Here is a 144,179-nt window from a genome sequence, read left to right as displayed (position 1 = left end):
TTAGGTGAAAAGAATAATGTAAATTATCAGAAAGTATTTTGGATTTGAATTTTATCATTTTAGTTTTGTAGACTTTTGGCCAATTATTTCTGCTTATTTACCTTTTATTTTCTCTAAGTTAATCTGAAAACTTTTAGAAAACCTGCAAATAGTAAAGACAAGTATGACAAACATGAATTGGTTCTGATAAGCATCATCTCCAGGGGTATGTAGGTTTTTAGTTCTCTTGAGTACATTCTGGCATGCTTCATGGAGGCAGTGGAGCATGTTGACTAATTTGGTGAGGTGGTTGAATGCAAATAGGTTTCTTACATCATGACATTTTATATAAGAAATCTGAACTGAGAAGCACAGTTATTCTGACATTTATTGTCTTCCACTTAAAATGTATTCAGTCACCCCCTATTTAGCATGCTAGCCTCACAAAGATTTTGATCACATTTGTATTCAGATCATACTTTATGCCAACTTAAGTTAGTATGTGTGTTTTTAGAAAACACTGCTTTATTAAAAATTTTTTTATTTATTTATTTGAGAGCGACAGACACAGAGAGAAAGACAGATAGAGGGAGAGAGAGAATGGGTGTGCCAGGGCTTCCAGCCTCTGCAAACGAACTCCAGATGCGTGCGCCCCCTTGTGCATCTGGCTAACGTGGGACCTGGGGAACCGAGCCTCGAACTGGGGTCCTTAGGCTTCACAGGCAAGCGCTTAACCGCTAAGCCATCTCTCCAGCCCAACACTGCTTTTTTTTGAAGATTAAGTTTCAAGGGGGGAGGAGGCAATTAGTGATGCCAGGAGCAGTAAAAGGTGACTGGAGGTCAGTCCTGATCTGAAGTTACTAGCGGGCATGAAGCTAAAAGGCAATTAACTGTGCTTTTCAATCTTGCCCCCTTCTATATAACATAGTTTTAGCTCTCCTTGTTAAAAAAATAAATAAATAAATATGAAAACACAGCTGGGAATAATGAAGCACTCTTCATGTTCCACCTGTTTAAGATGACATATTATTGAAATGTCAGCTTTATTGCTTAAGTGCTTGTGTGGCACTAGTTAAGTAATTTAAACTTTATATGTAACTTGGCTTCCTTATCTGAAAAGAAATGCTAGGCTCTACTTCTTAGTGGGCATTCATTTAATACAGAACATGTACAAAGCACATGGAAAATATTGACAAACCCCAGTCACTCTACAAACAGAAGTTAATAATAATAGTAAAATGATGTGCATTGAATTTCTCAAATAAATAAATAAATATTTAAAAATGTTTAAAGTCATTAATACACATATGGTAACATTTAAATATATGATAGTCTAGAACAGTTATCTGAGTGGTATTTATTCTATGCTTCTTATCTGCCAGACTGTTTTTAAATGCTAGGGATGGAACCCAGGGCCTCCAGCTTTTTAAGTGTGTGCTCTATGAATGAGTACTTCCTCCAGCCTACACAGCTACACATTCAAATAGCTAAGGAGATTGTATCTTCCATCTAAAGTGAACACAGAATTTTTTATTACATGAAAATAAACAGACCACCATCAGCTCTGATTAGAAGAAGACAACCATGAAGACTAATAGGAGGAAGATTACCAAACACTGAAAATTATCACAGTGGCATTGGAAAACAAAGAAAAATTAAAGATGCCTTTTTATAACTATTTTTTAAGTTTTCTATTCAGCAAATACAGGCAGTTTGGTACCATTATTAGGCTCATCCGTGACGTAGCCCCTCCACATTGGCCCCTCCTTGTTCAGGTATATGGGTCAGGCATTGTGGAGTTAGCCCACAGTTATTGGTATGATAAATGTCTTTGCACATCCTGACCCAACATGTGGTTCTGACATTCTTTCCACCCCCTCTTCTGCAAAATTTCCCTGAGCCATGATGGGTTCTTTTTTGGTCTGCTTCAGTGATGAGGTGTTGGGGGCCTCTGAGGCTCTGGCTCTCTGATTTGGTAGGAGTTGATTTTTCTCTATGTTGATCTCCTTCCTCCTTGTGCTGGTATCTGGTTCACTTGGAAAACAGCACCATTGCTTTTTTCACCAGTTTTTCTTAGTTTAAGCAGGGACACTTTTGAGGCAAGATGGGGTGGCTCTCTCCTTAGGATCTATATCTATCTGAAAAAGAAAAGCAGATTCTCCAACAGAGAGTAAGTTAGCACCAGGAAAAATGAAATAACCCTTACTTTTTTTATAGAGAATTTAATAGGTATAGGCTCTCTTGTAGCCCATGATTGATGGTAGCTTGATATTAGAGAGAGGGCTTATGATTGGGTATGGTTCTGACTTGTTTCCCAGCTCCAGCTATGGGTCCCATAACACAGAGGGGATCAGTTAGCCAAATCAAGAGCAGTTGGTTCCCCACCATGGCTTTGTGCCACTATTGCACTTGTGTGGGCATCACAACCGGCTATTTGTGGCTAAGTAGGTTAGACCATGAGTTGCTTGGACAGATATTGGTCATTTCCCCCAGTCGCCCATGTAGCACCTTCTGGCACTAGATACGCTGACTGTCTGGGGACTGACTCTCTCCTGGCTTCCAGCCATGCCATTCCATTTTATGTGTCAGCGGCATATGGTGTCTTCAGCTATAAGGTCTTACCACTAACCTTTGTTGGGTTATCAAGTAATCTGACAGAAACCTGTCATTCTTTTAGGAAAACTTGCATGTTTCTCTGATCAAAAGTTCATTGTGGGGCTGGAGAGATGGCTTAGCGGTTAAGCGCTTGCCTGTGAAGCCTAAGGACCCCGGTTCAAGGCTCGGTTCCCCAGGTCCCACGTTAGCCAGATGCACAAGGGGGCGCACGCCTCTGGAGTTCGTTTGCAGAGGCTGGAAGCCCTGGCGCGCCCATTCTCTCTCTCCCTCTATCTGTCTTTCTCTCTGTATCTGTCGCTCTCAAATAAATAATTAAAAATTAAAAAAAAAAAAAAGTTCATTGTGGATGATAGCCCCATGCTGGTACTGGGAGTTACACGCCAGGGCACACTATGAAAATGAGGAAAATTATAACTAATACACAAAAGTTAGAGAGGAGAGAGAGAGAGAGAGGGAAAGGAAGAGGAAGGGAGGGCAGATGTAGAAGGTTTACGTTAGACATGATCCTACACCCTCCAGTGTCTTGAGGTTCAGGTATTTCCTATAAGGGCCTGGTGAAGGTTCAACCATTTGCTTTGCCTTTTAGGAAGTAGAATTTATGGTACCATTGCCGTTTGGGTCTAGATTAGTGTTTCCCACCCCTTCAATGCCCTTCTCTCCCTCCCCATTCATCCTAGTGTCTAGTCCAGGAGATGCTTGCTGGGTATGTAAGGTATCTTGGGTAGATTCAGGTTAGGTGCTGTAGATGAGTGAGAATATGGGGTGATTTTTTTTTTTTTTTCGGTGATTGGGTAAATTCACTGAGAATGATCTGTTCCAGGTTCACACATTTTTCATCAAATTTCATGGTGTCATTTTTTTCTTACTGCTGTATAGAATTCCATTGTGTAGATATACCACATCTTAGTTATCGATTATTCTATTGATGGACATCTGGATTGATTCAAGCTCTTAGCTATTATGAATTGAGCCGCTACAAACATGGTTGAGCAAATCTCTCTGGTCTGTGCTTTGAAGGTTTTAGGGTAGATGCCCAGTAAGGGAGTAAATGCATATGTTGGTATCTGTATAGTCAGCTTTTTCAGGAGGCTCCAGATTGTTTTCCAAAGAGGTTGTACTATCCTACATTCCCACCAACAGCAGATGAGTGTTCCTACTTCTCCACATCCTCACCAGCATTTATTTTTGTTTGATTTTTTGATGTTTGCTATCCTTATTGGGATAAGGTGGAATCTCATAGTTGTTTTAATTTGCATTTCTCTGATGATTAGGAATGATGACCATTTTCTTAAGTGTGTGTTTGCCATTTGTGTTTATTCTCCTGTCAACTGCCTGTTCAACTCTTTGCCCCATTTTGTGGGTGGGGTTTCTGACTTCTTACTCTTTAGATTTTTGAGTTCTTTGTAGATTCTAGAGATTAAGCCTCTATCAGTTGAAAAACCTGCAAATATTTTCTCCCATTCTTTGGGTTATTTATTGGCTTTGCTTCTTGTATGCTTGTCTGTAAGGAAACTCTTCAGCTTCATGTGATCCCATGGGTTGAGTGACTGTTTAACATCTTGAGCTACTGAGGTTTTGTTCAGGAAGTCTTTTTCCAGTCCTATATCATGGAAAGTACTTCCTAAATTTTCTTCCTGTACTTTTCAAATTTCTGGTCTTATATTGAGGTCTTCGATCCATTTGGATTGGAGTGTAGTGCATGGTGAAATGTGTAGACCAAGTTTCAGTTTCCTGCATGTGGTTTTCCAGTTTGTCCAGCATCATTTGTTGAAGATGCTGTCTTTTTTCCAGCCCATATTGTTTGGGCCTTTGTCGAATATCAAGTAGCTATAGGTGCTTGACCCAAAGCCTGGGTCCTCAAGTCTATTCCATTGGTCTATACTTCTGTTTTTATGACAGTACCATGCTGTTTTTATTATTATGGCTTTGTAATATAGCTTTAGATCAGTTATGGTGATGCCACCAGAGGTATTTCTTTGGCTGAGGATATGTTTGATATGCGAGGCCTTCTACCTTTCCATATGAAATTTGAGATCAAGTTTTCCATCTCTGTGAAGAACGCTGTAAGGATTTTAATTAGAATTGCATCAAATCTATATATTGCCTTTGGTAGGATTATTATCTCCAAAATGTTAATTTTGCCTATCCAGGAGCATGGGAAGTCTTTCCATTTTCTCAAGTCCTCCTCAATTTCTTTTTTTTTTTTCTTTTTTTGTTTGATTTTGGTTTTTTGAGGTAGGGTCTCACTCTGGTCCAGGCTGACCTGGAATTAACTCTGTAGTCTCAGGGTGGCCTTGAACTCATGGCAATCCTCCTACGTCTGCCTCCCGAGTGCTGGGATTAAAGGCATGTGCCACCACACCTGGCTCTAGAGTATTTTTTGATGGGGATAATGTTTACATTTAGCCAGAGAACAGTGTGAGCTTCCCTCTAGGATCTATGACCTTCCAAGCCATATGCTTTTGAGTCGGTTCTCAGAACCAGGCATGACTTCCCTCCCGTGGAGTGGGTCTCATACCAATCAGAGAGCCCGGCTCTCAATTTCTTTTTTGAGTGCTTTCATGTTTTTATTGTATAGATCTTTCACTTCCTTAGTTAACATTATTCCAAGATATTTTATTTTTTTGGATTGCTATTGAAAATGGGACAATGTCCCTTATTTCTTTTACTGTATCTTTGTCATTTGCATATAGAAATGCTACTGATTTTTATGAGTTGATTTTGTATCCTACTACTTTGATATAGAAGTTAATCACTTTCAGGAGTTTTGGGATGGAGTCTCTAAGGTCTCTTACATATACAATCATGTCATCAGCAAATAGAGCTACCTTAACTTCTTCCTTTCCAAATTGTATCCCTTTTATTTCCTTCTCCTATCTTATTGCTTGAGCTAGGACTTCCAGAACTATATTGAAAAGCAGAGGTGACAGAGGACAACCCTTTCTTGTTCCTGATCATAATGGGAATTCCTCCAGTCTTTCTCCATTAAGTATTATTTGGGCCTTCGGAGCTTTGTATATTGCCTTTTTTATGTTAAGATATGAACCAACCATGCCAATTCTCTCCAATGTTTTGATCATGAAGTGATGTTGTATCTTGTCAAAAGCCTTTTCTGCATCTATCGAAATAAAAATGTGATTTTTATGATTAATCTTGTTTATGTGGTATATTACATTGACAGCTTTACCTATGTTGAACCACCCTTGTGTTCCTGGGATAAATCCCACTTGGTCAAGTTGGATAATGCTTTTGATGTGTTGTTGGATTCGGTTTGCAAGTATTTTGTTCAGGATTTTGCATCTATGTTTATTAGGGATATAGGCTGGTAGTTTTCTTTTCTTGTGGCATCTCTGCCTGGTTTTGGAATTAGGGTGATACTAGCTTTATAAAAGGAGTTGGGTAGCTTTCCCTGTTCCTCAATTGTGTGACAGAGTTTTAGGAAGATTGGTTTGAGTTCTTCCATGAAGGTTTGACAGAATTCAACTGAGAAGCCATCTAGTCCTGGACTCTTCTTTTTGGGGAGGTTTTTTATTACTTTTTCTATCTCCATGAGTGTGATGGGTTCATTGAGGTAATTAATCTGCTCTGAGGTTAGCTTTGATAGATGGTATACATCCAGGAATTTATCCATCTCCTCCACATTTTCCAGTTTTGAGGAGTAGAGTTTTTTGAAATAAGTCCTGATGATTCTCCCAATTTCACTTATGTCTGTTGTGATCTCTCCTTTTCCATTTTGAATTTTGTTTATTTGGAGCCTCTCCTTTTTTTTTTGTTTGATCAAATTGGACAGAGGTTTGTCAATCTTGTTTATTTTTTTTCAAAGAACCAGCTCTTTGTTTTGTCAATTGTCTTAATTGTTTCCTTGGTTTCCAATTCATTAATTTCTGCTGTCATTTTAATTATTTCTTTCCTTCTGGAGCTCTTTGGGTTGGATTTTTCTTGCTTTTTTTCAGGTGCCTTTAGGTGGATGGTTAGGTTATTGATTTGGGATCTTTCTGTCTTTTTTATGAAGGCATTGAGTGCTATGAATTTTCCCCTGAGGACTGCCTTCATTGTGTCCCATAAGTTTTGGTATGATGTGTTCTCATTTTCGTTCAATTCCAGGAATTTTGCAATTTCCTTTTTTATTTCATCCACTACCATTTATTTTTTAAAATTGTGCTGTTCAGTTTCCAGGTGACGTTGGGATTTTTGGTGGGTCTTTGTTGTTGATTTCTAGCAATATAGCATTGTGATCTGATATCATGCAGGGAATTATGTCAATTTTCCTAAATATGTGGAGGCAGTCTTTGTCATCCAGTATATGGTCTATTTTAGAGAATGCTCCATGGGCTGCTGAGAAGAATGTGTAGTCTGTGGATTTCGGATGGAAAGTTCTGTAGATGTCCATTAGGTCTAAGTGATCTATGGTTTTGTTGAACTCTCTTACTTCTCTTTTGAGTTTCTGTTTGGATGATCTCTCTATTACTGGTAATTGTGTATTGAGGTCCCCAGCTATGATGGTGTTGGTGGTTATTTCCCTTTTACTGTCAAGTAGGTTTTGTTTTATGAACTGTGGTGCCCCTGTGTTTGGTACATACAAACTTATGATTGTAATATCCTCTTGATGGATCATTCCCTTGATGAATAGGAAGTGGCCTTCTTTGTTTTTTTGTTTTTTTTTTTTGAATATTTTTGGTTTGAAGTCTATTTTATCTGATATTAATATAGCTACACCTGCTTATTTCTTATTCCCATTTGCTTGGAATATTGTCTTCCACCCCTTTACCCTAGAAGAGATGTCTGTCTTTAGTGGTGATGTAGGTTTCTTGAAGGCAACAGATTGAGGGGTCTAATATTTTTATCCATCCTGTTAGCTTTGTCTCTTGATGGGTGAATTAAGGCCATTGATATTTAGGTTAATGACTGTGAGATTTGATTTGATCCCTCCATATTGTGGTGATAGATGTGTGTGTTGTTTTCATTGGTTGTGAATTTTTTTTGTGCCACTCTGCGTTTGGTTGTTGTGATATGCTTCTTGTAGGCATTTGAATTTGGTTATTTGTTTCTTCTTTGTGGAGAATTTCCTGAAATACTCTCTGTAGGTTTTGTTTTGTTTTCATATAATTGTAAAGCTGAGTTTTGTCATGTAAAGTTTTTCTTTCACCAACTATTATGAGGCATACTTTGGCCGGGTAGAGTAGTTTAGGTTGGAATCCATAGGTTCTTAGACTTTGGAGAGTTTCACTCCAGGCCCTTCTAGCTTTCAGAGTTTCCATTGAGAAGTATGAAGTAATTCTGATGGGGTTACCTTTGAAAGTGGTGTGCTGTTTTCCCTAGCTGCTTTTAGGATTTTCTCTTTGGTGTCAATGTTTAGGGTCTTAATGAAAATATGTCTTGGGGAGTTTCTCCTTTGGTCCAGTCTGTTTGGAGTTCTGTTGGCTTCTTGTATCTTGATGGGCCTTTCTTTTAAGAGACTGGGGAAGTTTTCTTCAATTATTTTGTTAAATAATTTGTCCATGTCTTTGGTCTGAAATTCTTCTCATTCTGGTGTTCCAATGATATTAGGACTTTTAAGTGTATCCCACATTTCTCTCATTTTCTGTTCGCAGGAACTTTTGAACTTACTGAAGTTTTTGCATTCTCGAACTGTTTCTTCCATCTTGTCTTACAGATCAGAGTTTCTATCCTACACTTCACTGACTCTATTCTTGAGAGCCTCTAGTGTGTTTTGGACTTGTTCAATTAAGTTTGCCTTTTCTACTACTTTTCTGTGTATCATTTCCATTGCTCTGTCAAGCTCCCTTTTCACATCATTTTCTGATTTTGTTGATGATTCTTGGAATTCATCCTTGCATTTCTTTATGTCTTCTTTTAATATGGCCAGCTGATTTTTAAGGTCCTCTTTTTTTTCTCTCTCTCCCTCAAACTCTTAACTTTCTTTGAACTCCTTCAAATCTCTTATCAAATTATTCTAGTTTAGTGATGGTAGCATCCACATAATTATCGGTCCTTTGTTGCTTTCCTGCATGTTCTACCAGTAGGTTGGTCAGGGTTGCATTACTCATAGCTTCAATTTGATGTTCTGATCCTAATAACTCTTCTATGTTTTGGTTAGGTGCATTCATTGTAGGACTGGGTGGTCTAACTGGGTTTTCTTGCATTTGATTTTTCATGTTATTTCTTTTGCAATGTGGCCTGCCCATGACAGTGAATGTGCAGTTAGGTGGGTGGACCAGCATAGGCTCTAGCACAATGGGAATCTGAGGCAGCCTGGGGCAGTTGCCAACCAGGCTGGGCTTTGGCTCCCACTTGCCAAAGCTGCCTATCTACTGCCTGACAGGGGCGCCAAAGTTGCCTGAATTCTCCACAGTAATGCGCCAAAGCTGCCTGCATTCGAGCTTGGAGGGGAACTGATGTACCAATCCCTGAAGCAGCCCAAACTCTGGCTGGGAACACTGGGCCCCAAAACAGTCTGCGCTCCCCTGGCACAGGAGAATGTAGGATGGCGGGCATGGCAGACAGGTCGGGGAGCACACCTGAGTGGCGTAAGGGGGCAAGAGACACAGTCTGGGCTTGTGTGGCAGTTGCTGTGGGACTGGGCTCGCTGAACAGTAATGTGCGCAAGTGTGCAGAGCAGTTTAAGCTTCCTCATGAAGGGATTGATCTGCGCGTGGAGGCAGGCGTGGTGGCGGGGGAGTGTGAGGCTGTGGCAGCAGGGCGTGACAGCTATTTGGTGTTAGGGGTGGGCTACCCACCCATGGGGGGATTCACAATTCCCTGTTTTCCCTCCCTCTGTGTCCTCCCACTGATAAGAAGACCCAGAAAACACTTAATGTCTTGCCTTTCTTTTCCCGGGATTCGCAGCTCAGCTAGGCAGTCGCCATCTTGGCCGGAAGTCTAAAGGTGCATTTTGACTCCTGCACTTTCAAAATGATGAAATAATTTCCAACTTGTCATTCTTTCATATGATATATGTTGTTTGCTTAACAGGCCTTACTTTTTGTTTGTTTTGTGCGATAGCATCTCACTCTAAACCAAATTCACCTGGAATTCAATATGTAGTCTCAGAGTGGCCTTGAACTCATGGTGAGCCTCCTGAGTGCTGGGATTAAAAGTGTGTACCATCATGCTCAGCAGCCTTATATTTTTTGTACTGAATACTCTTCCACATTTTTCATTCATATTAAACCTTGCTTACTGTATTGTGAACTCTAAGTAAATCTTCAATCTTGATGCCTAACCTTCTGCTTTTTAAATTTCTGTTAACTAATTAATTTAAGAGAGGGATAGAGAAAGAAGTACATAGAAAGGGAAGAATGGTCACACCGGGGCCTCTAGCTACTGCAGATAAACTTGAGAAACAGTCGTTAGGCTTCACAGGCAAGTTCTTTACCCACTAAGAAATCTCTCCAGCCCCTAAGCTTCTTTTGACTCTTGGTGTTTAGATATTATTAGACACAACCAAGTCACTTTCCTTCATGTAGGATAACCTACCTCAAATTATTCTAATATTCTTAGCAATGGTAGGAAGGGAAGAATGCATTCAAAGACTAAATAGGGCAACTTTGGTAGGTACAATGAGAAACTCAGGTATGATGAGAAAACTACTTGAAATAATAAAGGGGAAAATGGAGTTTGTTGCAGTTAGCTTTGCATTGCTGCAAGAAAATGCCAAACCAAGAGCAGCTTGTGTAGGATGAAAGGGTTTATTTTGGCTTACAAACTTGATAAGAAGCTCCATGATGTCAGGGGAACAATATAGCATGAGCAAAGAATGTACATCACCTCATGGCCACCATCATGTTGACAACAGCAACAGGAGAGTGAGATAAACACTGGCAAGGGGAAGCTGGCTATAATACCCATAAGCCCCCCAACAATACATGTCTCCAGGAGGTTCCAATCCCAAATTGCCACCATCTTGGAACCTAGCATTCAGACAGAACACATGAATTTATGGGGGACACCTGAGTCAAACCATCAAATTCTTCCGCTGACCTCTATAAACTGATAACCATTCATGATGTAAAATGCAATGCATTCAGTCCAATTTTAAAAGTCCGTGTAGTTTTTATCAATCCCAACCATGTTAAAGCATTCCCATAGTCCAAGATCTTTTAACTGAGGCCAAAAAATAACCTGATATGAAAAAAATCCATGATGGCGCAGAATAAATATTCACATTGAAGAAGATGGCATAGGACATAGCAAAGAAATATTCAACCAATACAAGATTTAAAACAAACACGCCAAACATCAAACTCTGTAATTCCAAGTCTGACAACTCCAACCAGTGACAATTCTCCATGTCTGATAAATCTACCCAGTAATGAGCCTCTGGAGTTCCAATTCCATCTCCCCCACACCAGCTAGGATACTCACAGTCCTGGAAAACTTCATCCAGTGCTGGAAACTCTCCTTGGCAGCCATCTCATAGTCCTGGAATCTCCACTGGGTCTCCATTGCAACCCATAGCCCATCCTTATGGCTTCATCAGACCTCTATGCAGGTAATCCAATAAGCCTGCTTCACATTGCCCATGGCCATTTCCAAAAAACAAAACCATGTTGCAAATTCAATGACCCTCTCTATCTTGCATTTGTGATATCCCATAGTACCAATGGGCTGCCAATTTGTTTGTCTAGAGGAGAATAAAGCCAATTTTGAAGATCAGGATACTCCTTCAGAATTCACGCCCTCACTTTCAAAAGAGTCCACATCCTTCCTACTGTCCCAATGCAGATCAGTTGGTCCAATATCAATATTTGTAATCTCTCAAATAATTGCAGCTGAATGGGCAGCAGTTTCAGCCCAAAGATTTCCTTTTTGTTCTGTGCCATATCCTTCTGCTGACAACAGTCCATTTCTTTTTCTTTTTTTTTTAATTTATTTATTTGAGAACGACAGACACAGAGAGAAAGACAGGTAGAGGGAGAGAGAGAGAATGGGCATGCCAGGGCTTCTAGCCTCTGCAAACGAACTCCAGACGCGTGTGCCCCCTTGTGCATCTGGCTAACGTGGGACCTGGGGAACCGAGCCTTGAACCGGGGTCCTTAGGCTTCACAGGCAAGCGCTTAACCACTACGCCATCTCTCCAGCCCACAACAGTCCATTTCTATACAATGCAACCATGAACAAGTTCTCAGGAGACAGGAATAATTTAGCAAACCTTTCACATAAACTGCTTCTAACCCAGTACTGACCAAGGTTTTCTTCCCCTCATATCAAAATATGTGGTATTTTCGAAGAGATAATCAAGGAGTATCTGAAATCCCAGCATCATTTAGTTCACTTGATGTCCCTGGTGTCAAAACATAGAATGAAGCCGGGCATGGTGGTGCACGCCTTTAATCCCAGCACTCATGAGGCAGAGGAGATAGGAGGATCACCAGGAGTTGGAGGCCACCCTGAGATTATATAGTGTATTCCGGGTCATCCTGGGCTAGAGTGAGACCCTACCTCAATTTAAAAAAAAAAAAAACATAGAACAATGAACATAGAACAAATACCTACCATAGCCTTGCCTTCCTTCAGCTTTAATAATCAACTCTAATAATTAATAACTTCTATTCTTTCTCCTGACTTACTTAAGTGGTATTAAATTTTTCTAATTCTGTCTACAGTAAATTTTACTTTAAAATCTGTACCCACTTACCTGTATTCCTTATGTATCTATGAACTAACTTTCTCAAATAACATCTAAAAGTTGATTTTACTTCCATAGGCAGCTCCTATTCTCAACACTGTTCAGTGGCACAGTAATTACTCTTTGTCAGTTAAGAAGGACACAGAAAATATTCAAAATTTGACTAGACTAACTAAAGATAAGAAGTAAAATGAAGTCCCAGGAAAAAACATTGATGTGGCCAGTTTGAAACTACAATGCATGTTTATTCTCTCACATTGTTCCCAGGCCTGTGATGACCTCTGTTTGATTATCCTTATCAGTGAGGATTAGCTACTAATTCCATGATGCTCTTGGATAATTGAACTTCTTTCTGCCTTATACTTTGAAAACTGTAGCAGTTTATTTATATACTGTGGAACCTCATGAATTTGTATAAAATGGATACAATAAATCAGCTGTCACTCTACATATTCCTTAGACTCTAAAAGCTGGTTTTAAAAGTCCATTTAGAGAGGAATTCTTATTTGTTATCAGTAAATGAATGCATCATCAGAATCATGGCCTGCATGGAGCAAGCACTCGCAAAAGTGGAAGAATAGCAAAATAGGGGTTTAGGATAAGTGAGTCAGGAACCACCAGCTAAAATAGTTGACTCATAATTACAAATGAGACGAAAATCAAATAGAGTCCAATGAGAAGTAGATATGAAAGAAGAACCATTCTTCTGGTCAACATATTATGTGCTGAAGAGTGAGTATATTGTCTACCCTTTGTTTGTTTAACAGCTTTGACTGTGTATGTGTGTGTACTGGTGGTGTGCATGAATTCCTGAATAGCTGCTTTGATGTGGCTACTATTTTTTTTTTTCAGTAGAGGATGAGCACTTAAAGGGCTGAGATGATAAATATAAGTCCTTCCCAAATTTTAACTTGAGGATTTAATTAAAGTGCAAATTCTTATTTGTAGGTCTGAGGAGATATGAGGAATCGACACTCAAAGTTAACTTAATGGTGGCACCAGTATTGCTGGCACCTGCAGCTGGGTAGCAAGAAGTAAGATTACTAGGGATGGGAACAATGCAACTAATAAGCAGTTTGAGAGGAAATGAATGGTGCACAGTACTATCATATAAAGAGAGAGATGTGGGAAGTTTTATTCTTCATAGTATAGTACCATTTTCTCTTGTTTGCTCAAATGATCAGGTATGTAAGGGTGATCTGGCTGAGACCTCTGTCATCTGTTGATAGCCAGGATTGGTAGGACTTATCTTGCTGGCTAGGCAGGTGTCTCCTTCCTCTCCTACTGATCCATATTCATTCATCCTGAAGCTGTGCACTAAATCAAAGAACATGACCTTCCCAGATAATGGGAGACCATTTCTCAGTAAAGGTTATAGTGAGTAACTACATTCCTAGGCTCAAATTTCCAAACAAACTCACAGTCAGAAAAGTTTCATAAGTCTGAAATAATATCATGTCACTTGATGTTTTCTCTGGAAATAGTGAAAAGGCTGACATTTGCATCTAGATTTGTATAGGAAGAACTGAATATTTGAAAAGATTTAGAACTAAACACAAAGAAGAACAGAAGAAAAAGGGATTTGAAAAAGAAATTTTCATTGTGGTGGACCTCAACATTACGCATTTGAATAAAGCTTGCCTAAATCTCCTAAACTTGCCTAAATCTCCTAGGAAACAGGAACTCTAACAGACATCTGAATTTTAATAATGTAATAATTATGATCAGTGCATACTATATGCCAGGCATGACACCTTACATAAATTATTTCATTAATACTCACAGCAATCCAATGACATGACTTTATAAAGGAGGGGACTGAGGTTGATAACATGGCCAAAATTAGATAGTCATTAGGTTCCAGAGTGAGTATTTTAACTTTGATCTTGCTCAATCAGAAATATTTCTTTTATAGTCTCTAAATTACTAGAAAGCTTAAAAGGTCAGGAGGAAAAAGTGCAAAAGAGCTACATAACAGTGAACTTTATATTGTTCTGTCTGGTATTTTTCTGCCCATGTTTGTTTGGACCTGAATGAGATGATATTTGAATTTTAATAGACTGCAGGCGTGGTGTGCAGTACTACTTCCTCAGTTTATAGTTTAATTTGTAAAGGTAAAATCTAGATGTGAGAGCAACACTGCAATACAATTCCTGAGAGCTTCCCCCTACACTAGCCCAAATCCCCTAGCTCTACTGACATTTAAAACCAACTTTTGGGCACCCCAGAGAGTAATAGCTTGGCTTCATTCTTCTAGTTGGAAATGTGAGTATAAATTGCTTCAGATACCCTTATTGCTTACGCCTTTATACGGTCAGCCTTTCCTTCAATTATAATGAAACACCACCATACTTGAGTTGTAAACTGTGGGACCCACATTTCACCTTTGAACATGTGAGTCATTTAGGCTTATAAAAGTTACTTTCTCATTGCTGGGACAAAATACTGACCTAGAATCAGCTTGTAGAAGGAAGTTATTTATTTATGCTTAAAGTTTTTTTATATTTTATTTATTTACTTATTTTTAAAGAGAGGGAGAAAGGCATAGAGAGAGAAAGACTGGGCACACCAGGGGCTCCAGCCACTGCAAACAAACTCCAGATGCATGTGCCACCTTGTGCATCTGACTTACCTGAGTATTGGGGAATTGAACCTGGGTCCTTAGGCTTCACAGGGAATCACTGTAACTAATTGCCAAGCCATTTTTCCAGCCGCATTTACAGTTTTGAGGGGGATTTTCCATTATTGTGTTAGGGGAGGGGCAGGAGCAGACAGCTGAGAAGAAATAAAGAGTGCTAGGAATATGAGCAGGGTTAAACTGTATTTCCCCAAGGTCCATCTTAAGTTCCTTTAGCAAGGCTCTACCTCATAAATGTTCCATAACCTTTCAAACAGGGAACAGTGGCATCAACTATGGATTAATTATTCAAACACAAAGGCTATGGAAGACATTTTACATTCAAACTATCAAAAGCCACAAAGAAAGGAAAGGAACCCACTCTCACAGTCACTGTCAGAACACTACATTCATTCAGGGCATAGGTACAGCAATTTTTAGGTGTTCTGTATTATAAAAATAAATACATGAGAGAAAATACAAAAGTACCAATCAAACTGGATAAATTTACTCATAAGACTGGAAACTAATTTGAGTAAGGATATCAAAGCAGGTGTTTCTTAGACATTTCCCCATATGTACAAGTGCATTCATTAAGATGTCAAATGAAAAAGTCTGTATGAAAACTCACTAGAAGATGGTTTTAGACTTAATCCAGAGTCATAGGAGAGGTTTAACTAACCAGCTCTGAGGACAGCAGGAGAGAAAAGTAAGTAAGTAATTCCCCAGGATGTCTTCTGCTGCTCCCTTCTGCATTTACTCTAGCTTCCTTGGTCTGTGCTCAAGTCAGTACCTAGGTCATGATTCAACAGCAAGCTCCTGCTAACTCTATAAAGCATAAACAAGTTTTAACTATCATGGTAAACATTTCTGAGGCTTTTGGTCTTTTCTTTTCAATTTAATTCCCAAACAAAGCATACTCTGCACAGATACAAAAATGATGTCTTGTCACTTCGATGGTATGCAAAGAATGTATTAGTAGGGTATCCAAAATTACATTGATTTTAAGCAGTACAAACAAAGAAATAAAAAGAATAAAATTCAGTCGTGATGCATTTGACTAAATTTAAATGATTTTATTACCACTGAGAATATCCTAATTTCCCAATATTCCTACCTCCTAGGAATATGATTCAAGCTTTTTCATTATAATAAACATTTATTTTAAAAATAATTTTTCTTTCCCTATAGTGTTCTCTAATGTTTTCGCTTTCCTGGTTTATGTCCTTTCTTTATGAGTAAGTAAATTATTATGGTCATGAATCCTAATACCAAACATCAATTAACATGATATCAAAATATCAATACAATGTGAATAATAATTGTACCATTATTGTCCTAACTGACTCTATAATATAGTATTTTTAAAATCAGAAAATATAAAAGAAAATGATTAAATTCGGTTTTTAGATGTGGATTTTTAATTTTTTATTAAATGTTCTTTTAACAAAAAGCAAAATCAACAATCATTATTCATAGTTGTTTTTGATAATTCTAAGTAAATAATTTTGCCACAACACAAGAAGTTACTTAAGAGCAGAAAAGAGTACACCATAACCTGGAACACTCTTGATTTCATTATTTTATGTGCCAGGTAGGTATCATTATATCATGGTTTCATTCACATCAAAATCCTCTAGTCTGATCTTGATAATGGAATTATAGTAGAGGGAGTAACCTGTAAAGAAGTTATCTCTGGTTCTTGTTCCTCAAGTTCCTGGCCAACCTTATGGCCACTGGCAAAAGAGTGGATGGGCATTTCTAATCTTACAATGACTATTTTATTGTTTTCATACTAGGCTATTTGTTGCTCTGTTGCATTTCTGTGTGGGAGCAAATGGTTCTTGGAGTGATCTCAATTGTGAGAATTACTTGTCAGGGTCTGGAAGGGAAAACCTGACTGAAAGTGGCTCTGTGTCCTACAGACAAAGATTACTGTGTATTAATAGTGGATGGTATCTCCCCATGGCCCATTTAAAGAAGGGTTTAGGATTAGCAGTAATCAGAAATTTCAGGGACAGAGGTAAATTTTGAACTTGAACAATGTATGACATTTGTTGGACACATTTGTGAAAACAATAAACTTTTCCCCTTCTCAAGTGATTAAACCTCTATGTTTATTCCAGTCTAGTATAGACATACATATTTTCATATATACATTTTAACTACCAGGTAAACATAGTGTTGGTATCCTTGCTTATTTATAGGTTTTGACCAACAGCATAATATTGACTACTTCTTTTTCTCTTAAAAGGCTCAAGGTCCTCCTATTTCTTATTTATCTACAATAGCTGTGGCTCCTTCCACTTTCTTCAAAGACTGTCCAATATCTTCCATAAAACCTTAACTCTAGCACTGGTGGACCCTTTTCTTTTCTTGTTTCAATTGTTGAGTTTGAGACTGTTCTCTTCCTTTACTTCAGGATCTATAGATAGACTCTTTTCTGTCTTTCCCTTGCTACAAAATGCACATATTTGAATATTATGGAGCTACTACACCATTTGACAGTTAATATTCCCAGCTTACAGCCTTTGCCCCTTTGACGTCCAGGGACATGGGTGACTATTGTAGTACAATCTCCTAGGCTAGACTTCAGTGAAAAAAGAGATTCCTTCCCTTTGTGTGACATGATAGTCCAAAACTATCTCTTCTAAGCAATCTCAAATCAATTCTCCTGGGCTAGGTATTCTAATTTTCATTTCAGTACATTGAAGACCCATTTTAATTTTCAGATCTGGGTCTATTTCTGTCTTAGTATCTATCACAGACACTGTATGCATGCATGCATGTATGTATGTATGTCACATCCCAACTCCCACTTCTACTTTGAGTCAGGTAGCCCTTTTTGCTTTCATGAATATTTGCCATTTCAACGTAAATTTTGTGTTACCATCTCTTTTGTGAAAATTTAGGAGCTGGGTGAGATGAGAAGTTCAGAATTTTTCAGTTAATTGAAGAATATTATTATGGTCATACTATGGATTGCATAAGGCCCAACAGGGCCACACAGTGGGATAAATCAAAACTATAATTTACCTTATAAAGTTTGAAATATATTTCTCTAGCAAATGAATTTGCTATAAACACATTAAAAATAAAAAGTACCCTTGAGACAGTTTAAGGGTAACAGGACCCCCAAAGTAAATGGCTTTCTCTGGCTCAATGTAGAGTATGTCCTTGGGCCTATAGAGGAAGTAGGTAGGTTATTCCATTTTGCTATAAGTCAGAAATGTCAGAAGAGAAAATATGGCTTTTTGCTTATCTCCTAAAACCTCACAAAAGGAGATGAATAAAAGGTGTCAGTCTTATCTCTTTGTTTCCTGGGAGAGGATGTATGTAAAGGAATTAGCCCTTTTTCAGAAACATTGACACCAGACACCTGACATGAAGACTGGACTAACTAGACTAGCTGCCCATCCAGGAGGCTCACATAAAAGACTCCAACCTAGATCTCAAAGTGTGCTTCTAATCCTTGGACAAGAGTTTCATGCCCTTCTTATTTTTCTTAAGTTCTACCAATAAGGCAATGAACTTGTAAAATCTATCCTCTGGTCTGTGTGTTTCAATTCTTTGAATTAATAAGACATGAATCCAGAGACCAGTCACTTAGTGGAAGCTTTGCATGACTATGCATTTTTCCAGAATTCTAAGTCTTGGTTTATAGCTCAACCAAATGTGGAGAAAGACTGTCACTCTCAAAAGACACCATAAAATTCCTGTTTCATATATCAGTATGTTGGTGTTCATTCTCCATTCCTCATAGCAGGTGGCATCATCTGTTCTCTAATTCTCCATCACTTCTAGGCAACTCTCTCCTGTTTGGGAACTAGGTGCATTTAAAGATAGTGATCTGGTAGATGAATTTTCATGGGAGACCAGATTATGCCTTCATTTTTTTCCCCTTCTAAACTGTGGTGGTTTGACTCAGGTGTCCCCCATAGACTGAGAGTGTTCTGAATGCTAGGTTCCCAGCTGCTGGAGATTTGGGAAGTAACACCTCCTGGAGGTAATGTATTGCTGTGGGTGGGCTTGTGAGTAATATAGCCAGTTTCCCCTTGCCAGTGTTTGTCACACTCTCCTCTTGCTATTGTCCATCAGATGTTGGTGAGGAGGTGACGTCCACCCTCTGCTCATGCTGTTGGTTTCCCCTGCCAACATGGAGCTTCTCCTCTAATCATTAAGCCAAAATAAACCTTTTTTTCCCCACAAGCGGTCTTGGTTGGGTGATTTCTGCCAGCAATGCGAGCCTGACTGCAGCAGTAAAGTTGGTACCAAAGGAGTGGTGACATTTGCTGCTAGACACTTGACTGGGTGGCTTCGGCTTTTTGGAGCTGACTTTCAAGAAGAATGTGGAAGGATTTGAAATTTTGGCCTAAGAGACACCTTGCAGTGCTGTAAGTACAGCTTGGTGGACTATTCTGGTCAGAGTTGAAAGACCTGAATGCAGTAAGAGTTAACTAAGTAAGTAAGGACTCTGAGGTTTGGCGTATGAGGGTGAGAAAAAGCTTTGATTAGGCTAGACTAGATGCAGTTTGTGTGAGAGGCTTGCTGTTATGCCCATGTCCTGAGAATTTATGCAGGTTTGCTTCACATAGAAATGGACTGGTGTGAGTAGAGGGATCTGGTACAAAAATGAAATCTTTGGGCAGAAACTTCTGCCTGCTCAGCTCCAATTATATGAGATTACAACCTTTGAGATTGGGCCAGCTGATCTGCACTGGGTCAACAGGAAGAATGTATACTCTTTTGAAGCAGCCTGAGTGCTGAAGGAGTGTCCTGTTCTTCAAAGTCTCCTTTATTTCTTCCTGGATCAACAAATTGACACCCTGGTTAATATTATAAAGTGTAAGAAATGCAGTAAGGAGAGAGCCATTGAGTTTGCAATATGGACTTCTGTTTTGGAAATGACCATGGGCAGTGTGAAGCAGGTTTTGTGGATGCCTGCATGGAGTCCCCATGGAGCCATGAGGATGGACCATGGGTTGTAGTAGAGACCAAGTGGAGATGCCAGGGCCGTGAGATGGCTGCTAAGGAAAGCTGCTGGCCCTGGATGAAGTTCTCCAGGATTGAGAGTAGCCTAGCTGGAGGGGCAGAATTGGAACTCCAGAGACTTATTGCTGGTTAGAATTAATGGACTTGGAGATTTGTCACTACCTAGAGTTGGTGGACTTGGAGCTACAGAGTTTGATGTTTGCCCTGGTTGTTTTAAATCTTGTATTGGTTGAATATTTCTTTGCTATGCCCACTGCCATCTTTTGCAGTGTGAATGTTTATTCTGTGACATTATGGGTTTTGGGGATTTTATTTTGGTATTATGGCTCAGTTAAAAGACTTTGGATTATCCGGGCATGGTGGTGCACGCCTTTAATCCCAGCACGCGGGAGGCAGAGGTAGGAGGATCACCATGAGTTCGAGGCCACCCTGAGACTACACAGAGAATTCCAGGTCAGCCTGAGCTAAAGTGAGACCCTACCTTGAAAAACCAAAAAAAAAAAAAAAAAAAAAAAGACCTTGGATTATGGGGATGTTTGAACATCATTAGGATTGATAAAAATTATGGGGGCTTTTGAAGATGGACTGAATGCATTGCATTTTACATCATGGATAGTTATCAGTTTAGGGGGCCAGAGGAAGAATGTGGTGGTTTGACTCTGGTGTCCCCCATAAACTTAGGTGTTCAGAATGCTAGGTTCCCAGCTGACAGAGATTTTGGAATCAACACCTTCTGGAGGTAGTGCATTGTTGGGGGTGTGTTTATGGGTATTACAGCCAGTTTCCCCTTGCCAATGTTTGACACACTCTCCTGTTGCTATTGTCCACCTGATGTTGGATAGGGGTGATATCCTCCCTCTGCCCATGCCGTCATTTTCCCCTGCCATCATGGAGCATCCCCTCAAGTCTATAAGTCAAAATAAACCTTTGTTTCCCACAAGCTGCTCTTGGTCAGTTGATTTCTGTCAGCAATGTGAACCTGACTGCAACATAAAGTAAATAGCAACATGTATGTGGATATGCTTTGTAAAAGATCAACAGAACATGTTAGGATATATATTTTATGTTTGGGCTTTGTAGAAATTTATGTCATGGTATAAAGTTTCCTACAATGATCAGTACTAAGGAAATTAATGCTTTTACGTGGCTGTACCTGACAGTCTCTGTGCAGATTCCTGGAGAGCCCATACCCAAGTCTGCAGTAAATACCAATTCTATCCATGCTTGGTTTGTATCAGCACAATGAATTGGGACACAGATTTATGCAGCTTGCACTGAAGCTCATATTGGCTATCTTCTGTGCAATGGCAGGGTACATGGATCCCACATGGCTGCAACCCACACTAGGTGGAAAGCAGCAGTTTGGTCATGGTAGAGTGACCCCATAGCACAGCTAGATCTCACAAGCAAAGAAAGCAGAGTTGAAAGTCTGCTAGATGGTTGATGGCAAAAACAAGATCATAGTTGGGAGAGATGCTAAAAGAGGTCCAGCCACTGGGTCCTAAAAGACAGCCATCGACGGACTGAAAGAACTGCTCAATTTTTAGACACTTTCTAGTGACCGCTTATATCTGATGTTTTCTGGTTTGCTTTTTGTTTTACATATAATAAGATGCTTTACCTGTAGGCAGTTTTATTCTCTGTGTTACTACATGTGATATATTACAATATTGCTTCCCTAATTCATATTTTGAATGAATATTTGAGGATCTACCAAGAAGGATGTTGAGACATACCCTGACTTAATATTGATTCCAGAGGGATATTTTGCACCAGTATTAATTTGGTAACTGAGACATGCTTAGAAGCTAAAGGTGTGAGTTTGTAGTTGAGAAGAGATTAGTCATAGGTTCTGCATAGACAGACAAATATCAACAAGGCAAAAGGTAGGCTAAGAAGTCATCTAGATTGTGGATAGTAATATGGAGTCACATGGTCAGGAAGCAATAAAACCCATAGATTCCTGCTGCCTCTCATGGTCACTACTAAGTTCAAGATACAGTTTTAGGGCTGGAGAGATGGCTTAGCGGTTAAGCGCTTGCCTGTGAAGCCTAAGGACCCCGGTTCGAGGCTCGGTTCCCCAGGTCCCACGTTAGCCAGATGCATAAGGGGGTGCACGCATCTGGAGTTTGTTTCCAGAGGCTGGAAGCCCTGGCGCGCCCATTCCCTCTCTCTCCCTCTATCTGTCTTTCTCTCTGTGTCTGTTGCTCTCAAATAAATAAATAAATAAATAATTTTTAAAAAAAGATACAGTTTTACACCAGATTAACCCAATAGCCATTCACAAACAGAGACAAAGGTCTCTAGATGGTCTGATAAAACAAGAGATTTGAGAGACATTCTAGAATGCCAACTTTTGTTTTATAGATGGGTAGTCATGTATATTCAACAGACTTCTCTAGACTGTACCTAAATAATGATCTAGAAAGTGCCTTATGTGCAGGCTGTCTTCTTCCAAGATACAGAAAATATGCCACTTCAACATTCTTGGGTTCCATAGGACCAAATTTTCTGACCTCAGGCTGGTGGAATAATCTTGAGACCCCCAAGGATTTGCTTTTCTAACTAAACAAAAGTGTTACAAATGGCAGAGACTTTAAAAAATATTTCATTTATTTTACAAGCAGAGATATACAGACACAGAGATAGAAGAGAGAAAGAGAATAGGCATACCAGGCCCTCTAGCCACTGCAAACAAACTCCAGATGCATTCATCACTTTGTGCATCTGGCTTTTCTTGGATACTGAGGAATTGAATCAGGGTCTTTAGGCTTTCCAGGCAAGTGCCTTAATCACTCAGCCTTCTCTCTAGCCCCAGTGCTGAGACTTTAAGGATCAACATAGTGAGATTTTTACTTTCTCTTTCACTTTTTCTATCTTAATGTAATGCAAATTATACTAACAAATAGTCATACTGTTTAAATTCATGGAAAGCTGGATTCTGTAAGGGGTTGTGGCACCCTGACCTCAGACCACAATCAGGTTTAAACCATGTGTCTTCCAAAACCTGTACTGAGACAGGCTTGGATACATGACTCAATGACAAGAGAAAGAACAAATAGTATATAGAGAGTTTGAACCTATATATTTTCTCTCTTGTCTGTGGTTACTTAACAGTAAGATCTATGTGAGGTCAATAGAGTTCCAATATTTCTTGCCAGAATACCTTTGTTATAAAATTAGTATAAGCTCCTTAAAACAGCAAACAGATTTTCCTAAGACTTACTGCGAGCCAGAACTAAATTATATAACAATGTATGAGCAGGTATTCTTAATTTGTTACATGATGTCATGAATATAATTCAGATCCAATTCTTTTTAAAGAATTATTTATTTATTTATTTATTTATTTATTTATTTATTTATTTATTTATTTATGAGAGAGATAGAGAATGAGAGATAGAGAGAGAATGGGCATGCCAGGGCCTCCAGCCACTACAAACTCCAGACACATGTGACACCTTGTACATCTGACTTATGTGGGTGCTGGGGAATTGAACCTGGGTCCTTAGGCTTCTTAGACAAGCACCCAAACCACTAAGCAATCTCTCCATACCCTCAGATTCAACTCTTTTTAATATATTCATAAATTTGTTTATGTCACTATATGTCATTATGTGAAAGTTAAAATTCCGTTCACTTATGTTGGTTTGTGCATGATGGCAGTTATAAGAACTAGCTTTAACATGTGGACCTTTGCTTCTATGTCAGGTTTCTAGCTAGTGGGAATGCTGAGTCTTAACAAGATCATGATTTATTTATTAGTTACTGATTCTTTAAAAGCTACATTTTGGTATCATATGTAAGAATCCTAATTCTGCTAAGTGATCAGTACTGGATTCATCATTTAAGCTTTATAAAATAAATAATGTAACTTCATTCATTATAACTTTTGTTCTTATGGAGGTAAGACCCCCCCCCCCACGTTCTAATAACCTGTGTGGTTTCTCAATTTTTGAGGGGTTGCATTCCCATTTCCTGAGTCAAAGTGAGTTAAGCCCAAGTTGTAATACTAAAATCTGTTATTTAAGTGACACTATTTAAACATAAACTATTGACTATCTGGTCTAAGGTTCATCTATTTTAATAGTCATGGATAACAAGAATGATGAGACATAAGATTATTTAATGTTATTCAAAGTAACCCTAAATGATGTTCATCTAATTGTTTGCTATAGATTTCTATTACAAGATTAAATTTGTGTCTAGTCCAGTTTAGACTAAAAGAGGGTTAAAGCCACTAAAAATGTACTCAGGTATATAGATAAATTTTGAGATGGTGTTTAATTACTAGAATCAGGCTTTTATGTTTTCAGCTATAGGACAGAAAATATTTATTCATGTTTGCTATAAAATTGGTAGAAAGGTGTTCTTGACTATAAACAAAATGCCAATCTACAACTTTGATTTTTAGATTGCCTTATAGACACAATTAAAAGGTAAAAAATTTAGATGGGCTTAAATGTTTATTATAATAGCAAATCTTTGGTAGATTTCTTGATTTTATTCTGTTGTTAAAACATAGATGGTTAGAAAGTGTTTTACCTATGATTACAACTGTTGGATGTTTAGGATAAAATGTAAGTGATTCATGTACTCCGAAGCAATAGAGTTATAGGTGAAAGGTTAAAAATGAGAGTTGAAGGCTGAGGAGATGACTCTGTGGTTAAAGGTGCTTGTTTGCAAAGCCTGCTGGATTGTGTTCAATTCCCAGTACCCACATAATGCCAGATACACAAACTGATGTATGCAGCTGGATTTTTATTTGCCGAGGAAGGAGGTCCTGGTGTTCTCTCTCTTTCTGCTCACAAATAAAATTTTTTTTAATAAGAGTTGAGGGCTGGAGGGATGGCTTAGTGGTTAAGGCACTTGCTTGCAAAGCCAAAGGACCCAGGTTCGATTCCCCAGGACCCACGTTAGCCAGATGCACAATGGGCACAAACATCTGGAGTTTGTTTCCAGTGGCTGGGAGCCCTGGCGTGCCCATTCTCTCTCTCTCCCTCTTTCTCTGTCAAATAAATAAATAAATAAAAACACAATATTTTTAAAAAATAAAAATAAAATAAAATAAAATGAGAGTTGAGGTAAATAGGCTGTGAAAATTAAACTAATAAGGATGTACTATATAATGACAAAATCATTATTATTTGTCTCATATTTAAGTTTGGATTCTACAACATGTAAATGATATCTTTCTCTGTGCCTCACAGAGGAAATTTCACAAGAGAATAATAATTACCATGAACGAATTGCCTTCATGTTCGGAAGCTATCTTTTGAGACTACAATTTGGGCTCCTTTGGGCTCCCTACTACATGAGATGGGGCATTGCCCTGGTTATCTTCACCTCAGAAAACCGACCCCCTGGAAGATAAGGAAACCTGGACAAAAGGAAACAAAGAAATGGTATGAATTCTCCTATGTTCAACTCTTTTTCCATCTCTCAGACCATCTAGAACTGACCCAAAGCCATAGGGTAGGCCCCCATGTTTCTCAATTTACTGCTGGATAAGAGACTACAGGCTTTAAGTCAAAGCCTCAACTGAGTTGACACTATAAAATATTTGAGACTGGGTATATCAGGGAAGACTGGGACATTGAGTAGAGAGGAGATGAGGTCGATTATCTCCTACTTACTCCTTGAGGCCCTCAAGCAACTTAGAAAATTCTTGAGAATCACAAGGTTTATGCTGGTTGTAACAGAACATAACAGTAAGAAATTGCTCAAGAGGCAGAGGCAGGAAAAATCAAGAGTTCAAGGCTGCCTGCTTTTGGGCACTGTGAGAAATTGTCCTTTTAATTCTTGAGGATACCAAATTAACTGTAGATATTAACTATATATATACTCCCACTCCCATGATATGTTAGAGCTATTGTCCTCCAAGGGAAAATATGCCATCCTAGTCCTCCATACTTAAAAAGGGGGAACAAAATGATCCCTTTACAGAAACATGCATTACAACCCACAGGGTGGCTCCAGATAGAGAAAGGAAAGCTGCTCTTACCTGAGACTCTTCAATACAAATGGTCTTAATATAGAGATGCCAAGACTTTTATTCTGTTTTACTTGTTTTCCTAACAAAAAACATTTCTAGGTGTTTTAAATTTGCTAGTAAAGATTGTCTCCAAAACTGTTAACATGCTTCATCTATGCTTACAAATGTTAAATAAACATATGCTTTATGTTTTTTAGATATAGATTACCATGTCATCAGAAAATCTAAGTTAGGTGCAACAAAATAATGTTAAGGTTTTATACTATCCATAAGCTAGATCTGTTTCACTAAAGACAAATGGAATACGTTCGATATTCCCATTTTTCTTCCAGGTGCCCAATAAAGAGATATAGCAGCTAAAACCAATAAGGATGTCACAGTTAAAAGAAAAATCAATATTTTGGTTCTGGCTTCTAGGTCAAGGAGTTCCAAGAGATAAGTGGACACTTCTAGGAGGGTCCTAGTGGTTAAGTGACCGTTTCCCAGAGATTAGACTCCAGTTGGCATTCTGCATAGGGAGAATCAGAACATGGGAATATCTTCAGTGCTTCTGAGGAAGCCCTATGGTCAGCATGGCCTGGACTCAACAGATGACACCAAAGCTTAAAAAGCCAAAGAGGTCCGAAACCGTACCTTGAAAAATCAAAAAAAAAAAAAAAATCAAAGAGCTCCTCCTAGGACCCTAATTTTAATCAAATAATTAAATAAAAAGAAGACTGAGAAAGATAATTATTAAATTATTATATTTATTGAGGGAAGTACAGGGCCAAAGAAAGGCACCCATGTGGGTAGATACCATATGGAGAACCTGGAAAAAAGCATACAAAGAAAGAGAAAAGAAAATTCAAGGCGCTCCTGCCATGTGGGGAATTGAGGGGATAAAGAACCCATGTGGAGAGTAAGGACTAGAGGCCCAGCCCAGGGAAAAATTCACCAACTGGAAATTCCCAAGTGATCAGAGAGCCTGCCCTCCCCTTGCAAAGTTAGTTATAACCTTATAGCGGAGGGAGGCTGTCTTCCAGCTCAGGTGAACCAGAAGGACAGCTGGTTGGTTAGGGCTAGGGGCTATTTCAGGAAGAGGTTAGCCCTGACACCAAGTTCCATGCGCTGAACTTGACCAACCACAATGTTTAAATCCTATGAAAGCCCTACCTCCCAGGAGGGGTCCTGGTTATTTGTGGAAAAACAGGTCTGGGGAACTAGGCAAGAGATAAGTCAGATCATCTTTGGTTTTTAGCAAGTGCAAACTTTCCTGCACTTTTCACGTTCAGGGTTCAGTCACCCAAACTCTACCCGCCACTAAAATCTAACTCTATTATACCTGGGTTCCTTCATTTCCCATCAAGATCTAAAAGTCTATAAAAATGTGAACCCTAAACAGCCCTAATTTACTTAGTGCCAACTTCCTCTTGATTCATCTTGTTTAGCCTTTCTTCCTAACATTTTTATCCAGAAGTTTCTCTCTCTCTCTCTCTCTCTCTCTCTCTCTCTCTCTCTCTCTCTCTCTCTCTCTTTTACACTCTACCAATGCACTAATGCACTTCTGGGTCCCTTACAACCACTGGAGATGTTTCCCAAGTCCCACACCTGGCAACCTCACTCGGCTCAAATAAGGCAGACCAGTCACCACCCCAATTCCCTAATGACAGTTAGGGTTCCTTCTTTAGGGGGAGAGGGATAAGGCAGTTTAAAGATAACAGAACCCCCAAAGTAAATGGCTTTCTCTTGGCTAAATGTGGAAAATGTCCCTGGGCCTGTAGATGGAGAATGTAGGTTATTCTACTTTGCTACAGGTCAGAAATATCAGAAGGGAGAATCTGGATTTTTCACATCTCCTAAAATCTCACCAGAGGAGGTGAATAAGGGCCTCCACTCATCTCTTCCTTTCCTGGGAGAGGAAGGAATGCTAAGGGGTTAGCACTTTTCTAGAAATGCTGAACCCAGGATACCATCCAGGGGCCTCACATAAAACATCCTGACCTATATCTTGAAGTGACCTTTCCTATTTCAGGAAGCCCCCTCTCGGCTCCTTGAGCAAGGGCTGTGTGCTTTCCTTCCTTCTCTTAAATTGTATCTATCATCGAATGAAACCTCTAAACTTTACCTTCTGGTATTTGCATTTCAATTACTTGAATTCATAACAAAAGAATCCAGAGACCATTGACCAAGTAGAAGGTTTTTGACTGTTGAGTTTTCTGACCCCCTGACTCTTGTCCAAACAACAGCTGGTGAAGGCTTAATTTCTCTCTAAACACACCCCAAAATTCCCACATCACTTTTGTCTTGAGTCCTTTATGTATTTTATTGATTGATTAATTGATTGACTGATTGATTGATTTTGAGGTAGGGTCTCACTCTAGCCTAGGCTGACCTGGTTTTCACTATATAGTCTCAGGTTAGCCTCAAACTCATGACAATCCTTCTGCCTCTGCCTCCCAAGTGCTGGGATTAAAAGCATGTGCCACTGTGCCCAGCTCCTTTATGTACTTTAAAGCTGAACACTAAAGATAATTGATCAGGACTATATTTTCTACACTGTAAACCTTACGAATGATTAATATAAAAATGACTATTTTAGGTGGATTTGGTCTAACTTTGGAGATAAGAGAAAATTTTGTCAAATTAAGAAAGAGAACAAGTCACTAGTTGAGAAAGATCAAGAACAAATGTAGTAAAATAAGGATGGGGGCTGGGGACTGGGGTGGAAGAAGGAAGCCTGAATTACGGGAATAATAACAAAAGTATTATCTGAGGTAATAAAATACTTAAGGTAAGGTGATAGAACTTGGAGGGAAAAATTCTTTTTAACTGTACATGCTTAAGAAATGTTCTTAAAGATTACTTTTAAGCCAGATGTGGTGGTGCACACCTTTAATCCTGGCAGTTGGGAGGAGTAAGAAGATCACCATGAGTTCAAGGTCACCCTGAAACTACATAGTGAATTCCAGATCAGTATGGGCTAGAGAGAGACATACCTCCCCCCCCCCAATTGCTTTTAAATGTACATAAGCCTACAATATAAATTAAGGTAAAAATATCACAAGCCTTGTCACACATTCATCCTCATTGTTGGAAATTTTCAAAGTTCCTTAAAGCAATTTCTAATGTAAGTGCAGGGGGCAGGGATGGAGGAGGTGCACACTTAGGCTACTTTCCAATTAGGAAGCCTAGAAGTAGCTGGAAAATCTTAAAAAGCTTAGATTGCCCCAGACTGTTTTATTAAGGGTCCTGGGGTAATTAGCACGATAAAGGAATCATTGGTAGTATTCTAATTTAGGGATGTCACAAAACCTTTAGTTTAGACATTGGATTGTTTTTTATTCTCAAGTCAACTGCTACTAATTTTATTCCTTCTTCCTGTCTAGTATTGCTTAGGTCATAGTGTAGTCAGCCCATGGAAAGAAGTGATTAGAACAAAAAGAATGTCCTTCCTGCCCTCCATAAAGTATAGCATTTTACATGGTTGAATATGGTGTTTCTTAAGAGGAATGACGCTCCTTCCATTCTTCAGATCTTAACCCTTACTTTGGGTTTCTCACAATATTTTCAAAAAGGTGAATGATTTAGAAACAATCCCACCGTAGCCAATGACCTAGTCAATAAACTGCCTTTTTATATAGAAAAGATGGAAAAAGTGGAAAAGATATGAGAAGATAACCTACCAATCACATGGTGAACTAGCTAGCCCATGGCAGAGCAGTAATTTCAACTCCAAGGGGTTAGTTCTATGTATCGATGTACACATACAAAGGTTACCCTTAAGGATCAGGACAATACCTTATTGGGCTGAATTTTTAAGTCATCATTTTCCCGATATACATGTGTAGATTCATTAGTTTTCCACTCAAATATGGCACACCACTTTTTCATATGGTAAGCCCAGAACTAGAGCTTGTGGGGGGGGGGTTAGTACAAGGACCGCTTAATACCCATGTAGGGTTTCAGTTCTAGCTGGGAGTAGTGTAAACAGTTAATTAAGGTTTTAGGCAACATTCAAAGGATAGAGTGTCAGATGCAAATTAAATTTACTTTACATTTTGTGAAATCTCTCATTCTTATTTTTTCTGTAGTGTGGCCTTCAGAGAGGGCTCAAAAGCAGGTGAGCCCAGAGGACAGAAGCGGCAGCTAGCTTAAGAATGGAGTTAAAACTGAGAGGTGGTAGGTGGGGAGTGCAATGGACTCCTGGCCCTTTGTAGGCTTGTGAATATGATGAAATGCCCTTTCTTACTTTTCTCGTTTTCTTCCAAATCCCTCAGGCGATGAAACTGGCTGGGAAGAGGTTGTTACATCACTGAAAGTAAGCAATTGTCTTTACTCCAAAGGCCACAGGCTAGGAAACCTAGGAATCCACCTCAGAAATCTAGAAAACAACTCATCCCCGATACCCATAAGGCAGACCATGTGACAAGGCGAGCAGGAGAGCTGGCATCTCAGAAGAAAGGCTGAGCCGGCCTGTGGGCCCTAGTAAAGAGGGGCGGGGCGGGGCGGGCGGAAGCCTCTGGCGCCCAGAGCCCGAGCCTGACGCCGCTTGGGCGCGGACTCTCCGCCCCTCAGGGCTGGCACCGCCTCCGCTAGCCCGGGGACGAACCCGCGCGGAGCGAGCCCAGCCAGGGAGGGGCTGGCGCGGGCGCGTGCAGAACGCGCGGCGAAGGTCCGCGGCCAGATCGCTCGACCTGCTGCAGCTCACGACCCACATCGCGTCATCCGCCTCGGCCCACTCGCGTTGGCCTTCGTGGCGCGTGAGGCTTGGGGCTCTCGCGGCTCCCAGCTTTTGTGATCCACTCGGCTGGCCTCCTAGTCTGCTTAGGGGCGGGCGGGTAGGCGGGCGGCAGCGGCGCCCCGGCATGGCTTCTGCGGGCAGCGGCATGGAAGAGGTGCGCGTGTCGGTGCTCACGCCGCTGAAGCTTGTCGGGCTGGTGTGCATCTTCCTGGCTCTGTGTCTGGACATGGGCGCCGTGCTCAGCCCGGCCTGGGTCACGGCCGACCACCAGTACTACCTGTCCCTGTGGGAGTCGTGCCGGAAGCCCGCCAGCTTGGACATCTGGCATTGCGAGTCCACACTCAGCAGCGGTGAGGGCCTTGCGGCCGCGATCCTTCCTCTCGTCCGGTGTCCCTCGGCTCAAGCTGCCTCCTCTCCTCTCCTGTCCTCTCGTCCCCTCCTGAAGCTCCTCTCCGCCTGTCCTGTCCTGTCCTCGCCCTCACCGAACCCGCACATCCCATCCCTTCGAAGATGTTCCCGAACGTCCCTGCATGCAGCCCTGCCTGTCCCCTTCTCCCCGCTCCAGCTCCCGCTCGCGTCGCGCCGCGCCGCGCCGCGACCTCCCACGCCCTCCCTCTCCTCTAGCTCTCTGGAGTAACACCTAGGCTATTTTGGGGAATTGTTATCATTTAAGGCGAGAGCCATGTGCCTGGGCAAAAAAAAAAAAAAAAAAAAAAAAAAAAAAAAACAACGCCTTCCACACCTCTGTTAATGTAGAAATGAACAACCCCACCCCCACATCCGTGAAGATGTGTATGTTCTTCCCTTTTTCTTATAGAGGGATTTACCCAAGTTTAGAACTGACGTTTCTTCCTCCTCTACTCTGCTTTACCTGCTCTTTCCTCAATGAATTTTGGACTTGGATTTTATTTCCTTAAATTTGGAGGAGGAATGTAGAGAGCTAAAAGAACAGATTTAGTTTCCTTTCCTTTTTTGGTGACACTGTGGTTGGTCTGAGTTGTCCTTATTTCCCTCCCACCGTAAGAAATTCCTCTTTTCTTCTTGAGATAGCTACTTACAGTTGCCTGGAAAGTTGTGCTTTATTCAAGCATCACTGAAAATGGATAGGAAGAAGGGGAGTAGGGGTGGTAACCTCACAGAGTCTTTATGGCTTTGTTCTCTCCATGACCCTCCACCCCCAGTTTTCTATGTGCCCTATGGCCCAGTTTTTTACAGAAATTTGCTGCCTTCCTATTTCTCGTTGCAAACTCTTCCCTTTCTAATCCTGATTCTTCTTCTGCTGGAGTGTGCAGAGTAAGGGCTATATAGGAAGGATCTAATGGTGTTTTTACAAACACTCATACCAACCTGAGAAACACATTAAATTCCTTCCTGACAGTTTCATGTCTTTTTTGAGACAATTTATAAAGCTTGACTCAACGTTTCAAGTTCCAGTAAAGCTGAAATAGTACGAAAAGACACAAAAATCTGATTTTCCTTTGTCTTTTAGTTTCTTGTTATAAGAGAAATTAGTTCACTTGGTTAAATTCCTCCCATCAATTTAATTTTGTACTTACAAAGGCCTTTCCTTTCCTATTGCCTCAGAATTCCCATTGAGGGGTTTAGTCTTTGTTGATGAATTCTTGGTGGAGGGACTAAATGGCAGCAGGAGGTCAACATTTAGGTCTTTTAATTCTTTCAGTGTTTGGTTGTTTACAACTAAAGATAAAGTAAATTGGTAAAATGCCTTTCTTTAGTAACCAGGAGATTCAAATAAACTTTGGAGAAAATATCTTTCCCTTCCTCTCTGCACTAGAAATGGAAATTTATGTAGGAATGACAGCTTCAGCATGTATCCTTAGCAACGTGAATCTTTTGCCCCCTTCTCTCTGTCTCCTGAAATAATAGACCCTGATTGCATAAAGACTTTTCATCTAGGTTAGAGACCAGCATTTGGTCCCATTTGCTTTTCAGACTGCTATCCTTTTTCTCTTGGCCTGGAATGTGGTGATGGAGAGGAGCCAGTGAAAGTTTGTTTGAGCACTGTGCAGTGTTTGCTAATCTTTCTTTAATTGCCTCCATACCCATTTATTTCAGCTCCTCACCCCTTCTTTTTTTGGCCAAAAAAAAGAGGAGGAGGAGACACAAGCTTAATGCAAGTATAGTGCCAGTAGGACTAGGCAAAGAAGTAAAAATCAAAGGCAGGCATAATCCTCATGTCCATCTGTGTGGGTTCCTAAAACTCAGCTTTAGCTTAATTTTGCTTAAACACAGTTTTCAGCCCACAAAAGATAAGATTTTTGTAAGTAAATGGGTAACAAGTAGAGATGGTTTTGTTAGAGGTTATAAGGAACAGTTCTTGACTTTCTATCAGCAGTTCAGCTGTGAAGGAGAAGGGATAAAATGTGAAAAAATGTGTTGCATTCTCACTAAGAAAATGTGCTTTTTAAAGATGTCATGTGAACTTGAATTTATAATCTACCAGAATCAACCCTTTTGCAAAAACAGGCAGCTTTTTTGGTCTGTTTGTTGTGTTGAGTAGCAGGAGGCAGAGAGGAAAATGACTTTTCTGAAGATTTCAAGAGAAATCTCTCCCTCTCCCCTCCCCCCTCCTTCCCATGGGAGCTGCTAAGGACAGTTTTACTGGGATCTTCAGGGCTTAATTAAAAAACTTTGTCTTAATTAGAATTAAATGCCTAGAAGAGGCAAGGTTTTATTTAGAGAGGGAAAATTTATGGAATGTTTCTTCTGGTGACAGTGTACAGTACTTAGGTCCAGTTTCTACCGAAATTTTCCCCTAAACCATTATTTTTTTAGTTCACATTTTAATTTTGGTATGAAAAAAATGCATTGTTTTCTGTTTGTAACCCGTTGTATGGTTTTAAGTGAAAGCAGAATCATCTTTTGCATCCTGGTGTATTGAAGGTTGCATCAGCACTTTTAGTAAGAACCAGTAATCTGGTTGTCAGTCAGCCACAATGCTTCTCCCTGCTATCTCAATTCAGTGTGTGGGGGCACAATGCAGATACTCAGCTTCAGTTCACTAGAAAAACAAATGAGCAAATGACTAACAACTAATTGACTGTAGCTTGTACTGTGGTGGTGGTGGTGGGGGATAATGCTTGTTAGGAAGTTTAGAATATGCAATAATCCCATGGCTACTAGCCATGAAATTCCTTTCTAAGTATGGTTGTCCCCAGTTCTGTTTTACACAGCCTTTTAATAAGTCTTCAATTTTATTCAAAATGGTCATAATGCTTTTGTTTACTTTGGTAAGTTTTCTAGAATATTAGAATATACTTGCTAGGGTTTTATTACCATAACAGTTTCAAGAGAATTTAATAGAATGGCTCAAGTGTATCCAGAATGCATTCACCCTAAACTCAACATCAAATATTTTGTATAACCTCTAAGGTAATTTTACATTCCCTTTTTAAAAAATTGTAAATATGTAGCTAAAACACATAACTTCTTAATATCTCTATGATTTATCAACTCAGCAATAAAAGGAGGGACATATATGTGGCCCAATAAACATATTGATGGTAAATCTTGAAATGTAAGGAGTGGATTTATCAATACTTGATCAAATAGTACCTTTTAAAGGAATATGATTAATATCATTCATACACTGCCCTAGAATAGCTGCATTTGTAACCTGAGTCACCAGTAGTTTTGAAATGGCAGTGCACAATATGCTAAGATAGGTGAAAATTCTTTCCAGTTGACAGGAGGTTATTTTAAGAGTGCTTGCATATGGCTCATTTCTTAAAACCTTTAATATACAAATACACTTTAAAGAGAGGTATTAAGAAAACAAAACGTAGGTGGGTAGCCTAACATAAACAGAACTGTCAGAACACATGCAACTCTTGTAAAAACTGAGCTACACTGATTCTGAGTTCACATCCCTGTCATCTGTGTGTACCTTAATGTGGAAATAGAATTTCATTAAGAAACCTCACAATGTGATTTGTTCCAAGGAAGGTTCAGTTGGTGCTGGAAATGACTTACTCCTGGTACATGTTTACAAATAGCTAGCCAGCCTTTGGGTTACTACAGGTTTGCCTTTTGACATTCTCTGAAATAACACTAGGACAAACTCATTCATTGATGAAAAATAACAGTACTTGTCAGCACCAAAACTTTCTCAACTAATAACCGAACAAAACTAAGGATAACTTATATCAAGGTCTTAATGCACATTTTCTTTTTAATAACTTCTAGAAATCAAGTTACCCAGGTTTCCTTTTACAAAGAGGTGTTTAATTTGTGAGCAAATACAATTCTTTTATTTTTTTTTCTCACATTTATAGAAGGGTTGTTATCCCCAGGGAGCCTCTTAGATCAGTCTTTGGCAACCAAGAGGTTTGATGGGTGTATGAAAGCTGGCCTTTGAAACAAAGCCTGGCATTTCAAAACAAAACAAAAACAAAAACAAACAAAAGCTGTTCTCAAGCAATAGATTTTACCTGTTTTCAAAAACGCATTTCAGGAATGTTTGGTTGTGCTTGCTGTTTGTGTTTAGTAGTAAAGTGGCTAAGAAAACCCTTAAGGTCTTAAGATTCATTGAACACATTGCCTCCACAACAAGGCAAACTAGCATAAATTCAGTGGGAGGGCAGAGCAGTAATGTGACCTGACCTTGGCTATTTACCATTTCTGTAACCTCATACAACCTCTTAACTTCTTCATTTGACACATCATGAAGATGGAATATATAAAACATTGTTTTCCTTTCGTATTACATGTTTAGAAAAGCAAAAAGTGAATTTTTTTCAATAGGAGGACTTTTTATTCCTTAAAAATTAAAATATTTTGCATTGCATTGTGAAGTACTCTGTTCATTTCAAAGTTAAATATTGGTATGTATTACCAAACATTTAATAGAGCTCTTATTAGGTCATGATAACAAAACTTACTATCTTTTTCTTATATTCTCATATTATTCTTTTCACTCAGAAGTACTATAGAGCAGATGCCTAGCAAATCCTAATTTCACAATAAATTTGCAAAACAGGTAATGTAGTGTTTATATAAGTAATGAGAATACTAAGGATTTTTGTACACTTACCAAGCTTTCAATTGGTGGTACAGATGAAGTTTTAACCAAGAGTGTTCTACTTACTGATGCTGGGAAACTAACTGCATCAAGATCTAGTGGTGTAAAATAACCATGCTTGTGAATTTGTATGGTTCAGAAATGTACATGGGGCATAGTGAACATATCTTGTTATTGTTCCAGAATATCTGTGGCCATAGCTAAGTATGATTTTCATGGCTGGGGACTGGAACATTGGAACTATAGAAACCTTTTCCAAATCCCTTTGCTCAGAAGTTAGGCACTTTGGTGGGGGATGGTTGAGAGACTGTTCACATCTGGATTTCTGTCACGCACATATAGCTGGTTTTTTAGCGTGACATGCATGATAGTAGACTTATTGCCCACATAATTCAAAGAGAACCAGCCTGTGAACTAGCCTGGAAGCCACCCATCTTTGATATAGCATTCTGTTGGTTACAAAGAGCCATGTGTCCAACTCAGATTTAAGGGTAAGAGAACTGAATTCTACTTCTTGATGGAACACCATCTAACTACAAGTGTAGTTGTAAATCTGCAAATTCTTTCTTGCTTCTGAAGAACAAAGAGAACTGCATAGCATCTAAGATTTTTGAAGCTGTTACATGTTGTGTTGTAACGATACATGGCTAGGATAAATATTGTCCTCAGGCAACATACAACTTTAATAATTGGTTATTTACATCAAGTCATTTTGGATTTGGCTTGAAAAGAGAAGAACCTAACCTTTCTACAAATACAAAAAGCAGGATGAATGGATGAATGAATGCATAGAGATATGTAGAGAGGCCTCTCCTGTCATCTTTGGTCTACATTTTCAGATAGGCAAAGCTCCAACTGATTAGGAATATGGACTTTAATTTCATGTTGCTTGATTACATTTCTTTTATTAAAGTTATATATGCTTCTGCTAAATGCTTGGTACATTACACTGAAATGTTAGACTTCCAGGCAATATCCAAGTTTTGAAGTAGTAGACAAGGACTGGACTTGTATAGTTGTTTGTTTCTATTGTCTTTCTTTAATAAAAGAATTCCTTTCTTAATAGTTACCATATAAGCCAGGCATGGTAGCATATGCCTTTAATCCTAGCACTTTGGAGGCAGAGGTAGGAGGATCGTCGTGAGTTTGAGGCCACCCTGATACAACATAGTGAATTCCAGGTCAGCCTGAGCTAGAGTGAAACCCTACCTCAAAAAACCAAAAAAAAAAAAAAAAAAAAGCCATATATTGAATTACATAATCATACAGTGTTTAGAGTAGGAAAGATTTTTTTTTTAAACTCAGTTATTCAGTAAGGAAAACGAGGCAGAACACAATGATACATAGTCATTAGAAAGATTCTCCTTAGGCAATGTTCTTGCCAGGTTGGATTTCGACTTTTTCCATCTAATACTGTGAGTAACTATCACTTGGTGTTTAAAGGAATGCTATAGACTATAAAATACTGCTTTTAGGTGAAGTTAAGAACTACATGTCAAATACATTTGTGTATTTTATGAGATTATTTATTATCCTTGGTTTAGTTTCACATAGCAGTTAAAAAGTCAGGCTGGAGAGAGGGCTTAGCAGTTAAGGTGCTTGCCTGTGAAACCTAATAACCTGGGCTTGATACCCCAGTACCCATGTAAAGCCAAATGCAGAAAGTGGTTCATGTATCTGGAGTTCGTTTGCAATGGCTAGAGGCCCTGGGGTGCCCATTCATACTCTCTCTTCTTGCAAATAAATAAATAAAAGATTTAAAAATGTAGCTAGGTTTCTCTATATTAGAGTGCTTCAAATAGTGGCTTAAGTTTAAGTTGTAAATAATCCCACAAGCATGTGAAAGTCAGCTATGTAAGTTTCTTGAATTGATTAGATGGATATAAATTTTCATTTGACAACTTATTGCATTCTGGCTTTATTAAAAAGATGTATTTATCAGACAAAAAATAGATTTATTTTCCTTAAGCAGAATTTTAATTAAGACACTAAGAGAAAATGTTACCAATCTTATTTTAAAATTACTGGATTATTTTCCTTGAAAATTAGACAAGAAAATTTTCCCTTGACTTTTTTTTTTTGGCTCCTAGGTACATCAGGGGAAACCAGTAAATCCTAGATTTTCTATCCTATTACAGTCTTGCTGTAAGTACCACAGAGTCCCAACACACACACACACTAATGAGATATTCACAATCTTTCAATAAGCCAGGACAATATACATGATTCATCTCAATTTTTATCTGCCTCAGTATTATTAAATGTCTTTCAGTTTAAATGACAGTTTCATATGTTGTTCCAGTATCATGTCACAAAATTTGCCCTGCGTGTTCAAAGTCAATGTTTATTAAGTAAAAAGATTTAGGAAAAATGGAAGGTGGGACTGCTTGAATCACATATTCTCTGTATAAAAACAGTGACACCCTTCAAAATTATTTTTTTCTCAAAAGAACTTTCTTAATGTCATATTTAAGGCCCCCTATATCAGTTATTCAGTGCCATTGTCCTCTGTGAATGAAGCCTCAAGCTTATTCCTGGCGGTACTGGGTAACAGAGCAAGAAATGACTCTACTTACCTCCTCACAAAGACTAATAAATTAGCTTCATTGAAACATTGTTTCCTATCAAGGCATATTCTGGTCAGCAGTCATCCAGTAAGTGTGTTTGTGGAGATCTGCTGTGTCTGTGAAACTAATGAAATAAAACATGCAAAATGCTGAAAAAGAGACCATAGATGATCTACTTCTGCAGAGGGGTGTAAGAAAGACCTGGCTGGATTGTTTGCTTGTTTATTTTATTCCCCCCCATATTTACTAAGGCTGTCTCTTGAAACTGATTGTGGGTGGCTGTCTAGCTATCTTCCTTTTACTCTTTGAATATTAGTAGCTGTCCTTAACCCATCACCTATACTTTTTTACTGGTTAGAAGAAAGTCACCACTTCCTCCTGGTGTGGGTTTTCTTTCTGTTTTTCCAAATAACCTAGTTTTCCAAATTGCAACCTTAGTTCTTTTCAAGAAAATGGAAGGAAAAAAACAAGTATTTTATGTACCAGACCTGCCACAAGTTTATAGAAATACCCTCAATTAGAAATAACTATTTAGGGGCTGGTTAAAGGTGCTTGCTTGCAGAAGCTGCCAGCCTAGGTTCAATTTGCCAGCAGTCATGTAAAGCCAGATACAAAAAGATGACACATGTATCTGGCATTCCATTGCAGTGGCAAGAGATTCTGGCACATCCATAAACACATGTGTGTCCTCATGTATCCAAATAGACACTTTAAAAAAGGAAATTACTATTGAAAAATTCTAGTGAGTGCCTGTTAGGTAATACTATCATTGAATGATAGAGAAAATTTCCTCATATTGTACATAAAAATTGAGCAGTCATTAGATGTGATGGTGGCTTTATTTTGTCTAAATTTTGAAGCATATTTTAATATCAAGATTTCTTGTTAAGTGTTGTATATAATAGTTTCAGTTGCCTCATCACTGAAGCAGACCAAAAATGAACCCAACATGGCTCAGGGAAATTTTGTAGAAGAGGGGGCGGAAAGAATGTCAGAGCCACATGTTGGGTCATGGTATGCAGAGACATTTATCGTACCAATAACTGTGGGCTAACTCCACAATGCACGACCCATTTACATCAACAAGGAGGGTCCAATGGGAGGGGGTAGGTCACGGATGAGCCTAATAATGGTACCAAACTGCCTGTACTTGCAGAATAGAAAACTAATAAAAAAAGAAAAAGAAAAAAATAGTTTCAGTTGGGAGGAAACACCATATGCTATGGTAACTAGAGTATAAATTACATTTCCACTGAGTTTTCTAAGAAATACATGAAGCATTTAAAAGGTCCCTTTATTTGGTAAATATAAAAAGTACTAACCCTACAATGCAGGACCCACATTCCCCAACAAGGAGGGCCACTGCAGGGGGGGAGGACAGGGAGGAGGCCAACGATGGTTCCAACATGGCTGTATACACACTCTTTTAATAGCAATACAAAACAACTCTAATAGTTTAGACAAAAGTTATAGGTTGAAAACTAGGAATTCACCTGGCAATTTTGGACAAGTATTTTTCTAAAAGTTTGGCCAAATATACATTCAATTTGGTCTTCCAGTTACTGAATCATATTTGGATGGTTACCTTGTTTTAGCTTAAAATCAAGCTCATACTGTACTGCTTAGAAACTCCTTACCTGAATATCCCTAAAAAGGCTGACTGTCATTGTTGTAGTTACCTTCACACTGCTGGGACAAAACACCTTACCAAAAGCAGATGATGGGTGTTAAGCACTTGCCTGTGAAGCCTAAGGACCCTAGTTCAAGGACCCACGTAAGCCAGATGCACAAGGTGGCACATGCATCTGGAGTTCGTTTGCAGTGGCTGGAGCCCCTGGTGTGCCCATTCTCTCTCTCTCTCTCTCTGTCTCTCTCTCTCTCTCTCTCTCAAATAAGTAAAAATGAATATTTTTTAAAGCAGATGATAGGAGGAAAGGGTTTATTTCAGTTTAAAGTATTGAAGGAAAGCTTCATGATGGTGGGAAAGCATGGTATAAGCAGAGGCTAGGATGGCATTACATCTTGCCATAGCAGTAGGCAGGAAACAACAAGAGTGAGCTAACTCTGGTAAGGGGAAACTCTAGGTTATATAATACCTCAGAGCCTGCCCCTAGTTACACACCTCCTCCAGCAAGGCTTCACTTTCCAAATCGCCACCAGCTGGGGAGCAAACATTGAGCCATATCATTCATACTACCACACTCATACTTGACAACTTGGTTAATTAAGTATCTAACAGCTTCTTTGATAATTAAGCTTAATATATTATGCAGCACATTACACAGTTACTGTTTTACATTTTTTAAAAAAGACAGTTATTTGCTTTAAATATTTGCATACAAAAAGTCATTTTGATAGTTGTTTTGAAAAATAAAAGATGCTTTGAGCTAGTGCAATTCAAATCCAAGTTCTTATTTTAGCTTCCTTCATTTATTTCTACCTCAGAGTGTAGTGAAAAATTAATGAAACCATGTTGGATTTAGGTCTGAACGTAATTGAGCTAAGAAAACAAAGTTTTAACTGCTCTATGATGGGTTAATTTGACACATGTAGACCCAATTAGATTTAAGTATTTATCATTTAAGACTTCTGGAGGTAGATTTGTAGAGTCCATAATTGCCTTTCTTTTACACAAAATAACAACACTGTTTTTATTTATTTTTTCATATATGAGGATATGAAATGTCTAAACTCAGAATTATGTAGCATTAATCTTCCATCACTTCTGACAAAGGATGGGTTATGGAAAAGGCATGGTCTTGGACAGATAAATTGGGAGAATGTAAGTCTGAAATATTATTCTGCAACTTCATTTTGGACCCTTTAAATATCATCCATACTTGTATTCTTCCTTTTTTTTTTTTGAGGTAGGGTCTTTCTGTAGCCCAGGCTGACCCTGAATTCTTATGTAGTTTCAGGATGGTCTTGAACTCACAGCAGTCCTCCTATCTCTGCCTCTGGAGTGCTAGGAATAAAGATGTGTGCCACCTTGCCCAGCTCCATTCTAGTATTTTCAATTCCTGGTTGTAGAAAGAGGTTTGCAGTCTGAGTTGGCTTTTCAAGCTCTTTCCAACATAATTTACTTAAATTGAAATGTTTTGTATAGCTGTGTCCTATAGGTGAGTAAAGATACTCCGAACAAGGAATGTTTGCTCAAATGAGTGAAAATAGTCCATTTTTTTTTCTTAGGTATGGATAGTTTTGAGATGTCTTAGGAAGACTGGTGTCAAAATCACTCTTAGGTGGATCTAGTGAGTGGCTGATTGCAGTTACAGTTATATTAATTTATGTTCTTTAGGTGGATTCAAAGAAGAAAATGCAAATGGATATCTGACAAGTTTCAATGTGATTATAAAGTTTTAAAAAGTCATATATTAACTTGCAATGAAAAATAAAGAAGACTGATACTCATCCATTAAAATCTTAGAATATAGTTAGAGAAAATACTACCCATCTAAATAGTGGGACTACTTTGTAAATAATTTTTACGTGAAATTCACTTGGCTGCTTTTAATTATATCTAATTTCCTCGGCTGGAGAGATGTTAGCAGTTAAGGCACCTGCCTGTGAAGCCTTAGGACCCTGGTTTGATTTTCTCAGGATCCAAGTAAGCCAGATGCACAGATGGCACTTGCATCTAGAGTTCGTTTGCATTGGTACAGACCCTGGCATGCCCATTCTCACTGTCTCTTTCTCTCTTTCTCAAATAAATAAAAATAATTATATTTAATTTCCTAAAAGAAGTAGCAATTGTGTGTTCAGGGATTTATATTTAGTAGATCTACTCTCAGCATAGAAACAGTATGCACAAAGTTAATCAGATTATCCAGTGTTTCATAATGTTTGGACATAAATGAATTTAGTCAAAAGGCTTTAGAGCCAAGCGTGTTGGCGCACGCCTTTAATCCCAGCACTCAAGAGGCCTGGGAGGTAGAAGGATTGCCATGAGTTCAAGACCACCCTGAGACTACATAGTGAATTCCAGGTCAGCCTGGACTAGAGCAAGACCCTACTTCAAAAAATCAAAAAAAAAAGAAAAAAAAAAAAAAAAAAGCTTTTGGGTACATTGGCCATGGCCCAAAAGTAGAAAATGTATCTCCTAAAATTTTGCCTTTCCTGGAAATTATGAATTATAAATATGAATTCCCCTAAGAATTTTCTAATTTTGTATTTATAATGTGAACCGTAGAATTTTCGTAATGCAGTGGCAATTTCAGACTAGTCTCACCCTTTATACTGCTAAAATTAAGTCAGGATAATTTCATAGAATACTAACATATGTATAGACAATGGAAACTCTGATGTCACCTAATAAAAATACCATGGAACACTACTCAAATTTATGTATTTCCTGAGTTGTAAATTAATATTGGGCTTGATGTTATAATACAGTGACTGTCTGATTATCATCTTGATAACTGTGAGGAGGGAGAAGTTAGTATATGTGTGTGTCTGTTTACTTTTTTTTTCTATTTGAAAAAGTACTAGTAGAAACTCACATGTTCCCTTAGTTCCAATGGCTCTATCATGTCCCTTTATCATTTTTGCTCAAATACTCTTGAGGAAAACTTACATATGACAGCTTCATTTCAGGTCTGATTTAGAGTTCTAAAAAGCATGCTATACTGCCCATTGAAGCCCTTACTAGTTTGGTACTCCAAAGTCATCCAGTATTTTCTCAACTGATTACCACCTATTCTCCTGTGTCTCAGAAAATAAGTCAAAATTTCCAATCACCTGGCCTAATTTTAAATAATGTCCAGTTTACAGTATATAAACCAGCACTATAGGCCATTGATGTTGTCCAGACTGGGTTCTGCCATGTTGGGGTTATGTTCATTGTACCACTACAGTGTCAGTATATCATTTATGGAAATGTGTAAAATGAATGCAGATTAATAAGTTTCTAAGGACTCTATTCTTCCTCTGACTAAATACTGTGATAAATTTAATTATGGAACTAATATTGGTAGAGAAATTAATGTATGAAAATTAAAATACATAATGTTTTTAAACAGATGGGGTTCAAAATTACAAATTTTATGATATGTTGAGTTATTTTATGAACACTGAATACTGGGTAGCAAGTGTTCGGGGCATGCAAACCTTAATGGTAAAACCAATAGGGTAGAGATAATTCTTTTGTTCATTTCTTACAATATTGCTATAATGTTGCTCAGATTCTATATAATATGATGGAAAACGTATATATTCTTGCTAATCTAATTTTGGATTTTGGTTGAAAAGTCATTATCTATCTGAAAATATAAATAGCATGACATTTTATTGGCTGATACTAGGTATTCATAAAGTAGTTTTTAGTTTTGTATCCTTCATATCCTAGTCTTGTTCAATAAGAGAAAGGGAATGTTAGTGATGTGATCCTATACAGTCCTTGACTTTAAATTCACATCTTATCCTGGCCCTAATGTTTGAATGATGGATTCTTGTTCTGTATTGATAGAGACAGTATGCCATAAGCCCTATTTGCAACTCCAAGTTCCCAGGCAAACCCCAGAAAAGCACCCTGGGACACCTTGATTATAATAGCCTTTTCTAACCAACTTTTCAATCTTGGCCAGCCGTATAACATTTTACTCCTAGGTAACTGGCCTGAGTAAATCCTTTCAAGTGGATATGTTGACAGTTCTAAGACTTGGCACTGTCAACCAGGGATATAGTCTTGGTATTCCAATTTAAGCCCTGGATTCTGGCCAGGACAGGGGTAGTCATAGCCCATTTCTGTTTGCATAGCTGGAGCTCTGGTTGGAGACCAAAAGAAGGATGATGTCACAGCAGTGCTGCTGTTGACTCCATGCTGTCTTTGCATCTAGGTTTTTTTTTTTCATCAGCCATAGTCTTAGCATTAAAAATAAACATAGAACATTTAGTAGAAAACCCAGAGCTGCTTGCATTCATCTACCTTTAAAGTATTTCCTAGTGTGTTATAGTGCATTTTTGTCTTATGAAATAGAATAGTGCTGTTTTGAGAAAATCCAACATTATGTAAAAATATAGGATTTTTTTCTGTTTTTCATTGCTGGATTGAATGTGTGTCACTTTATATTACATACTTAGCACATTGACTCTGTTATGTGATTTTTTATTGCTGGAGAAGCCTTTATTTAGAAAAAAAGTTTAAAACATTTGAAAAAATTTTGCTGGGGGAATGGAGAGATGGCTTAGCAGTTAAAGCGCTTGCCTGTGAAGTCTAAGGACCCAGCTTCAATTCCCCAGATCCCACATAAGCTAGATGCACAAGATGGCACATGTGTCTGGAGTACATTTGCAGTGGCTAGAGGCCCTGGCATGCCCATTATCTCTTTTCTCTCTGTCTCTGACACACACACTCTCTCTATCACTCTCTTCAATAAATGAACAAAAATAAAATTTTAAAGAAAAGAAAATTTTCTGAGTTTTTTTTTTTTTTTATTAGTTTTCTATTCAGCAAATACAGGCAGTTTGGTACCATTATTAGGCTCATCCGTGACCTAACACCTCCCCATTGGCACCTTCTTGTTGAGATATATGGGTCATGCATTGTGGAGTTAGCTCACAGTTATTGGTACGATAAATGTCTTTGCATATCCTGACCCAACATGTGGCTCTGACATTCTTTCCGCCCCCTTTTCCGCAAAATTTCCCTGAGTCATGTTGTGTTCATTTTTTGGTCTGCTTCAGTGATGAGGTATTGGGGCCTCTGAGGCTCTGGCTCTCTGATTTGGTAGGAGTTGATTTTTCTCTGTGTTGATCTCCTTCCCCCTTGTGCTGGTATCCGGTTCACCAGGAAAACAGCACCCTTGCTTGTTTCACCAATTTTTCTTGGTTTATGCAGGGACCCTTTTGAGGTATGATGGGGTGGCTCTCTCCTTAGGATCTATATCTATCTGAAAAAGAGAAGCAGATTCTCCAACGGAGAGTAAGTTAGCACCTGAAAAATTGAGATAACACTTACTTTTTTTTATAGAGAATTTAATAGGTGTAAGCCCTCTTGTACCCCATGATTGATGGTAGCTTGATATTGGAGAGAGGGCTTATGTTTGGATATGGTTCTGACTTGTTTCCCAGCTCCAGCTATGGGTCCTGTACCACTGAGGGGATCAGTTAGCCAAATCAAGAGCAGTTGGTTCCCCACCATGGTTTTGTGCCACTATTGCACTTGTGTGGGCATCACAACCGGTTATTTGTTGCTAAGTAGGTTAGACCATGAGTTGCTTGGACAGATATTGGTCATTTCCCCCAGTCGCCCATGTAGCACCTTCTGGCACTAGATTTGCTGACTGTCTGGGGACTGACTCTCTCCTGGCTTCCACCATGCCGTTCCATTTTACTTGTCAGCTGCATATGGTGTCTTCAGCAATAGGGTCTTACCACTAACCTTTGTTGGGTCATCAACTACTCTGACAGAAATCTCTCATTCTTTTAGGAAACCTTGTAGGTTTCTCTGATCAAAAGCTCATTGTGGATGATAGCCCCATGCTGGTACTGGGAGTTACAGGTCAGTGCCCACTAAGAAAATTAGGAAAAATATAACTCATATACAAGAGTTAGAGAGGAGAGAGAGGGAGAAGGAAGGTTTAGGTTAGACTTGATCCTACCCTCTCCAGTGTCTTGTGGTTCAGGTGTTTCCTATAAGGGCCTGGTGAAGGTTCAGCCATTTGGTCTGCCTTTTAGGAAGTAGAATTTATGGTACCATTTGCCGTTTGGGTCTAGACTAGTGTTTCCCACCCCTTTGATGCCCACCCCTCCCTCCCCATCCATCCTAGTGTCTAGTCCATGAAATGCTTGCTGGGTATGTAACCTTGGGTAGATTCAGGTTAGGTGCTGTAGATGAGTGAGACTATGTGGTGATTTTTTTTTCTGTGATTGGGTAAGTTCACTGATAATGATCTGTTCCAGGTTCACCCATTTTTCCTCAAATTTCATGGTGTCATTTTTTCTTACTGCTGTATAGAATTCCATTGTGTAGATAGTTATCCATTCTTCTAGTGATGGACATCTGGATTGATTCCAGCTCTTAGCTATTATGAATTGAGCCGCTACAAACATGGTTGAGCAAATCTCTCTGGCCTGTGCTTTGAAGGTTTTAGGGTAGATGCCCAGTAAGGGAATAACTGGATCTGTTGGTATCTCTGTAGTCAGCCTTTTCAGGAGTCTCCATATTTTCATATTTTTATAATTTTTATATTTTTATAATTGCATCCTTACAAAATGCAAGCAAATGTATCTTTGGTATTACTTGAAGATATTTAAGTAGAGAATAATTGCTAAGATTTTGGGGTTGAAAGTGAAATGTGTGAGACTACATATTGAGATACATTTATATGCTTATCAGAAAGAAAAAAAACAAATCTATTGTAATTTTGTGTTAATTTTTTTAAGTGGGTAGGAATTTAGTTGAATGTTTATTGAAATAAAGCCAGTACTTTTAATATACTTGAAAATGGAATAGTTTGGGGAAGTTGTTTTACAGTGATACTCATTTTGTAACAGTAACAGTTCAGGTAGAAAGTATTTACAGCATAGCTTTCTTGGCTAAGTTCCAGGAATTTCACCAACATACAAATGCATAGACAAATTTTATTCTTTGCTCTCTATATGCTTTAGTATAATTAAACTTAGATGTTTTTCATTTAGAAATTTCAGCTTACACACAAGTTTCCAGAGTTTCCATTGTGTTAAGTAATATACTATATATAACCTTTTCCAAAGAAATTTAGAGACTTTTAAGGGCAAGGATTATTCTTTTGGCTTGTAAATTCAAAGCTACATGCTGTTAGGGAATGAAAATGCCATAGTATAGCTATCCTTTTAACTTCTACTTGAAAGCCAGATACACTTTTATTTGAAGTGATGTGGCTTTGTTACAAATAGATGACATAAAAATGCTTTATACTTTATGTGATTCATCTTGATATTTTAAGAAGTGGAGATTTGTTCTATTTTGCACTTATTTCTTTGTTTCCTGATTGCTATGCAAGTCCTACTTGAGTGCCAGTGAAACATCCAGAATTTCTTAGAAGACAAGGATGTGGAAAATTATGCTGTAGCTATAGAAGAAAATTCTGTGTTTCTGTATTAATCTTTGTCTGGGTGCAGCAAAATTGCAGTTGGGAGGCTTTCTAGAGGGATAATGTCTGAGGGAAGTATCATGAATTCTTGACTTTGAATCAAATACATTGTAATTATACATTAAACTAAGAAAGAAGCAGCAGCCTGGGAATTCTAAACAGTGTTATTTATTTTATGCTTCCTGACCTATATTGTACTTAAATAGGTTCACTATTTTTAGAAAATATATCCTACCCTTCCTATGAATGGAAAATGGGCCATTTTTTGTGACATACTGTTGCTGCATCATTTTTTAATAAAAAATAATAACTATCATCAATTAGGTTTAATTTTTACAGCGTATGTAAGAAACTGGAGTGGTACCTTCATGTACAAAGTCTTACATCTACTTAGTGGTCAATATATGTTTACTAGTTATCATACGAATGAAGAAAGGGGTAAGCAGCCATTTTGAGTCTATTCTAGCTCCATGCAAATCCTTAACCAGAAACATCTCTGTAGTGGTAAATACACAATGGTCAGACACAAATGAAAGAAAAGAAGTAAAAGCAACCCTTCCTAATGCTCTTTGACTGGGGGAGGTGGTTAGTGGTGAGGGAAGACAAATAAAATCTTGAGGAATTGTCATTAGGTGAGAGGAGCCTGTCCAAGAACAAACAGGCATAAAAAGTTTTCTTGCCACACACAATAACAAGATAAATTGCAGACACTTAAAAGCAAGATGCAAAAGAGTTCATACCACTTATGAACAGACAAACTAAGCTGGTAATGGTGAGAGATATCACTAGCTCAGGTGGGAGCGTTTGGGAACTTCCTAAATGATGGAAATATCTATAGATCCTTATCTGAATGGTAGTCACATTGATGTATAAATATATGTACATACATATGTATGTAAATTCATCCTTATTGTTATTTTCCATGCCTCATATTTGTGAACTTTAATAGTGATATACAAATTTAAAACATGATATTGAAAATAGGTCATGGAAAGGACACTTTATTTAATATGAATGCTCATAAAGTCCTTGAGAGAAAAGTATGGCAAACCTCTGGTCTGAAAACTCTGCTGAGCTTAGCAGAGGAGCTGTTTCTGAATAGGGACATTAATATTAATTTTGTTGCAATACATTTCAAACCCCAAAGGATGCTTAGCATGCAGCAAAATCACATCAATTGAGCTGTAGCAAGATGAAGGCTGCTAAGCACAGTTTTGTTGATTCTTTTAGGACTTCCCCCTTAAATACCATGCCTTCCTTTTATATTTCCAGATTGGCAGATTGCTACTCTGGCTTTACTCCTGGGAGGTGCTGCCATTATTCTCATTGCATTCCTGGTGGGTTTGATTTCTATCTGCGTGGGATCACGAAGGCGCTTCTACAGACCTGTTGCTGTCATGCTTTTTGCAGCAGGTAAATATATGCATTGCTTTCAAACAAGTATTAAACTTTCATGAACCTTTCCACCATCCTCCCTTCTCACATAGCATCAGAATCTGTTTTCTCCATTACATAAAATATGAGAGGCTTTTGTTATATTTTAAGGTAAATTGGCTGAAGGTTTATTGTAGCATTTCAGCATATTAAGCATTTCACAAAAACAGTGGCAACTACTAAACATCTAACTAAAACATGAATATATAATACTTCTTGACAGGGATATTTGCCTTAGGAATTACAGCAGATGTGTTTATCTATAATCTTTTTTTTTTTTTTCCCTGGCACATCTAGTCTCTACTGCTGCTACAGCCTCCTTGGTGATCTTAGGGCAATATGACTTTCTGACATGAAACTTGAAAAGAAATTTTTCCGAAAGTATATGATCTTAAAGGCATATATCCTTTTAGAAATCAACATACTTATATGGAAAAAATAAGGCAATGATATTTAACTTGAACCATCAGACAAGTTAATTATATGAGGTCGTTGGATGTCCATTAATCTGACAAGTTTTATGAAGCACAGCTTGAATCCAGTATCAACTAAACAGCCAGGCCTGGTGGCGCATGCCTTTCATCCCAGCACTTGGGAGGCAGAGGTAGGAGGATCACCATGAGTTCAAGGCCACCCTGAGACTACATAGTGAATTCCAGGTCAGTCTGGACTAGCGTGAGATCCTATCTCATAAAAAAAGAAAAAAACTCAACTAAGGTTGAGAGCTGTATAAAAGAAAGGGCTTATGAATCACTATGAGCCCAGTTCATTATTGGAAATGAATTTTAATTTTTATTTATGAGAATATCTCTGCATATATTGTTCATTTTAACACTTAACTGAAATATTCTTGTGGTACCGCTAATTTACTCTGTCACTCATATCTGATTTAGAGACTGAAAAATAAACCCCAGTGACTGTCAATAATGAAGAAGCTATCAGAGCCATCTAGGCTATTAGATGGATTTTTAAAAACTGTATGTTTGAAATAGATGAAATTTCTTAGTATTTAAAGGGTAGTTTGGTCTAAAAGTACAAAACCCAAAGTGTTCTTTGCCCCCTGCTGTTTTTGCTCATCATCTTATAAGCAAGAAGACTAGTCAGAGTATAGTTCTCATAAAAATTAAAGCTGAAAGGGTCCAAGGAATCCAGAAGTACATATGATTCATACTTATGTGACTTCCTGAGGACCATGTAATAGTGACTGAAAGACTAATATATCTTAAACTAGCAGTTCAATAACTACTGACTTCTTCATGCATTCATTCAAATATTGAATGTCCATTATGGACTAAACAATGTATAAAGAAAATAACTGGCCCAATGATCACTACAAATACTTTGTAAAAGACTAAAGAGCCTCAGTACAGAATGTATTTTGAAGTCTTAAGCGCTGACCATAGTAATACTATTAATGGTATGGATAATGAAAGTCTCTCTTGGGAATGGTACAGTGCCAAATGAAGATTGCTCTTGAGATGCTTCACCATTAGCTACATTATTTTTTGGATCATTGATTTACAATAGCTCTTTTACTATTTTAGAATGGAACAATGTAAATATTTCAGCTGCACCTAATTTTGTTTTTGCAGCTAGGCTTTATAAATATGACCAGCTAATTAGTTGCATTTGTATTCCTTGATAAGTTCTTAATACTGGAGTTGTTTCAAATAACTTTTAGAATATAAAGATATTCTCATTTTTTTTTCTTTTAAAAATTTTTTCAAGGTAGGGTTTCACTCTAGCTCAGGCTCTCCTAGAATTCACTATGTAATCTCAAGGTGGCCTTGAACTCACAGCAGTCCTCCTCCCTCTGCCTCCCAAGTGCTGGGATTAAAGGCCTGTGCCACCATCATGCCCAGCCCTCAAATAATTTTTTATATTTTATTTATTTATTTGAGAGAGAGAGAAAGAAAGAATAGGTATGCCAGGGCCTTCAGCCACTGCAAATGAACTCCAGATACATGCACTACTTTGTGCATCTGGTTTACATGTGTACTGGGGAATCAACCTTGGGTCCTTAGGCTTCATGAACAGTCACATTAACTGCTAAGCTATTTCTTCTCCAGCCTTCAAATAAATTTTAGAATAGATAGCGATTTCTGATTGGAGGGTAGCTGGAGATATTCTAGTCACATTCAGTATTGTGCATTCCTAGTTACTATTTCTTTTAATTTGCTCCAAGCACAAAAATCTTTAAAAAATAAGAAAAAAAAACAATGTTAAAGAAAATATATTGTAAATATACATAAGTTAAGAGTAATAGGTTTGGGCTGGAGAGATGGCTTAGCGGTTAAGCGCTTGCCTGTGAAGCCTAAGGACCCCGGTTCGAGGCTCGGTTCCCCAGGTCCCATGTTAGCCAGATGCACAAGGGGGCGCACGCATCTGGAGTTCATTTGCAGAGGCTTGAAAGCCCTGGCGCGCCCATTCTGTCTCTCTCCCGCTATCTGTCTTTCTCTCTGTGTCTATCACTCTCAAATAAATAAATAAAAAATTTAAAAAAAAAAAGAGTAATAGGTTTGGCCAAAGTAAAAATGTTGATTTATCTCTAGCTATTATATACTAGTAAATTATAAAATAACAAAAGGAATCCCTGCAGCAAAATTTATTGAGTATTTTTCTACCCACTGATACCTAAAATTATCATCATACTGCTGTGCTTTGAAAATGTACATGTATTCAGATTTAATTTTACTCATTCTCTTTTATACTGATTGTGAAATAACCAATAATTTAGTGTTTGCTTTCCATGTAAGCAAGGTGAAAGTATACTGGCTATTCATAACATGTCATGAAAAGTCTTTTTTGTCCCACTTCTAAAAGCCATTAATTAGTCACTTTGAGTTGATTTCTGGGATGTGTGTTCATTGTACATAATCATTCATATTGATTTGGGTTTAGAAAACTTGGAAATGTGCATACTTGACAGATGCTAGGTAAAATTACAACTGTCTGGGTTTTAACTTTTATTTTTGACAATTCTTGTTGATTATATTCATCCCCATTAACCTGTTTTATCTCCCTCCCACTTCTGTTAAACCTCTTCACAATTAATCATCTTCCTACTTTCATGTCCTTTTTAAAATTTACATCTTAGCAAACATAATTTTTAAAGTAGTTGGCTTTTCTCACTTATAATTCAGTTCAGTGATTCTGTGTAAATGCATATCTGGGATCGTTTTCTCCCCCTTTTGCTTAACTTGGTCTACATGAAAAATGGCCTGCAGTTCTCTTTGCAAAATGTTTTGTTCTCCAAATAACATCCACCTTCATGCCAAAAAAACAGTATCTTTGTGTTTACACACATAGAGAATAAGACCTCTGAACAAATCTTTTTTCTTCTGCTGAGATATATACTGTGTGTGTGTGTGTGCACATGCATACAAAACAGACATATCACTACCACTTAGAAAACACCAGAACCACAAACTTATTTAATTACCATGTGCTATGTCTGGTAGTCACAGCCACTCAAAACACAGTTTTTGAATGACTAGTGAAAAAATGACTAAAGCATTTGGTTTATAATCTAGTGGGTAAAACCAAGCAAGAAAGCAAATAATCTGTGATTTAAAAAAATGTTTTATGTATTTATTGAGAAAGAGAGAGAGAAAGAGAAAAAATCATGCCCCTAGCCTCTACAAACAAACTCCAGATTCATGCACCACCTTGTGCATCTGGCTTACATGGCTACTGGGGAATCGAACCTGGCTCCATTGGCTTTGCCAGCAAGTGCCTTACCACTAGCCTGTCTCTACAGCCCTAATCTGTGTTTTGAAAAGTCATCTCTCATCAAGGGTTATAGAGGCAGTAAGTTTCACCTGACCACAAAGCTGGAACCAATACATCTCTAAAAATTGTAAAAAGCAAAATGATTTTTTTATTTTTAATATATTTTCATTCATTTATTTAACAAATAATTGGTGGTACCTCAGTACACAAATTTAGTTTCTTGGAAGATAACATATCTTAAGAGTTTTTTTTTCCTGAAAACTGATGAGTACATGTCCTAAAGATAGCCAAAAAATTTTGAAGATTTTTGTTCCTGAGGTCCTTCATTGAGGATGGACTTGATACTTTTCTGAACATTTGCTATCATAGCTAAGAGCTAGTCATTACCGCACCCTATTTAACATTTTCCACAACTCTCTTACTAGCCCTGGAGATGTTAACTATGACAGTACTGCTGATAATACTTAACTGAACACCTGGAGTATGCCATTGTGAGATACTTTACTATTTATGATAAAACAATCTTAAAATTAGATATTTATTTTTTCCATATTATCAAAGAAGAAATAGGGTCCGATAGATTAATAATTAATTCCCAAGAATTACCTAACTAGTATGGTGAACAACCTGGGTTTAAGTTTAGAGCATCTGTCTTGCCTTGAAAGCCCAAATAAAGATTCTTTCTCATCTTACCAAGTACATATCACATATAGGAAAATGAGAGGAGAATCAGCCTGAACTCTCTGCCCATCTATGTACTAAATATGAGTCACCCTGTAACTGCAGATGTCCCATCTCTTAGGAGCAACACTTACAGGAAGTCAGAAACTTGAAATGTCATAAGGCCATAAACAGATCAGCACAGCATGATTGAACCTTAGTACATAATGGAAATTTCCTTACCAGCATAGTTGACTATCTTGCATTCCTTTTTGTTTAATGGACAATAATAGATAAAATGGAATTCTGTTGACTAGCATTCGGTTTCCCTCACTCTTGTCTTGGAGAAATTAGGATTATTTCCTTCTTGTTTTGTACTGGCTGCAGATCTTTTTTTATATCCTATTGAGATTTTGAATGAGTGTTTTCTTTTGTGTGTCCTTTAGTGCAAATCACAGAAAAATATTCAATCCTCTATAATTCAAACTTTCAATAATATAGTCCTAATTAATTGTATAATTGATGTTACTTCCTTTTTGTTATATCTGCGGAAAACCTCCTGTAAGTGATTATTTATATGTTAGAGAGTTCTCTAACAGGTCTTTACATTCCATGTTACTTCCCATGAACCAGTGTCAGAAGACACTTTGGCTAATATAGCTTACTATATTACTGCCCAATAAATAATTTTATACTGCAATTACTTTTAATCATTATAAATTAATTAAAGAAACTGATAACTTTATAGTAATACTTGTGGCAAAGTATTTTTTTAAGATTCATTTTTATTTATTTATTAAAGATAGAGGGAGAGAGAGAGAGAGAGTGAGAGAGAATGGGCACACCAAGGCCTCTAGCCACTGCAGAACAACTCCAGACACTTGCACCAGCATGTGCATCTGACTTATGTGGGACCAGGCAAATCAAACCTGGGTCCTTAGGCTTCGCAGGCATGAGCCTTAAGTGCTAAGCCACCTCTCCAGCCCATGGAAAAGTATTTTTATTTTCCACATTATCATTTCCCTTTCTTCTATATTTATATTTGGCTAGTCCACCCATCTTTACATTTTCTTCTGTTTGTACCTTGTTTTTGCAATTTTTTTGTTTATTTTTATTTATTTATTTGAAAATGACAGAGAGAGAGAGAGAATGGGCATGCCAGGGCTTCCAGCCACTGCAAACGAACTCCAGATGCATGTACCCCTTGTACATCTGGCTAACATGGGTCCTGGGAAATCGAGCCTTGAACCAGGATCCTTAGGCTTCACAGACAAGTTCCTAACTGCTAAGCCATCTCTCCAGACCTGTACCTTGTTTTTAAATACAGGGCAGGTGTGCACCACCATGGCCAACATGGCTTATTTTTATTTTCATTTTATTTATTAGAAAGAGAGAGAGGAAAAAAAATAATAGAGAGTGGGCTCTCCAGGGCCTTCAGTTGCTGTAAACAGACTCCAGACATATACACCACCTTGTGCATGTGGCTTACATGGGTCCTGGGGAATTGAACCTGGGTCCTTTGGCTTCACAGGCAAATGCCTTAGCTGATAATCCCTCTCTGCAGATCTGTACCTTGTTTTTATGTACCGTCATTATTGCCAGGCCACAACTTTTTCTCAAATGGCATACCTCCATTCCTAAATGTGATCTACTTTGCTTTTATTTATTTATTTATATTTTGCAAGAGAGAGAGAATGGCCATGATACCAGGACCTCTTGCTGGTAAAATTGAACTCCAAACACATATGCCATTTTGTGCATCTGGATTTATGTGTGTACTGAGGAATTGAGCCTGGGTCAACAAGCTTTACAAGCAAGCACCTTTAACTGTTGAGCCATCTCCACAGCCCTTGCTTAATTTTTCTTTAGTAATGTCAAAGTCTGTATGACTTTCTTCCATTTTCCTAGAATCTAGTTATGTGTTCTTTTCTTTGGCTTTAAAAAAAAAAATGTCCCTGACCTTTCTTTTCTACTAACAGCACCTTAGTTATCATGCATGGTACACAAACTCTAACTGGTCCTGTAGGAACATGTCTTTTTCCATATGTAGGTAGGGAGGTAGAAAAAGTGGGTGCATTTTCAAGCAAGTTGTCACCTCACTTGAAACAGAAAAAGCCAGAGCTTAATTTTCCTGGGAAAACTTTAAAAATGAGCATAGAACATACACACTTCAAGAGTTCTCTGTTGGGTAGGAGTAAGGAGCCAGGGTACTAATATATTAGAGCCTGTGATTGCAGGACTTCAGTGTTAGTTTTCTGCAACTTCTGGACTGTCTTAGAAGCAGGAAACGTAGCCTAAGTAACTAGAGGAAACACCGGAAGAAAGATATGCAAGAACTGGCAACTGGAATCCAGATTGGTATATACAGAATGGGTGAGGATAAGAGTTTACAAATAGGGTATCAACAGCACCTGCAATTAGCATTTTAGTTGTCTTTCTAGAGAAACAAAGACCTATTATTAAGTGTTTCAGTTTCCTTCTTTTTGCTGGCACAAAGTACCCAACCAAAAGGAGCTTTTGGGAGGAAAGAGACTTACAGACTCTAGGGGAAGCTCCATGATGGTAGAGGGAAATATGGCATGAGGAGAGGCTTGACATCATTTCCCGGCCCACATCAGGTGGACAACAACAGCAGGAGGAGAGTGTGCTGAACACTAGCTATGACAACCATAAACCTGCCCCCAACAATAGTAAGGCTCCAATTTCCAAATTGCCATCAGCTGGGATCTAAGCATTCAGAACACATTAGTTTATGGGGGCAACCTAATTCAAACTACCACATTAAGGCCTTTGTAGCATGAACCAAACATTTTACTCTTGCATCCTTCAATCCACCCATGTCATAGCCTATATGCCTCCATCACCCTTCTTTCTCCCCCCTCTTATGTCTACTTCTACTGAACCCCTCTTTCGTCTTTCTAATTAGTCCATCTTCTATTTTGATGTCATCTATTTTCCCCCTCACTTTATTCAGGTATTCTGAAGGGAGTTTCAAACCACTGTAAGGTCATGAGTATAATGGCCACTTAGTTTCTGAAAGACTCTTTCCAAAGCACTCTTCCCCTTCCTTTAGCTCCTACATTCTGTCTGCTACCTCTTCCTCAATGGCTCTGAGCATTTTAAATTGTGATAAAAATATCTCAATTACTGCTGAACATATCACTATCACCTCTTAGCACTTTCATGAATTTTGTGTCTTCCTAGTAATCACCACCACCTGAAAAGAGAAGCTTTTCTAACCCAATGTGAGGGTAGCTTTAATATATGGACATAAGCCTAAATATTTAGAAGACAGATTGGTGGGCATAATATATCCATTTAGCCAAACCAACATTAGTAGCTTTCCCCCTAGGGCTTATGACCTCACCAGCTATTGGCTTTTGATTAGATTTTCAGTACCAGGCTGGAATTCTCTTCTGTGGAGCTGGCCTCAAGCCCAATCAGTGAGGAGTTGTTTTCCTGCATAACAGACATGCCACCATTATACCAGTTGGCACATTTTACCTAGCCGGTTAGTCGTGTAGCTTGTAGGGCCTACTGCTGGTAAAGACTTGATGTCTTTCCAGCACTATGATGGCAAATAAATAGGGAGAAAGAAGGCTTTCAGCTTAGCTTCAGCTTGATCTCAAAGTGTCCCACACCCCAAACCTAAGGTATCTTCAGCAAGAAGGTCTTACCATCTATTTCTGAGGGGACAGCAAGAGCCTGTACTGTTGGTGGGTGGACATCAGGGACCTCCTTGACAAAATACTTACTGGAAAGTATCCCACCCTTGGCACTTGAAATTTTCTGTAACAATCCATGGATTGTGAGCACAGCATTGTCCATCCCCACAGGGTACTTCTGACAAAAACAAAGAAGTCTCTTATTTCCACTTATTATCAAACCTTATCCATGCTCCAAGAACCCATTCAAACTGTATTTGCTCTCTGAATTTCTCTCTCTCTCTTTTCTTAAGTAGGATTGATTGGTACTTAACACATCATTAGATCTTGGTAAATGTCAGATGGATTACAAATTAGCAATATGACTATTGAACACATTGATTTGACCAGTGTATCTGCCCCCACCATTATAGTAGGAAAGATAAAAGGCCATGTCCTATTTTTCTCTTAACCTAAATACAGCAGATATATGTTTGTTGAAATGTTAAAATATTTCCTTAGAAGAAACTTAGATATTTCAATATTGAGTCTTATGAATATTTAATATAGAAAGCATTCAAAACTACCCATTTTAGACTAGCCATCTTATAATTTCAGCACTCAGAAGGAATGGGTAAGAGTATCATCGAGGTCATCCTCTGCTGAGTCGGGAGGATTTCTGTGAGTTACAGGCTAGCTTAAGGTCTACATAAGACAGACACTGTCTAATCAATTGAAAAAAAAAAACTAAACAAAAGACAAAGGAGAAAACATACAAGAATTAGTAGCTTTTGGCTCCTCTCTTGTTTCTGTTCATACAGTTTTATATTTCATGGTTTCACTGCTTGTTTTCTGTAAAGGTAGGGAGGATGAAATTAAGTGAATTCCAAATTCTCTTCAAATCAGATGTGTTCTATCATGTTTTCTATGTCTTGTCTGAGGCAGGACAAAGAGAGTACTATAGCCAATGCTGTCATCTTTCACTGATTGGTAGTAACATAGTAATACAGTATGATGCCATTATCTTGACCTCTTGAACCTCAGTGTCCCCTCCCTTATGGAACTTAGGAAACACAAGGATAGATTTTTACCTTCACATGTTTTATTAAATGAAGAAAAATTTTATTTTTCAATGCAGGCTTACATTTTTCTGATTTCTCCATTGCATGCATTTTCTCTGTGATTCCAAACAGAATAATATAATCCAGAGGGCTAAAGCATTTTATGGTAATTTCTCATCTTGCTCCACCACAATAAAAGTCTAAGAGAGCTGTTTAAAAAAGGGTTTCCCACTGGAGCCTTAATGGAGTTGTATTTCCACTTGTCCTCTACAAAGAAATTATGTCATTACGTTATATTGTACAGGCCAACATTTTGCTAAATAAAACACATTGAAATGAACTTCAGCAGCAATCTAGGTGAGCACCTTACTCCATGGACTGGCAAGTTCACAAAAGAAGCAGTGTGGTCCTTTTTGAATGCAATCAGGTTTGTTATTCTCTGCATTAATTCCTTTAGCAACTGCCTATGGTTTAGAATGGGATCCAAGCTCCTCACCATGATTTTCAGGCTGTCCCTGAACCTGAAATTTGCCTCTGATGAACTTTGGCCTTTTTCTCCCTCCATGTTCTGTACTGCACTGTACTACTGTGCCTAGCTTTGCAGTCACTATTTACTTAATGATGGATTTCCTACACAAGAAGAGTAGCATCATTATCTCCTTTGTTATCATAAATGGTGACACTTCTGAAACTTTCAAATACTTAATGCATGTGTTTATCAATGTGTAAATATATTGTTATATGTAATTCATATCCCTATTTTAATCATATCCTAGGAGGATTTGACTGGTGTGAGAGAAGTCTTTAAAAGAAAAGAAACATGATCAGAAGTACATGGTTGATAGTAATTGATTTCTTGTTAATTTTAAAACCCTTAGAACATAAAAGTTCCCTTTCCTTCAAAAAGACACAGATCCAGCTGATGTTTTTAAGTTGATGCTCATTTATATAATGTGCAGTGAACAGGGTCCTGACAGTGATTGAAAAAATCTTAAACCCAAGCGGCATGTGATTTCTATGGAGATTTTCCTTTTTATCTGTTTATCAAATCACTCTCAGTAGTAATGTGGCAGTCTGCCAGGCAGATGGAGGCCAGAGCAGTACTGAACTCCATAGCAACATCTAGAATTCTTATATGAGATTCCAGATAGTCTTTACTCTGTAGTCATTTCTGTACAAAGTACAGATTTGGAGGAACCGTACCTTCTTGCATGTGCTGAACTTCATCAGTTTTATGTCAAAGACAGATGATTGCTAGATAGACTTTCTAGTGAAGTTTAATCAGATTGGTAATAAGAACTTTTGCAAATACTGAGAAAAACAATTAGTAGATTTTAACCTAAAATCCTGTTTACATAGACATACTATCTGATTGCTCTGTTTAAAAGTTTAACAAAACATCAAAACTATATGCATATATAATGTTAGTATTTGTTCACTCTTATTCCTTAATTGCTCACATTTTCTTTTTTTTTTTCCCTCTTTTTTTTTGGTTTTGGTTTTTGGTTTTTGGAGATAGGGTTTCACTCTAGCTCAGGCTGACCTGGAATTCACTATGTAGTCTCAGGGTGGCCTTGAACTCATGGAGATCCTCCTACCTCTGCCTCCTGAGTGTCGGGATTAAAGGCTTGCATCACTACGCCCAGCCACATTTTCTTATGCTTCAGAGCTTTGTAATATTTTTCAGACAAATTAAACAGTAATCGTATTAACAAAAATTTATGCTTCATGTGTCAGCATGGATCTTAACTCTCTGTAAGGGTCCGAGAATCAAATATGTTTGGCTTTGAGGACTATTTGATTTCTCTTGTAACAACAGTTCTACCATCATTATGTGGACAATACATAAGTGAGTGAGCACAGCTGTGTTCCAGTAAAATGAAACAGCATACCAGATTTAGTATTTTTCCAGTCTCTTATGTCTTAGATTTTTATGGAAAAAAATGCCTTCTTGAGAGTTGAAGCTGTCATAGAGACTGAGGTAGATCTATCCCACAAATATTCATTAAATTGATTTAAATAAAAAATTACATAGTTTCTACAGTGGAAGTTATAAATGGATAACATCAACTCCTGTATAATCCAGTGTAGTATCTCCCATATAAAAATAGTATATGTGCTACATCAATTTTATATAGTTTAAAAATCCCCCTCCTCCCTTTACTTCCTGATTAATTGTTGCATTTTATTTTATTAAATATGAGTCACCAGGTTTCCCCTTTAGTCTCGACTAGAAACTAAGACCCAACTAGGAAATAGGAGCTAAATTTTGTCTCTGCTCTAGTAGTAGCCCTCCTTAGCCTATTTCTGTACCATTATCCTTCATTCCTCATGGACTTCCTTTTTGAAAGTGGGTAGGGAATATATATATATATGTAAATAAATGTGTAAAATCTACTAGAAGAACATTATAATTAGTTGTAATTTCCAGTCAAAGAGTATATTTGAATCTCTAAAGATAAAAGGTGTCGACTGCATGAAAGGAAAAGGGTAAAAAACATTTTTGATTAAAGCAATAGAAGCAAAGACATTAAATTACAAGTTGACCATTTTTGTCATGAAATATGAATTTGAATTCCTCATAAGCACATAAATAAATACAAGGGTTAAAGTCTGTATTGAAACATCCATTCTTTTATTTATAGGTTTTTATATAAAACAATTTAGCCTAAGTAATACTAGTCATTAAAGTGGTAATTTCATATGCATTTATAAGGTGAGAATAAGTACTTTGTATTTTCATAAATTACTACATTGCACTAATTTCATTGAATTCTAATAGCACCTAAACTCTAATTTTTTTTCAAGGCATGGTCTCACTCTACCCCAGTGTGACTCTAATTATTAATAAGGTTATTATTGCTATATTATGAAAGTGTATAAACAAAAATTGTTAATGTTTTAAAGTATAATATTTAGACTCAGTGATGGTTTAATTTTTTTTGACTGTTTTATTTATTTGATTAAAATCTAACCCTGATAAAAATGTATGTTTATGTAATTATCTTCTTTTATTTCCTGTAACATTTTATAATTTTGATGTGTTTTTCTTTTAGTTGTTTTGCAGGTTTGCAGCCTGGTTCTTTACCCAATCAAGTTCATTGAAACTGTGAGCTTGAAAATTTACCATGAGTTCAACTGGGGTTATGGCCTGGCATGGGGCGCAACTATATTTTCATTTGGGGGTGCCATTCTTTATTGCCTGAACCCTAAGAACTATGAAGACTACTACTAAGACAAAGTCTCAGAAAAAAAAAAAAGAAAACAACCATTCAACAAAAGATAAATGTCTGCATCTTTTCTAACACTATTTTCTAGAGCACTTGTGGAGGAGCACCAAGCAATTTGTTCAGTTGATTTAATACCCTTCCCCTTTTAGCTGGCAGCTCATAAATAGCTTTTACATTTGTTTTAAGGACCCACACAAATTAAGAAAGCTGATTAGACATAGGCAAATGCTGCAAATTTATCATATGTTCATGCCATTTTTCTTGACAAGCAAAGGGTCATATGAAAGGAACGATTGTAAGAAGCTACTTGGAATGAGAATTGCCTGAATTTCCTATTGCCTGCAGGGGAGCAGCTGACCATAAGCAACTTTTAGAAGTTCCTTTGCTCTGACAAGGATCTCACTGATTATCACCTGCCCATTCTACCCAGTAACTGCACTGGTTGTTGGTTATTTACTTAAGTTAGCTTTTAAAAAGCTAACTACACTTCAGGCATCTAATGAGAGTTGTGAATATAACTTACTAATGATACACATTCCACCTTCAAGAATATTCTTTTAGAGGGAGGTTGTAGTTTGGTAATTAACATCTCCTGGGAAGGAAGTCAAGACTTAGAGACATATGCTTCTCATTATGTGATTAGAAAATAGTTCTTCAGCTTCATATAGAATGGTTGGGTATGTGTGAAAACTGAAGATTTTTGCTTTGCCTTGGGAATCAGAAAGAAATATGCATGAGTTTCTTTTGTGCCCTTTGAATCATTTACCAAACTTTGCAGCAAACAATTGTGCATATGTAACAAGCTTAACTTTTTATAGGTGAATCATTAGTATCAGTAGTAATAAGTTGTTTCTTAATCCTCCACATACATTTACTGATTACACATGTAATTAATATTTGCTCTAGTAAAGTGATTTGAACACTAACCTTATACACATTAGAAAGCTTAGATTGGTATTCACACGTATTTACTGTACAAAAGTACACACGTACTTAAAGCTTTTGCTCTATGTTCTCTAAGAAGAGAAATTAGAATGGTGTTAACCTGAAAATTAATGATCCCTCTGTAAGCACTGTAGTTCAAAAGAGAGTAGCAATTAGGATGATCAATTTGTGTAAAATTCATTAAAATACAAGGCTGCTATTTTTTCAAGTATTTTAAATGTCTTCATTTTAAAAGAAAGATATAGCATTAAATTTATATTAATGTGTAAATGTCTCATTAGAGGAGAAAAATTCATTTGAATGTCATCTGTTCCTCTGAAATTAACTGATGGGCTTAATTGATTTGTGTATGATCAGTTTATGTTAGGGTATTACTGACTGTTTCAAGACAAGAAAACATCAATAATAAGAAATAAGTTTGCAGGTAATCTCATACCACAAACTTGTGTTAATTCTTTTAATACACAAATTTGAATAGTTTAATTATAAACCTATTTTTATATAAAATATGCAATTCTAATATGAAAATTATAAATAATTATTTTTGTTAATAAAGACACTAAAATGGTATGTTCTGGTTTAGCCCTCTTGAAGAAAGCATTGAAAAAATAACTTTAAAATGTATTTCTGTCCTAATATATTATAAAATCCATTGAGAGCAGGGCCATATCAATAGTGTTCAATAATTTGTTTTATCTCCCACAGCAAAGTTCTGCTTTCAGATTGTCTTAAGAATAGTTGCTAAAAATAATGCCCCCCCCAACAATAATAATGGCCCTCCCCTTTCCCAAAAGTATTTTATTATTCATATGCCAAAAATCACCCCCAAATTTTCTATAAAATCACAATATAAATATAAAGTCCAGTGAATATAAATACCAGGATTATTCTTATTTTAGTAATGGTAGACAAAAATGATTAAATGCATCCCACAGAGAAAACTTTACAAATGTATGATTCTCTAAAGAATCAAATAAACTGAGTGGAAATTGTCCAGAAGGTGTTATAGAATATCTTGAAGTAGGGATTAGGGATGTAGCTCAGTTGGTAGAGTGCTTGCCTAGCATGTTTTAAGCCCTGGGTTCAAACCCCCAACGCCATATAAACCACATTTGTAACTGTATAAACCATGTGGTGTCACATACATGAAATCCTCAGGATTTGGAAGCAGGAGGATCAGAAATTTAAGGGCCAGCCTTACCTATGTAGTGAGTTTGAGGCCAGCCTGGGATATATGAGAACACACACACACACACACACACACACACACACACACACACACACATATAGACCGTTTTCTTGAGAAATTTTAAAATCTTGGGCAGATTCCTGAAGTTCATTGCATATTGTCAGGCAGTATGAGCTATATGGTATTTGGGTAGAGATTTCATTTCTGAAGTATGAGGTGATCTCTATTCCTAAATAATGGAAAATGGGTACTTTAGTGCTGACATCAGTGAGGCTTATTGGAGGATGCAGAGTGCTATTAGAACAATCTAGAATCTTACCAAGTTGTCATTCTCTGGCAATATGACAAGCTGGACAGTATGGAATATGTTGAGGCACATTTGCAGTTTACTGAAAAGTAGATTTTGTCTATAACTTTCACCCTTCCTGGTATCAAGACCTATACTGTATTTTTACTGTCACTAATAATTGAAATTCTGTTATTACTAAAGCTCAGTAAAATAGGAAAATTGTTGCTCATTCAAAATACTTTGTCTATCAGAATAAATGCAAGTGGAATTTTCACCTTCAGTAGCATCATGTCTTTGCAGCATTAGATCTATTTGATGTTTTCTTAAAATTGTTAACCACAAGTCCATTGTTTATCTTAGAGAGGTAATATATATACACACAAATATCATACAAGTACTCAGCAGGGCTAGTTATACAGATTTCTCGCAGAAGTATTTAGCTTTTTGTAAGTTCAACATGTAAATGTTAAAGACATAAATATAGAGAGAGACCTAATGTGTTTGAAATATAAATGATATATATGGATCAGCATGTACCTGTATATTATTAAACATGCAATGAACTGACTGGTAAGTGATGTCTAATTGTATGGCTAGCAATGTAATTTATTCAGACTGTATTTTTGTACAGAGCAGCACACACTAACCTATGCCTCTGTGTCCTCTTTAATGCCTAAAACTGTGCCTAGAAATTTCATCTGTCTTAAATAAAATATACTTCATGTTGTTTATGCTGAGTTTCTCTACTGATATTTATTACTTTTAAGTATATGACATGTTTACGACATAAATTGAATTTATGGTATTCTGGTTACTTTCTTAAAATAGTCATCTGGGGAAACCTGATAGTCACTCCAATGATTTTGAATTTGCAGTTTCATGATTAGTTCATATCATGATTTTGTAGTTGACATGAAGTTATCTGTGTGGAAAAATAAAAATAAAAGTGGTTTCACTGGTACGGTTTGATTTTTGTGTCTTCTGTGTAAGCACCTTAGACAAAATTTCTAAATTATTTATCTTCAGCTCCTTTTCTCCTTTAAACTAGATGCTATTTAGAAAGCCAGACCAGGATTTTTTTTTTAAATTTTTTATTTTAATTTATTTGAGGACGACAGACACAGAGGGAAAGACAGATAGAGGGAGAGAGAGAATGGGCGCGCCAGGGCTACCAGCCTCTGCAAATGAACTCCAGATGCGTGCGCCCCCTTGTGCATCTGGCTAACGTGGGACCTGGAGAACAGAGCCTCGAACCGGGGTCCTTAGGCTTCACAGGCAAGCGCTTAACCACTAAGCCATCTCTCCAGCCCCAGACCAGGATTTTTAAAAATCTTTTTAATGTTAATATATATTTGTTGTACAAAGTGATAGTATGCATGATATATTTGTTCAAGTTCATCATATACTTTGAATATATCCCCCCATTTCTTTATCTGTCTCATGTACTCCTAGTTTCCCTCTTCCTAAACAATCCCCCTTGTCCAATTGTGTCCCGTGTGTGTGTGTGTGTTTCTTTGCTAGGTATTGAACCCAGAACCTCAAACATGCTAACCAAGCCCTCTGCTATTAGGCTACACCCTTAGCCCCCAATATGCTAAAATTTTCTTACAATTCTGAGCTGAGATACTTCCTGTTTTCTGCAGGTGAATTACATGAAGAGACAGTGATTAAGAAATGTTGTTCTGTAGTAACTGTTTGAAATACACAGGTAGGAGATTAAGTGCACACCCTCACATTTTCCTACATGATAATCAAGCAATTAGAAACAGGAATAGAAAAAAAGGGTTGTCATTGAAGTTTGGGTTTTGTGTATGATTCAGTGTTTTCAGAGAATGTTAAAGCAGGCTAGCTTTCATTCCCTCTTTTTTTTTAATTTTTTTTTTTTAAATTTATTTGAGAGCGACAGACACAGAGAGAAAGACAGATAGAGGGAGAGAGAGAGAATGGGCACGCCAGGGCTACCAGCCTCTGCAAACGAACTCCAGACACGTGCACCCCCTTGTGCATCTGGCTAATGTGGGACCTGGGGAACCGAGCCTCGAACCGGGGTCCTTAGGCTTCACAGGCAAGCGCTTAACCGCTAAGCCATCTCTCCAGCCCTTTCATTCCCTCTTAAAGAGAATATTTCAATATTCACTGTCAATGTACATATGAATTTTTGTATAACTATGAAAAAATTCATATGACAAGTAAAAATTTAACATTTTGTGTATAAATAGTACATTTGGATAGCAATATAAGTTAGACTTGCAATAGAATTCACTTGTGTGTATACAAAAAATTTGCCAGAACATACAAGTAGAATTATATGCAATTGAGCACATTTTATAATATCAATTTGAATATGCATTTATTATAAAGACATTTTAAGTCTCAGACCTTCAGTTTTTGTGGTGTTCATTTTTATGCTAACAGAAATGTATGCTTTAGTCCTATGATGTTTAGTATCATATTTACATATTGTACTCAATTCTATCATTTTCTTGGTTTTCTATTTAATGTTTTCCTTCTCAATGATATAAGTTCCTCATGTGATGGGGTAGCATCATTCACTTGGTACTATATTTTCAGTATAAGCATTTTCAATTTCATAGAGAATTCCCTAAGCAAATCACCTTTACAAACATGTCTTGCCTGGTAATTATCATGACCCAGTTTCTCTGAATTTGCAGAAATGAAGACATTAGCTTCACTAGGATGTGACAAGGAAAAATCCTTCAGATTTCATTGTGAATGAAAACAGGAAAACAATTTCAGTTTTCTATAATGGCCATGTAGCCATGAACAGTGCTTTATTAATTCAAGCCTGTTCAGTATCAACAATGTTACATTCCAGTGGCTTCAGTTATTTTGCTTCAAAAATAAACTGATGGCAAAATTATCATACATTCTGTAAATGAAGCTTCTGAATATCTAAATTACCTGATTTTCATGTTATGAATTTTGTTAGTCGTTTCAGGGATACAGTGTCAGATATGATTAAAATTGCAAATAAAAATTAGAAATAAGGCATGGCGGCACACACCTTTAATCCCAGCACTTGGGAGGCAGAGGTAGGAGGATGACCTTGAGTTCAAGGCCACCCTGAGACTACATAGTGAATTCCAGGTCAGCTTGGGCTAGAACAAGACCCTTCCTTGGAAAAAAAAAAAAAAAAAAAAAGATAAGAAACAAGTGCTTAAAGTATTTTTATAGGAAGGCCTAATTTGAATAACTGTACTGTTGCATAAAGTTTGTGACATGATATAGTAGCAATTTAATATCTAAAGTCAGAGTAAGTATCAAAATTTTAAGTAGTAAGATGCTAACACTTTTCTAGTGTAGAGAACATTTGAAAACTGTTGTGGAAGTCCTCACATTTCTAATTACTACTAAATAGTGCCCTGGGCAGAGATTTCCATATGACTACACTTGGAAAGTCTGTTAGGTGACTCACATTTACATTCCAGAAGTAGATCTAATGGTTCCAAAGTATAACTAGAGAACAGGAGCAGAACTGTTTAAATGGAGAAGATAATACGTAGTGTTTCTAAGCCAAGATTAACAGCATATAAAGAATGGCATTCTTTGTAAAAATAAAACTCCTTTTTGGCAAGTAACTATTTCCAAGTTGAATGAGCTCATAGAAATAATGACTATAAAAGAAGCTTGGAACAAGTATTGGAAAACCATGTATGTCATCAAACCACTGGAAACCTGGAATACTTAACTCTTTCAATCTCTGCATGTGTCAAGGATTAATGAAATACATATATTTGTATGCAACTGTAGATGACCTCAGGTCATTTCTCATACTATAAATGAAAGGCAACCAAGTGTGGAAGTAAACAGAACATTTAATATATAATATTATGGTACTGAAGACTTCTCAATTTATTTTGAATTTATCATAAATTCAGAATAAAATTATTATGAACAATTCATAGAACATATTTTTGAAATATAGCTCACAAAGAAAACTTCAAAGAAGTTCTTTTAAACTTGAAGAAGAGACATAGTAAGTTATTATTAATGGGAAATTGCATTGTCAAAGGAAGAAAAGCTGTTCTCTTGTTGGTCTTTGACACGGTGCTAACTCCAAAGGTAGATAATTTAACATTAAATATGGGCTTTCCAATTATTAACCTTTAGGTAATGCTTTCTCTTAAACATTATCTAGCTACTTTAGTAGTGGTAATTATTTGAGGCATGTTGTATAGAGAGGACTATTCAGGTAGGAGAGTAGAAACCCAAACAGTTTATATAACTGATTGGTTTTGGAATTTATGCTCCACCAATAATGATTTCTCTGTGAACAATAGACGACTTGGCAGGCAGCCATATTTGCACCATGTGAGACTGCAACCTGGTCAGAAATGATTAGAACAGACATGCTTCTTGCCTAAAGCTACCCTCCTCTGTTTCACTTTCCCATTAATTTGGAATTGGTCTCTGCATGTGGCTTGTATAATAATAATACACAATATATATTAATAATAATCCCATACATCAACTATGGGATTTGGGAGTGTGTGTGCAGAGGTGCAAGGAAAACAAACTGTAGAAAATAAAGGAATGAAATAGGTAAATAGATTAGTCTATATAGGATCAAGAGAGCAAAAAAAGTAGTCTCAGTTTCTAGCAAGGTCAAGTTATCATATTTTATTAAAAAGTCATATGCCTTTCCAATAATTTCCTATTTTGATTAAGCCAACTAAAACTAGTTAGACACAGGAGAACCTTGTCAAAGATCTTTTTTATAGAGAAAGTTCAATATTCAAGTTGTTCTAATATTCCAAAACATAATTAGGAAGTATCTGAAAATTTCTTTACACATTTTTCATCTGATCCTAGAGTGCCCAACACTCCCTATACCTCAATCCAAATTGCTCCCAGTTATTGCATGCATATATATTTAAGTGTGAAAATTCTAGCTTTAACTCTCCCTTCTGAATGCATGTTTTCTGCAGATCAAAGTTATGTGCTAAGTGGGGAATGTCAATAATTGCCAGGTGGTGGGAAAGGTATCCCAGAATCTCTGCAATTACTCATGACAGTCTCTCCCCCATCTTACCTCTAGGATCCTTTAACATTTCCTTTAGCCCTGTGGGGAGTACCATTCACATGTGTCCTCTAAGAATACTAGTCCTGCTGGCTTTCTGTTTCTTTGTGTTTATGACTTTTCTTAAAGAGCAGTACCTCCCATAGACAACACTCAACTAAGGTTTCTATTATCTTCACTGCAGTTTTGCTTTGGGCTCAGGTGAATTGAGCCCATATGGAATCATACATGCCAGAGCAGACTCATTAATTGACTGTTGTAAAAGATTCATCCTACTCCCCTGCAGATTGGTTGCTTAAACAATTCAACCTAATAGTCAATCATTAGTCTTAAATTGTTCATGGACTAACATGGTGACCCCACACATGAAAAAAGAATCATTATTCACGAGTACAGAAAACTGAACCCACCATAAAGGACAATCCTTCCCACCTATGTATCCTCCACTCAGCCTGTTGTTTAAACATGACATGTAAAGTGAATATCTCTATTTGCCTGTGAGCAAATACTTACTAAAAAGAAGAGATCATAACTTGTTTATCAAAATTTACAGGTGTATTATTTATTTCAATCTCAAATGAAGTAGTGACATAGATAAACACCTTTAAAGGTAGGAACAGTTATTTCTTTCAATGAAACAAAATGTGTGTAAATGATATGCTAGGATCTTTTTACTCAGTTTTTATAACAAGGTAATAAAGGAAGTCAAATTATCACCTCCACATTTTTCATTCAGGAACTAAGAAAAACATCTATTTTGAGAGATTGTTTTCCTTCTATTTAATCCCCCAAATTAAAACTATTGATTTGTGTGGATTTTAGACTTGACAGGCACTTTCTGTGATGGCAGATTGCCTTAAGATAAAGTGACTTGTTACTAGAAGCATCCACTGTTATTAATATACCATCCCTGATTTTTTTTTTTTTGTATAGTGTTTTCATGTCATGTATAGCAGCCATATATTTTCACACAAAAGAGTTGTTCTCACAACTGGTGGAACTTCAAGAAAGATTCTTCAAGACTTGATTGAAGTTTTCAGTGGCACAATGAGACATCCTCCCAAACACTTTCATTACTAAATACTTCATCATTTTCTCATTGATTTAAATTTCTCAGGCCTTTGAAAGATCCTTGGACATATTTAATGAAAAGTCCAGTCTTTCAGCAAATTCTCTTTCTGTGGCTGAGCAGCAAGAGGCTTTTCTTTTGCAAATAACAGCAATTGTCTCATTTCCTGAGCCGAGAAAAATACATGCCTTGTTATTTTCCATTCTTATTTGGATCTAGCAATATAGAGCAACATTTTGTATTCTTAATTCCTGCATCAGGAAAATGACATAAGACTCCACCTAGTGTACTTAGCATAAGGCACTTAGGAGTGCTGCATTTTACACACTATATTTAAATACTGCATGAATAAAATTAGAATCTTAAAAATATATTTGGTCAAGACTTGTTTCCTGCTTTTTCTTCAATCTTTAAAGGCAAACACATGCATGCTGACAGCACTCATGAAATGGTCCTAATGAGAATCCTCCATTTCCCAAGGGGTACCCTCTACCACTGTCTATTTATGGAATAATAGCTGGCTTCCAACTTTATCCTCCCATTGTACATTTAAAAGAGCAATTTCCGTTTTTGAAGTATTGCTGACAGGGAAGATGTCATCTTTCATCACAGTGAGGAAAGGTCAGCAAGTCAGTAATCCTCCATTTACTTACTGACAGAAATACCCTCTTTCCTTCCATCACAGACAGACAAGAAAAGTGATTTATTTGAGAATGGCATTAATACAGAAAATGTTCAATGCACCTAGCTATGCCTGGGCAATCCCTTACATGGCACAGAGACTTCTTTCATTATCTGCTAAGTCCATGAATTGAATCTGTTGGAGCAAGCACTGTAGATAAATTTCTCCATCCCTTTTAAGCATTCTTCCAAAATACCAAATCCAAGCAAGTCCAAAACATTTTTTAATGAAGACCAACCCATTGTTCTTGCTTCTATGTCTAGATGTTGATCTTTCTGTTCTTTTGCATTTACGTGTATGCACGCATGAACACACATACAGAACAATTTACAGATGTCCCTATTTTTTGGTTTTGTTTCTTTCCAGTATATTCCACATACTTATTCTTCTTTTAGCTCTCCAAGTATTCACCAAATTTTATTGTATCTTTATTTTTATCTTTTTATTGACAACTTTCATAATTATAGACAAGAAACCATGGTAATTCCCTCCACCTGCACTTTCCCTTTGAAACTCCACTCTTAGTGTTAACTCTCCCTTCTGAATGCATGTTTTCTGCAGATCAAAGTCATGTGCTAGGTGGGGAATGTCAATAATTGCCAGATGGTGGGAAAGGTATCCTAGAATCTCTGCAATCACTCATGACAGTCTCTCCCCATCTTATGTCTAGGATCCTTTGATATTTCCTTTAGCCCTATGGGGAGTACCATTCACATGTGTTCTCTGAGAATACTAGTCCTGCTGGATTTCTGTTTCTTTGTGTTTATGACTTCTCTTAAAGAGCAGTACCTCCTATAAACAACACTCAACTAAGGTTTCCATTACCTTCACTGTAATTACCTTCCCTTTCTCAATAAGTCTCTTTTATTTTGATGTCATCATCTTTTCCTCCTATTGTTATGGTCTTCTGTAAGTAGTGTCAGGCACCTGGGAATGGATATCCAGGCCATTTTGTGTCTGGAAGGGTGCAATGTAAGGAGTACTACCCTTCCTTTGACTCTTAAAATCTTTCCACCACCTCCTCTGCAATGGGCCCTGAGCCTTGGAAGGTGTGATTGAGATGTTTCAGTGGTAAGCACTCCTCTGTTACTTCTTCTCAGCACTATGGTGCCTTCTGAGTTATCCCAAGGTCACCAACATCTGAAAAGAAACCTAACCAAAAGTGAGAGTAGCATTAATGCATGTGTATGAACATTAAGAGAAGTGTTTACCAAGATGTTTTGTGAGTACACCTTGAGCCAGACACCAGCAAACATTACACCCCTAGGGCTCAATATCAGGAATGTATTCCCTCCTGTGTAGTGGGCCTCCAGTCCAATTATGGAGCAGTTGGTTTCTCCCATAACAGACATGCCACTATTGCATCTGTTGGCTCATTTGACCTGGCTGGCCAAATTTAAGGCTTGCAATGTCCCCTGTGGTTTATCTCTACCAGTGACTTCTCTCTCTCCCATTCAACTGCATGCAGTGTAGCTTTTTCCTGTTTTCTGTCAGCTGGTCTACACAGAGGAGGTTTTCAGTTCAGCTCCAGCAGTATTTATCAGGGACCTTGCAGCCTAGGTATGTGGAGTCTTCAGCAATAGGGTCTTACCATCTATTCCTGGTGGGAAACCAAGAGTCTTGGCAATGGCCTGTAATGTTTTAGGGACATCAGGGACCTCCCTGGCCACCCACTCATTGGAAGGTATCCCATCCCTGACACTGAAATTTTTCTAGTAACGATCTATGGCTCCTGGGTATGCCATTGTCCAAAAGAGTAGGTTTCCATATGACTTATTCACACCTTCTTAGATTTTGATTAGCTCTCCCTCCACCTCTCCTTTACTCAATCTCTTCCCTTGACCTCATTTAGGCCTTTCCACCCCATTAATCTGTTGTTGTACTTACATATATACAATACTACCCTCTTAAGCCCTCTCTTCCTCCCTTTATATTCCCTTTATATCCCCTTCTTAGTTCACTGGCCTCTTCGGCTGAGTTTTATTTCAACTCACATAGTCCAATCATTTTTAGCTAAGATCTACATATAAGAGAGGACATGTGATGTTTGGCTTTCTGAGCCTGAGTTACCACACTAAGTATAATCCTTTCCAGATCCATCCATTTCCCTGAAAAAAATCAAGTTACATACAAAGGCAAGCCCATCAGGACAACACAAACTCCCAAATGTTAAAAGCCAAAAGGGTTTGGGATTATGTATTCCAAGTTCTGAAAGATAACTGTCAACCAAGATTACCTTCTCCTGCAAAGTATCCATTCAAATAGAGAAAAAAGGACATTCCACAACAAAAGCAGGTTAAAGGAATATATGAAGACTACACCAGCTCTATAGAAAATACTTGAAAGGATTCTCCATGTGGATGAGAAAGAAAAGCACATATATAAGGAACCTGGAAAAAATAAACCATACACAAATATTAGTTAATACAAGAAAGTAAAGGTAAAGCCAGAAGAACTACAAAACAAGAAAAATGACAAGAATAAATACACACCTTTCAATAATAACCCTTAATATCAACAGCTTCAACGCCCCAACCAAAAGACACAGGTTTGCAGACTGGGTTAAAAAGCAGGATCTTTTGATTTGTTGCCTCCAAGAAACTCACCTTGCCCCAAAAGATGGACACTATCTTAGGGTGAAAGGTTGGAAAACATTGTTTCAAGCAAATGGGCCTAGAAAACAAGCTAGTGTCAGTATCCTAATATTTGACAGGATAGACTTTATTATATCTTTAATATTGCCACAATGCTGTACATAAAGTAGGATGGTACTAATGTTATAATCAGAGACTTCCTGAGTATTATAATTTAGGTTGGGGAAATAAAACATGTACGTAGTAATAATAATTCTACTTTATATTGTGGAATGAATTATACTTTTTGAAGTAAGTTTAGTGGTTTTATTGCATCCTGCTGTTACTAATGACACAAGTAAGGTTTCATGGAGGCTTAGTATGATGCTAAACTAGATTGTCAGCCTAATTGGATTAACAAATGCCTAGATTATGGAAACACACTTCTGAATGTGTTATATTGTGTTTTCAGAGACAGTAAGAGCTTAAGGCCTTTGACATCAATGGATTATTTTCATTATGGACTTACAATATAATGGCATTAGTGGGAGATGTTGAAAAGTAATAGGTAGTGTCTTGTTGGAGAAAATAGCTTACTAGGGGCATGTCTTTGAGGTGATACCTTGCCCTGATAGCATCCTGTAATCCCCTTTGTTTTCTGTCTGCCCTGAGGTGAACAACCACATGCTCCCCCATCAGTGTTCTGCCCAAGTACTTGCAGCTGAGTGACCATGGTCTGAACCCTCTGAAATGATGTGCTAATGAAATCTTTTCCTGTGTGAAGTTGTGGCCTAATTAAGCTCAATTTTATTTTTTTTAACAATTAGTATACATTAAAAAGATGGTAAGATGCTACTAAGGTATAATATTCAGAAAAGTAATTTAACAGGGTCATATTTGTCTAAGGAAAGCTTATCTATGCAAATCCCCAAAAAGGAATGGTCATTTCATACTGTAAATGTTATTTTAAGTTAATAAGTAAGTGAATAAATGAATTACTGGGTGTTTTGGTTCAAAGATGAATATTATGGAATATAAACACTTTTATCTGCATGTTCTCTTTCCAATTAAAGCCTTTTTTATATGATGAGGGAGACAATTAGGTGGCAATAATTAAATCAATGAGAGAAGCTAACAGCTAAAATAAGAATCAGTTAAACTCAGTATTTTTTGAGATATTTATGAAACAACAGGTTTTATATAAATGATTAAATCTTACTAATGTTACTCAAGGCAGAATTGACTCTTCCTATTCTGGTGAATCATTTTTGAGGGAGTGGGCAAGGGCTCTGTTCTAATTTCTTAATTTCATTATTTCCATTCCCCTTTAATAAAAGCATAATTCTTGTGTGTTTTACTTTTCCAAAAAAAGAAAACTACTCTCCCAAAGCTTCCCGGTCAGGTTCTTTTCTTCCTCATGGCCATACCAGCTTAGCTCCTACACTTTAATAAAGGCATGCTCAGCAGCACTCATTTCACTCCATTATTAATTCTGTAAAGATTTCAATACCTGGAAAAATGAAAGATCAAATGGAATTTTAAAAATCCATGCCCATAGAGAATAGTCCATGTAAATAAAGTCACACCTCACTAACATAATGCCAATTAGTATTCTCAGACTTTTTATGTTTATTTCTATTTCAAGGTATAATCAGCTTTTTTATGTTGTACCATTTGTGTTTGGATCTCCTGAAGTGATGAATAAATGTCCAGTTTCATTGGTATTCCTGGAGGTTATTTTGGTTATATGGGCTGATATGTGTAATGGTTCATAAAATTAAGAAATATCTTATTAATGCCTTCATTTTCCCTTTGGGTTTTTTGGTATGATATATGGATTACATTTACTGTAAACTTAAAACTATTTTAATGACATTTTCCAAGAAAACTGTGCATTTATTTTTCTGTTTACTTGGTGGTTGCCTAGAAAATAGTAGTGGTCTATCACTGATTCAGAAGGAAGGTGGCGTGTTTAATTTCATCATTTATCAGTTTTCCCTATGTAACTAGCACACCAATGAACAGTGTGTTTTAAATCAAAACTAAAACTTGCCTTGGGTTTCTTTTTTTATAAAAGACAAAAAGAAAAGCCAGCTGGAATTTTACCGCAACTTTAAAAAGGAAGCATGGTCTCATATTTTTAGTGTGCTTTAACATTGACAAAGTCCTTTAAAAAAAATCTCATTTCATATTCAGAAGGAAAAAAAAAAAAACCATTCAGTGTGCTGGGTACAATATGGCCTCTGGAGCTAGACTCTTTCATTTCAAAATCTGCTTCTTTCATTTACTGTCTGATAATGTGACCCTGGGAAAGTTACTGAACTTTTTTCTGAGTCTCAGTGTCAGCTTTCATCTAGCGTGAGATAATAGTGCCTACAGACTCATTGAGTATATAAAAGAAGATAATCATTTCATTTGCTAGTTATTGGCTGTATAATGTAAATAAATAAATATAAAATAAATCCTCAGTAGTCTACAACTGTGTGTTCATAGCTAGGCATTGGGCAGAAGTTAGCTATGCTGGCCATGATTGGTCCCATTCACAAGTCTAGGAATTTTCTGGGTGTCTATTGGTCTAAAGTGGCCTAGACTGGGATGACTTAGTGTACACTCTATTCTGTGTATGCCTCATTCTCCCCCAATCTCTCCTGGACATAGTCTCATGGCACAAGAGAATAAGCAACATTGCATAAATTCAATTTTCCCACTGCTTGCTCAATATTGACCAAAGTAAATCAAGTTATCAAGCCTAGACTTAAGGGACAATGCAAATGAACCCATTTATGATGAGAATGAACTAAAAACTATGAATTGTAAAGGGCACATACATAGGGAGAAATAAAATTCTGAAATCATCACTGTAATCTAAGACAGCATAACATAGTGTCTGTAACAAAGAAGAATTCAGTGAATGCATAACTATTACTATTAGCTTGGCTCAGATGAAATTATCATTTAAAAATATTTATTTATTTAAAAGCAAAAGGACACAGAGAGAAAGTGAGAAAGAGAGATTGGGCGCTTCAGGGCCTCTAGTCACTGCAAATGAATTCCAGATTCATGCGTCACATTGTGCATCTGGCTTTACATGGGTATTGGGAACCAAACCCAGGTTGTTAGGCTTTGCAGACAAGTATCTTAACTACTGAGGAAACTCTCTAGCCCAAAATCATCAGTTTGGTCTAGAAAGTAGTCATGCAACACCAATTGTATAGATTCAATCTCAAATTACTATACAACATCTTAAACTAAGGAATTGTTACCTATAATTTTGGTAGAATAAACTGAAAACTAAGTAATTTTTCAGCTGCCTACATAGTAAATTTTAGCTTTTTCTTGCAATATACTCTTCTATCTCTAAGCCCAGTTGTCTTCCTCTATGAAATAATGTATTTTGAGATGCTTATTGATAGATAAATTATTGTGGGATACAACCCTATTCGTGTGTGTGTGTGTGTGTGTGTGTGTGTGTGTAATAGAATAAAATTTTTTAACCATTTATAATAACACTCATGCACTGCCAGTGAGTACTGACATATGAAACACCTGGACTCTTGCCAATAATAATCCTAATAATAACCCTAAGAATTCTAATTCCTGGTTACTAGCTTCTAGAAATATAAATGAAGCTGGAATATCTAAATACTATATTAGTAATCTCAGAAAAGCCATCTCAAAAGAACTTGAAATTTGTGAGTTAAGGCCAAATGCAACATTTCACTTTTATCTCACATTCTCCTAAACATGAGGACTGTGATTTTTTTGTATTTATTTCTAGATCATATATTTAATTATATTTGTACCAACTGTATAATACATTATGTATAAATATATATATGGGTCATTTTCCATATATGTCTATAACATATTTTGTGCTAAATTATGTATCAAAATTATGGTAGAGATTTTTTCTTCTTGATTTTTCGAGGTAGGGTCTTGCTCTAGCTCAGGCTGACCTATGTTGTCTCAGGGTGGCCTCGAACTCATGGCAATCCTCCTCTGCCTCCCAAGTGCTGGGATTAAAGGCGTGCACCACCACACCTGGCTGGTAGAGATTTTTAAAAGTCTTCTCTCTTGGATCTCCTCTACCGAGTAGATTAACAAATAGCCAAATAGTTACAATACAATTGATATGGACATTCAAATAAGTGTTATATTAACATGCAAATTGTTAGGAGCCGTGCAGACGCTATTACAAGTTGGCGCTGGTTTCTGGCCTCTTATTGGTCACAGCTGGTGTAAATCAAGCACAGTGCGCATGCTCCAACCCGTCGTGGGCCGATGCTAATGAGGCATCCAGAAAGTAACCAATCACTGGTGGCCACATATCCGCAGTTGACCAATCATTTGTGGGTAAGCAGCCTAAAACCCTATATAAACAGTTGCCTTTCGTGGTTCTGGGTCTTCGCGTCTTCGCATCTAGCAGTTTGGCAGTCCCCAATAAAGTGTGTTCAGAAGAATCCTGATTGTGGCGTCCTCCTTGCTGGCGAGGCGGGCGTGACAGCAAATAAGGTTATTCTGCAAATTATAATTAATATTTCTCTCTCTTTATTTTTCCTTTTTGGTTTTTTGAGGTAGGGTCTCACTGTGGCCCAGGCTGACCTGGAATTAACTATGTAGTCTCTGGGTGGCCTTGAGCTCACAGCGATCCTCCTACCTCTGCCTCATGAGTGCTGGGATTAAAGGCATGCACCACCATGCCCAGTTTACAAATACTATTTCATATAGCTCAAAATAATATAAAATGGTAAGATGCTGCAGCTCCTTATTGTCATATAAAATTCAACTTCCTGGGCTGGAGAGATTGATTAGTGGTTAAGGCACTTGCTTATGAAGTCTAAGGATCCAGGTTCAGTTCTCCAGGTCCCATGTAAGCCAGATGCACAAGGTGGTACATGCATCTGGAGTTTGTTTGCAATGGGTGGAGGCCCTGTAGTGCCCATTTTCTCTCTGTCTCCCTCTTTCTCTCTCCCTCCCTCTCTGTCTCAAATAGAAATAAGCTTATTTTTTTAATTACACTTCCTGTGCTGTATCTTATTTAAGATAAATCCAATTTCATCTCTTCCAGTTCTCAGTCCGGAGTATCAAAGTATTCATTTCTTGAAAATTATGTTTGAGAATGAAGAATTTTGTTACTGTTCTTACACCTGAATGAAAGCCCTTGTGCAAGAAGTGAGAGCCTCTGGCTCTGATCCCCAGCATCACAAGAAAGTTGAATGATTATGCAGATTTATTTTGTTCATGTTATGAAACCAAAAGGGAAATCAAACACTAGCTTACTTACTTACATTATCATTTCATTCTCTTCTAAATTAGAAAGTTGTGTGCCTATGGAACATCCGTTATATGCCATCTAAAGAAAGTGTGAGGGCTGGAGAGATGGCTCAGCCGTTAAGGCACTTGCCTGCAAAGCCTAACGACTCTAGTTCAATTTCCCAGTACCCACATAAAGCCAGATGCACAAAGAAATGTATGTGTCTGGAGTTCCTATGCAGCGGCTGGAGGCCCTGGTGCACCCGTTCTCTCTTTCTTCCATTTCTCTCAGCATGCAAATAAATAAGCAAATAAAAAATTTTAAAAGTAAAGGAAGTGTGAAAAGGTGACATAACATCACAGAATCCACATTTGATCCCAATTTTTGTCTTGTATTTGTTGGGCAACATTAGGACATGTATATAATTTCACTGTTTTGAGGCTAGAGCTATGAGTATAATGGCTGCTGAGTAAGCATGGGGAATGAGTTCATTTGTAGCACCCATATAAAAAGCAATTTGTGATCACACATGTCTGTAACCTCTGTCCTGAGGGTGGGAGATGGACACAGGAGAATCACTAGGGCTTGCTGGTCAGCTAGTCTGACTGAAAAAAAAAAAAAAAAGTAGCTCCAGGTTAGGTGGGACTTTGTCTCCAGGAAGGAGAACCCTCAATATACTCCTCTGGTCTGCACACACTGGTGCTAGGGGCATACACATCTGTATATCCGATATATGTATGCACAGACACACACCAAAAAGTCATTCTTTTGTCTCTATTAAATTAAAAATTTTTTATTTATTTGACAGGGAGAATGGACATTCCAGGGCCTTCTGCATCAGCAACGAACTCCAGTTGCCTGTACCACTCTTTGCATCTGGCCTTTCCATGGGTACTGGCAAATTGGACCTGGGCCTGTAGGCTTTGCAAGCATGCCCCTTTAACCACATAGCCATCTCTCCAGCTCCATTGTCTCTAATAATTTTATAAGCATTAATACATAGTTTAGCATTAAATGAGATACTATATATGTTTAAGGTCCACATATTTACTGAACAAATTTTAAATTGTACAGTGTAAAGAAATGTCTGGGAGGGGATTACCATGGGATATTTTTTCATAATCATGGAAAATGTTGATAAAAATTTAAAAAAAAGAAATGTCTGAGAAATGTCTTCTTTAATCTAGTGAAGGAAAAAATGACAAATGAACAACACAGCCTTTCAGTTTTTGGAATGCACCAATCAAATCTATCAGTCACATTATTTTATTATACAGTTTTTCTATTTTTTCATATTATAAATGCCACCGATCATTTTGATGTACTTTTAGACTTTTTGAACTGTGATACAAGAAGAGATGCATACATTATTATAACTTAATATGTAAATACTGAGATCATGCATATATACTTGAAAGAAAAATTTAATGAATTTTGGCTACATGTACTGTTATCTAATATTTACTCTGCCTTACTATGATTTATTTTATCTTTCAAGAACTATAGAAATGATCCCTAAAAGTTTAGTCTTTTTTTTCAAATAAGTTTGATCAGTATCTTAGTAAATTGTGACATGTTTTGAACTATTTGAAGATTTAACTGCTGAATCACTAGCATAGTGACTGTAAGCAAATCAAAAAATGTCAATTTCCTTATTTGTAAAATTAGACTTATAATAGAAATAAATCTTATTTCATAGTGATATTACAAAGATTAAAACTGATAATTAATATGAAATACAAAATACAGTAAATGCTATTTTGCTTTTTATGGCATGAAATTTGAAATGCTTCCTACAGGCTCGTGTAATAGTTACTTGGTCCTAAACAGTCAGGTCAAAATTATATTTTGAGAGTTTATGGAAATGCTACGAGGTTGTGCCTATCTAGAGGAAGTAGGTCACTGTGGGTGACCTTTTGGGGGACTATGTTTTGTACCTTGCCTCTTCTGTCTCCTGTCCACCATAAGATGAACAGCCTTGACCACCACCTTGTCACCAGGATGTTATTCCTTATTATGGGCCCAGGGTCAACAGACCCAAGTGACCCTAAACTGAATTTCTGAAAGTAAGAGCTAAGGTAAATATTTCCTCACTTAATTTGTTCAAGTATTTTTCCCAAGACCTAAAGCCTGAGGAGTACAGTAAACACTATCCTTTTCAATCTCCAGCACCACAAAAGCCAAAACCAAACCACCCAAATAAACAAAAAACAACCACAAATATAGCTAAGAGTTATGATTGGTCTAGAATATGAAATCTCATCATCTATTCTATTTGTCAGCACTGTAAACACACACACACACACACACACACACACACCACAACTCACAAAATAGCTATCTGTAATTGCATCACAGATATAGTTTAGAATATATTTGAAAAGGTTTTACTAAACTCAAAAAAAATAGACTAGAATGTAGATACGTTTTGCAGTGCTGTGAATGGTACCTAGGGACTTGCATATGATAGGCAAGCACTCTTCCATTGAACTGTATCCTAATATTATTCCATTTATATTCTTAAATTTATTTAACCACTATTTTATGGAGAGAGAACTCAAATCTTACTTTATGACCTTTAATGTCCATTAATAAAACAATTTCAGGGCTGGAGAGATGGCTTAGCAGCTATAGTTGCCTGTGAAGCCTAAGAACTCACATTCAACTCTCCAGATCTCATATAAGCTAGACACACAGTGACAGAAGTGCACAAGGTTGCACATGTGCACAAGGGGGCACATGCATCTGTAGTTTGATTGCAGTGGATCAAGGACCTAACATGCCAATTCTCTCTTGTTCAATTGCATAAAAATGAAAAGGCTATTCTGTTGTGCTTGCCTCAAAATAATTCACACCAAAATATTACTGACCTAGTTTAATGGGAAAGGATATGAATGTTTTGAAAGTGTCATTATGAACTTTTCAAGTGCCTTGCTGCTCAGTCATGCTCTAAATTCAGGTCAAAATTTGCAAACACCAGTGCAAAATTGATTGAAATATCACTTTTTTCTCTTTTTCCTTTCCTCATGCCACTTAATTTCTCCAACATAGCTCAATATTTAAATTTATTTGAAACCTCCAAGCATATAGTTATTATCCGCTTACTTCCCTTTGGGTAACAATTCTTGACCAAAAACAAATTCACTATTTCAAACCAGATCTTCTGTTTACTATTATGAGAAGCAGAGTTTCAGTTTAATTCAATTTGTTTTTCTTTATAAATGCAAATTATTATATCTTGCACAGTAAATGCTACAGTGCACAATATAATTGGGATCCTGTTGGCTAGCAACCCAGAGAAATGAATCAGTGGAGATGTTTACAGGGAAACAAATTACATGTTTATTTAAAATTCATTTCTCCTTACTAGGAAGAAAATGTCTTTTCAAAATGCAATCTACAGATGTCTGGTGAGAGACCTTTATATGCATTTTGTTTATTTTCTTCTTTACCATCTCAGGCATTTTCTGATGGCTATGTTTTTGTCTATGTCCTGTAGATTACCTATCATGTCCTCTTAATATCATCTGAACCAAAATATATTTTCATAATGAAACTTAGTGATCACTGAATTGGAATTTTTATTGGATATGCTACCAAATAGAAATAAGGGGAATATATTCTCCCAAATAAAATTCCCTAGTTAAACTACCAACATGACATTCATTTCTCAATCATTAGGTGAATCCTAGCCAAGCAATTCTCATGCTGATGGACATGTTCATATATGGTCTCTTGTAGGAGATGAATTTTATTTTATTTTTATTTGTTATTGTTATTGTTATTGATATTTTCATTTTTGGAGGTAGGGATTCACTCTAGCTCAGGCTAAGCTAGGATTTATTATATAACCTCAGCGTGCCCTCGAGCTCACAGAGATCCTCCTACCTCTACCTCCAAATTGCTGGGATAAAGGCATGTGCCACCACTCCCAGCATGAATTTTCTTTTCTTTTCTTTTTATTTTTTTCAGTTCCCAACATATTTTGATTTTTTTTAAATTTGTTAATTTTCTTTTTAGCAAATACAGGCAGTTTGGTACCATTGTTTAGGCTCATCCATGACCTACCCCCTCGCAACAGACCCTTCTTGTTGAATTAATGGGTCGTGCATTGTGGAGTTAGCCCACAATTATTGGTATGATAAATGTCTCTGCATATAATGACCCAACATGGGACTCTGACATTCGTTCCACCCCCTCTTCTGCAAAATTTCCCTGAGTCATGTTGGGTTCATTTTTGGTCTGCTTCAGTGCTGAGGTGCTGGGGGCCTCTGAGGCTCTGGCTCTCTGGTTTGGTAACAGTTGATTTTTCTCTGTGTTGGTCTCCTTCCCCTTTGTGCTGGTATCCCGTTCATCGGGAAAACAGCACCCTTGTTTGTTTTGCCAATTTTCCTTAGTTTCAGTCGGGCCCCTTTTGAGGTATGATGGGGCAGGTCTCTCCTTAGGATCTGCATCTATCTGAAAAAGAGAAGCAGAATCTACAATGGAGAGTAAGTTAGCACCCGGAAAATTGAGATAATACTTACTTTTTTAATAGAGAGTTTAATAGGTGTAGGCCCTCTTGTACCCCATGATTGATGGTAGCTTGATATTGGAGAGTGGGCTTATGTTTGGATATGGTTCTGACTTGTTTCCCAGCTCCAGCTATGGGTCCTGTACCACTGAGGGGATCAATTAGCCAAATCAAGAGTAGTTGGTTCCCCACCATGGCTGTGTGCCACTATTGCACATTTGTGGGCATCAAACCAGGTTATTTGTTGCTAAGTAGGTTAGACCATGAGTTGCTTGGACAGATATTGGTCATTTCCCTCATTCGCCCATGTAGCACATTCTGGCACTAGACACGCTGACTGTCTGGAGACTGACTCTCTCCTGGCTTCCAACCATGCCATTCCATTTTATGTGTCAGTTGAGAATGGAGTCTTCAGCAATAGGGTCTTACCACTGACCTTTGGTGGGTCATCAAGTACTCTGACAGAAGTCTGTCTTTCTTTTAGGAAATCTTGAAGGTTTCTCTGATCAAAAGCTTATTGTGGATGATAGCTCCATGCTGGTAGTGGGGGTTACAGGTCAGCGCCCACTAAGAAAATGAGGAAAAAAATAACTAATATACAAGAGTTAGAGAGAAGAGAGAGAGGGAGGGGGAGAGAGAGGGAGGGAAGATGTAGAAGATTTAGGTTAGACTTGATCTTACCCTCTCAAGCGTCTTGTGGTTCAGCTGTTTCCTGTAAGGGTCTAGTGAAGGTTCAGCCATTTGGTCTGCCGTTTAGGAAGTAGAGTTTTATGGTGCCATTGCCATTTAGGTCCGGATTAGTGTTTCCCACCCCTTCGTTGCCCTCCTCTCCCTCCCCATCCATCCTAGTGGCTAGTCCATGAGATGCTTGCTGGGTACATAAAGTATCTTGTGTAGATTCAGGATAGGTGTTGTAGATGAGAGAGACTATGTGTCGATTTTTTTTTTTTTTTTCTGTGATTGGGTAAGTTCACTGAGAATGATCTGTTCCAGGTTCAAACATTTTTCCTCAAATTTCTTTGTGTCATTTTTTTCTTACTGCTGTATAGAATTCCATTGTGTAGATATACCACATCTTAGTTATCCATTCTTCTAGTGATGGACATCTGGGTTGATTCCAGCTTTTTGCTATTACCAATTGAGCCACTAAAATCATGGTTGAGCAAATATCTCTGGTCTGTGGTTTGAAGTTTTTAGGGTAGATGCCCAGTAAGGGTATAATTGGGTCTGTTGGTATCTCTATAGTCAGCTTTTTCAGGAGTCTCCACATTGCTTTCCAAAGTAGTTGTACCATTCTACATTCCCACTGACAGTGAATGAGTATTTCTGCTTCTCCACATCCTCACCAGCATTTATTTTCATTTGATTTTTGAAGTTTGCTATCCTTATTGGGGTAAGGTGGAATCTCATAGTTGTTTTAATTTGCATTTCTCTGATGATTAGGGAGGATGAATATTTTCTTAAGTGTGTGTTTGCCATTTGTATTTCTTCCTCTGTGAACTGCCTGTTTATCTCTTTGCCCCATTTTATGAGTGGGGATTTTGTCTTCTTATTGTTTAACTTTGTGAGTTCTTTGTAGATTCTAGATATTAGGCCTCTATCCATTGGATAACCTGCAAATATTTTCTCCCATTCTGTGGGTAATCTATTGGCTTTGCTTATTATATGCTTGTCTGTAAAGAAACTCTTCAGCTTCATATGATCCCATTGGTTGAGTGACTGCTTAAGAACTTGAGCCACTGGGGTTTTGATCAGGAAGTCTTTTTCCATTCCTATATCTTTGAAAGTACTTCCTAAATTTTCTTCCAATAGTTTTCGAGTATCTGGTCTTATGTTGAGGTCTTTGATCCATTTGGATTTGAGTGTAGTGCATGGTGAAATGTGTGGATCAAGTTTCAGTTTCCTGCATGTGGTTATCCAGTTTGTCCAGCACCATTTGTTGAAAATGCTATTTTTTTTCCAGCCTATATTGTACGGGCCTTTGTCAAATATCAAGTAGCTATAGTTGCTTGACCCAAAATCTGGATCCTCAAGTCTATTCCATTGGTCTATACTCCTGTTTTTATGCCAGTGCCATGCTGTTTTTATTACTATGGCTTTGTAGTATAGCTTTAGATCAGGTATGGTGATGCCACCTGAGGTATTTCTTTTGCTGAGGATATTTTGGATATGCAAGGCCTTCTGTTTTTCCATGTGAAATTTGAGATCATTTTTTCTGTCTCTGTGAAGAACACTGTAGGGATTTTAATTGGAATTGCATTAAATCTATATATTGCCTTTGGTAGGATTGTCATCTTCACAGTGTTAATTCTGCCTATCCAGGTGCATGGGAGGTCTTTCCATCTTCTCAAATCCTCCTCAATTTCTTTTTTGAGAGTTTTTATATTTTTGTTGTTTAGATCTTTTACTTCCTTGGTTAACGTTATTCCAAGATATTTTATTTTTTTTGTTGCTATTGAAAATGGGACTGTGTCCCTTATTTCTTTTTCTGTATCTTTGTCATTTGCATACAGAAATGCTACTGATTTTTATGCGTTGATTTTGTATCTTGCTACTTTGCTATAGGAGTTAATCACCTTCAGGAGTTTTGGGATGGAATCTCTCGGGTATCTTACATATACAATCATGTCATCAGTGAATAGAGCTAACTTAACTTCTTCCTTTCCAAATTGTATCCTTTTTATTTCCTTCTCCTGTCTTATTGCTTGAGCTAGGACTTCCAGAATTATATTGAAAAGCAGAGGTGAGCGAGGACATCCCTGTCTTGTTTCTAATCTTAATGGGAATTCCTCCAGTCTCTCTCTATTAACTATTATTTGGGCCTTTGGAGCTTTGTATATTGCTTTTAAGATGTGAACCGACCATGCTGATTCTCTCCAATGTTTTGATCATGAAGTGATGTTGTATCTTGTCAAAGGCCTTTTCTACATCTATCAAAATGATAATGTGGTTTTTCTGTTTAAGGTTGTTTATGTGGTGTATTACATAGACAGAATTTGATATCTTGAACAACCCTTGTGTTCCTTGGATAAATTCCACTTGGTCAAGGTGGATAATGCTTTTAATGTGTTGTTGGATTTGGTTTGCGAGATTTTTTTCAGGATCTTTGCATCTAAGTTCATTAGGGAAATAGGCCAGTAGTTTTCTTTTCTTGTGGCATCTCTGGGTGGGTTGGGGATTAGGGTGATACTAGCTTCATAGAAGGAGTTGGGTAGCTTTCCCTGTTCTTCAATTGTGCGGCACAGTTTTAGAAAGATTGGTTTGACTTCTTCCATGAAGGTTTGATAAAATTCAGCTGGGAATCCATCTGGTCCTGGACTCCTCTTTTTTGGGAGGTTTTTTATTACTTTTTCAATCTCCATGAGTGTGATGGGTTCATTGAGGTGATTAATGTGCTCTGAGGTTAGCTTTGATAGATGGTATACATCCAGGATTTTATCCATTTCCTCCACATTATCCAGTTTTGTGGAGTAGAGGTTTTTGAAATAAGTCCTGATGATTCTCCCAATTTCACTTATGTCTGTTGTTATCTCTCCTTTTTCATTTTGAATTTTGTTAATTTGAAGCTTGTCCTTTTTTTTGCTTGATAAAATTGGCCAGAGGTTTGTCAATCTTGTTTATTTTTTTCAAAGAACCAGTTCTTTGTTTGTCGATTGTCTTAATTGCTTCCTTGGTTTCCAATTCATTAATTTCTGCTCTAATTTTACTTATTTCTTTCCTTCTGGAACACTTTGGATTGGATTTTTCTTGTTTTTCCAGTGCCTTTAGCTGGATAGTTAGGTTATTGATTTCGGATCTTTCTATCTTTTTTATGAAGGCATTGAGTGTTATGAATTTTCCCCTGAGGACCACCTTCATTGTGTCCCATAAATTTTGGTATGATGTGTTCCAATTGTCATTCAATTCCAGGAATTTTGCAATTTCCTTTTGTATTTCATCCACTCTCCATTTATTGTTTAAAAGTGTGCTGTTCAGTTTCCAGGTGCTGTTGGGATTCTTGGTGGGTGTTTTCTTGTTGATTTCTACCAATATAGCATTGTGATCTGATATCCTGCAAGGAATCATGTCAATTTTACTAAATATATGGAGGCAGCCTTTGTGACCCAGTCTATGGTGTATTTTAGAAAATGTTCCCTGGGCTGCTGAGAAGAATGTGTAGTCTGTGGATTTGGGATGGAAAGTTGTGTAGATGTCCGTTAGGTCTCAGTGATCTATGGTTTTGTTGAGGTCTCTTACTTCCCTGTTGAGTTTCTTTTTGGATGATCTGTCTATTACTGATAATGGTGTATTGAAGTCCCCAGCTACGATGGTGTTGGTGGTCATTTCTGTTTTATTGTCAAGTAGGTTTTGTTTTATGTACTGTGGTGCCTCTATGTTTGGTGCATACAATTTTATGATTGTAATATCCTCTCGATGGACCATTCCCTTGATGAGTAGGAAGTGGCCTTCTTTGTCTTTTTTTTATTAATATTTGGTTTGAAGTATATTTTATCCGATATTTATATAGCTACACCTGCTTGTTTCTTATTCCCATTTGCTGGGAATATTCTCTTCCACCCCTTTACCCTGAGGAGGTGTCTGTCTTTAGTGTTGAGGTAGGTTTCTTGAAGGCAACAGATTGAGGGGTCTAATTTTTTGATCCATCCTGTTAGCTGTGTCCCTTGATGGGTGAATTAAGGCCATTGATATTTAGGGTAATGACTGTGAGATTTTATTTAATCCCGGCCCAATTGTGGTGGTAGATGAGTGTTGGTGTTTCATGGGCTTTGATGTTTTTTGTGCCTACTCTGCATCTGGTTGTTGTGATATGCGTCCTGTAGGCATTTGAGTTTGGTTTTTGTTTTGTCTTTGTGGAGAATTTCCTGAAATGTTCTCTGTAGGTTTGGTTTTGTGTTCATATAATTGTAATGCTGAGTTTTGTCATGGGACGTTTTTCTTTCACCATATATTATGAGGGATACTTTTGCTGGGTAAAGTACTTTGGGTTGGAATCCATTGGTTCTTAGACTTTGCAGTGTTTCTTTTCAGGCCCTTCTAGCTTTTACGGTTTCCATTGAGAAGTCTGAAGTAATTATGATGGGGTTACCTTTGAAAGTGGTGTGCTGTTTTTCCCTAGCTGCTTTTAGGACTTTCTCTTTGTTGTCAATGTTTAGACTCTTACTGACTTAATATGTCTTTGAGAGTTTGTCCTTTGGTCTAGTCTGTTTGGAATTCTGTTGGCTTCTTGTATCTTGTTAGGCCTTTCTTTTAAGAGACTGGGGAAGTTTTCTTCAATATTTTGCTAAATAAGTTCTCCATGCCTTTGGTCTGAATTTATTCTCCTTTTGGTATTCCAATGATCCTGATATTAGGAAGTTTTAGTGTATCCCACAATACCCTAATGTTCTGTTCATAGGAACTTTTGAATTTACTGACGTTTTTGAACTCTTGAACTGTTTTTTTCCCTCTTGTCTTCCAGATCAGAGTTTCTATCCTCCACTTTGCTGACACTATTTTTGAGAGCTTCTTGAGAGTTTTGTACTTGTTCAATTAAGTTTGCATTTTCTACTACTTTTCTATGTATCATTTCCATCACTCTGTCAAGCTCCCTTTTCACATAATGTTCTTATTTTCTTGATGATTCTTGGAATTCATCCTTGCATTTCCTTATGCCTTCATTTAGCATGGCCAGCTGATTTTTAAGGTCTTTTTTTCACTCTCCCTCAAAACTCCTAACTCTCTTTGAACTCCTTCTAATTTCTTATCTATTAGTTCTAGTTTAGTGTTGGCAGCATCCACATGGTTGTCGGTCCTTTGTTTCTTTCCTGAAAGTTCTACCAGTAGGTCGGTCAGGGTTGCATTGCTCATATCTTCAATTTGATGTTCTTATCCTAATGACTCTTCTTTGTTTTGGTTAGATGTATTCATTGTAGTACTGGGTAATCTAACTGGATTTTCTTGCATTTGATTTTTTGTGTTAATTCTTTTGTGCTGTGGTCTGCCCATGACAGCGTATGGGCACTTAGGTGGGTAGATTAGCCTGGGCTCCAGCACAATGGTAATCTCAGGCAGCCTGGGGCAGTTGCCAAGCAGCCTGGGCTTTGACTCTCACTTGCCAAAGCCACCTATCTACTGCCTGGCATGGGTGCCAACATTGCCTGAATTCTCAAGCAGTAATATGCCAAATCTGCCTGTGCTCGAGTTAGGAGGGACACTGAGGTACCAAGCACTGAAGCTGCCCAAACTCTGGCTGGGAACACTGGGACCTGGAAGCAGTCTGCACTCCCCCACCACAGGACAATGGCAGATGGCCAGTGCAGCAGACAGATACGGTATGGCACATGAGCTGGCACAAGTGAGAGACACAGTCTGTGTTTGTGTGGCAGTAGCTGTGGGACTGGCCCACTGAACGTGCAGCAGCAGGAGCAGTAAGTGAGCAAGTGGGTGGAGCAGTCAAAACTTCCACATGCAGGGATCGATCTGCCCACAGCTGCACTGTGGATATAGGGAAGGGTGGGCTACCCACTCCTGAGAGAATCAGGGATTCCCTGTTATTGCCAGGAGTCGCTGAATGCGTGGTGGCCAAAGCAGTAAGTTGGCAAGTGTGCAGAGCAGTCTAAGCTTCTGCACGCAGGGATTAATCAGCATGCGGAGGCAGCAGCGGTGGACAAGGCGGCTATTTGGGGGGAGGGTTGGGCTACCCACTAGCAAGGGGATCTCCGATTCCCTGTTCCCCCTATGCCCTCCCACTGACAATCTATTGGAGATTGCTCTCCCCTAAAAGACCCAGTGAACGCTTAATGTCTTGCCTTTCTTTTCCTGGGATTTGAAGTGCAGCTAGGCAGTCGCCATCTTGCCTGGAAGACCACATAGATATTTTTATATAAGAATGATTCTTTCTTCAAAGCTGTCTTTTTGTATTTTGTTCATATTTGTAATTGAACTATATATGCTTTTTTGTAACCTTATAGATTGATACTAAGTAATTGGTTTATTTCTTTAAAGTAATGTGATATTTTGTCTACTTGTATACATGTGAATATTTACTCAGGGCCATATTTTTTGTTTTTTGTTTTCTTTTTTTATTAGATATGGACATATTTAGGATGTAAACAACATATGTTGGTAGTATCCTTTCCCTGCTCCCTGACCCTTTTCTGAAGTGGGCATCCTCATTGGAGATACAGGTCAACCCCATTGGGATTGTGGGTCATGCATTATAGGGAGGAGAGGCAATGTCTCTGTGCAAAATGTCCCAACTTGTGGCTCTAACAATCTTTATGCTCCATCTTCTGAAAAATTCTCTGAGCCATTCTGAGAGCACTTAAAAGTCTACTTCAGAGATGGGCACCTATGAGCCTCTGAATCTCTAGTTTGGTAGGTGTCCTCAGTATCTTTCTCCATCACCCCTGTGCTGATATCAGATTCACTAAGCAGCATGCTTGCTTATTTCCCCAGTTCCTCTGTGGTTTCAGCTGTGGCCAGGATATAGTGAACTGGGTCATTTATCTCCTCAGGTCCAGCTCCCATCTGAAAAAGAGAAGCATATTCTCCAAGAGGGAATGAATCAGCACTGGTTAAATGAGATAACCCTTATTAATTTAGAGAGAATTAAAAGGGTTTAGACCCTCTTATAGTCTAAAGTTAGTGAGAACTTGATAATGGAAAGCAGAATCATTATCAGGATATGATTCTGATTTCTTTCCCAGTTCCAGATTTGGTTTCCTTTCCACTGAGTGGATCTGTTAGCCAAGCCAAGAGCAGCTGGTTTCCCTTCCTGGCTGTGTGCCACGATTTCATTTGTGTGAGCATCACATCAGGTTGTTTGCTTCTGAGTCACTTAGACTTTGAGTTGCTTGCCATTTTCCCCTGGTGGGTCATGTAGCACCTTCTAGCTCTAGGTGGGTTACTTGTCTGGGGACTGGCTGTCCTCTGGATTCCAGCCAGGTCTCTTCATGGTCCATGCCAACAGCTATTGGTGTCTTCAGCAGTAGGATCTTACCATTAACTTCTGGTGAGTAATCAAGTGCTCTGACAGAAGTATGTATTGTTTGTTTTTGGAGATCTAATAGGTCTCTCGGATCAACAGCTCATTGTGTATGTAGACCCCATCCTGGTACAGGGAATTACAGGCCAGTGCCAAGGACAAGAAAATAGAACAAGCTATAAAAGAAAGAGAAACATAAAGAGGTTTAGAAACAGGGTCTGTTGAGAACTATATGTCAGTCCTTTTCAAGAGTCTCCATATAGATTTCCACCGTGGTTGTGAGAGCTTACACTACCAACAGTGAATGAGTGCTCCTATTTCTCCACAGCCTCGCCAACATTTGTTTTCACTTGATTTTTTAATGTTTGCTATCCTCACTGGGGAAAGGTTGAATTTCATAGTTGTTTTCATTTGCATTTCCCTAATGGTTACAGATGTTGAACATTTTCATAAGTGTGTGTTAGCCATTTGTAATTCTTCCTGTGAGAACTTGCTATTCAGTTTGCTCCACCAGTTATGGAGTGGGTTTTTTGATTTTTTTATTGTTTAGTTTTTTAAGTTCTTTGTAGATTCTAGATATTGTGTTTCTGTTAGTGGTATAGCTGGCAAAAATTTTCCCCCATTCAGTGGGTAATTTATTTGCTGTGTTTATGGTATGTTTGTCTGTGCAAAAGCTTTTTAGCTTCATAAAATCCCATTGGTTGAGTAGTTGTTTAATTTCCTTGACTACTGGATTTCTGTTCAGGAAGTCTTTTCCAAGTCCTGTAACTTGGAAAGTGCCTCCTATTTTTTATTCCAGTACTTGAAAAGTTTCGGGTCTTATATTGAGGTCTTTAATCAATTTGGAATTCATTTTTGTGTATGGTGGAATGAGAGGGTCTAAGTTCATTTTTCTAAATATGGTCGCTCAATTTATCCAACACCATTTGTTGAAGCTGCTGTCTTTTCTCCAGTCTACATTATTGGTAACTTTGTCAAAGACCAAGCAGCTGTAGTTTCTTTCCCTAAGTTCTGGGTCATTAATTGTGTTCCACTAGTCCATGTTCTGTTTTTATTCCAGTACCATGTTGTTTTTGTCACTATGGCTTTGTCATATAGCTTTAGGTCACGTATGGTGATACCACGAGAGGTGTTTCTTTTGCTGAGGATATGTTTGGGTATCTTAGGCCTTCTTCCATTTCATATGAATTTTGAGATTGTTTTTTCAATCTCTGTGAAGAATGATGTTGGTATTTTTATTGATATTTCATTAAATCTGTACATTTCTTTTTGTAGAATTGCCATTTTCACAATATTAATTTTACCTATCCAGGAGCATGGGAAGTCTTTCCATCTTCTCAAGTCCTCCTCTATTTCATTCTTGAGTGTTTTTTGTTTTATTTTGTTTTGTTTTCATTATATAGTGCTTTCTCATCCTTTGCTAGTGTTATTCAAAGGTCTTTAATTTAATTTTATTTTATTTCTTTTGCTATTGAAAATGGGACATCACTGATTTATTTCTCTGTATTTCTGTCCATTGCATATAGAAAAGCTACTGATTCATGTGCATTGATTTTGTATCCTGCCACTTTGCTGAAGGAATTTATCACCTTTGTAAGTTTTGAGATGGAGACTTTTGGGTCACTTATATATAGGATCATATCTTCAGCAAATAGAGCTAACTTGACTTCTTCCTTTATAACTTGAATCCATTTTATTTCTTTCTCCTCTCTTATTACTTGGGCTAGTACTTCTAGTACTATGTTGAAGAGATGTGGTGAGTGTGGACACCCCTGTCTTGTACCTGATCTCAGTGGGAACTCCTTATATTTAGCCTTTATTGTGTTAAGATATAAACCCTCCATGCCTATTCTTTCCAGTATATTTTTTTGAGATAGGGTCTTGCTCTAGCCCAGGCTGACCTGGAATTCACTCTGCAGTTACAGGGTGCCTTGAACTCATGGCAATCCTCCTACATCTGCCTCCCAAGTTCTGGCATTAAAGGCATGTGCCACTACACCTTGATTCTTTCCAATGTTTTGATCATGGAGTGGTATTATATTTTGTCAAAGGTCTTCTCTGAATCAATTGAGATGATCATGTGGTTCATATGGTTCAGTTTATTTATGTGGTGTATTACTTTGACTGATTTCTGTGTGTTGAACCATCCCTGCCTCCCTACTTGATCAAGATGGATAATGTTTTTGATGTGTTGTTGAATTCGGTTTCCAAGGATTTTGTTCAGGATCTTTGCATCTAAGTTCATTAGGGTATAGGCCTGTAATTTTCTTTCCTTGTTGCATCTATCTCTGGTTGGGAAGAGGATAGTGTCATAAAAGGAGTCAGGTAGGATTCCCTGGTATCCGATTATGGAGAATAGTTTGAGAAAAGTTGGTTTCAGTTCTTCTATGAAGGTAGATAGAATTCAACTGAGAAGCCATCTGGTCCTAGACTTTTGTTTTTGGAGAGGTTTTTTTATTACCTTTTCAATCTCCGTGGATGTGATAAGTTTGTTTAGGATGTTATTCTGTTCTGAGTTTAGATTTGAAAGGTGGTATGTGTCTAGTAATTCATCCATTTCTTCCAGTTTATTTAATTTTGTGGAGCAGATGTTTTGGAAGTATGCCCTGATGATTCTTCCAATTTCATTGATTTCTGTTGTGATCTTTCCTTTTTCATTTCTCATTTTATTAATTTTTTTTCCTTGATCAGTTTGGCCAAAGGTTTGTCAATCTTGTTTACTTTTCAAAGAATCAGCTCTTCATTTCATCAATTTTATTTAGTTGTTTTCTTAGCTTACAATTCATTAATTTCTGCTCTAATCTTGATTGTTTCTTTCCATCTGGAGTTCTTTGGGTTAGATTCTTCTTGATTTTCCAGCACCTTTAGGTGAACAGTTGGGTTAGTGATTTGGAATCTCTCTGTCTTTGTATTGAAAACATTTAGGGCTATGAAATTTTTCCTTATGACTGCCTTCATTGAGTCCTGTAAGTTTTGGTAGGTTATGTTTTCATTATCATTCAAATCTAGGAATTTTACAGTTTCCTTTTTTATTTCTTTGATGACCTATTTATTGTTTAAAGTGTGTTGTTTAGTCTCCAGGAATTGGTGGATTTCTTGGTGGGTCTCTTTTGTTAATTTCTAGCTTTAAAGCACTGTGATATGACATGATCACAATTTTCCTGACTTTATGAAGGTGTGCTTTATGGCCTAATATATGGTCAGTTTTGGAGAAGGTTCCATGGGATGCTGAGAACAATGTGTATTTTGTGGATTTGGGGTGGAAAGTTCTGTAGATATCCATTAGGTCTAGTTGATCTATAATGATGTTGAGCTCTATTATTTCCCTGTTGATTTTCTGCTTGGATGATCTGTCTATTGATGATAGCGGAGTATTGAAATTTCCAAGATTACAGTGTTGGTGTTTATTTCTGTTTTATTGTTGAGTAAATTTTGTTCTGTGGTTCCCCTCTGTTTGGGGTATATATTTATGATTGTTATGTGCCCATGTTAGATCATTCCCTTGATGAATAAGAAGTGGCCTTCTTTGTACTTTTGGATTATTTTAATTTGAAGTCTATTTTTTTCAGATATTACTATAGCAATACCTGCTTGTATTTTATTTCCATTTGCTTTTAATATCATTTTCCAACCTTTCACTCTGAGGAGGTGTCTATCTTTAATGATGAGGCAGGTTTCTTGAAGACAGCAGATAGAAGGGTCCCATTTTGTGATCCATCCTGATAGCCTGTGTCTTTTTATGGGTGAGGTAAGACCATTAATCTTTAATATTTATTGATATTATAATATTATTATAATATAAATATTATTATAATATTTATTAATTTTTAAATCTGAACCTATGAGGTTCAGATTAATAACTTCAATGATGAGGTGTTTTATGGGGAGGTTTTTGATTACCTTTTCAATCTCCATGGATGTGATAGGTTTGTTTAGGACAGTAATCTGCTTTGAGTATAGTTTGGGTAGGTGGTATGTGTCTAGGAATTCACCCATTTCTTCCAGATTATTTAATTTTTTGGAGTAGAGGTTTTGGAAGCATGCCCTGATGATTCTTTGAATTTCATTGATGTCTGCAGTGATCTCTCCATTTGCATTTCTGATTTTATTAACCTATGACTTCTCTTTTCTGATCACTTTGTCCAGGGGTTTATCAACATTGTTTTTTTTTTTTTTTAGAACCAGCTCTTTGTTTCATTGATTTTTAATTGTTTCCCTAGTTTCAAATTCATTAATATCTGCTCTAATTTTGATTATTTTTTTTCCCATCTGGAGCTCTTTGGGACAGAAAATTCTTGGTTTTCCAACACTTTTAGGTGGATGTCAGGTTATTGATTTGTGATCTCTCTGTCTTTGTAATAAAGGGATTTGGGGCCATGAATTTGCCCCTTATGACTGCTTTCATTGAGTCCCATAAGTTTTGGTAGGTTGTATTTTCATTATCATTCAATTCTAGGAATTTTACAATTTCTTTTTTGATTTTTGATTTCTTCCATGACTCATTCATTTTTTTTTTAAAGTGTGTTGCTTAGTCTCCAGGAGTTGATGGTGTTCCTGATATGTCTTTTCTTGTTAATTTCTAGCTTTAAAGCATTGTGATCTGATAAGGTATAGGAAGTTACTTCAATTTTCCTGATTTTATGGAGGCATGCTTTATGACATAATATATGGTCAATTTTGGAAATGGTTCCTCAGGCTGCTGAGAAGAATGTGTATTCTGTAGATTTGGGGTGGAAAGTTCTATAGATATCCTTTACTTCTACTTGATCTTGAACTCTATTATTTTCCTGTTGATTTTCTGTTTGGATAATCTGTCTATTGATGATAGTGGAGTATTGAAGTCTCTAAATATGATGGTTTTGGTGTTTATGTCTGTTCTATTGTCAAGTAAATTTTGTTTTATAATTGGTGGTGCACCATGTTTGGGGTATATATATTTATGATTGTGATGTACTCATGCTGCCTCATTCCCTTGATTTATAATAAGTGGCCTTCTTTGTCCTTTCTGATTACTTTTGGTTTGAAGTCTATTTTACCAGATATTAGTATAGCAACATCCACGTGGGTTCCCGTTTCTTCCAGGGCCCTGCCTATGTCTGACATACCCTGCTGTGTTTTATTTCCATTTGATTGGAATATGTTTTTTCCCAACCTTTCATCCTGAGGAGGTGTCTATCTTTAGTGGTGAGGTAGGTTTCTTGAAGACAGTAGATAGAAGGGTCCAGTCTTTTGATCCATTCTGATACTGTGTCTTTTGATGGCTGAGTTAAGACCATTAATATTTAAGGTTATTACTGTGAGGTTTGAATTACTCCCTGCCATGATTAGGTGTTTTGTGTGGTTGGGTGCTTAATTGTGTTATGTACTCTTTTGTGCCAGGTCTGCTTTTCTTATTATGATCTTCTTGTTGGCTCCTGAGATTGGTTGTTTGACTGTTCTGTGTGGAGTATTCCCTCAAGTATTCTCTGTAGGTTTGGCTTTGTGTTTATATAATTATAAATTTGACTTTTTCCATGGAAAGTTTTTCTTTCACCTTCTGTTATGAGGGATACTTTTGCTGGGTAAAGTAGCTTGGGTTGGAAGCCATAATTTTTTTCAGACTTTGAAGCCTTCCATTCCAGGCCCTTCTGGCTTTCCAAATTTCCATTGAGATATCATATGTTATTCTAATGTGATTGCCTTTTTATGTTTTGAATTGCTTCTCTTAACACTCTCTTTATTTTCATTGTTAAGGGTTTTAACTGTGATGTGTCTTGGAGAGTTTCTTCTTTGGTCCTGCCCGTTTGGTGTTCTGTGGGCTTCTTGTATGTGGATGGGCCTCTGTTTTGCAAGATTTGGAAAATATTCTTCAATAATTTTCTTGACTATGTTTTCTATGCTTCTGGTCTGGATTTCCTCTCCTTCTGGTATGCCCATGATCTGGATGTTTGGTTATTTTAGAGTATCCCACAATTTCCTTGCATTCTGTTTACTGGATTTTTTGAACTTAGGAAAGCTTTTGGCCTCCCATTCAATTTCTTATGTCCTATCTTCCAAGTCAGAGGTTCTTTCTTCTACATGAGTTACTCTGTCAGTGGTTCTAGAGCAGTTTTCATAAAATCTATTTGAATTTTGTTTTCTGTTGTGATGTTTTGTATAGTGTCTGTGTGATTTGATTCAGGTGCTTCTGAATGCAAGTTTCCCAGCTGATGAATATTTGGGAATTAACACTTCCAGGAGGCAGTATATTTTGGGGGGCAGGCTTATGGGTGTTATAGCCAGTTTCCCCATACCAGAGTTTGGCACACTCTCCTGTTGCTATTGTCCACCTTATGTTGGCCAAAGGGTAATGTCCACCCTCTGCTCATGCCATCATTTTCTCTGGCCATCATGTAGCTTCCCCTTGAGTCTGCAATCCAAACTAAATGCCTTTTTCCCAAAAGCTGTTCTTGGTCAGGTGATTTCTACCAGCAATGTGAACCTGACTACAACAGTGTCCACCTCTTTTTTGAGGCATGATTTCAATTCAAATTCTTATTTTCTTGATGTTTCTTGTTGTTTATTCTTGCATTTGATCAAGTCTTCATTAAGCTTAATCAACCAGTTGTTGAGGTCTTCCATTTCTCTATTTACCTTCAATTTATTCATATCTCGTTGGGGGGTTGTAATATTTTCTTGAAACTTAAGCCTATTGTCAAAACTTGAATGCTCTAGGAAATGATTTTGTTCAATTTCATTGATATGATTGTTGGTTCTTTGATAGTTTGCTTCATGTTTAGCATTTTTTTAAAATCAGGGTTTCATTGGTTATTGTGTTTTCATTTTGGGAATGAATTTCTGTTGATTTCTTCTATGATTTCCTTGGAGGCTTCTGTAGTAGGACTAGGCATCCTTAGTGGAGATCTCTCAATTTTCCGACTTTCATTGGCTTTTTTGCATTGTTGTCTGCCCATGTTAGGAAGACTCTTTATTTTATTGAGGAGGAAGCAAGTTTGCGTCCTTTGGCCCATTCACACTCTGACTTAGGTGAACAGGGATGTTGGTACTTAGTGACCAATCAAGATACCAGAGCAAAAGGCCTGATTACACAACTCACACAGAGGCCAGGCCTCCCTGAGCAAGGCACAATGGGACCTACCAGGACCAAGGGAATGGGAGGAGTAAGGGAACAGGGATCTAGCCTACTTTGTGCTAAGCTCTCAGGGACAAAGACTAGTGCAGACAACCTAGACTGGGGAGGTGAGAGGAGCCCAGATACAGGAGTCTGGTCTACTATCTCCATAGGGCAGTGGCTACCCACACACTGAAGTTCAAGCAACTCAGACCCTGGCAGTATGTGGGGACCAGAAATGGGTCTGGCCTACTCACTTCAGACTGCCGTGCCAACCCACATACTGACCACACAAGGAACTCAGACCCGGATGGTGGATGATAAGCTTATTTGGTAAACAATACAGATGCTATAGAAAATATTTCAGAATTTTTGCAGTGATTTTTCATCTCAAATGAATCAAGATTTTGAGTCATAGGTTGATTAACTTCATAATTAACACATAATTGCACATCTCATTGAGAATTGACATACCTTCTGTTATCCTCAATTGAAGCACACATTCATTTCACACAGTAGTAATTTGAACTTAGTATATGTCTCCAATATTGGCCCAATTAAGGTATGAATCTCCTTGATAGAAATCCACTGCTAATTAAGATTGAATCCCTCCATAGAGGTCTTCTCATCCAAATTCAGTGCAAATGTGTATAGTCATATCTACATGAATCAGAAAAATCAGGACCATTTCTAGTTCATAACTGCCACAAAAAAATAAAATGCCATTACACTGAAGTTGTGATACATGTGATTCCAAGTTTGGTTAATTCATTTGCTTTCATTTGTGAACTCCTATTTGAGCATGGAATGATTTTTGAACATTTGTTTCAACTTAATAACAAAGATTTCAAATAAGTTACCACTTACATTAAGAATTTACTCAAAGAGAGAAACAATAGCACTAGTTAACTCTAGGTCATGTGCATGTACCCAAGAATACAAGGCTGAAACAGTCTTGATTTTCATGTTTAAATTGTTATCTATGAAAAAGACTCATTAACCTTAGAGAAAAATTCAATAAAAAATTATATTCATGTAATTGATTTTCAGTGCAGTAGTGTGTGTATGTAGGTGAATGGAGAGACAGACAGACAGAAAAGTTTAGGGAAGGTAGCAACTAGCTTCTATATTGGTGGCCAGTAGATTTTTAAAAAGTATAAATGAAAGCCAAGCAGACTTAATTTAGGGGAAAATGTGGTTGAAGCACAAACAATTGAGGTAAGACCTCAATTGAGGTCAATATTTTAGTCTATACCATTCTTTGATTGGGATAGTTACTGCATGCTTCTAGAACCAGAGGCCATGAATTCCAGCAAGATATAGTCTGATGGGCTGGAGAGATGGCTTAGTGGTTAAGCGCTTGCCTGTGAAGCCTAAGGACTCTGGTTCGAGGCTTGGTTCCCCAGGTCCCACGTTACCCAGATGCACAAGGGGTTGCACGCATCTGGAGTTCGTTTGCAGAGGCTGGAAGCCCTGGCACGCCCATTCTCTCTCTCTCCCTCTATCTGTCTTTCTCTCTGTGTCTGTCGCTCTCAAATAAATAAATAAATAATTTGAAAAAATAAAAAATAAAAAAAAGATGTAGTCTGAAATATGACATGTGAACTTCTCTAGCTCATGGAAGTCAATAATTGATAGAAATTGCCCAACATAGACTCTGACTTGGCCAAATGTGAACAGGCCCAAAACATGGTGCAGATGGTGCTACATACCAAGGACTATGCAATTTGGCATGAAATTGGTGCAGCAGCTGGTGCCAAAATTGGCAGGTTTGTTGTCAAACAAACCGCGACTTACGCCTCCAGAAATCTAAGGCACATTCAGTAGCAAAGCAACAGGGCAGGGGCTGAGACAAAAACTCTAGCAGGGGTGCCTTATTGAGTGTGACACTAAGGGATGCTGGAGGCATGATATATCAGTAGCAAAGGTAAGGGTAATCATGTTGTCGAGCAGGACTGATACAATATTGTCAGTGTAAATGCCAGTATTTTTTAATTTATGAAATGATTTTATCCACAGGGAATGTTTTCAATCCCCACAGCTATGTTGCAGTTGTAACAGGAGCAGGCATTCAATTCAAAGAGCCTGCCGTTTCTAGAGAAAATACAAATTCTATAAAAGATTCAACTTGCCTCTCAGAAGGCTGGCCAAATGCTGCAGATTATATCATAACTTGGTGTTTATAGGAAAGCACTTAATTTTTCAAATTACTGCACAAAGTAATTTATGAAATGAAAATCCTTGCATATACCAAGTATACTCAGAGAGCCCCTGAAGTACTTGGCAATCATTTTGAAGTTCTTCATTAGGCTCACCAAACTCACAATTCTTAGAGAGTGGAAAAGACAACCTAAATTATTCATGGAGATTGAGGAGACTGCTTCAGCTGAATCCAGAGCTTTCATGTCCTCTCCATTGCATCAATGGCTGTATAGGCAAAGTCTTCCTTGCCTAGTTATTTGTATAAATTATTTGGATTTTTTGGCAAAACTCCTTCATGGACTTCTTAAACATGTGAGCAAGGGTATTTGCTAACTTTCTAAGCTTTAGTGTCCCACTGAGTGAAACAAATAGAAATCTAATGACATGGTCTTATACATGCTTGCAATAGAATGATGAAGACTGAATCATGTAAAAGCATACTGGTGCTAGAAAAACCATCGTTTTGAAATTCTAATGATAAATATTGGTTCAATCAAGAATAATCAATGGAAGAATATCTTCATGGTTTTGAAGTATCTCCCCCCATAGACTGCCGTTTCAAAAGAGGGATACATAGTAACAATGGAGAAATTAGACATCATCTACCAAGGACAGATGCACACAGTGTGTCACAAGATACTCTATGAAGGCTAAAAACTAAATTTTCATCATGATCAAATACAAGAAAAATGCCACATAAGGAACAGATCATATAAAAATATGAATGTTTTCTATATATATTTGACAAATATGTATGATACTTTTTATAGGAAATGAATGCATTATATTTAAATTATACTTCAATAAAATTTACATAAGTGATGTGAAGGAAAGAAATGTTTAAGAAAAAAATGTACGTACAAACAAATTATAATACTGGTTGACTGGGTATGTTTTTAATTTCTTTACTTTAAAAATTATTTTTATTTATTTATATATATGTTGAAACAGGGTATTATTGTTTTGCCCCAGATAGTCTGGTACTCATGATCTTGCTGCCTTCCCCTCACTGAAATTACTGGTGCTTGCATCCATGACTTGCTGACTTAAAAATTATCTTCATTTAAAAAATATTTGGGGCTGGAGAAATGGTTTAGTGGTTAAGCACTTGCCTGTGAAGCCTAAGGACCCCAGTTTGAGGCTCGATTCCCCAGGACCCACATAAGCCAGATGCACAAGGTGATGCATGCATCTGGAGTTCATTTGCAGTGGCTGAAGACCCTGGTGCACCCATCCTCTCTCTCTCTCTCTGCCTCTTTCTCTCTGTCTGTCACTCTCAAATAAATAAATAAAAATAAACAAAAAACTTTAATTTATTTTTATTTTTATTTATTTGAGAGAGGGAGAAACAGAAAATGAGAGAATGACTGTGCCAGGGCCTCAAGCCAATGCAGACAAACTCCAGAGGCATGTGCTACTTTGTGCATCTGGCTTACATGGGTCCTAGGGAATCGAACCATGGTCCTTTGGCTTTGCAGGCAAGAGCCTTAACCACTAAGCATCTTTCCAGCCCAATAATCTTCATTATTATTGGCACATAAAATTATATATATTTATGGTTTGACATATTGTTATGTAGTCCTCATGATATAAAGTTAAATCAAGCTAATTAACATAACCATTGTCTCATATACATATCAATATTTATGGTAAGAACACTTAAAAGGTACTCTCAGCAATTCTCAGATATATAAAATACTGTTATCTCAAGGTTTCCCAATAGATCCTTTGTCTACATTTTGCATTTTGAATGAATAAATTTCGTATTATTGACCAACAATTTCTTAAGTATCTCTACTCTGAGTACCTGGTATCCACCACTCTATTATCTAATACTATGAGTTTCCCTTTGAAAGTTCAACATATTTGTGAGATTCTGCAGTACTTTTCTTTCTTGTCTAGTTTACTGCATTTAGTTAAATGTTATCACAAATAACCAGATTTCTTCCATTTTATCCTGCTTTTCACTGATATACTTCACTGCATTTCATACTTTTTGTCATGAGTTAAGCACAGTTTTACAAATTTATTTATAATTATAATTGGTTTCTGATTTATTTCATAGATATTATAAAATGGTAATAATTTGTGACATTTCAAATTCTTCTTGATGAGATGTGCCATATTGAAAAAACTATGCCCAACTGAAAGACCTGTTTTCTTGTCATTATGTTGCTTACTGATACACATTTTGTGAAAGTCATTTGTTCTGTTTGTTATGTGTATAGTGAGGGATATTTATCAAGTTTAATCCAAACTGCCCACAATGCTATTGGTATTAAATTACACAAAATGTATGGATCTTTTAAACTGGATATCTTAAGAACATTAGCAATGCAGTTCACACTAAAAGTCCTTTGTACTTTGTATACATTACAAGCTTTTTATATATCCCATAACATAAAAATCTGCATGCCAGTTTAGAGTGTCTTCTAATCTCTTGTTGAAATATGTAGCCTGTGGGCTGTAGAGACTGGAGATGGCTCAGAGGTTAAATGTACTACTTGCAGAGTCTGACAGCCCTGGGGCTTGATTCCCTAGTACCCACATAATGCCAGATGCACAAACTGGTGCATGCATATGGAGTTTATTTACAATGGCAGGAGGCCCTGGTGCACCCATTCTCTCAAGCTCTCTCTCTCTCTCTCTCTTTCTCTCTATGACTCTCTCTCTCACACACGCGCTATGTATATATGTGTATGTGTGTGTACCTCTTTCTGCCTCTGTCTCTCAAATAAATAAGATAAATGTAACTTGCAAATTTTTACTTTATTGCTATATTAAAAGTGCTCCTGGCATGGCTTGTTAAAGAAAAAGCAAAATGAAACAAACAACAAAAACAAAATTAGCTTTTTCTGCAAGCAGAACCAAATAGCCAATGGCTTCCAGAGTAACATGCTCAGGTTTTATGTTGCTTACAGAAATAAGTATCTCATCCATGATTCTCCATCTATGAAAAAGACATGCTACAGTAGGAAACATAGGTATAATGTAAAAGAATATCATCAGAAATGGATGGCCAAGTAAGTTCAAACCTGATTGACAAAATAGCTGTGTTTCGACAAGATATCCCCAGATCCACTCTCTGTTTTTCCTCCTATAGAGGCTATGATTCTTCCTATTCCCAATCTACAGGGTCTTTCTAGCCTGCACGCCACATAAGAGATCTTCCCATAATGCCAAAGACAGACCCCCTCCTTCTTGGATAACGCCTGTGGTACTTCCTCCTGAAATGAGCTTATACATGAGAGGCCACATGTTAGTGATACCTAAACATCAATGATGAGTGCTGCTCATGCTCACCCTATGATGGAAACCACTCAGCCTGAAAGGATTAGAACAGACAGATGAGAATAGAAGGGAGACCTTTTAATCCATGTTATATTATTTGTTCTACATCACCAGGAGATCATGTTGCTGTAACTGGTTTCTAGGAGCATGATGAGAAAAAAAGAATCGTTTACTGAACACATATGCAACAAAGTTATCTGATTTAACTTATTAATTCACTGAAATTCAAGCACACAGAGGAATTTATAATGAATTGAAAGTCTGGGAAGTGTCATTAACTTATTTTATATGTGTTAAATATAGTAAATTTTCATGTTGTTCCTAAGACAAAATTCAAAATAATAGCACTTACTAATTAAAAAAAAGAATGGTTTCGTGAGCTGGAGAGATGGCTTAGCGGATAAGCCCTTGCCTGTGAAGCATAAGGACCCTGGTTCGAGGCTCGATTCCCCAGGTCCCCTGTTAGCCAGATGCACAAGGAGGTGCACGCGTCTGGAGTTTGTTTGCAGTGGCTGGAGGCGCTGGCCTGCCCATTCTATCTTTCTCTCTCTCTCTGCCTTTATCTCTGTTTCTGTCACTCTCAAATAAATAAATAAAAATAAATAATTTTTTTTTTAAAAAAGAATGGTTTTGGAAGGGGAAAGTGTGACCAAAAAAAAGTAGTTTTCATGTGCATTGTGAAATGTGAAAATAAAATTGAGAGATTTTTAAAATGCTTTTTCTTTATTGTTTTATCTAGGTCCTGAAAATATTGAAAATTTGTGTTAAAGACAATAATAACCTTCATGTTTGTAATCACATTAAAAGCCTTTGTATTCCCTGGAGGAAAAAAAAAAATGAAGACTATAAAGGTTGTATATCTACTTTTTCTTTACTGAGTGACATTGGCTTTTGACTCCTGTGATTCCACAGTAATGGAATCAAAATTTTACTTCTAAGAAATGTTTTATCAGCTTTTCCATTTGTTTATTGTTATTTATATTGCTGCAAAATGCATTAAAGTGAATAGTGATGAAAAATCTGAGCTCTAACTGTCAGGTAGTAAGAATGAGCTTTTTGGTTGCAGAGTATTTTAAGTTTGAGACTTTCAAGTACATTTTGTCTATTGGTCTTCACAATCTTCCTATCGCAAAACCCTTTATGGAGATAGAAAATTATAAAGTGAGGCTTTTTCTCCTCATTGTTACCTTCCCTGGCCAGTGGGGAATTGAACAAGGACCTGAGGGGATGTTAACCTGAATGGGAAGAGGCAAACAGACACAAAGAAGGAGACAAAGCCAAGTTTCTGGTCGAGGCCTTGAGAGTTTATTCTTACATGTAGGTTTATATAAGGTTGTAGGGGGCAGGGGATTAATCAGGCCAAAGATCACAGAGTTACTGGCTAAACCGCAATGCCTCTGTTTCTTTATCAGTTACTGGCAGCCCGGGTGGGGGGGAGAGAGTTATCACCCAAGTGTACGATTTCTTCATTTCTGGTAACTGAGCATTTAGATGAGGAGATAGAAACTTAACTTGCTATATGTCAGTTTCTGTCAACATGACTGAGGTTAGGCTCATAGCTCCCAACATCTCCCTTCTTTTATATGAAAAGAGGGGGAAGCTCGCTATGCAGCAGTGGGCATTAACCAACTGGGGGAGTAGTGACCTGACTTCCCGTGGGATGTCTTTTTCCCACAATTTTGGCCCTTGGTACCTTTTGGGGAGGGGAGGCTGGGCCTATGTGATAACAGTTATGGTACCAACCTCCATGCAAGTCAGGTTTTTCTCTCAGAGAATCCAGAAGCAGTCAGAAAGGGACCTTCCCATGTGGTGCTTTGCCTCGCCCCCATGTTGGTGCCCATATTGCACTCACTTTATTGTGAGCTGATATGCATAGGTCTGGATCTTATGCAGCTCCTAAAGGAGGGGTAGCTATTGGCTATAAGACAGGTAGACCTCAGTGATAGCAGAGGTGTAGAGGACAGTAGCATAGTAAACGAGTACAGAATGTATGATCAAGGGAGAGTGGCAGCTGCAGGTGGTAGGTCTTCAGTGGCAACGCTTTGATCTGCCAGCTCCAGTCTGTGCTAATGGACCTGCAAGGGCTGCATCTTAATGGCTTCAATCTGTTGATGTATAAAAGACATGATTTTATTTATAATGACAGGTCCAATTATAAATAAGAGGATTAAGATAAGTAAAGGTCCTAGTACTGATGGCAACCAGGAGAAGAAGGGGGAATTGGCCCAAAGTTGAGAGGAGTAGGGACCATATTGAGAATGCAACTCTCGACTAAGTTTTTGTAATTTTTTTATGTTTTCCTCAATGATTCCAGATTCATTGACATAGAAGCAGAACTCCTCTTGGAGAGCCATACGTGTTCCTTTTTCTGCTGTAAGGAGGTCAAGAGCTCATTGGTTTTGTAGGGCAACCTTGGCTAGGGAGGTGATCTGCTTCTGGAGGGATTCAAGACTATTAGTGGTGGAGTCAATCATCTGTTGTAGTTTTTCAGAAAATTCGCTGGCAGAATACAAGGAGTGCCCCAATGATCTGCCTGCCACCCTGTAGAAACAACTGATATGGCCAGGCTTGCACCTACCACTAATGGAAGGAAGGCTGCTCTCTTATGAGTGGTATGGAAGAGCCACACAAATTCATCGGGGCTATACATGGTAAGATGGGGAACCACAGCTACCAGAATACAGGGTCCCAGGGTTGTGTTATTAATGCAAGTAAACAGGTTTCATTACACCAGAAATAAATCAGTGGGGTGGATATAAGTTCCTTCATTACAGAGGTGTTTTGTGTGCATGTTAGGTCAGTAGGTAGTGATTTGTTAGTAAGGAAGCAATGCAGCATGAAAATGTTATTTAGATGGTGAGAGAGTAGTGGGACTGGGGCAACAGTTGGAGTGGTCTTATAGTGAGATTGGTTAAAGAAAAGGTTGAGGGTAGAGGAAGAATTTAAGGGAGTTGCAGCAAGGATTGGGCACAAAAAGGAAGCATGAAGCAAACAAGAGGAGGCATTTACCTGGGAGGCATTAAGTAGATGGATGGCATATATTAGAGATATATTGGCCAAGAGTCCCATTTTACCTTGTTATCTTGGAGGGCAGAGTGGAGGTGTTGTTCATTTTCTAAAATTATTTGGTTTACTTGATCCTTGGAGTCTGCAGGGACTAATTGTTTGGAGATATATATATATATATATATATGTTTTTTTTTTCCTGTAGGGTAGGAGGACCAGCCATCATTATAGAGTTTGCCTGTGACTCCTATTTCCCAGCACTTATGTCAAGGGTCAGAGATAATAAGGGTGAACTCTTTTCCTTGGAGGTGGAGAATACCATATTTTTCAATGGCTTCATGAATTCTGCAGCTCCAATATCTACAACCTCCATAGGTGTATTCATGATCTAAACAACTGCCCTTATTGTCATAAGAAAAGCAGGTGTAAGGCCTACATGTAGCAGTAATTGTTTTGGGATTGATTTTAAAGGTGAGGGCTGTCTGGCATTCTGTAAGAGGACAGCACCCTGAACCGATAAGGGTGGTGGAGTCCTGGTTGATGGGACCTTCCTTTACTTAGAATTCTCATTGAAAGACGGTAGCAGTAGTTAGGGGGACGATGGGCAACAAGGAGCAGACAAATAGTAGATGTCGGGGGTCAGTCATTTTCATCTTGAATCTTGGATATTGGAATCCTGGAAAAGAAAAGAGGGAGTTGCCTCAGGAACAGGGTGTTCTTGGGCATATATTGCTGAGAACTTATAGGCTCATTGATTTGTTTGACTAAACGTTCTGGTAGTCATCATGCAGCATCATTTTGAGTATCAAACACACAAACTGATATGCAACCCCACATAAGGACTGGGTCTGAGCCTTTCCATTTTAGAGTCAAAGGATCTTTCCACATAGCTTTGGCGAAGGTAATTTTTGTGTTTGTGTGCCAAAAGCGATCAGCAGCTGAATTTCCCTGAGTACCAAGGGTTAAAAAGTTTAGGGCAAACAAGGCATGATGAAGGATGTTTCTTGGGGAGCCTTTTATGGGATGTAAATCCCCCATTTTTAATTTTTGGAGGGTATGTTTAATAGTTTGATGGGGTCGCTCAACAATTCCTCGACCCTGGGGATTGTATGGTATGCCTGTAATGTTTAATTTGTAATTGATGACAGAAATTTTGGATTTTTTCCCAGTATATCCAGGACCGTTATCAGTTTTAATAATTTGGGGCTTTCCCATGACACCAAGGCAATTGAGCACATGAGCAATGGCATTTTTTGAAGCTTCTCCAGCATGGAGACTGGGAAAGATGAATCCACTACAGGTATGCACAATAACATGGAGGTGCTTAAGATTACCAAATGAGGAAACATGTGTTACATCCATTTGCCAGACCTCATTGGGAATTAAACCTCTAGGGGTTGTGCCAAAGTGGGGGACGGGTAGGAGGGTGACACAGTTTCTGCATTGTTTGACGATCTGGTGAGCTTGTTCCCTAGTGATTTTAAAAAGAAGATGCAATGGGCTGGAGAGATGGCTTACCGGTTAAGTGCTTGCCTGTGAAGCCTAAGGAGCCCAGTTCGAGGCTCGATTCCCCAGGACCCACTTTAGCCAGATGCACAAGGGGGTGCACGCATCTGGAATTCATCTGCAGTGGCTGGAAGCCCTGGAGCGCCCATTCTCTCTCACTCTCTCTCTCTCTCTCCCTCTTTCTCTCTCTGTCGCTCTCAAATAAATAAATAAAAATAAACCAAAAAGAAAAGAAAAAGACACAAGGTTTGAGCGTTAAGGTGATGTACTGAGTGAGCTGCTTTGGCCTGGGCCACAGGATCGAGCTTAACAAGGAAGGCAAACTGGGTGGCTTTGTCAGTTATGGCATTGCCTGTGGCTAGAGGCACAGGGAGTCCAGAATGGGCACAAATATGGACTATATAAAAAGGATGTTGCCTAGAATGTATGCATTGCTGGATGGAGAAAAACAGAGGGGTAGCATTTGTGGTGGGTTTTATGTATGGCACAGTTTCTAACAGGGGGATGGATTGACAAATGTAAGCACTATCAGTATACAGATTAAAGGAGGTATTTGGAAGTTGCTGAAAACCCTGTAAAACAGCAAAACGTTCCACCAGTTGAGCAGAGTGGAATGGGGATCATAGGGAAGTGGTTTGATTGTCTACAGTGAAGGCTGCCACTCCATTAGAGGATCTGTCAGTGAAAACCAGGGGGACGTGGGGAAGGGGTCAGGGAGAAGTCAATGTAGGAAAAACAAATGGTTGAATTCTCAGAAATTGGAGAAGCTTGTCAGCAGGTTAGTGGTTATCAAGGGATCCCTGAAAAGAGGTGCAAGATATTGCCCAGTCATCATCATTTTGTATTAACCACTGGATTTGGGTAGTGGAATAGGGTAGAACTATTTTATCAGGGTCTTTTCCAAATATTTTTCTGCTTTGGTCACGTCCAATTTTTATTAATTCTGCCACCCACAAGGTGTAAGGGGTAAGGACTTTGGGTGGTGAGGTAGGTAAATGGACCCAGAAGAGGGGCCCCTCCTGCCAAAACACCCTGGAGAGTGTAAAGTCAGTGGCATAAATGACCAGTAGAAGAGACTTCTCATAAGAGATAAAAGTGACCCTTTGGCTCAGAATTGCAGCCTCTACTATCTTCAGGGCCTCTAGGGCCAGGGCTGTTAAGAAGTGGTCTGAGGCAGGGTCTGGGTCTCCTTTGAGGATGTCAAACCAGGGTTTAAGCTCTCCAGTAGTTAGCTTAAGATAAGGCCTGAGCCAATTGATATCTCCTATGAGTTGTTGAAAATCATTTAAAGTTTTTAGATGATCAGTTCTAAGTTGAATTTTTTGTGAAATATTTTTGTTATGAAAAAGTTCAAAGCCTAAGAATAAGTAAGGGGGTTTTAATTGAATTTTATCAGGAGCTATCTAAAGACCAGCTCCAGTAAGGGCCCTAGAAAGCTCTTGAGAGCAAATAAGGAGTTCAGTGGGATCAGGTCCAGCCAGGAGAATGTCATCTATATAATGAATGATATACAAGGAAGGCCATCTATGTCTAAATGGATCTATAACTTGGGCCACAAATTTTTGACACAGTGTAGGGCTATTGGCCATCCCTTGGGGCAAGACTTTCCATTGGAATCTCGGCATAGGGCCTCTAAAATTTACCACAGGCAAACTAAATGCAAAATGCTAATGATCCTCAGGGTTCAAGGGAATTGTGAAAAAGCAATGTTTAGGTCAATAATGATTTTACAATATCCTGCAGGAATTGCCACTGGAGTAGGGAGGCCTGGTTGTAGGGCTCCCATAGATACCATGGCCTTATTAATTTCTCTAAGGTCCTGGAGCAATCTCCATTTTCCAGACTTTTTCTTTATAACAAAGATAGGAGTATTCCAAGGAGAGGTAGTAGGTTCAATATGGCCTGCAGCAAGTTGTTCCAGGACTAACATCATGGCTACAGCTAATTTTTCAGAAGTTAAGGGTCATTGATCAACCCACACAGGTTCTGCTGTTTTCCAAGATATTTTATCTGCATGGGGAACAGGCATGTCAACAGCCATTAGGATAAATTTTTGTAGCCTTTCCAGCACGATCAGTCTTTATAGTAACTAGGATTGGCTCCTTTGCTCCCTGGGAATGTCTGCCCAATCCTTGTCCTGGGCAGAAGCCTTGATTAAGCATTTGGTGAGCTACCAACTCATTAGGGCTGCACATAATAAGTTTCATTTGAGAGAGGATATCTCGGCCCCAGAGACTAATGGGCAGGCCTGTGATTACATAAGGTTGAATGGTGCCCTGATTGCCCTCTTTATCCTCCCATTGAATAACTTCAGAACTTTGTAAGGGGTTAGAGGCCTGTCCAATTCCTTTGAGATGGGCCATGGAAGCAGTGAGAGGCCAAGATACAGGCCAATTTTTACTGGAAATAATTGTGGCATCTGCACCAGTGTCTATAAGACCTTCAAAGGTTTTTCCTTTTAACTTTAATTTAAGGAGGGGTCTTGCTTGAATTATCTCTTGTGCCCAATAAATGTCTAATGACCCAAACTCATGGGGGCCTCTCTTTTGTTTCTGGCAGGGTGCTTTATCATTGAGGGGCAATAGTATTAATTGAGCAATCTATTGGCCAGGAAGTAAGGTAATAGGCTCCTGAAGGGTAGTGGCCATAAGTTTAATTTCCACAGTATAGTCATTATCAATGACTCCTGGAGAAGTGGCGAGGCCCTGAATGGTTGAACTGGCACATCCTCAGATAAGACCAAAAGTGTTTTTTGGCATGGGACCAAAAACTCCTGTGGCAAGGACCTGAGTCCCCACCTCTGGAGTTAGTATTGATCTGGAGGTGGGACAGAGGTCTAGTACTGCACTGCCAGTAGTTGCCTGGGAGAGGGCAGAGATGTTGCTTTTGGGGTAGACTGGGGGATGAACCTGACAGCCCCAGGGTTATGTCCGGGGATTATCCTGGGGCCCTGGGGTAGGCCCCATGTTAAGTTTCTCTGTTTTTGTGGTAAGGGGTTTCCCTGGATATCCGTTTTGGAATGGCACTCAGAGGCCCAATGTTTGCCACACATACAATGTGGACAGAGGGATGAAGGAGATGTGCATGCAACCTTAGGGGCTGTGCATTCTCTGGAAAAATGACCTGGCATTTCACAATTAAAGCAAGCTTTATTGTTATTTCCCTGTGTGAAGCCCTTTAGGGTGGCTCCTATGGCTAGCCCAATGCTGTGAGAGGCAGGGTCCACATCGGCACACAATGGAATAAAGTCAGAGATACTTTTGCCATGGCAGAAGGGGCAGATGGCCACCTGTCAGGCTGAGTTGGCCTTTTTTAAAGCTAGATGTCTTATGAATTCATTATCTGTTTCTTCCCTTCCCATAAGTCATTCTGCAGCCTCAGTGAGGTGACCAATGAAGTTGCTGTAAGGCTCATTTGGTCCCTGACATAACTTAGCCAAGTAAGTTACAGCCGATCCTTTAGATGGAAGATTTTTCCAAGCATTAAGGGCAGCATGTTGGATTTGTGAGAGCAGTCCAGGGGAGAATTTTGCTTGGTCCTGATTAGTATCATAAGGAGCATTGCCCAAAAGTTTATCTAGTGACCAGGACTTAGAAGAGGATCCAGTGGATGCATTGCAGCAGGCAGCTTCTCAACATCTCTCAGTATAATCAGTCTGCCAGAGGAGGAAGTCCCCTCGTGTCAAGGCACCTTTGGTGTGCATTTTCCAATCATTTACTGAAAGCCAGTCATCACTAAGGGCCTCTAGTAGGGACATGGTAAATGGAGCAGTAGGTCCATAAGAGGAAACAGCACATTTAATTCAATGATATGTTTAAATTTTAAATGGTGGTACTGCTGGGGCTTAATAATAATACTTTTATTACTGCTGGGCTTGCTATAATCATCTGAATCAGTAGATGGTTTAGAGTGCTTATCTCCTTCAGAGCCTTCCTCCCCTGAATCTGTCTCTGCACTACTCAACTCAGGTGATGAACGGGTTAAAGAATTGGCTCCTGCTTTCACTTGGGCTCATGTTATAGGAAATGCATGAAGAGTCTTGTGTTGTTTAATTTTAGTTTTGGTGTGCCACAGGGGGGCAGGAGAGGAAAAGCGAATTTCTAAGTCTAAATTATGGAGTTGTTTAAGCAAAGAAGCTTTTTCTTTTTTAACTGCAAGGAAGGTTTTTAGTGATTTGGCCTTCCAGGAAAGTTGGTGAGTCACTTGCTGAGTGACTTCCTCCAAGTTACAGTGGGAGTCCACACCTGAGAAAGCTACAGGGGCACAAAAGGGGTGTGGCCTAGGCATCTGCAGATAGGGTGAAGGGTCTTCCACAGGTGTTGTGCGAGGGGGCCAATATTTAGCGGCCTCATCCTCCAATTATGTCTCCTCATCAGGTGAAAAGGAGTCACCAGGGGGAGTAGTGGCTGGTAATTTCTGACAGAGCAGGGTAGATAGACTTAGGGGGGCTAGGGGAGCTTATAGGTGTGTGGGAGACTAGGTCATCCTCAGGCATATGAACAATGACAGAGGGGCACTGTGAAGGGGGATCGCTCTTTGCCTGGGGGCCACTGCTGCCATGGTGCCCGTCTGGAGGACTGGGCTGCTCTGGGAAGGGAAACAATGTTGGAGCCACAGCCGCAGCTGCCGCCGTGTGGGGATCCTTATGGCAGTAAGTTAGTTCATGAGTGGAAGGGGTCTGGCTAGGTTTAAGACTACTTTTATTTATTAATTTTTTTAATTATTTATTTATTTGAGAGCAACAGACACACAGAGAAAGACAGGTAGAGGGAGAGAGAGAGAATGGGTGCGCCAGGGCTAACAGCCTCTTCAAACGAACTCCAGACATGTGCGCCCCCTTATGCATCTGGCTAACGTGGGACCTGGGGAACCGAGCCTCGAACTGGGGTCCTTAGGCTTCACAGGCAAGCGCTTAACCGCTAAGCCATCTCTCCAGCCATTTATTTATTTATTTATTTATTTATTTATTTATTTATTTATTTATTATTTTTAAGACTACTTTTAAGAAACGTTTCTCTATCCCAAACAACTTTTGAAATGTCCGGTTGACACCGGTGGACCTGGGGGACATCGTTTATTAAGTTTCAATAGGAGAAGATCTCAACTGGGACCTTCTCAGGCCCAAAGGTCCTATAATAGTCCTTTAAACAATCTCCCACTCCCCCCCCCCATCATTTTTCATCGATGGTGCCTTCCTGGGGAAACCATGGACATAAGTCTTCTAAGAAGAGGAAGAAGTGAACAAGATCTTTTTTCTTAACTTTTGCCCCATGAGTCTTGAGGGAGTCTTTAAGTCCCTGAATGAAAAGTTCCTGTTAACTTAAGGTCTGTCCCATGATAGAAAAGAAGGAGTGGAAATGGCAAGACCAGAGGGCAACGTTCCCAGTTGGAGAACCGACATAGGGGATTCCCCAGTGGGCCTGACGCAAGCCTGTCTGCAAGTTTAAGAATCCAGCAGCCACCCTAAGGGCATTTGCTGGCCATTTTGTGACCATTTTCGGTGGTTGGAAGAGAGGCTAGATAGGAGGTCTTTGCCAATGTCCATATGCGCTGTCGGGATTCGCACAGGGAGCTAGGGGCCTTCAGCCAATGCCAGAGGGTTGCCATGTTGCTATGCTGTGACTCCATGTGATGGTGCCAACTGAAAGGAAAAGAAAGAAAAGAAGTTTACAAAGACTAACAAAGAACTCCTGCAGTTCCTGTGTCTTGCAAATCTGACTGAATAGTCTTTAAATGGTTTGCCTAGAAGTTTGTGTGGCTCTTCTTACCTTAACTGGATCTGTATCACAGGCAGGCTTCTGTGGTGATCACTGTGCCGATCTGTATCACGGCGGGGGTGGGGGGGGTGCTGCCTGTGGTGATCGCTGTGCAAATCTTAACTCTCCAATGAGAAGGAGATTCAGGGAGAGGAACGGCCATTCACTCAAGCAACGTTCAAGTTTTTCTTCATACCTCAAGCCCTATGTTCAGGCGCCACTTGCCTGGCCAGTGGGGAGTTGAACAAGGATCCTAGGGGAAGTTAACCTGAATGGGAAGAGGCAAACAGACACAAGAAAGGAGACCAAGCCGAGTTTCTGGTCAAGGCCTCAAGAGTTCATTCTTACATGTAGGTTTATATAAGGTTGTAGGGGGAAGGAGACATAATCAGGCTAAAGATCACAGAGTTACTGGGTAAACCGCAATGCCTCTGTTTCTTTATCAGTTACTGGCAGCCCGGGGGGGGGGGGAGAGTTATCACCCAAGCGTACAATTTCTTCATTTCTGGTAACTGAGCATTTAGATGAGGACATAGAAACTTAACTGCCTATATGGCGGTTTCTGTCAACATGGCCGAGGTTAGGCTCATAGCTCCCAACAATTACCCACGTAAAATGGCTTCATTAACAACCAGAAGCTTCCTATCTGAGTCATGAGCACCAGGTGTAAGGTTCAGGAGTGAGAAAGACCAGGGAAACTACTCTGAGGCAAAGATGGAAGCTTTTATTCAGGAAAAGCACAGGCTTCCAGGACTGACTCTCAAGAGCAGAGCACAGCCAACTGGATATTCCAGATAGTGCACTTTATAGGGGTCTTCAGTTAGTGGAAGGTGAGGAAGGGTAAAGGATTCCTTTGTTCTTTACATTAGCCATTTCAAATAGCTAGGATGTGAGACCAGAACAGTGACCTTACAAGACAAGGGGGCAGGAAATCATGACCTTGGGGGGAGCACTGTTAGTCAAGGAAGGGATAATGGCTGTGTATTTTCTTGAAGAATGTGAGTAACCTACTTCCTGATGTCTCTGTAGTCACATGGTGACTCTATTTTGGGAGACTGTCTCAATCTAATGTTCCAGCGTTTTATTAATGATAATAGATGAAGGTTAATTTCCTCATGCTGACCATAAGGGTGATGAATTTTTATGGGAGAGGCTGGATAATACAGTTGATGGGTCTCTCCTCAGAGCAGGTGATGAGGAGGCAGTTTCATGGTAGCTAGAAGTGGCAGAGTGGTGAGATAGATAGTGCCAGTGTAGCATGTTGTTATGACTTGGTCCTGTGTGAAGAAGAGACTTCTCCCATACAATCCCTGTATTTAGCCTGCTTCAGGGCAGTCATTGGTAGACACCTATTATAGATAATATGAGGGAGATGGGCTCTGTGCACCCAGTGAGAAGACAGAAGGGAGAATAAAGGAGCTTATTATTCTTGTCAACAATATGACATCAAAACTCCAGGAAAGAAGGCAGGATGAGCATTCAGAGGCAAGGGATAGAGGGCTAGGGACAGCAGGGGAGACAGTTGAATTTTAGGGTTGGGAAAGAGGAGGAACACAAAGAAGTTTAAGTTCGAGAGTGCCCATTGGGGTGGCAGTGTACTTATCCCTGTTTGAGATAGGGTAAGGGCTAAGGAAGGAGGGGGCCAGAGTAACAGCTCTCATTCTGGCTAAGGCAAGTGGAAGGAGCTGGGGTCAGGGTAGGTGATGTTAATCAGGGACAGGCAGAGGCAGAAGGCATGAGTTGATGTTAGAGTTTAGTACTGTAAGTCATCCTAATACAGGGAAGCCTATCAGTCTGACTTGTTTATATTGTAGTCATAGTTTGTAGTTATATGTTTTTCTTATTGGTAATTAAGACCTTGTAGACTGCCAGAATTAAGTGTGTATTTTGGAGGTCTGTAGGAGAGACTTTTAGAGGCTGTGACTCTCAGCATTGTCATCTGCTAGGAGACTGTGCTGATCGAGTGGCCCTCCCTCTTTTGGGAAGCCTGGAGGACTGATTTTTCTGTGATGTGACTCTCCTGTTGCAGATACACTGACTTGGAATTTATCTCTGGATCACTATAACCTCTCTGATCAAGAAGACAGGTATCTCACCAGAAGCTAAAAGTTAGTACTGTCTCATTATCTCCAGTAGCCTTCTGACCTGGGAACAGGCACCAAAATATTGGTTATCCTTTTAAATCCAATGTTTCCTATTGATTTTGGCTTTTACATATGGTTATTAATCACTCAGAGGGACTGTACATATATGATTAGCAAAACATTAGTTAAAAGGGTTGCAGAACATAACTTGTTAGCAAAGCAGATATAGTATGAAAATGACACAATAGTTTAAAATAATTTTGATTAATTTTTAAGTTTAGTTGTCAGGTGACAGTGCAAGCTATATTTGGAACATAAAAAGCATACACATTCTATCTTTTAAGTATCTTTCAGTTATAACTATAGGCAGAACATTTTAGTAGCCCTGAAACAATATTTTCTCAATAACTTTAAGGGAATTGAATTAATCTAAAAATTGTATGCCAGCAAAAAACAAGATAGTATAAAAACTTAGCATCTGTGTTTGAAAACAACTTTGGCTCGTCTGTATACCAATACAAGTACCAATTACCCACTAAACTGGAAGTACAACAGCAATTTATGATTATTTTTCTAGGGCAGGAAACATATCTTAAGCATCAATATCTCTATAAGCAATGACTTAAGATACCATAAATGAGACAATTAATTAAGTGAAACCGTGACTAAGACTGATTACACATAGCTCAAGAATAAAATAAAACTTTTTCATTGTTGAGTTACATTAGACACAATATGACAGACACAAAGTAATTTCTTAAATAAGCACCTTTTACCATTGAACAATTTTAGGGTTAACTAAAGAAATATTTATGACTGTTACATGAAGCTTCAGCTAACTATATTAACATTGTTTGTATACAGTGGATTTTCCTAAGACCTGGGGAGCTTTTTCAGTTTTCCTAAGAACAAAATCACAACAAGTCACTTTTTATAAGACTTGGATTATAACTTCAATGATAATCATTCAGCAAAACCAGCATGAACAAGACAAGAACCATCTTAAAACTACAGGCATGGTGATGCATACTTATTGATGGCCAAACATCATAGACTTTGTATAATATTTGGCTATCTGGAAAAGTCTGATATTAACAAAAAAAGCAGAATTTACATATTTAAGCACATGATGCTACAGTGAGAAAACAACGAACAAAAAATAATCTGCCTACAGAATTTAAAATAAACAAGAAATCTATATTATGTAGTAACATTTTTGGCTTCAATATGAAGACATGAAAAATTTTATAATTTTTAAAGTTCATCAGAATTGGGATACCTTTGTACAATATTTATATATAAATATATATTTTATACTTATTTTTTATTTATCTATTAGAGTCAGAGACAGTGGGAGAGAGTGAGCAAGAGTGAGAATGGGCATGCCAGTGCTTCCAGCCACTGCAAACAAACTCCAGATGTGTGCGCCCCCTTGTGAATATGGCTAACGTGGGTCCTGGGGAATTGAACCTGGGTCCTTTGGCTTTGCAGGCAAGCACATTAACCACTAAGCCATCATTCCAGACAAACACACACACACACACACGTACATATTTTTAATGAGGAGATTTAGCACTTTTAAAAGCTAAATAAGATGTCCATCCAATCTATAAGTCAGTTTCTGAAATTAATTTGGCTACATTAACATACCCAAAGAATAGAGGAACTGGATTAAACTGCCATGATATAATGAAAAAAGGAGACAAGTCTCATGGAAAAGAGAGAGAATGGGCATTTCAGGGCCACTTGCCTCTGCAAACAATTTCCAAATGTAGGTTCCACTATGTGCATCTGGCTTTGTAAATAAGCACCTTTAGCTTCTGAGCCAAAAAGAAATATTTTTTAATATCTTCCAAATAAATTTTATATAACTATATTGAATTCCAAACATACACAAAATTTTATGACACAATCTATAACTATTCAAACCTTAGTTAACTCTATAATTCTGCCAGTGACAATTTGGTAAACTTGTTCAGTAATGTCATAAGTTAAATCTAAAGTTTTAAGATTGATTGTTGGAAGACTTGAGGAATTATATCTTAAATCAAAACATACCTGTGATTAGAATTCTGTTTTACTGTTCACTATGAAGTAACTAGTTTTCAAATGTGTGACATATACCGTTTAATGTTTCAAATGTGGTCTGTTTACCTTATAAAGGGTAAAAAAATTCCTCTATGAGATTTTTTTGAAGCAGGATTTTAGATATAATAACTTTAAGAGAGAATTAAATATTAATGAGTTAATTTTAACCTTAAGATTTAGGTAAAAGGTTGACAAATAGAGGAACCTAGTTAACTTTGTTGTTTACTCTAAATTCAGGCTTTCATGACCATTATTATGACTAGATTAACATCAATGCGTTAAAGTTAAGTTTACAACCTAAATGCCATATCAACCTGCTACCAGCCAAGGCCATATTTTGCTAGTCTGATGTAAACCCTAGGCTAATAGTCATTTTATATCTCAAGAAATCTGTAATCTGATTAAATACTTTGTCTTGAACCTTCTGTTTAAGCTTACTCATATCTTAATCAAAATATGTTACTCATACCTTCATCTACATACTTTTACATACTTTTTTTTAACATACTTTTTTTTTTTTACATACTTTTATTTAACCACTCTATAACAATCTTTTTCATCAAACATTTAACATCCAACATTTTAAGTTTCCTCTCCAGTTTATCTTCTTTAGTCAGTTCATCTCATAACTACCAAAAAAACGTTTATTGTCATTATCATGACTTTTATTTTTTATTATTTTATTATTTATTTGTTTGTTTATTTTTATTTACTTTTTTATTAGTTTTCTATTCTGCAACTACAGGCAGTTTGGTACCATTATTAGGCTCATCCATGACCTACCCCTCCCCATTGACCCCTCCTTGTTGAGGTATATGGGTTGTACATTGTGGGGTTAGCCCACAGTTATTGGTATGATAAATGTCTCTATATATCATGACCCAACATGTGGCTCTGACATTCTTTCCTCCCCCTCTTCCACAAAATTTCCCTGAGCTATATTGGGCTCATTTTTGGTCTGCTTCAGTGATGAGGTGTTGGGGGCCTCTGGGGCTCTGGCTCCCTGATTTGGTAGGAGTTTATTTTTCTCTGTGTTGGTCTCCTTCCCTTGTGCTGGTATCCAGTTCATCAGGAAAACAGCACTCTTGCTGGCTTCACCAATTGTCCTTGGTTTTAGTCGGGCCCCTTTTGAGGTATGTTGGGGTAACTCTCTCCTTAGGATCTGCATCTATCTGAAAAAGAGAAGCAGATTCTCCAACGGAGAGTAAGTTAGGACCTGGAAAATTGAGATAACACTTACTTTTTTGATAGAGAGTTTGATAGGTGTAGGCCCTCTTGTACCCCATGATTGATGGTAACTTGATATTGGAGAGTGGGCTTATGTTTGGATATGGTTCTGACTTGTTTCCCAGTTCCAGCTATGGGTCCTGTACCACTGAGGGGATCAGTTAGCCGAATCAAGAGCAGTTGGTTCCCCACCATGGCTGTGTGCCACTATTGCACTTGTGTGGGCACCACAACAAGTTATTTGCTGCTATGTAGGTTGGACCATGAGTTGCTTGGACAGATATTGTTCATTTCCCTCAGTCGCCCATGTAGCACCTTCTGGCACTAGACACGCTGACTGTCTGGGGACTGACTCTCTCCTGGCTTCCAGCCATGCCATTCCATTTTACGTGTCAGCTGCATATGGTGTCTTCAGCAATAGCGTCTTACAACTAACCTTTGATGGGTCATCAAGTACTCTGACAGAAATCTCTCATTTTTTTAGGAAACCATAAGACTTTTAATATGATCATTTTTTTTTCTCAAAAGGCTTTTTAAAATAACCTTTTTTATAAAAGAGTAGACCAGGCTTGATTTATACTATTTACCCAGAATAAACATATTGATTTTGGAATGTTATTTATTATAACTTTTTGAAACACATTTTTTAAAAAGTATGAAAGCAGATTCGAACATTATTAAAATTTTAGATTTTATTTTTACAAATTCAGTATTAAGTACTTCTAAGTTTACGTATAAATTTGAAGCTGTTGTTTGTTAGTAGCTTCATAGAAGCATAGAAAGGTAAACATAAAACAGTTACAAATTCCTTATAAGATGTCCCCATATGTTCACAGTGACTCGACATTCACCCATCATTATTCTGGGGCCAGGATCCTGAGATTCCCTGTGCTTGCAGCCCCCTGGTTCTTTAAGGCAGGGAAGCTAAGAAAGAGTCCTGTTTTTCTGCCTAAATTCCAGAGAGAGTTTTGGACTCCCTTCAAGTCTACAAGGCAGCTTTCTGATCCTGCATTTTACAACTCTTTAAGAACAGGAGAATCTTGCATTTTTTCTTGCCTGTGATTTTAATCACTTTTAGTGTTCCTTCTGGGGGACACTCCACAGTAACAATTGGCTATGCTGTCTAGTACAGTGGGCTTGGTGGAGAACATCCCCTACAATGAAATGGCACTGCTCAGGACAGAAATAATTCTGCAGCCTTAGGGCTGAGCCATGTACATACACACTCACATTGATTTCAAGTGCAATTTTCATATAGACTCTAGACAAACATTTCCCTTTCACATATTCATTCATTCATTTATTCAGAAGTTGTACATTCCCATTTTAAATTTCTATTCTATTTACAAGTCTGGAGGTGAAATCAAACCTTATTACCAGGCAGGGGGTCAGAGAGACTGAGGGAGCTGGAAGAGCCAGAGCAGCTGTTGGGGAAAGGTCAGCTATGGTGTCCCGGTCAAAAGCAGAGGGTGAGGATGAGTATGGGGGAGGGGTTGAATGAGAGCACATCCCTGAGACCTTGGCTAGAAAGACCTAAGAAGAGCACATAGAGCACAGAGAAGGCCATTCATGCAGAGTGAAAAATAGGGTATTTCAGACCATTTGTCTGTACATTGGCAGAAGTTTTTTAAATCAGTGAGAATTTGGAAATCAAAAGTACCATTCTCAGACCATTTGTACCCATTGTCCAGCTTATATTGTGACCAGGCAGAGTTGTAGAGAAAGATAAAATGTCATCCAAAAATTGTAGAGAACTTAAGTTCTTAAGGAGACAGGGAAAGAGCAAAACAAGGATGAGAGAAAAGGAACCAGGGATTAAGCTTGGTTTCTACAGAACACCAAAATGACTGCCTGGCCCTTTAGCATGAATGGGTCCTGCACCTCCCACATGGGAAAAGGCCATACAGGTCATAAATGTCTGCTTTTTAGCCTGTTAGTGGGCAAGATGGGCAACTGTGTTCCTGATGGCGAAAGTGGCTGGGAGAAGGTGAGGAATGGAAAAGAATCTTTTTTTTCTTTTTTTCTTTTCCCCCTTTGTTCTTTACATTAGCCATTTCAAATAGCTAGGATGTGAGACCTTACAAGATAAGGGGACAGGAAATCATGACCTGGGTGAGTATTGTTAGGCAAGGAAGGGATAATGGCTATGCATTTTCTTGAGAATGTGTATAACCTATTTCCTTATGTCTCTGTTGCCACATGGTGACTCTGTTTTCAGAGCCTAGCCCAACCTAACAATTACCCACATAAAATGGCTTCATTGATGGCACAAAATAAAAAGGGAAAGTTATAATGTGGATTTAGAAGCATTTATGTCACATAAAGTTCAATTTTAGGTGGGCATTTTGTGATTTCCTCAAGTATTAAATAAATTTCAACAATATTCTAGCTATTGACTCTATAGACATTTATATTTTATTTATATGTCGAAATTCTTCCTAAAATAATTATTTTGGTTTAGGATATATTTGTCCACATGTTTGGACACACACACCACACACACACTTACTGAAGGAGCCATGAAGAATATGGTTTTCTTGAGTTTTCACAGTACAGTACAGTGCAACAGAAAGTGACTTAATAAGCCTAAGTCCTAATAACAATGTGTTCTTGGAAATGTACACCTAACTGCGATCTTTGCCTTCAATACTTTACAAATGACTTTAATCTGCTTAAAGGTACTATGTTAAGATATTGTTTAGTGTAAGAGAACGGAAACAGCTGGTACTATTAGGCATGCCTCAGATCACAAGAAGATGAGAGAATACCCTGTTCCTACAATATACAGAAAATCTCTATTGAATTCCACAAGTTTGGGATCAATTTATTTTGAAGGATGTTGTTTTCTCCTTGTTGTAATGGGACATAATACTTATGAGTTTGAAATTTCTGGAGATCCAGATATCCTAGAAAGCTAGTGAGGAAGCAAGAAAGACAAAAAAAAAAGAACATGCAACAGTTTGAGCTATAAACAGTCATGTTTCTCTTGCTTTCTCTTTTAGTGAAACACAGATGTCACATTTAGAACAGACTTTCTGTGGTAATGTGCTTGAAAATAAATCCTGACAGTTTCATTAAACTTAATTTACCTGCTTTTGATTAGTAATGCTTATCATTTTGAGAGCCTATGAGGAAACAGAGGAAGAAGTAATCATTCAATCACGGTTACTTCACAGACATAGCAAGGAAAATTGATTCAATTAAGTTCCAAGATATTTTCCAACCTCCAGATAGATTTCTCACTGAGGCCCTTCAACCCAGCTAAGGAAGTAAACTGGTGTTTGTTAAGCACTTATGCCACAGGAAATTCTGATGGTTGGTGAATTATTTAAAGAAGATGTAGAAAGAAAAAATAACTTTGATATTTTAGTGTCAGTTCTTGATACCATTTGACATATAGCTGAAGTTTTGCATTATTAACACTGAATTAAAATAAGATAACAGAAGCTGGCTGATCATTCCTGGGTCAGAAAGCTGACATAGAGGGTTAAAGAAACAAAACTAGTTGATAGTTTCAAAGTTAGACTAAGTAAGGTCACAAAAATGTAGTCACTTAAGCCTAACTTCACATTTAAAATCACCTGTTAAGTTGTGAATAATGCCTGGAACATCAACTTGAATAAATGTAAACAAAACTACTCATATATCCATGTCTGGAAATCACTTATTTAAATTTTTATGATGCTTTTCTAACATATACTTAAATGGGAAAATTTCAAATAGATTAAACTATTTTTCTTTACTTGAAAAGGATTTGTACAGGTATAGTAATATTATGTTACAGAATATTTCAAATATTACAATCTTGACTCGCATATGATAATTCAATAAATATTAGTTTCAATTTCTTTGTTTTTTTTCAGTACATTTACATATTTATATAGAGAGGTAGATGCATACATATATTGCTTACATGGCATTAAGTGAATGTAATTGCATCTTTCAAAAAAATATGGGATTAATCTTGTATTCTGTTACTATTCAAATGTCAGCCACTTTTTCCCACAATGAAATATTTCTATTTTTAGACCTAGTAGTACTTAATAGGATTCTATTTGTGGTTACAAAAAGATCAAAATGTTTGTATCAATGTTTTTGACTATAAGTAACAAAACAAAAACTTTAACAGAAATTACATCTCAATATTTAAAAAATTCCAAGAATATTTATGTTTTTACACTACGATTATAAGTTGGCATGGATAGTCTTAGGAATTGATTCAGCCAACTAAAAATGTTAAATCTATAATCAAAATAACATTTAAATAACTGATCAAAGAAGCATTAATTAATCCAAAGCCATATTGTATTGTCCACCATGGAGAAACATATATGGGTGTATTATTAGATGACATAAGTTATAACAAAAATGTCCTCTTTAGATTCATAGAAAATGTGAGGTACGTAGCATCTTATATACATGTTTAAATTCATATCATTTATCTTCTTGCCTAATTGAAATGTTTTCACGATGATTTTCTTACCTTATTCAAATATTCCACAGAAGAACATACATATAAGTTAGTCCCCTAAGTGTCTTCTCACCAGGATGCCCTTAGTGTTTTGTGCTCATAGGTCAATACAAATAAGCATTTTACTTATTAGTTTGCTAAATATAAACAACTCAAATGGTATTTTATGCTGAAAATTTAGTCACCAGTTAGAAAAGTACATACAAATGAAAATAAAAAAGGAAAACTTGTAGTTCATTTTAAAACATGGGACTGACATGATATGTACTGTGTTAATGAGACACCTTCATTCTCAAATAAATACAAGATGCATGTGCCTGTTAGACATTGCATATTTTCTTAAACCTTTGAAACCTTTTGTACATAACTACTCTCATGTTTCACATTGATTTTTGTATGAAACCTATTGTTTTTAGGGTAATTATCAAAAGTCAGCTTCACAAGAATGCAATATAATCAAAAGGAACTTCATGCAACCTAAAGACAAGACTGTGAACTATCTTGCAGTGGTGATTTGCATTGTCTGAGATTTTATGGGATTTCTTTTGAAAAAATAAAACAGCTGTTACTATCCTGTGGTGCCTTTATACAAGGTTTAGGGATTACAGTTATAAGAGCCAGAGTTGGGGGATGGCTCAGCAGATAAAACACTTGCCTCACAAGTATTAGGATGGGAGTTCAGATCTCCAGCACCCATGTAAATAAGATAGTCATTATAGAGCCTATTTGAAATCCCAGAATGCCTATTGCAAAATGAGGGGCAAAGACAGGAGAATTAGAAGCCTGGCAAATACAGCAACAGAGATCCTGCCTCAAACAAGGTGGAAGCTGAGGACCAATATCTAGAGTTGTCTTCTGACCTCCAAACATGTCTGTGACACACACACACAAAAATACAAAGAAACACACAAAAGTTAAATATTGATTAGCAAATAAAACGTTCATTTATAATTTCTCCCCCAAACACATAGTATTTTTTGATTAATCTTGAAGCATTTAAAGCCCTTTACTACTTCCTCCAAGTAGTAACCCTATACTCCAGACTATAAAGATTTTGTCATTGAAAATATAGACAGGGTGCTGGAGAGATGGCTTAGTGGTTAAGCCCTGGCCTGTGAAGTCTAAGGACCCTGATTTAAGGCTCAATCCTCTAGGTCCCACATAAACCAGATGCACAAGGTGGCACATGCATCTGGAGTTCATTTGCAGTGGGTGGAGGCCCTGGCATGCCCATTCTCTATCTATCTGCCTCTTTTTCTCTCTGTCTGTCACTCTCAAATAAATAAATAGCCAAAAATATTAATATATCAGACTTGCAGGGAAGCTCCATGATGGCAGGGATCACTTTCTAACCAACATCAGGTGGACAACAGCAGCAGGAAAGTGTGCCAAACACTGGCAAGGGGAAGCTAGTTTATAACACCCATAAGCCTGCCCTCAACAACATACTGTCACCAGTCTATTCCCAATTTGCCACCATTGGGGACCTAGCATTTAGAACATCTAAGTTTATGGGGGACACCTGAATCAAACCACCATATTCTGCCCCTAACCCCCCAAAACTGAGGTAAAAATACAATGCATTTAGTCCAATTCTAAAAAGTCCCCATAGTTTTTATGAACATCAATGATGTTCAAACATCTCCATAGTCCAAGGTATTTTAACAGCCATAATACCAAAAAAAACCATAATGGCACAGAATAAACATTTATACTGCAAAAGATAGCACTGGGCATAGGAAAGAAACACAAGATGTAAAACACACAGGTAAACATCAAACTCTGTAGCTCCAAGTCTCCAAGTTGATAAATCTAACCAGTGATGAGTCTCTGGAGTTCCAATTCCACTCCTCTAGCTAGGCTATTCACAGTCCTGAAAACCTTCTTTAGTTCTCCTTGGCAGCCATCCCATAGTTCTGACATCCCCATTGGGTCTCCACTGCAACCAACAAAGCTTCATCCTCATAGCTCCATTGGGCCTCCACACAAGTAATCCAAGCCTGCTTCACATTGCCTATGGCCTTTTCCAAAAAGAAAAAAAAAAATGTTGCAGATTCAATGACCCTCTCTTTCTTGAACTTGTTATACTCCATAGTAGTAGATGGGATGCCAATTTGTTAATCTGGGTGGGAGGAGCAGATTTTGGGAAACAGAACATTATTTCAGCATTCAGGGCCCCTCAAGAGTCTGCATTGTTCTTATTGTCCCAATGTGATCACCAGGCCCAATCTCAATAATTGTAATCTCTCAAATGATTACAGCTGAGCAGACAGCAGTTTTGGCCCAAAGATTTTATTTATTTCTGTGCCACATCCTTCTTCTCATTAAGAGTCCATTTCTATGCAATGAAACTACACAAGTTCTGAAGACACAGGCATAAACAGCAAGCCTCTCACACAAACTTCCATTAGCCCACTCTGTTCAAACCTCTTTTTTCCATTCATAAGCCAAACTTCATAGTCTTTCAACTCTGACTAGAATGGCCCATCAAACTTTACTTACAGCACTGCAAGGTGGCTCTTAGACCTGGGTTTCAAATCCTTCCACATTCCTCCCATAAATCAGTTCCAAAAGGACAAAAGCCACAGAGTTAGGTTACTAATAGTAATGACCCCATTCTCAGTACCAATTTTACTAATGCAGTCGGCTTCATGTTGCTAACAGAAACATCTGACAAAGAGCACCTACCAGGAGGAAAGGTGGTTTTTTGTTTTTGTTTTTGTTTTTTTTTGGCTTACAGACTCAAGGAGAAGCTCCATAATGTCAGGGAAAATGAAGGCATGAGCAGAGGGTGGAAAACACCTCCTGGCTAACATCAGGTGGACAACACACTGGCAAGTAGAAGCTGGCTACCCATAAGCCCACCCCAACAATACACTGCCTCCAAGAGGATCCAATTCTCAAATTACTACCAGCTGGGAACCCAGGCTTCAGAACACATAAGTTTATGAGGGACACCTTAATCAATCTACCATACCAACCAAAGCCACATGAAAAATTAATCCATTTCATACAAAGTTCACAATGTCCTTCAAATACATTTGCTAGAGGGAGGGAATTACCATGGGATTTTTTTTATAATCATGGAAAATGCTAATAAAAACTTTAAAAATTTAAAAAAAATTAAAAAAGAAAAAAAAAACAAATATATTTGCTAAAATGATTCACTGATAAGAAGGCAAGCAAATGACAGAGCTCCAATATGGAATTTCAAGGAGTTCATAATAGAGACAAATGCAATTAATTTCTTAGTTTCTGTTTTCTGTACAAATGAGTTACTGATATCAGAATACATATTACAAAGGAAAATGGCATTCAGATCCTAGGTGAAAGGTCTGAATACTGAGGGGTTATGCATTAAATTTTAGAATTGAGTAATTCTTGGAGACAACTATATATTCTGTTTTGCTGAAATTAGGCTTGGTCATATGGCTTGCTTCTACCAAATGACGTGTGTCAATTTTTAGCAAAAATTTTAAGAGTGAATATGTGTTTCACCATGCCTTCTTTATCTCTCTCAATGTAAGAGAGAGCATCACCTGGAGCATAATGTTTGTATGTAGTATGACTGAACTACTGAGATAATTTAGAGTGTTTGTCACTGAAACATGGTCTAACCCATCCTGACTAATGCAAGTTACTGGTTTATATTAGCATAAACTAAACCTGAAGAAATAGGCAACTAAAAACAGATTACTTTCAGGCTGGAGAGATGGCTTACCAGTTAAGCCTTGCCTGTGAAGCCTAATGACCCATGTTCTATTCTTCAGATCCCATGTTAGCCAGACACACAAGATAAGGCAAATGCAAGGTCACACATGCTAACTAGGTGGCACAAGGGTGTGGAGTTTAGTTTTAGTGGTGGAAGTCTTGGTATGCCAATTCTCTCTGTTTGTATCTCTCTGTATCGGTTTCTCTCTCTAAAATAAAATAAAAACTTAAAAAATTACTTTCAAAATGATTATTTTAAGATTTCCAAGCAGATTCAAGAATCATGTCTTGGAAATGGGGTAAGAAGGACAGAGGAATTAATCTGTGATTACAGTGAATGACCATAGTTCTCATGATTATTCTGCACCTGGCACCTTCATATATTCTTTCTGAGCTCAAAGAGCTTCAAATGACTTCTTACAGGCACACAGCTAGTAAGAGGCATGCTCAAAATGCACTGCTTTCACTCATATTATACTGTCACCTGATTATAGAACATGGTCAATCTGGATGGATGTGGCAAAGCTCAGATCTTCCTTAAAGAGAGGACCTACTCCTGGGAGAACAACTAGCAGTGTCATAAGGATTTACATTGCAGGATCAATTGTAGGCATTTGAGCTGTGAACACACTTACCCTAGCCAATGACTGAGGATGATAGGGAAAGTTGGAACTGGCCATTTCTGCCAGTGCACAGGCATTTCTACTCTGCGGATTTCTGCTCTTAATGCAAGTCTTTTTCAGAGCTATGATCTGAAGCTCTTCCTCTCACCTTTTCCTAGATTTATTTTCTCCTTTCACAGGGATCAGATGGTATTATAGTCTGAAGAATTTTCTGGTCTGCTCCTTATTCCTTGAACTTTGTCTGACATAGATATAATTTGTTGAAGAAAAGTACCTTCTAACACTTGTAAAACATAAAAGGAAGGCTTCATGGGAACAACAAGGAAAGATTATACTTAATTAAATATAGCACAGGAAATGCTTCTCCAATTATTTGTTGTTATTGCTTGAGACAAGAACTGGCTCTATTGCCCAGGCTGATTTTGAACAAGAGCTCTTCCTGCCTCAGCTTCCTGAGTGGTGAGATTACAGGTGTGCCACCCATCATTCCTGACTTTTGCTGCCTTTTTATTCATTTCTTTATTTTTAGCTTAATGTTAAAGGCTTGAGCACTTGAAAAGATCTGCCATCTGTAGCTATTTTTCTTGTTTGTTAAACACTGAAGATAGGAGTTTGACAAGTTTATGAAGTTTGGGCTTTATGCAAGATTGCCAATTATATTATCTGGTTATTTTAATTTTATTCATGAAAACTTATGCTCAGGTAAAATCAACTGTGTACACTGATCCTTTAAAGAAATGACAGAGTCAAAATTAGACTCAAATCTGTCATGTTCTATACCAACATCCACAGTCAAGATTCTAGTGGGTACAATGCTATGACATAGCTTTGCTGATTGTGGACAGACTAGTGTGATATGCGTACTCTGCTTCATTGTAAGGAGGATTTGAGGGAAAAGCATGGCTTTGTCAGTATTAATTTGTGAGTACAGTATTTTAAGTATAGTGTTGGATGGGTGTGTCAAACTCCTGGGAAATAAAACTTGGTGGGCTCATCTAGGTGGTTACAATTTGGATATACATCTTTGTTTTAAAAAATCTTGTGGATAACAGAAATCTGAGAACTGTACAACAAAATAGGGAACAGAAAAAATAAATTGTTCTAAATTCAACTTATATTCAGAATATTATTTTCATTTCTTCTGCATTAAGAAAGTCTGAGAATTCTTGACCACAGACAAGTGCTCAAGCTATATAAACAAGCTGAAGAACTTCTTGCACAGAAGCCATTCCTATTTCTGTATCTTCCCCTATACAGCAGCTGCTCTTGCACCTGTTCTAGCCAGCTGGGAACATTAAAGCTTATGATTCCATGATGGAAACTGAATACGGAGGCAAGAATTTGAGCTAGATCACATTAATAACTTGATCCCTAGTGCCTGGTTTCTCATCTGCACCTAATCTTCAGTCTGAACCATAAAACTCTACAAGTATAGAGATGTTGCCTGAGCCAAAGCTGCATCACCCCTTATTTTGTGAGTTGAACATTGAGCACTATATCAGATTACATCAGTGATATATTCAGACACCTTTGTACTGTGTACATGGGCATTTTATCTTCCTTTATCTTCCAACAGCCCACACATTTCTAGCCTTTTCACAGTATAGTTTATGAGCTACAGGTGTCTTTTTGCTGTACACACACACACAAACACACACACACACACACACACACACACACACAAATGACAGTCAATGAACAACTTAAGGATTTGTAATTTTTAATATATACTCAGTATCTCATCGTGTGACTTTGAACAAATTACTTCCATGGAATAAAAAGAGAACCTATTTTGTAGGTTGCTGTGAAAAGCATATAAGAAATCTTTGAGGATTTTCATCCTCATGTGACTGGCAGTTCATGAAAACCTCTTTCCTTATTGAGTCAAGATAATTCACAGGCTTATCTTTTACTTCAGAGTTACTATATATGATCATGTTGAAATATTTTAGTAGGAGTTTCACTGAGACCACCGCCTTGCTTAACTTCCTTTACTTGCTTATTCTGCATCCCCAAAACACTTTAATAAATCACTTGCATGGGAGTCCTTATCTCAGATCTGCTTTTAACCTAAGAAAACACCTACCAAACTAAGGTACTCTGTTAAGCAGTTAGAATGATGGTTGCAGGCTGGTGTAGCATGGACACACACACACACACACACACACACACACACACACACACACACACATATATATATATATATATATATATATATATATATATAATCTATATCTCTCTCTTTCTCTGAGAGAGTTCTTACACACACACACACACACACTACAAACACATACACACGTCAAAAAATAATGTTGTTTTCAAAGGGGTACTTGTATACTGATAATATTGCATGTTATACTATGGCTAATATACATTGTGAAATACTGAGAAAGGAATGCTAAATTCAACTTATATTCAGATCCTTTAAAGTGATCTCTAAAGTGATTAGCAGATATCTTCAGAAAAATTAATGCTAAACAAAAGTCCTTGACGAGGAAACAAATGAGTTGGAATTCACAATGATGAAAAGAAATGAAGGGCATTTTTGGGAAAAGAAAACAGACCATTCTTTGATACTAGTTTTCTTAGAAAGGCTTTTGATAGATTTCATTTTATCCTGGAGCCAATGTACAACAATGACTCATGGAAAAGGTCTCTGAGAAGGGAGAGGTCATTTCTGAATTGCACAGGCTCTATCACTAGTGTTTGATTGAGGGTATAACACAAGATGAATAAACAATTCTTTAGGAAAATGAACCCAGAAAGGAATATGTATTCTGTCTTTTCTCAGTTTTTGCCATTTTCCCAGAGGTAGCATTTAATCAATCTCATTGAACATTGTTAAGTCTATACTGTGTTTCAGAACTTCTGCTGGGCTGCTTTTTAATTATGGTCAATTAAGAATTTAAGACTTTCATTTTTAATATGTACTTAGTAGTTCATTTTGTGACTTTGAACAAATTGCTTCCCTGGAATAAACAGGGTGCTGTGAAAAGCAGATGAGTAAAATGCACAAATTTCTAATCACAGTATATGGCACATTGTCCTAAGTGTTAACTGCTACTCATGTTGGTGTAATGGCTATTGTTCTGTCCTGTCCTTATTTACATAAGGTCTGTAACTATTATTGCTGCAGTTTGGCTTCTATTGTGTTTCATTCTTCTGAAAGATTAAGGATAGGTAATAATTACCTATGTTCAGCAGAAACACTGACATACCAATCAGCTACTAAATACTTGGCTCCTCATTCATCTCAAAAACAAATAACTGGGGACTTCCGGTTAAGATGGCGGCGTAGGTACCACGCCAAAACAGCCTGGGGGGGGAAAGACCAAAAAAAACTCAGCAAAATACACACTTTTACTAAAAAGTGAGGTGTATAGGAAGTTGAGGCGGCAGCGGAGAAGTGGAAGAGTTATAGAGCATCCAGAGCCTGCACAGGCGGGAACAGCGGCTCCGGGGCGGCTCGGCTACCCGCCGCAGCCGCGGAGCGGCAGAAAACCGCCGGACTCTCGGCTCGAGCCGCAGGACAAGCCAGGTGCGGGATTTTCCCCTCACACCGCGCTCTCCGCAACTCGGGAAACGTGAGGGGAGAGCGGCAGCAAGCAACGGAGGGAGGAGCAGACCGCGAGGTAAAAGCACACGTGGAGAAACGATACAACCAGAACACCCGTGGCTCCCTCCCCTCCCCCGCCGCCTGAACCCAGCTCCAGCGAACACAGCAGCGGGCCGGGACCCGGCCACGCCAACTTGGGCTGACGGCGGGACCCAAGCAGGAGCAGAATTCGGCAGCAACTTCAGCGGCTCCAGCACCGGTACCAGTGGCCCCAGCAGCAGCGGACCCAGGAGCGGCAGCGGTGACAGATCCCGCAGCAGCGGCTTCGGGGTGAGCAGCAGCGGTGGACACGGCAACGGCAGCTTCAGCAGTGGTGGGGGCTCCGGGGGTGGCACCTACAACAGCTGCAGAGGCGGCAGCAGCAGCTCAGTTTGCCCGTAGGAAAAGCAAGTGCCCAACTCCAGAAATCAGAACAGCAGCCCGACGATCCAGGCAGCAACTTGACTGAGACCACAATCACCCAAGGTAACTGGGATTGCACCAGGGAAGGGCCTCACTTGGTCACAAGCTGACTTGGATACCTCAACAGACCAGAAATCTAAACCTCTTTGTTGATAGAGGATCTGGTCATTATAATAACTACTCTTGCATACATACTCGGGGCTGTTTTTGATGGAATGGGTACAGTGTTTAGCTAAATTTTAGAATCTACCAGTATATTATTCCACTCAGCCTGCTTGAATACTCCTATAGCAGGGAAACTCAACCCCTAAGAACATCTTTGTAGATACTCTGAGAGTCTTAAGAGCCACACCTAATACCTTAAGGTCCTACCCTGAAAATATATTACATCAAATCAATTGATACAGCTAAGAATACACAGCTAGCTAGAAAATCCAAGCATTAACTTAATCCAAGATGCAAAAATATATACATTATAACACAAGAAACACTAAAAAGCAAGACGATATAAATCCACCTAAAAGTATTAATGCATCAGAAATGTCCTCCAGTGAGAAAGAGTTAGAGGAAATGCCTGAGAAAGAGTTCAAAAGAATAATTATAAATATGTTCAAAGAGGTCAAAGAACACATGAAAACAATCAAAGAAGAAATCAAAGAGGAAATCAAAGGAATCAAAGAAGAGGCAGGACACCAATTTAATGAAATAAAGAAGGCAATACAAGACATAAATAGAGAAATAGAAATAATAAAGAAAAACCAGTCAGAATTACTAGCAATGAAGAACACAGTTAATGAAATAAAAAACTCTGTAGAAAATCTCACCAGTAGGATGGATGAGGGAGAGGACAGAATATCTAAGCTAGAAGATCAGGTGGCAGACCTAATGCAGTCCAACAAAGAGAAAGACAAACTTATAGAAAAGTATGAGTGGGAATTTCAAGATATTCGGGACACTATGAAAAGATCCAATATAAGAATTCAGGGCATAGTAGAAGGAGAAGAATTCCACTCCAGAGGCATAGTAGGCATCTTCAACAAAATCATAGAGGAAAATTTTCCCCAAATTGGGAAAGAGGTGCCAATACAGATACAGGAAGCCTTTAGAACCCCAGCCAGACAAAACCCAGAAAGAAACTCTCCTCGCCACATTATACTCAAACTTCCAAACACACAAACCAAAGAAAAAATATTGAAAGCAGTTAGAGAGAAAAATCAAGTTACCTACAAAAGCAAGCCCATCAGGATTACAGCAGATTATTCAACACAAACTTTTAAAGCCAGAAGGGCCTGGAGTGATATATTCCAAGTTCTGAAAGATAACAACTGTCAACCAAGGTTACTTTATCCTGCAAAGTTATCCATCCAAATAGATGGAGAAATAAAGACATTCCATGACAAAAGCAGGTTAAAGGAATATCTGAAGACAAAACCAGCTCTACAGAAAATACTTGATAGAATCCTCCATGCTGAACAAAAGGAAAAGCACACATATAAGGAACCTAGAAAAAACCAGCCATACTCAAATACCAGTTAACAGAAGAGAGCACAGGTAGAACAAGTAACACACACACACACACACAAATGGCAAACATAAATACACACCTTTCAATAATATCTCTTAATATCAACGGTCTCAATGCCCCAACGAAAAGACATAGATTTGCAGACTGGGTTAAAAAGCAGGATCCTACAATTTGTTGTCTTCAAGAAACTCACCTTTCTACAAAGGATAGACATTATCTTAGGGTGAAAGGTTGGAAGACGGTGTTTCAAGCAAATGGGCCTAGAAAACAAGCAGGGGTTGCTATCCTAATATCAGACAGGGTGGACTTTAGTCCGAAGTTAGTCAAAAAAGATAAGGAAGGTCACTTTATATTGATTAAGGGCACACTACAACAGGAGGACATTACAATCCTAAACATATATGCACCTAACATGGGGGCTCCCAAATTCGTCAAACAAACACTATTAGAACTAAGGTCACAGATAACACCAAACACGGTGGTGGTGGGTGACTTTAACACCCCACTCTCATCAATTGACAGGTCATCCAGGGAAAGAATAAACAGAGAGGCATCTGGACTAAATGAGGTCATAGAAGGAATGGACCTAACAGATATATACAGGACATTTCATCCAAAGGCTGCAGAATATACATTCTTTTCAGCAGCACATGGAACATTCTCTAAAATAGACCATATATTAGGACACAAAGCAAATCTTAACAAATTCAGGAAAATTGAAATAATTCCTTGCATTCTATCTGACCACAATGGAATTAAACTACAAATCAGTAGCAAGAAAGGCTATAGAGCATACACAAAATCATGGAAGCTAAACAATACACTACTAAATGATGAGTGGGTCAATGAAGAAATCAAAAAGGAAATCAAAAAATTTATAGAGTCAAATGATAATGAGAACACAACATACCAAAATCTCTGGGACACAATGAAGGCAGTTCTAAGAGGTAAATTTATAGCCTTAAGTGCCTATATTAAGAAATTAGAAAGGTCGCAAGTAAACGACCTAATGCTTCGCCTTAAAGCCTTGGAAAAAGAAGAACAAGGCAAACCAAAAAGTAGTAGACGGGAAGAAATAATAAAGATTAGGGCAGAAATTAATGAAATAGAAACAAAAAGAACAATCCAAAGAATTAATGAAACAAAGAGTTGGTTCTTTGAAAGGATAAACAAGATTGATAAACCCTTAGCAAATCTGACCAAAAGAAAGAGAGAAGAGACACAAATTAATAAAATCAGAGATGAACAAGGTAACATCACAACAGATTCCAGAAAATTCAAAAAATTATAGGGACATACTATAAAAGCATATACTCCACAAAGTATGAAAATCTGAAAGAAATGGATGATTTCCTTGATCTATATGACCTACCTAAATTAAATCAAAATGAGATTAATCACTTAAATAGACCTATAACAAACATGGAGATCCGAGCAGTTATCAATAATCTCCCAACTAAAAAAAGCCCAGGCCCAGATGGGTTCACTGCTGAATTTTACCAGACTTTTAAGGAAGAGCTAACACCATTGCTTCTTAAGCTTTTCCAGGAAATAGAAAAAGAAGGAATCCTACCAAACTCCTTCTATGAGGCCAGCATCACCCTGATACCAAAACCAGGCAAAGATAGAACAAAAAAAGAAAATTACAGACCAATCTCCCTCATGAACATAGATGCAAAAATTCTCAACAAAATATTGGCAAACAGAATACAAGAGTATATCAAAAAGATCATTCACCCTGACCAAGTAGGCTTTATCCCAGAGATGCAGGGATGGTTCAACATACGCAAATCTATAAATGTAATGCATTACATAAATGGGTTGAAGGACAAAAATCACATGATCATCTCATTAGATGCAGAGAAAGCATTTGACAAAATCCAACATCCCTTCATGATAAAAGTCCTACAGAGACTGGGAATAGAAGGAACATATCTCAATATAATAAAGGCTATTTATGACAAGCCTACAGCCAACATATTACTAAATGGGGAAAAACTGGAAGCTTTTCCACTAAAATCAGGAACAAGACAAGGGTGTCCACTCTCTCCACTTCTATTTAATATAGTTTTGGAAGTCTTAGCCATAGCAATAAGGCAAGAGACACACATAAAAGGGATACAAATTGGAAAGGAAGAAATCAAGTTATCATTATTTGCAGATGACATGATTCTATACATAAAGGACCCTAAAGACTCTACTAGCAAGCTGTTAGAGCTAATCAAAACCTACAGCAATGTAGCAGGATACAAAATAAATACACAGAAATCAGTAGCCTTCATATATGCTAACAACAAACACACAGAGGATGAAATCAGAGAATCACTCCCATTCACAATTGCATCAAAAAAAATAAAATACCTTGGAATAAACCTAACTAAGGAAGCAAAGAATCTATACAATGAGAACTTTAAGACACTCAAGCGAGAAATTGCAGAAGACACTAGAAAGTGGAGAAACATCCCTTGTTCCTGGCTTGGGAGAATCAATATCGTGAAAATGGCAATCTTACCTAAAGCAATCTACACATTTAATGCAATCCCTATCAAAATTCCAAAGGCTTTCTTCATGGAAATAGAAAAAACAATCCAAAAATTCATTTGGAATCATAAAAAACCTCGAATATCTAAAATAATACTGAGCAACAAAAAAGAGGCTGGTGGTATCACCATACCTGATTTTAACCTATACTACAGAGCCATAGTAACAAAAACAGCATGGTACTGGCACAAAAACAGACATGTAGATCAGTGGAACAGAATAGAGGACCCAGATGTAAGCCCAAGTAGCTATAGCCACCTGATATTCGATAAAAATGCCAAAAATACTCATTGGAGAAGAGACAGCCTCTTCAGCAAATGGTGTTTTGAAAACTGGATAAATATCTGCAGAAGGATGAAAATAGATTCCTCTCTCTCGCCATGCACAAGAATTAAGTCCAAATGGATTAAAGACCTTAACATCAGACCGGAAACTTTGAAACTGCTAGAGGAAAAAGTAGGGGAAACCCTCCAACATATTGGTCTTGGCAAAGACTTTCTGAATACAACCCCAATTGCTCAGGCAATAAAACCACAGATTAACCACTGGGACCTCATGAAATTACAAAGATTTTGCACCGCAAAGGACACAGTGAAAAAAGCAAAGAGGCAACCTACAGAATGGGAAAAAATCTTCGCCAGCTATATATCTGATAGAGGATTAATATCTAGGATATACAAAGAACTCAAAAAGTTAACTAATAAGGAATCAAACAGGCCAATCAAAAAATGGGCTAAGGAGCTAAATAGAGAGTTCTCAAAGGAAGAAATACGAATGGCATATAAGCACCTAAAAAAATGTTCTACGTCACTAGTCATCAGGGAAATGCAGATTAAAACTACATTGAGATTCCATCTCACTCCTGTCAGATTGGCCACCATCATGAAAACAAATGATCATAAATGTTGGCGGGGATGTGGAAAAAAAGGAACCCTTCTGCACTGCTGGTGGGAATGCAATCTGGTCCAGCCATTGTGGAAAACAGTGTGGAGGTTCCTAAAGCAGCTAGAGATTGATCTACCATATGACCCAGCTATAGCACTCCTAGGCATATATCCAAAGGACTCATCTCATTTCCTTAGAAGTACATGCTCAACCATGTTTATTGCTGCTAAATTTATAATAGCTGGGAAATGGAACCAGCCTAGATGTCCCTCAACAGATGAGTGGATAATGAAGATGTGGTACATTTATACAATGGAGTTCTACTCAGCGGTAAAGAAAAATGAAGTTATGAAATTTGCAGAAAAATGGATGGACCTGGAAAGTATTATACTAAGTCAGGTAACCCAGGCCCAGAAAGCCAAGCGCCACATGTTCTCCCTCATATGGGGATCCTAGCTACAGATGACTGGGCTTCTGTGTGAGAATGAAAATACTTAGTAGCAGAGGCCAGTAAGTTGAAAAGGAGACATAAAGGGTGGAGAAAGGAAGGGAGGAGGATACTTAATAGGTTGATATTGTATATATGTAATTACAATGATTGTAATGGGGAGGTAATATGATTGAGAATGGAATTTCAAACGGGAAACTGTGGGGGTGGGGAGGGAGGGAATTACCATGGGATATATTTTATAATCATGGAAAATGTTAATAAAAATTAAAAAAAAAAACAAAAACAAATAACTACATCTTGGCAAGACAAATTCATATCTAATTGGTCGTTTTCCATTTAGTGAATACCTATGTATATTTTCAGTGTAACTAAAGGTAAAATTGCCCCATAATCCTCTTCCCTACAAACAAAGAAGAACATGTCTTTTATATTGTAAGAAACAACTTTAAAGTTATTTATTCAAACACTTGATAAATACTCTGCTGTTGCATGAATCATTGAAAGGCAATTAAGAAAGATAATCTTAATTTGAGTTAGAGCATAGGAATTTTAAAAATATAATTTTGTTCTATAGTTCTGAAAAATTATTGTTTGGCTTATTTAATTTGAATGAGGATATTAGTTATGAGTTTTCCACTGGTAGGTGTTTTGTAAATATAAACACCAATGTAATATGTTCTAAGTGCCAGTACCATGCTGTTTTTATTACTATGGCTTTGTAGTATAGCTTTAGATACGGTATGGTGATGCCACCTGAGATATTTCTTTTGCTGAGGATATGTTTGGATATGCGAGGCCTTCTGTTTTTCCATATGAAATTTGAGATCATTTTTTCCATCTTTGTGAAGAACACTGTAGGGATTTTAATTGGAATTGTGTTAAATCTATATATAGCCTTTGGTAGGATTGTCATCTTCACAATGTTAATTCTGCCTATCCAGGAGCATGGGAGGTCTTTCCATCTTCTCAAGTCCTCCTCAATTTCTTTTTTGAGAGTTTTTATATTTTCATTGTATAGATCTTTTACTTCCTTGGTTAACGTTATTCCAAGATATTTTAATTTTTTTGTTGCTATTGAAAACGGGACTATGTCCCTTATTTCTTTTTCTGTATCTTTGTCATTTGCATACAGAAATGCTACCGATTTTTGTGCATTGATTTTGTATCCTGCTACTTTGCTATAGGAATTAATCACCTTCAGCAGTTTTGGGATAGAGTCTCTCAGGTCTCTTACATCTACAATCATGTCATCAACAAATAGAGCTAACTTAACTTCTTCTTTCCAAATTGTATCCCTTTTATTTCCTTCTCCTGTCTTATTGCTTGAGCTAGGACTTCCAGAACTATATTGAAAAGCAGCGGTGAGAGAGGACATCCCTGTCTTGTTCCTTGCTTGCTGCCACTTTAATAGTTTTCTGAATATAATAATTAGAGGAAGACACTGAAATTTTAAATGGATAATTTCAATATCAAGTCCAGTGAAGCCTGGCAATTCTAACTACTTTGTAAAGCAAAACCTGCATGAAGATTTAACTATGCGATATCATATGCTTCTTGACACCTATACTTTGGATATAATAAAAGCATCAAATGAATGGCCATTAAACATGGGATCCAATTTTGTTCTTGTTCATTCCTTTGTAGTTGCAGTTGAAAGAATATAATAAAAAATCAGTTTTGATATATTACATGACTTATGTACACTTAACTTATTCCAACTTTAAATAATATATAGTAAATGAAACTTCAATTGTTACCTAGGAAATGGCACTTGTTCCTTAGTATAAATAAGCATGTAAAATGACTTAGAAATTTTCAATACTTTTCACCTACTGTTTTGAAATTAAGCATCTTCAAATCAATATTTCTTTTCATTTAGTTATAGCAAAAGTAGTCTTTCCTGCTATTGTGAAAATTATTTCCTTATTAAAAAGAAAGACTAAATTTAGAACATAAGCATCAGAACTTAATGAATTTCCAAGATTCTCTGAAAGCCTCTAAGGTATTCTGTGTGCATTGAGAGAGCTTTGTCATTCACAATAGCATTTTTTAACAAAATTTAAAATACCTCCCGAATTACTCTTCTGATGTCTAGGAAAGTGTTCTGTAAAATTATATTGCATTGGTAAGTACTTTTTGAATTTTTTTTCCTCAAGGGCCAACAAATGTTGATACTCATCAGAATAATTTCTCTTAATACCAAGTGCTCTTACCAGTAGATATTTATTAAGCTCAAATTTCTCTGTTGTATTTATCTGTATATGTATCTATACATTTATATAGATACATAACAAAAGAAACACAAGATCTGCTTTTTACTTTAAGTTTAGTATTATTTGAGGATAAACATTGAATGGAAATGATTCTATTAAGAATCTATATGATGCCATTCTAAGTTTATAAGTTATAAAAAGGATATCATTAAAGACTGACAATTGTGGATAAGGCTCTAGGAAGAATTGAGGGACACATTTGGATCTGAATAATGACTTTTAATCATAATGGAAGAGAGTATATTGCAATTTTAATTTTTTATCCAAAAGTATAAAACTTTTCAATTTTTAGAGAAAATATTAAATTGACTGATTATCAATAAAATATTAATGGTATACATGTTATGGTGGTTTGAATGTATGGCCCCATAGACTCAGGCTGGCAAATTGAGTCTCCAGTGGTCAGAGCTCTACTGGAGAAAAGATCTTAAGGCCACCCCTAAGGTGTGTGGAGGGTAATGTGGACTCTGGTGGTTTTGTGGTGTTGGCTATTTGGCTATTGTGGTGTCTGTCTGCTTGGAACTATGGAAGTAAGCCAGCTTCTTCTGCCATTGATGGTACTTGTTATCAGGTGTAGCAACATAAAGCTGACTATAATATATGTCTTAGGAAATTTGATTCATGTATGTGTAGTCTTTAATATGTGCTATAAAAATATCTACAAATATGGTAAATATTATACATGTTTTATTTTATGTATTCTACTTTATTTCTTAAAGTACTGGGATACATATATATATATGTATATATATATGTACATACATATATATGTAATATACATATTACATATATTTGCATAATATATAAATATATATTTATTTACATAATATATATAATAATCACATATATATAATTACATAATACAGATTGATTAATTCTTAATGTTAAGTCAGATTTTTTTAACTCACCTCCTCAAACCTTTCAATTGCTTCCTAATAAGCTAAAAATGAATTCTTGGGCCTGGGAAGATTTCTCAGTTGTTAAAGCTGCTTCCTTGCAAAGCCTGCTGACCTGGGTTTAATTCCCAAGCAATCATGTAAAGTCAAATACCAAGTGACATATGCATCTGTGATCCCAACATGACTGACAATGGGAGACAGTGCCAGGAAAATCTAGAGCTCACAGGCCAGCTAGTCTCACATTCATTTGCAATCTAGCAATTCATTTACAGCAGCAAAAGACCCCTGTCTCAAAGAAGGTAAAGCACAAACACCTCAAAGATAGACATTTTCTAATTAATATAGGCTATGAATCTGGATGGGTCAGCAAGTTCTTCAGATGACTAAACTACATCTTCTTTTTGTCTTTTATTCAGGTGGGACAGCTGACCAGTGTCTGCTACACAGCAAGACCTCTGAGAGATTCTGTTGGGTGAGCTCCTATGGGCACTGCAACCACCTCTGATTTGATTGGGCCACAGAGGGTTTTCTATAGCCAGATGGTAGTGTTATTTGAGTTCAGTTGAAAGACAGGATGTTCTGGGGATCCCTGAGGTTGAGTGAGTTAGGATGAATGGACCAACTTCTTTGTTCACTAGAAATGTACAGTTGAGATTTACCTGCCTTCCAGGCCATCCCATTTAAAATATGAAAACTCTTTCCTTCCAGAACATATTTTATTATTTTTCTGTTCTTTAATTTTCTCTAAAGCACTTGTAATTCTTTGTATCATCATCATCATTTTACTTATTTCTTGTTTGGTTTCAACTCTAAAATGTGAGTCCCTTAGGGATAAGAATTGAGGCTGTATCTCCAGTACAAGTAGTCCTGGAGTTCATTAGAAATTTAAATTGTGTTGCTATGTGTGGTATTGGTTCTAAATTTTGCAAGATGCCATTTTGTTTCAAATAAAACTAACTTATATCTAAGTACTACCTTTGTTGAATATAGACTTATTATCTTATAAAGTTATCACAAACACATTATGAAGTAGGTGGAACCAAAATTAAAATTCATGTCATAAAACAAGACACCAAGAAACTTAAAACAGAAACAAGTGGTTTAAGTCATACTATTAATAAGATACAGAATTAATATTCAAATTAATTTCAATGCTAGTCTTACTTATAGCTTCTTCCCATCCTGTTCTCAGAGTGGGATAGGTGAAAGAAATGAAGTCTAAGGCATTCAGCCATGCAGAAGAAGTTTATCCAATGTTAGATTCACTTGGACATTAACTATTTCTGGGCTTTGTTCAAAAATTTTCAATAATTTGTGTAACTCTTTTCTCAGCAACTATGCAGTTTTTTACTCATTGACTGGGAATATTTTATAGATTCACCATCTTGAAGAAATGCACATCTGCATAGCAATCAATGCTTACTGCTGAACTAATGGGCATAAGAAACTGCTTTTTGATTGTGACAAGAATATAACTGCATCCTCTACCTGGAAATGTTCACTCCCAGTCTGTGTTCTACTTCTGCACATCACATGGAAGTCTGCATAAATGTCAATTTCTAAGAGAAGTCTTTGCTGAATATCTTTCTGAAAAATCTAATCTCATTTCCTTTTCCCAATCATTCTCTTTTCTAATAAAATCTTGACTAACAGTCTTTACACCGGTCTTGATTGCTTTTTTAAAAGATATTGTGTACTTGTTTGAATATTAATTACAGTATGGTTTTCATTTTATTTAGTTATTTTGCTGGAAGGACAGAGCCATGATGGTATAACTTTTATGTTGTTGTGTCTCCAGAATCTATCACAGTATCATGTACATAGTAGAAATTCAAGAAAAACACATTAAATGAAACAATATTCGTATAGCATTTTTAGTTTAATAGCATATATAGCAATTTTACTTAAGTAAAATTGTGTTTGTTTAATATACCTTTATCTATTCTCCTCCTGGAATATAAAAATTTGGGGGCATGAAATATAACATTTTATGTATTACATTTAGGCTAAATAGGGTTATGATTCAAGTTTTATATTTTATTCTAAGGAATTTAGAAACTTTTTCTATATATTGAAAAATTGAAGTTACAACATAAGAATCTAAATACCAGTGCTGGGGCCTTTTGTCCACTTGCAGAATATGTGCTTGGCATCAAGAGGGCCTGATTGCAATCCCCAGAACCAAACATACAAAAAAGTTAAATAAGAGATCAAGGCAACATAAAAGTAAGGAATCTGATATATTATGAATATTCAAATCTCAACATTAAGATACTATGGATTATGTATTGGATAATAAGAATGTAACATATATTCTTAAAATTCTTATAAGAGACCTCCCACCAAGATGGCGACTGCCTAGCTGCGCTGCAGATACCGGGGAAAGAAAGGCAAGAAATTAAGGGTTATCAAGGTCTTCTTGCCAGTGGGATGGCACAAAGTGTGGAAAAACAGGGAATCATGGATCCCCTCTTGGGTGGGTAGTCTACACCCCCCCTTATGGCCGCTGTGCCCCGTGCCCCAAGCAGCTGTGCTCCGATCAAACGCCTGCCAGCCCAATGAGCTGACCATGCAGGGACCTCCGCCATTGTGCTCTGATCACACATGCTGGCCCGCCAGGCTGTGCTTGGTTCGCACACCCATGGGGGCCACCTCTGCTGTGATTAGATGGCTTCCAGACCCCCAACTGCTGTGCTCCGATCACTTGCCCACTGGCCAACCTCTGCTGTGTCCCGATCCCATGACCGCATCAGCTGCCTCTGCACTACAATTGCACGGGCAGTGGGCCCAGTCCCACAGCAAGGGCCACACAAGCCCACACTGAGTCACTAGCGCCACCTCAGGTGCCATCCCCTACCTGTCCGTCACTACCCATCCCCCACTCCCCTGAGGCAGGAGAGCACAGAATGTTTGCAGGTCCCAGTGTTCCCAGCCAGAGTTTGGGCAGCTTCAGGGCTTGCTACCTCAGTCCCCTTTCAAGCTTGAAAGGCAGGCAGCTTTGGTGCATTACTGGGTGAGAATTTATGCAACGTTGGTGCCCCTGTCAGGCAGTAAATAGGCGGCTTTGGCAGGAGAGAGCAAAAATCCAGGCTGCTTGGCAACTGCCCCAGGCTGCCTTGGATTCTCATTGAGCAAGAGCCCAGGCTGCTCCACCCAACTACCTACCCATCCACTGACATGGGTAGACCACAGCACAAAAGAAATAACGTGAAAAATAAAATACAAGAAAATCCAGACAGATCACCCAGTCCAACAAGGATTACATCTAACCAAAACATAGAAGAGTGTTTAGGATCAGAATATCAAGTGGAAGCTATGAGCAATGCAACCCTGACCAACCTACTGCTAGAACTTGCAGGAAAGCTACAAAGAACAGATAATCGTGTGGATGCCACCATCACTAAGCTAGAGCAATATGATAAGACACTGGAAGGAATTCAAAGAGAGCTAAGAGAGTAAAGGGAAAGTGAAAAAAAAAGAGGACCTTAACAATCAGCTGGCCACATTAAATGAAAACATAAAGAAATGCAAGGATGAATTCCAAGAATCATCAAGAAAATCCGAAAATGATGTGAAAAGGGAGCTGGACAGAGCGATGGAAGGGATACATAGGAAAGTAGTAGAAAATGCAAACTTAATTGAACAAGTCCAAAACTCACTAGAGGCTCTGAAGAATAGAGTCAGTGAAGTGGAAGATAGAAACTCTGATCTGGAAGACAGGATAGAAGAAACAGTTCGAGAGTTCAAACACTTCAGTAAGTTCAAAAGTTCCTGTGAACAGAACATAAGGGAATTGTGGGAAACACTTAAACATCATAATATCAGAATCATTGGAATACCAGGATGAGAAGATTTTCAGACCAAAGGCATAGAGAACTTATTTAACACAATAATTGAAGAAAACTTCCCCCTTCTCTTAAAAGAAAGGCCCATCAAGATAAAAGAAGCAAACAGAACTCCTAAATGACTAGACCAAAGGAGAAACTCCCCAATACATATGATCATTAAGACTCTAAACATTGAC

The 144,179-nt window shown here is 37.9% G+C and overlaps 1 protein-coding gene across 3 annotated transcripts; it reads left to right on the top strand.

Annotated features, from left to right (window-relative positions):
- Positions 1-30,473: 30,473 nt before the first annotated feature.
- Positions 30,474-141,766, top strand: Tmem47 (transmembrane protein 47). Of its 3 annotated transcripts, XM_045140743.1 has the most exons (4): positions 30,474-30,897; positions 48,499-48,639; positions 140,572-140,627; positions 141,531-141,766. In XM_045140743.1, the coding sequence occupies exons 1-4, from the start codon at positions 30,672-30,674 to the stop codon at positions 141,582-141,584; spliced, it is 477 nt and encodes a 158-aa protein (XP_044996678.1). In that variant the 5' UTR covers positions 30,474-30,671; the 3' UTR covers positions 141,585-141,766. The 3 variants fall into 3 exon arrangements, with proteins under 3 accessions (XP_044996678.1, XP_044996679.1, XP_004670716.1); XM_045140744.1 differs by lacking the exon at positions 141,531-141,766 and having other exon boundaries at positions 140,572-141,126; XM_004670659.2 differs by lacking the exons at positions 140,572-140,627; positions 141,531-141,766 and adding an exon at positions 60,814-64,371.
- Positions 141,767-144,179: the final 2,413 nt, after the last annotated feature.

Source organism: Jaculus jaculus, chromosome X (assembly GCF_020740685.1).
Source record: "Jaculus jaculus isolate mJacJac1 chromosome X, mJacJac1.mat.Y.cur, whole genome shotgun sequence".
Lineage (NCBI taxonomy): Eukaryota > Metazoa > Chordata > Mammalia > Rodentia > Dipodidae > Jaculus > Jaculus jaculus.
The sequence above is the reverse complement of the archived record's forward strand: the minus strand, read 5'-3'. Positions and strand labels throughout refer to the sequence as shown.

Coding starts and splice junctions, on each gene's coding strand:
- Tmem47 (XM_004670659.2), top strand. CDS start 30,672: ATGGCTTCTGCGGGCAGCGGCATGGAAGAGGTGCGCGTGTCGGTGCTC. Junction 30,898..48,498: donor CGAGTCCACACTCAGCAGCG/GTGAGGGCCTTG, acceptor TTATATTTCCAG/ATTGGCAGATTGCTACTCTG. Junction 48,640..60,813: donor TGTCATGCTTTTTGCAGCAG/GTAAATATATGC, acceptor TTTTTCTTTTAG/TTGTTTTGCAGGTTTGCAGC.